We start from the raw sequence: 144179 nt of genomic DNA, 5'->3' as shown, positions 1-144179 counted from the left end.
GTCCAGTTTTTAAGTGAGACAACCTTAACAATGTTTGCGCCGTTGTCCGTTGTAATGCACACCTGGCGGTCCTCGCTAAGGTCCCAAGATGCGAGTGCATCCTCCAGACCCGCAGAAAGTATTTCCGCAGTATGGTCGTCTGGAAAATATGCAGTCTGCAAGCATCTTGATTGCAGACCCCAGTCCTCGTCGATGTAATGAATGGTGAGGCTCAAATATGGCTCGGATGTGCGGCTGGACCATAGGTCAGTGGTAGTGGCAAAGTATTTCACGTTCCTTAGATTATTTTCCAGCTTTCCGCGGCACTCTTCATACAGCTGAGGTAGTGCGGTTTTGGAAAAGTATTTTCTGCCAGGGAGTTCGTACCTGGAGTCAAGCACTTTCACTAATTTCCTAAACCCGTCTTGTTCTACTGTGCTTAGGGGCATCATATCTTTCGCTAGAAAGTTAGAAACGGCCCTGGTTATATCCTTGCTCCTTTTGGAACACCTTTCATAAGGTGTAATGGCCACGAAAGACGACACGATCGATTTCTGCTTTGGTACAGCCCCACTGCTAGCCCTTCTAGTTGACGGAGTAGCATCGGCCCGCATTTTCATGCTTTCAGTGTGGTCGTTTGGGTGATGCTTTTTTAGGTGATGGAATAGGTTGGTTGTGTTGCCGACGACATATTTTACAGATCGTTTTAATCTGTGCCTCGTCATTTTTCAGATAGCCAAACCACTTCCATATAACGGAATTCGTGCTACCTTTTTTGTCGACAATTTCAACATCTTTGGATAATAACTCGAGGTTAGATTCACTTTCGTCGCTGCTTCCACTCATTTTTTTTGTCGTCCTGGTGTCAAGTTTGCTTCGCAAAGTGCGGTAGGAAATTAACTTTGACGTGCACGGCACGCGCAAGCTGCACGCTGATTGGCTGTTGTCATATTGTTCTGCTGTGTGATTGGCTCTTAGATTAATCCATATCGAGCAAAAAATGTCTAGAGCTTATCATCGTTATTAAAATAAAATAAATCGCGATTCGATATGATATCATTTATTGGCCCAGCTCCCTGGGTGCCGCTACAGGTGGCTGCCCTTCGCGGACAGCATGCTCCGACAAAGAGCAAGTTGAGGGAGGTGTAAAAAGAATTTCCCCATGAGGGGCAATAAAGGATTGATTATTATTATTATTAGAATTTATAGTTTTGAAAAACAACATACCATTCACTGATACACTATATTTCCAAAAGTATTCATTCAAAGTATTGGAGGTCATCACTCCAAGTCAATGAATTCAGGTGTTCCAATCACTTCTATAGCCACAGGTGTGTAAAATCAAGCAGCTAGGCATGCAGACTGCTTTTACAAACATTTGCAAAAGAATGGGTCGCTCTCAGGAGCTCAGTGAATTGAAGCATGGTACCGTGATAGGATGCCACCTGTGCAATAAGTAGATTCCATTCACTCACACATGCACACCTACTCCAATTAGCCTCCGCATGTTTTTGGACTGTGGGGGGAAACCAGAGTACCCAGAGGAAACCCTGTGATGACAACATGGGGAGAACAAACTCCAGGCAAACTCCACACATGGAACCCTGGCGGAGGCAAACCCAGATTCCAATGGCATGAGGCAATAGTGCTAACCACTGCACCACCATGCCACCCCTTAAAATTACCTGTGAATGGACCATTAAAATTCACTATTGCGTTTATAAACTAATATATAGAGGTTTTGTGAACAAGAGATCCGTATCTACATTCACATTAAAATTGATCACCTGATGGTATCCAGCTGCCCCAAATCCAGCTCATGCTTCTTAACTTGTGCAATGAAAATCGGTGACTGCCTTATACAGGGCTTTGCCACCAATATTGATGGTAACACTGACAAAATATGCGATCGATTGCTCAATCTGGCAATTCTCTAGCAAAAAGTTCATTGTAATGGGCAGCGTGGCAGAGCACAGAACCCAAAGGGAGTCATTCACTCCAGTGCTCCGGCTTTTTGTGGATTAATGAGTTCCTGATGAAAGATATGACCTATCTGTAAACTCATTCCTATCCCCAAGGCCTGGGCAATATTTTTTTCTGGAGGGCAAAAATCCAAGCTTCACTGTGTCAGCAGACGCTTGATGGTCAGCACCTGGGGACCCAGAAGCTCAAAACAAGAGTCAATAGCAGAATCAGTTGTTGGGCATTGGCAGAGACGATTTGGCAAGTTTTTCATGGGCACAACCCACATAGTGAAGTCTGCTGCTCAGCCCACAAATGCATTTTCCTTACAAATGTGGCACCATTTACAAGGGAAATAAACGGGCTATAAGATTTATATAAGAAGCATTGTCACAACAAAGAAATAATCGACCAAACACAAATTTCTTTACTTTTTGTGCTGTTTAAAAAGGTTCTCTAAACCAGTGGTTCTCAAACTTTTTCAGCAGGAGGCCCCCTTGTGTAGGGTGAATCCTTTTGTGGCCCCCCTCCTCAAAAAAAAATCATGACGCAAAACATCCTCAAACTTACAATTTTACTTAATTTTAGATTCTGTTTGTAGTCTTTATTTCTCTGGTTTGTTAAATTTACATTTCACAAAATATAACATTGAATTAAAACAGTTTTGACAGTAAAACTAACATTTTCTGAAAAGTGCAACAAAAGTACTGAATACTGAACAGTAATTTATGATGTCTATAGTAGAAGATGAATAGTGAAAGTTAATTTATATATATTTGTAAAAAAAAGTGCATTAAACATTTTACATTGATGAATGACAGTGGCTCAAAAGTTTTGTTTGCAACCTGAACAGCAGTCTGATTTTTTTGAGCAATTTTTCTGCAAGAAAGGTAAAAAAAAAACAATTAAAAAGAAATTGTTTTACAATATAAAAGAAATCATTTAATCATTTAGACACATCAATTTAGTAACCACTATATATACACACAACCTGCCTTAGTGGGAAGGGTGAGCCTGTCTGTCTTTGCAGAGCTTATCAATTCTGGGTGTTATTGGGGACAGGCAAACTCTCAAGTCATCTTCCACATTAAGCTGTGCCCTGTATTTTGTCTTTATTGCCATCATGGCTGAGAAAGATGTCTCACAAAGATATGTTGTTGGGAAAGGCAGCAATATTCTCATTGCCTGAAGAGCAACTTCCTTGTATTCCTTTTCAACTGTGGGCCAAAATTTTGCTGGGCCCTGCTGATTAAATCTCATCCTGAGAGTATGATCACTGGACAATTCCAACAGTTCATCTTCAGCTTTTCCGCTGAGGCCACTGGCTATCACATCACAAGAAAAGGGATCTCGAACCCAGTCATATTTCTCCATGTCAGTGTCTGGAAAGTAGTGACTGAAATGCTCATTCAGTGAGGTGAGGTGACTGGTAATGGTGTTGAGCATGAAGTCCACTCCCATGCCATTTGTATCCAAAAATTCAGACAGATTTGGAAACATGTCAGTGATGCCTCTTTGTAGTTTATGTACCCAAAGGTCAATTTTTCTCCTGAATGCATTTATTTTGTCACTTGCCTCCAATATTGTGGAATAACATCCCTGAATGGACAGATTCAGTCTATTGAGACAACTGAAAATGTCTGCAAGGTAGGCTAGTTTTGCCATCCACTGTTGGTCAGAAAAGAACAGTTCTAGATCAGGTTTGTGTTCTTTCAAAAATTCATGAAGTTCACGTCTCAGTTCGAACACTCGCTCTAAAACCTTTCCACGTGAGAGCCACCGCACTTCTGAATGGAACAGTAGCCGATCATGAGCTGCTCCCATCTCTGTGCATAGTTTTGCGAAGAGACGTGACTTCAGCGGTCTTGACTTCACGAAGTTGACAGCTGCTACTACTATTTCCAACACATCGTGCAGATCGGGTGCCATTGACTTCGATGCAAGTGCTTGTCGATGAAGCATACAGTGAGTGGCCGCGATCTTTGGATTTGTGGCTTTAATTCGGGTGACAACTCCACTCCTGTGCCCAGTCATTGCTGCCGCACCGTCAGTGCAAACAGACACACATTTTTCCCAACTCAGTTGTTCTTCTACCATGAAAGTGTCCAACATTTTGAAAATTTCCTCACCTGTAGCTCTCCCCTCAAGTTCTTTTGAAAATAACAAATCTTCCATAATTTTACTGTCCCATACATATCGAACGTACACTAACAACTGTGCAGCGCTGCTAACGTCAGTGGATTCATCAAGCTGAAGCGCGAACTGCTCACATAAACGTAATCTTTCGGTCAGTTGAGATTTCATATCAAAAGAGATGTCTTTGATCCGTCTGCTTAATGTGTCGTTGGATAGCGGTATGGATTTTATCTTGTTTGCGGCCTCCTCCCCGACCATCACTCTGCACATATCTACTGCTGCTGGAAGTATTAATTCCTCTCCGATTGTGTGAGGCTTTTTACATTTAGCTATTCGCAGGGCTGCAAGATACGATGCTTGCTGTGCTTTCTCAGGTATTGTCGCGATGTTAGTCAGTCGTACCTTCTGCTTGATATATTCTTCTTTTTTTTCTCTGGAAAAAATCCTTACTTTTATTTGTATGCTCCGGATGAATTGTTGTCAGATGTCGGTTAAGTTTATATGGTTTCAGCGCTTCAACGGATAAAATCTTCAAGCACAGTGTGCACTGTGGTCTGCCGTCACTGTATTCCATAAAACCATATTTTATGTATGAGTCGTCAAATTTACGCAGTTTTGTTTTTTTCAAGCTAGGCTCCTCTGTATTAATCTTCTCAGCTGAGACACTGCATCCTCTATCTAAAAACTTATCCATTTTAATTTAAATTGGCGTGTTCATGGCTAACCGTTCTGTGCACTGGTACGTCAACGGAGGTTTTGGTGACGTTCAGCGTAGTTTGCTACGTAAAATTTATATTTACATTTTTTTTATACTTCTCAGGGCTGTCAAGTTTTGAAGACAGGCAAGAGTGACATTCCACAGGATGCCTTTTCATTGGTTGTTGTGTTGTATTTTACCCAGATACAGTAGTACTATTTTCTGATTGGCTATTGTGTAGGCCCTTTCTTTTTTTTGATTGGCTGGTAAGTGACAGGCTCTTGGGGCAAATCTTGTCCGACTTCATAAGAGAGGCGTGTTTCCGACGGGAAGCGACGTTTTTCTTGACGTTTCGTGACGTTTTCATCCGAGTTCCGATTTGGAGAGAAATAATCGAACGCACCATAATGTCACTCAACTCAGAATTTCCGAGTTCCGAGAGAAAAACGGAATGCACCATTAGACTCCAGCGGAGACACGCTTGTTTTATAGTGAGGCGCTACTGTGCCGCGGTCTGGGGAAAAATTGGGCTCTGCGGCATATTAGCCTACAAATTATTTTTCCGCGTGAGAAATACAATGTGTGGCGGGAGTGCGTAACAAAAGACTGAAAAGAGTGACTGTCACTCTCAATGCGTGACACTTGAGAGCCCTGACTTCTATTTTCTTTTTTAATACATTATATTTTACATAGGTTGACAAGCCTGGTAATTTTCTTTTTTAGATTCTACAATTTCGATCCAGCCCCCCTAGCGCCATCTGGTGGCCCCCCAGGGTGCCGCGGCCCCCAGTTTGAGAACCACTGCTCTAAACAACTTCCTTTAAAATGTAGTATCACTCATTTTAAGGAATTCTTTTTTCTTTTATTAATGATGATATACAGCTGTGGCCAAAAGTTTTGAGAATCACACAAATATTAATTTTCGCAAAGTTGCCTTGATTTTTATTATGGCAATTTGCATATACTGCATATATTTGCATATGTGGTAGAAAGTGCCAGGACCATCTCATAAAGTTGATTCAGCTGCAGGATCGGGGCACAACCAGTGCAGATGTTACTCAGGAATGGCAGCTGGCAGGTGTGAGTGCATCTGCAGAGTGAGGTGAAGACTTTTAGAGGATGGCCAGGTGTCAAGAAGGGCAGCACAGAAGCGACTTCTCTCAAAGAAAAACATCAGGGACAGACTGATATTCTGCAGAAGGTACAGGGATTGTACTGCTGAGGACTGGGGTAAAGTCATTTTCTCTGATGAATCCCCTTTCTGATTGTTTGGGGCATCCGGAAAATAGATTGTCCGGAAAATCACCTGTGTCATGCCAACAACAACAACAACAAGCAAACAAATTTATTTTTGTATAGCGCATTATCACAACATTACATCGTCTTGTTGGAAACTTTTTCGACCAGGAGACATTGGGATATCTTTCAAGCAGAAGTTACTCTTTATTGAGAACTTGGCGTGCGTCGCTGTAGTCATCCAAGTCTGACTAAAACTCAACTCGGGAGAGTTTATACGTTTGAAGAGGGGAGGGATACACAGAGGTGGAGACAATCTAAACAAAGCATAGTATAGTCCAGGCATCAGCCTGGAAGTTCCCCAGCCCTGATCTCATCAACATAGCAGTGCCTTTCAAATGCATAGGTGCTAATCTAATCAGCCTGACAGTATCACCCAGACCTTCGCATTATCATAGCGTCAAAGGCACAGCCTGGCCTTGAGATTAGCATTCACCTTTACTTTGGGCCCCTACCCTGTGGTCAGGAAGTCCATAAAGACAAAAGGTTAATGTCTCAGACACCTGGGCTCCCAGACTTGATCTTCTTAGAATGTCACCATCTTTACCTCAATATGTAAACCCAATGTACCTATCTCTTTCAGTTCATATACTATTATGTTGGAAGCTAGATTAAACATTTTATAAATTTGTAATCATACAGTCTCAAGGCGCTTAACAGCATCCCCACCCAAAGCCCCCAGTGAGTAAGCCATAGGCGACAGTGGCAAGGAAAAGCTCCCAAGAAGGAAGACACCTTGGGAGGGACCAGACTCAAAGGGGGAGCCCATCCTCCAGGGGCCGGCAGGGAGAGTCAAATTGGAGAGATGGCTAAGTGCCATGTCTTACTGTCCAAACAATAAAATTTGAGACGCAAACAGGAAGCCCTCCAATTTGTAGGCAACCAGAAGGCAGGCAGCAGGTCAAAAATGGAAGATGACACAGGCAGAATGGCAAGCTGGATGTACGGATGTCATTGGTAGTGGCGACGTCACATGTTGCAGGGTGTGCTGGACATCTTGATAGAATGAGGTCTCCAGGCAGCACCCCCCAAGAGGAGTAGGGGAAATAAAATATGCAATTAGTCAAAGTAGTGGAGACTATAGGCAGTGCTAACAGTTAGATGAGTGCGCAATGTGCAAGCTCCGGCAGATATGGCTATGGCAGCAAAAGTAGGAGGGAGAGGCAAGTGGGAATGCAGGCATGTGGAGTCCCTGAAATGTCAGCACTCCAATCCCACAAGCGATTGTGAAGCTAGAGTGACAGCACTGTCAATTCAGTTTATCCAAAGCCAATGGCACCGGTCTAGACTTGAATATTGAGAGTGAGCCTGAAACCCGCACATCCAGTGGAACACCATTCCACAGCTGAGGAGCTCTATAGGAGAAAGCTCTGCAGCCTGCCATAGCTCTTTCTACCCTAAGTACTTTCAGATATCCCGCGCCTTGAGAACGAAGCAAGCGCAGAGGGTTGTATGAGGTCAGCAAAATACTAAGGTATTCTGGTGCAAGACCATTCAGTGCTTTATATGTTAATAGCAGTATTTTATAGTCAATCCGAGACTTAATTGGTAACCAATGAAGGGAGGATAAGACCTGTGTAATGCGATCAAATTTTTTAGTGTTTGTGAGAACTCTGGCTGCTGCATTCTGTACCAGCTGAAGTTTGTGTAAGGATCCAGACGGGCAACCAGAAAGGAGGGCATTACAGTACTCCAGTCTGGAAGTTACAAAGGCATGTATTAATTTTTCTGCATCACAAAGTGAGAGCATCTTACGAAGCTTGGCTATGTTCCGTAGATGATAAAACGCAGTTCTAGTAATACTTCTTATGTGAGCATCAAAACATAGATCTGAATCAACTAGAAGACCAAAATTTCTAACCACCGTGTTAGGTTGTGTAGGAAGGCCACTAATGCTGAGGTGGTGAAACATTTCTTGCAGCCTTGGGATACCACACTAACAATACCACAGTTGTCAGGAAAGAAATCCAGATGGGAATGAAGGAAGTGGATCTTTAAAGACATGTTGCAGCCAAGTTTCTGATACTGCAACAGCATGTCTGCTATTAGTTCCCTGTAGTTTTCTGCCCTAACATTCCCGAGAAAGTTTGTAGACACTAGGCAAAAAGCATTCCATGCTTGTTTCTCATCACCCTGCAGCAAGTTGTTGAACTGGTCATCTTTGAAGAGCTCTCGAATCTGAGGACCCACAAAAACTCCTTCTTTAATCTTTGCTTCGCTGAGTCGAGGGAATTTTTCTTGCAAGTATCGGAATCCTGGCGAAGTCCGGTCCATGGCTTTCACAAAGTTCTTCATCAAACCTAGTTTAATGTGAAGCGGTGGTAGCAGGATATTGTGAGCCTCGACCAGGGCTGGGTGCTGGATATTCTTCTGTCCTACTACTACATTTTGTCTGGGAGTCCATTCCTTCTGCAAGTAGTGCAGTGTTCTTGCTCTGCTATCCCACTCACATAAGAAACACATGTATTTTGTATATCCTTGCTGCAGTCCCATTAAAAGGGCAACTACCTTCAAATCACCACAGAGGTGCCATCTGTACTTGCAGTACTCAATGGAATTCAGTACCTGCTTTAAGTTATCGTACGTCTCTTTCATGTGGACAGCATGCGCAACTGGAATAGATGGAAGACGGTTCCCATTGTGCAAGAGCACAGCCTTAAGACTTAGTTTCGAAGAGTCTACAAATAGTCTCCATTCTTTTGGGTCATGAGTGATTCCCAAGGCATTCATGAGGCCCTCAACATCGGAACAGAATACCAGATCATTACCTTCCTTTCTGAAGAAAGGCTCCAAATGCTGATGGCGCTTTCGATAAGAAGTAATTGTGACATCTTCTTCTAGAAGATTCCATTGTTGGAGTCTTGAACCTAGCAGTTCTGCTTTGTTCTTGGATAACTCCAAATCACGAACCAAGTCATTTAGTTCTTCCTGTGTTATTCTGTGCGGGGTTAACGATGAACCACAGTGAAAATCTGGATCACAGCATGCTGACGGACCAGGAGAAGAACAAGTCGGCTCACCCACGTCCTCATCAGCTGAATCAAGAGAATATTCTGCTGGAGGTTCTGGAATAGGAAGTCCCTCACCATGTGGAACTGGTCTCAATGCAGAGGGTATGTTAGGGTAGACAATTCTCGACTTTTTCTGCTTCGTAATCATGCTGGAAAGAGGAGGAACTAAGCAGAAGTAACAGTCATTTGTGTGGTTACTTGGCTCTCTCCACACCATGGGAACTGCAAACGGCATTGATGGTCTTTTGCCATTCAACCACAGTGAAAGCTGTGCTGTACATGTAACACAGCATATATGTGGGGCCCAAAGTTTGTCTTGATCGCCAAGCTTGCAACCGAAGTAAAGCTGATATGCCTTCTTCACTTGAGAAGTGATACTTTTCTTCTGGTTAGCAAAAGTCACTTCTCCACAAATATAACAAAAGTTGTCAACGTTATTAACGCACTTTCGAGGCATTACTGTTATGACTAAATGTATGAAATAATTAATATATAATTAGTTTAATCTAGCAATAGCTTCATCTGTATCCCACGAAGTCTTGCATAATATTACATGCTGACGTTGCTCATGCTAGTACACTGCTGACGTTAGCTTACTTCAGCAGCCGCCTAGCAGGTTCATTATTATTCAGAAAATGATGCAATAAAAAACCCTGAATTATAATTATTGTGCCATTTGGTGCAATATTACGTCATTCTAGGCTTATTTAAGATGTTGTTACAGTCCTACTAGATAAATTTACACGGTGAAACGTAGAAAATGCGCTATATGAATTATCTTCAAAACGAGAGTCAATAAAAATATTTCATGGTCATTTTCATGTTCAGCACATCAGAATACTATAGAATATGACACTTTTAAGTCAGTCACAAATTCAGTGTTGCCCAGTGTTACCAGTACTTGTGTTTTTTTCTGTGTTTAACATTAGGAGATGAAGTTTATTCCCCTAATTTGAATACAGACATTGCTTAATTTTGTTCTAACTGATAGTCGAAGGGGAAAAATATAAGAAGGGCAAAGGAAAGCAAACTGGGCAGTCGAAAAAGAGCAAAAAAAAATGATGATGGAGGAGGCTGTGTTGCTGAGGAGTTGGAAGAGTGTGATGGCGGGATTTCCGCCAAACGCGCTGATATAAAAATGATGATTATGTAGATGATGGCCGCACTGGGCAACTTTAGAGATAAAATCAGAGAGAACTTAAAAAAGGAGTTGGCCATCATGAGAGAAGACATTCAGCAGAAGCTAAGTGGTAATGGAACTTAAATCGACCATTGTGTGGGTGGATGAAGCCGAAGCCCGGACAGCCAATATTGAAGAGTGGGGTGTGGACTTTGAAGAGGTGCTGAGCCAGTCGTTACAAACCCAGCAAAAGCTACAGAAGAAGTTGACGGACCTGGAGGCGCGATCGAGGTGTAACAATGTTCGCATTTACGGAAGAAAAAAGAGACTTATTATAGCAACAAAAGGGTGTGTTTTGACCATGACTGCCCTACAGAAACACTAGCAAAAAGGAAGGCGTAGGCACCGATTAGGAAGGCGCTCAGAGAAAAAAAAATGGTTTCAAACATCACTGCCAGCCAAGTTACGATTCTTTTTCGATGGTGGACTGGCAATCTATGATAGCGCAGCTGAACCTGGGATCCTGGTGAAACAACGGAGGAGCAGCTGGCAACGAACAGCCAGTACAGATACACGGCATACCACCCAGGAATGGATTAAGGAGAAGCTATGAGCTTTTTGACAGCAGAGATAGACTTAAAGGTCACGGGGAAAGGAGACTGCTTAATTGAACACGCATTACAGTCCAATAACTCCGTAACTGTGATAATTGCCCGGTTCTAGACATTAAGATCTGAATTTATAATTCCTCCTTTTATAAACCCACCCAATCCCAAGAGTTTGTTTTGCGGTATGTCGAGTATAATTTGTGAAGTCAGCTCTGATCATGGTATAGGGTTCACATATTTAAATTACAGTTGCAAAGGTATGCCCTTAACACATGCTAATGTTATGTGACTGACAAACAAGGGTAAGCGATTTGGTTCTGGAAAAGTGCAGATTACTCGCCCCTAAGGAGGGAGTATTACAAGTTGCACCGTAGAGGGGCTCTGGTGGGTAACTAGACTTCCCCCCCCCACAACAGGAAATGGATTTCAAAATGGGCGGTGAGCAAAGACACTTCTTTTCTTTTTTTTTGATTTGCATTGTCGCTAGGTTTAACAGTACCCTGTCAATCAGAAACTGTTCTACGGAGGAGCGAAACTAGCCGGACTATGCAAGGTGAAGTAGTGTTGTTCAGTTTATAGAGCTACCGATATATGTGGAGTGATTTCTTTTAGTTCTCTTCGTAAAATCGCTGCATTGGGATAACCACCACCCGGACAGCGATTAAGAAGATTTTGGTTTTTTTTTCCGCTTCCCAACTTTTCTTTTGCACGCTCTGGACTGGATTGTCATGGAAGAGTTGATTTAAATCTTGTTTTGGATGTGTTTGATTTTTTATTTTTTTTCCTGGACAGAGGACTCCCCGGCTGATGGCGCCCTACGGATTGGAGGTTTGATAAGGGACATTGTTCGCGGTGGTCATGTGTTGTGGTGCTGCTTGCGGTTAAATCTAAAGTTGTTTTTTTTTTTTTTTTTTTTTTTTTTTTTTATTTGGTTCCTCAAAAGAAGGAGAGGGAGGGGGGAGGGAACAAAGGAGAAGAAGGGGGGAAGAGAGAGAGAGGGATAGAGAGGAAAAGAAAAAAGAAAGAAAAAAGGAGAGAAAAGGAAAAAAAAAACAAAACAGATAATCTGCTTCCATGTCTGCTGAAAAGAGAAAGACAACATACAACACCTGTACTAACCACAACAACCATCAAACGTTAAATGTTATTGAACAGTACACACAACCCGCATTACAACACATGCCCAGAAGCAACAGCCGATCAAGACAGTGTGTGTCCGTGAGCAGGTGTCTGTGAGCACCTGTGTGCACACCTGTGTGTGTCAGCGCGCCGGTGTTCCTAAGGTTTCTCCATGTAACTGTCTAGTAGTGTGTGTGGGGAGCCACAGCCCCGCCCACCCAGGACATGAAGCCGACATGGAGGAGACCCGGGCCCCAGACATCCAGAGGCCCCTCAGGGCACGGGAACACCAGGAGGACCACCGCAGGGACGATTGCAGCCCCCACCCAGAAAAAGGCAGAGGAGCGCTCCGGAGGGGGGCCATCCGGCAGCCACATCGCAGGAGCCCCAGGGGGCCGTGGCGGCGAGCACGCAGGCCCCGCCGGCAGCCGGCCACACCAGGGCAGACCGGACCCCGGGCCCAGAGGACCAAGGGCCCCCCCACCCCCCAGCTGGGACCCGACAGAGCCGGAAGGATCAGGCCCCGACAGGCAACCGCTGAGAGTGAGTCAGCACACACCAGAGCATCCAGCCCCGGACATCGAGAACCACCAACGCATCGGCAGCCGGGGGCCTCATCCACCAGCAGGGAGTGTGGTGGGGGGCAATAGAGCCTGAGATGTTATTTCAGGTGGAGTCTAAGACTCAACCTGACACCTGCGTAAAGACAAACAGGCGCACACATACACAAGCATACGTTCCCACCCTCATGCACACATAATCAAATATTCACCCATTCGCCCAACATAAAGACACACAGAAATGAACGCCGTACACACACTCACACTCCCCATATATACTCTATACTCCGAGATCCAGGCACCACCACCCCCAGAGGGGCAATCCGCCACCAGACCTCGGAGATGGATCCCTTTTTTCCTCTGGCATGGGGACAAGAGGACCACCCCGGACTCCGCCGCAGCCGAGAAGCGCCAGCCCCCCCCAGCCCCCGGCTCCAGATGGCGAACAGAGAACGGGGGTGTGAAAAGACCCCATGCTTCCCTCCGCCCGCTCATATGTGGTGTTGGTGCGTGTTGTTCTAAAGTGCTTTAAAACAGGGGAAGGGCATGGTGCTAACCACCCTCTGCCAATCAGCAGCTGGTGTCAGCTCGGCCCCTCCCCAGAACCCTCAATGTCTATGTGCAACTTAAAATTGAGAAGTGGGCACTGGCACCAGAGGTAAGGCTGAATGAACAGACCGACCTCTGGACGCCATTCCGTGTGCCCACCCCCAAGGCCCTAAATGTATGTGTCATGAGAGAGTAAGTAATGAGAGTGTCTAAGTTGTGATGTGTGATTGAGATACAGGTGGACACGGGGGGACAGAAGAGGAATACCTCCCCTGCATCCCAGCGACGCACCTGCACCTCAGAGCCCTACGTGTGTGTTGGGGTGACAGAGCGGGAGGAGGGAAGCATTTAGGGATGGGGAGGAAAGGATCGGGGGGGGCAGAGGACCCCCCCTTCTGGAGCCAGCTCCCCCGCTGACCCCCATAAGCACCTCCGTTCTCCTGAAATTCACCCAGGGCAGGAGGGCCCAGGCCTATCCAATCCGGGGCCCAGAGCAGCGGCACCGCCGGGCACCATAGAGCCCGGGGCAGCCAACCAGACCCCATCACAGAGGAAAAACTACACCCACCCCACCATTCAGTCAACTCCCAAACTACATAAGACAATAGACACCCAGGTTGGGTCCATTCTCCTACTCTATTGGATTCCCCCCCACCCCCGCAGAGAGGATACCCCTAAGGCAGGGACCACCTGCGGACAGATGGTAACAACCTCCCCGCCAGCTAAAGAGGCCCCCAGCCCCTCCGACGCGCCGAAGGCCCCCGCGCCGGGGCTGGGCCCCAGTGCATGCGCCAACCCACACCCCGGCGATACACCCACCAGGACCCAAGCCCCCCCAGCCCAGCCGGAACCCCAGCCCGGAGGCAGAGCGCCCCCAGAACCCCAAGCCCACCCCGGACCCACCCAGGAGCAGCACGGCCGCCAGGCCGGCAACCTACGTCCGCCGGCACAGGCTACCCCAGCAGCGCTGCATGCAGCCGCCAGAAAGACGCCACCCAAGAGCCACCAAAGCCCCAACCAGGCCATGACCGCAGTCCCAGCGCCAAACCCCCCCAGAAACCCCCCCCCCCCAAGGGAACCCCCAGACGCCCCAAGCCCACATGCCCCCCCCCCACACCAACCACAAAAACCGAAGCAGGACAAACCTGCGACCCCCCACCGCCACTAGGTAATGGAGCTGATCAAAGGTGCCCAGAGAGATTGGTCTAATGTGGCGGCAGAAGCTGTATCAAGACTAATATGGTCCAGCAAACTCTCTCTATATTGGTTGATACAGTATTAAGGTTATTTTTATTTTTCCAGTTCATGAGGACAGTCTTCTTAGCAATGCATAAAGCGGTGAAAGCCATGTGGGTTGTGTTAATCTCTGTAGTGACACCATCTAGGTCGCCCAACAAGCAGACTGAAGGAGAGGCTGGTATGGTACATTTCAGACACTTTGATAAGTCCTCACAAATCCTGCACCAGAACATCTGAGCAGGTGGACAAAACCAAAGAGCGTGGATGTAATTGTCAGGTGTATCCCCTTGACAGTGTGAGCAGTTGTTAGAAGACGTAAAACCCATCCTGAACATCCGATGCCCTGTATAGTGCACTCTATGCAGGATTTTGTATTGTATTAATTGTAAATTGGGACTTCTAATCAGTTCAAAGGTTTTTAAACATGTCTTAGACCAGAAATTGTGGTCCCAGCTGATTGATAGATCTGCCTCCCATTTTGCTATAGGAAGGGATATAGATCCATCCATTTTGGAAAGTGTCCTGTATATTTTAGACAATAATTTGGGGGTTTTGAGATTAAGGAATTCTGCCACACTTGGTGGTATTTGTAATTTGATTTGATTAGACTTGAATTTCCTTTTTACTATAGATCTAAATTGTTGATATTCTAAAAATGTATTCTTGTTAATCCCATGTCTTTTAACTAATAAGTCAAAGGGGATAAAGTCTATTTCTTCGAATATATGTTCCAAGTATTTAATACCTTTACAACTCCAATCCGGGAAATTTATCATATTATTGTTTAGTAGTAGGTCAGGGTTGTTCCAGATGGGAGTACGTTTGCATGGGATTAATGAAGACTCAGTCGTTTTTAGAAACTCCCACCATGCTGTCAGAGAAGAGCTGATACTGATGCTTTTGAAGCATTCGTGTCGTTTAATGTTTAAGCTAATGAATGGTAGATCCGATATCTCTATGTTATTGCATAGTGCCTGTTCTACGTCTAGCCAAGGTTCATCTAAGAGGGTATGTTTTAGCCACCCTGAGATGTTTTGAAGCCTGTTAGCTAAGAAGTAGTGGTGAAAGTTAGGCAGATCTAGTCCTCCTTTGTCCTTGGTCCTTTGCAGCGTTTTTAAGCTAATACGCGGTGGTTTATCTTTCCAAAGGAATTTAGAGATGGCGGAGTCCAGAGATCTAAACCAGTCAGGTGATGGTTTGCTCGGGATCATTGCGAATAAATAATTAATTCTTGGCAGCACCATCATTTTTATAGAGGCGACCCGTCCCATGAGTGATATGGGTAGGGACTTCCATCTAGCCAGATCATCCTCTACCTTCTTTAAAAGTGGGATGTGGTTTAATTTAGTTAAATCTGCCAGCCTAGGTGAAACATTAATACCTAAATATTTGATATCTCCAGATTGCAGTGGAGTGGAGGAAGAATTCTGAAAGGAGCAGTTAATTGGAAGAGCTGTGGATTTTAACCAGTTTATCGAATAATCTGAGACTCTTGAGAAAGAGTTAATTAATGTAATTACCTCAGAGAGAGAGGTTTGTGAATGTTGGAGAAAGAGTAACACATCATCCGCATAAAGACTGACCTTATGTTCCACATTCTTGCATTTGATGCCTTTAATCACTATAGCCTGTCTAATTGCTGCTGCTAGTGGTTCAATAAAAATTGCTAAGAGTGAGGGGGAGAGAGGGCATCCCTGCCTGGTGCCCCTCTTGAGACAGAAGCTAGAGGATGTTTGGTCATTTGTCCTAACACATGCTGTTGGGGAACTATATAATATTTTTAACCAGTTTATGAAAGAGGTTCCAAAACCAAATTTGTGTAATGTTGCAAATAAAAAACTCCAACTGACTCTATCGAATGCTTTTTCTGCATCTAGAGACAATATTGTGATTTGAAGGTTTTTATTGCACGAATAGTCTATCAGATTGAGTAATCTACGTGTGTTTGTTGATGAGTGCCTCCCTTTTATGAAACCAGTTTGGTCAGGATGAATTATGTGAGGGGTTATCTTCTCTATTCTTTTTGAGAGAGTTTTGCAGATTATTTTAAGGTCAACATTAATAAGGGATATTGGACGATAGCTGGTAGGCAATATAGGGTCTTTGCCTGGTTTTAGCAAGAGACTAATGTTGGCAGAATTCATATTTGGTGGTAGTCTACCATTTACCTTGGTTTCCTGCAACATTCTGTAGAATGTTGGTGACAGAATTGTCCAGAATTCTTTATAGAATTCTACTGGAAATCCATCTGGACCTGGAGCCTTATTATTGGGCATACTGTTCAAAGCTTCCTGGAGTTCACCTGGTGTCAGCGTGGAATCCAGTGCCATCATTTGATTATCTGATAATTTCGGAAGGGTTATACTATCAAGAAACTGATCAATTTCGTCTTTAGATGGGTTTATCTGTGGTGAGTATAAAGATTTGTAAAAGTCCCTGAAAGTGTTGTTTATTTTTTCAGGGTCATATACTGTATCCCCAGTTAAGTCTTTAACAGCACATATAGTTGTTTTTTCTTTCTTTATTTTTAACTGGTTAGCTAGAAATTTACCTGATTTATTACCATATTCATAATTTTGCCAGCGAAGTCTTTGTGCTAAGAATTGTGTTTTTTTATGAATAATTTTATTTAATTCTAATTTTGCTTTACGTATTTTGTTCAGTATTTCCTGTTCCTGGGATGATACATAAGCTTCTTCTAAGGATTTGATGGTTTCTTCTAATTCCTGAATATACTTGTTTTCTCTTTTCTTTTTATGTGATGAGAATGAGATTATTTTACCTCTCATCACAGCTTTGCCTGCTTCCCAGAGAACAGATGCTGATGTTCCAGGCAGGTCATTATAGTCTAAATATAAGGCCCACTCTTTTTTGAAATAGTTAATAAAATCTCCATCTTTAAGCAATGATGTATTAAATCTCCAGTTTCTAATTGGTGGAATGGCTTTCTTATTTATTAGGGTTAAAGATACAGGAGCATGATCGCTGACAGCTATAGGGTGTATCTCAGTATCTGAAATGTCACTCAGCAGTGAGCTACTGACTAGGAAATAATCCAGACGGGAATACGAGTGATGGACGTGTGAGAAGAAAGTATATTCTCTACGGTTGGGGTGAAGAGAACGCCATGCATCACGAAGACCATAGTCACTCATGTACTGCTTAACTATATTTATGGATTCCCAATTGCGCTGAGCAGCTGTACTGAGCCTGTCCATTTCTTTATTTAGTGCGAAGTTGAGGTCGCCCCCAAGAACGAGTGAGCTATCTAGGTGTTCAGAGAGTGCGGTAAAGAAAACGTGGAAGAATGAAGGGTTATCAACATTTGGACCATATATACTAACAATACATAACTTTTTGTTAAGTATAGATAATTTAATGATTATAAATCTACCTTCTGGATCTATAATTGTGTTGAGTAATGTGAAATTAACATTTTTATGTATTAAAATTGCTACTCCCCTTTGCCTAGAGTTATAACAGGCTGAGAACACATTAGGAAACTCAGGTGTTTTAAGTTCATCTGTAGCTGTGGCAGGTCTATGAGTCTCTTGTAATAAAACAACGTCTGCCTGTAGTTTTTTAAGATGGCTAAATATTTTTAACCTCTTCTCTCTGGAGCCAGCTCCATGCACATTCCATGAGACAAACCTTAGTGTGCCCATCGACCTGTGTGTGTAGCTAATATTGCACGTGCAAATGAGTTAGATATGAGCAAGCGTGTGAGCGCTTGTGTGCGTGTGTATCCTATATGTCTGTGTGCACTATAAGGTCGGAGTGGTTGTGGTGAAGCTGAGTAGATATGTACATGGTCATGCCGTGCAGATGTGTAAAAATCGAGGGTGTTGTGAGTGACTGAGTAGAGATTTAAAGCAGGTGATCGGTGCAGGGAAAGACGTTGGTAAAGTTAGTTTGCGGTTCGTTTTTCACGTTGCAAACGGCCATAAAAACCTTATATATGCACGAAAAAATACGAATTATGGCTCCTTGTGATAGTCCTGTTGTGTGAATTCAGAAAATATAAATACATTGCGTAAAAACAGCCTTTAATGTATTTTGACCAGTTATTTTCATTAGCTTCTCACGTCAAAACCAGACGTCCTCATGACTCAAAAAGCGTCTCATATTAAACATCCTGATTTGTGAAAAATTTCACAACTGATAATTTGTCCATATATCGCGTGTAAACCCATAAAAAACACATTGAAAAACGCGCGTTTTAAGGAGGACCGGACAGATAGTTCTTAAGGTGGACCAACAATATAGCCCGAATACACACATTTTAATAATTCCATTAATCATACATGCATTTAAACTGGTTAAAACTGATCAAGATGACTTGTGATGGTCAAACAAGGACCTTTCACATCTTCATATACCCCTCAGACACTGACATTGATTTGTTAAAGCTTTCACAAGTCATATTTTAAGAGTTATGACTGATTAAAGGCCCTAAAAATGACCAAGATGACCTCTGACTAACCAAATCAAAACTTTCACACCTTCATCTATCCTCGAAGGACTCACCCTGATTTGTGAAAGTTTTCACAAGTCATATTTCAGGAGTTATGACTGATTAAAGTACAGTAGTATTTATGGCGGATCAAGGTCTCAACCTAGGTGAATTCAAAGGCCCTAAAAATGACCAAGATGACTTCTGACTGACCAAATCAAAACTTTCACACCTTCATCTATCCCAGAAGGACTCACCCTGATTTGTGAAAGTTTTCACAAGTCATATTTCAGGAGTTATGACTGATTAAAGTACAGTAGTATTTATGGCGGATCAAGGTCTCAACCTAGGTGAATTTAAAGGCCCTAAAAATGACCAAGATGACCTCTGACTGACCAAATCAAAACTTTCACACCTTCATCTATCCTAGAAGGACTCACCCTGATTTGTGAAAGTTTTCACAAGTCATATTTCATGAGTTATGACTGATTAAAGTGCAGTAGTATTTATGGCGGATCAAGGTCTCAACCTAGGTGAATTTAAAGGCCCTAAAAATGACCAAGATGACCTCTGACTGACCAAATCAAAACTTTCACACCTTCATCTATCCTAGAAGGACTCACCCTGATTTGTGAAAGTTTTCACAAGTCATATTTCATGAGTTATGACTGATTAAAGTGCAGTAGTATTTATGGCGGATCAAGGTCTCAACCTAGGTGAATTTAAAGGCCCTAAAAATGACCAAGATGACCTCTGACTGACCAAATCAAAACTTTCACACCTTCATCTATCCCAGAAGGACTCACCCTGATTTGTGAAAGTTTTCACAAGTCATATTTCAGGAGTTATGACTGATTAAAGTACAGTAGTATTTATGGCGGATCAAGGTCTCAACCTAGGTGAATTTAAAGGCCCTAAAAATGACCAAGATGACCTCTGACTGACCAAATCAAAACTTTCACACCTTCATCTATCCTAGAAGGACTCACCCTGATTTGTGAAAGTTTTCACAAGTCATATTTCAGGAGTTATGACTGATTAAAGTACAGTAGTATTTATGGCGGATCAAGGTCTCAACCTAGGTGAATTCAAAGGCCCTAAAAATGACCAAGATGACTTCTGACTGACCAAATCAAAACCATGTTTTGTTTGGGTGATTTTCTGTGTAGATCCAATGTGACGAGTGCATGTTGTGGACACATGTGAAATGCACAGACCTCACAGAACAGGAAATTGACACCATCAGTAACCCAAACAAAACATAGTTTTGTATATGTTGTACATAATATGTAAAAACTAACATTGTGAATTTTATTAAGTTATTGTGTTATTGTTTATTAATCATTGTAATTTGTTAAACTTATGTTACTGTTCTATTTGATGTAATGTTTAAACTACACTAATAGTTCATTGTAATAAAATGATGTTCAACTTTCAACATAACATTTTTGAACTTTCACAACACAGAGAAGTTCATGTATCATTGTTGTAATGTCTGTTGTGGCTCTCTGTTGTGTCAAGGAGCACACATGGACTTCAGAGATGTTCATCACAACTGAATTTCCATGTACTGTTGTGCTTATTTCATGTCATAGGATTTCAGTCATTACTATTATAAATATTTCATAACTCATAAAATATGACTTGTGAAAACTTTCACAAATCAGGGTGAGTCCTTCTAGGATAGATGAAGGTGTGAAAGTTTTGATTTGGTCAGTCAGAGGTCATCTTGGTCATTTTTAGGGCCTTTAAATTCACCTAGGTTGAGACCTTGATCCGCCATAAATACTACTGCACTTTAATCAGTCATAACTCATGAAATATGACTTGTGAAAACTTTCACAAATCAGGGTGAGTCCTTCTAGGATAGATGAAGGTGTGAAAGTTTTGATTTGGTCAGTCAGAAGTCATCTTGGTCATTTTTAGGGCCTTTGAATTCACCTAGGTTGAGACCTTGATCCGCCATAAATACTACTGTACTTTAATCAGTCATAACTCCTGAAATATGACTTGTGAAAACTTTCACAAATCAGGGTGAGTTCTTCTGGGGTAGATGAAGGTGTGAAAGTTTTGATTTGGTCAGTCAGAGGTCATCCTGGTCATTTTTAGGGCCTTTGAATTCACCTAGGTTGAGACCTTGATCCGCCATAAATACTACTGTACTTTAATCAGTCATAACTCCTGAAATATGACTTGTGAAAACTTTCACAAATCAGGGTGAGTCCTTCTAGGATAGATGAAGGTGTGAAAGTTTTGATTTGGTCAGTCAGAGGTCATCTTGGTCATTTTTAGGGCCTTTAATCAGTCATAGCTCTTAAAATATGACTTGTGAAAGCTTTAACAAATCAATGTCAGTGTCTGAGGGGTATATAAAGATGTGAAAGGTCCTTGTTTGACCATCACAAGTCATCTTGATCAGTTTTAACCAGTTTAAATGCATGTATGATTAATGGAATTATTAAAATGTGTGTATTTGGGCTATACTGTTGGTCCACCTTAAGAACTATCTGTCCGGTCCTCCTTAAAACGCGCGTTTTTCAATGTGTTTTTTATGGGTTTACACGCGATATATGGACAAATTATCAGTTGTGAAATTTTTCACAAATCAGGATGTTTAATATGAGACGCTTTTTGAGTCATGAGGACGTCTGGTTTTGACGTGAGAAGCTAATGAAAATAACTGGTCAAAATACATTAAAGGCTGTTTTTACGCAATGTATTTATATTTTCTGAATTCACACAGCAGGACTATCACAAGGAGCCATAATTCATATTTTTTCGTGCACATATAAGGTTTTTATGGCCGTTTGCAACGTGAAAAACGAACCGCAAACTAACTTTACCGACGTCAGGGACAGCAGGGAGAAGTGAAAAAGACATACAAAGGGGCACGCGAGTAAGGGTGTAAATAAGAAACATAGAAACGAAAACATTGTTAGGACTGAAGCGCTGCGGAGACTGACGGCAGTGTATTTGTTATGACATAACATTAAATTAGCGAATTAACATGTATAAGCTAGATTGATGTGAACGGAATAGGATTAGGGAAAAGAAGAAGAAAAATATAACGGGTTCTTATCTGGAGTGGCGTTAATATAACCAGGGAGTGATGTTAGGGTCGCGGTAGAGCTGCCCATCCACGTAGAGCCGGTCCACGGCGATGACAGCTCGGGAGCCCTTCTGAATGGAGCTGCGTCGGATTGGGAACAGAAATTTGCGTCGCTCCAGAATCTCTTTGGGGAACTGGTCGTTTACGCCAAAGTCCGTTCCTTTCAGCTCCCTGCCGCGACTCTTCACCTGCTGCTTCTGCTTGAAATTCCCGAATTTGGCCACAATAGGACGCGGTCTCAGGGCACCAGGCCTCTTAGCTCCCAGCCAATGGACTCTGTCAAAGCCGATGTTTTTCACAGTGTCCTCTGGAAGCTTCAGGTGGGTCTTGATAAATGTTTTAACCGTAATTTCTGCGTCCTCTTCAGCAGATTCCGGGATGCCTGAAAACACCAGGTTATCTCTCATACTACGGGCTTGGAGATCGATGACAGTCTCTTATTTTTTTATTTTCTTCTTTTAGATTGGTCACATTCTCAGTTAGAGACTTGACCGAGTCCCGTAGTGAGGCATTGTCAGCAGCGAGTGTTTCCACCTGTTGCTGGCTGAATTCCAAAGACTCCCTCAGGGATTTGAACTCCTGATGTAAAATCTCGACCAGAGATAACCTCGCGTCGAAGCTGGACAATCGCTTGTCGATTGACTCCAGGATGTCGGTAAAGTCTTTACTGGTCGGCGAAGTTGTTCCGGGGGAGTCTGCCGGGCGACTTCTTTTCGATGACGGCGTCTCGCTTTTGCGATTCTTCTTCATGACTATAGCGTCGAAGTACCAGTCAATGTATTCTTCGAGTAAATCCAACTTCCCTTCGCTGTCCTCGCTGTTCATTCAGGTTTTCCGCCAAGTCTCCGGCGTCTGACGTCACTTACAGCATTTCCGGTATGTCTAACTGATAGTCGAAGGGGAAAAATATAAGAAGGGCAAAGGAAAGCAAACTGGGCAGTCGAAAAAGAGCAAAAAAAAATGATGATGGAGGAGGCTGTGTTGCTGAGGAGTTGGAAGAGTGTGATGGCGGGATTTCCGCCAAACGCGCTGATATAAAAATGATGATTATGTAGATGATGGCCGCACTGGGCAACTTTAGAGATAAAATCAGAGAGAACTTAAAAAAGGAGTTGGCCATCATGAGAGAAGACATTCAGCAGAAGCTAAGTGGTAATGGAACTTAAATCGACCATTGTGTGGGTGGATGAAGCCGAAGCCCGGACAGCCAATATTGAAGAGTGGGGTGTGGACTTTGAAGAGGTGCTGAGCCAGTCGTTACAAACCCAGCAAAAGCTACAGAAGAAGTTGACGGACCTGGAGGCGCGATCGAGGTGTAACAATGTTCGCATTTACGGAAGAAAAAAGAGACTTATTATAGCAACAAAAGGGTGTGTTTTGACCATGACTGCCCTACAGAAACACTAGCAAAAAGGAAGGCGTAGGCACCGATTAGGAAGGCGCTCAGAGAAAAAAAAATGGTTTCAAAAATCACTGCCAGCCAAGTTACGATTCTTTTTCGATGGTGGACTGGCAATCTATGATAGCGCAGCTGAACCTGGGATCCTGGTGAAACAACGGAGGAGCAGCTGGCAACGAACAGCCAGTACAGATACACGGCATACCACCCAGGAATGGATTAAGGAGAAGCTATGAGCTTTTTGACAGCAGAGATAGACTTAAAGGTCACGGGGAAAGGAGACTGCTTAATTGAACACGCATTACAGTCCAATAACTCCGTAACTGTGATAATTGCCCGGTTCTAGACATTAAGATCTGAATTTATAATTCCTCCTTTTATAAACCCACCCAATCCCAAGAGTTTGTTTTGCGGTATGTCGAGTATAATTTGTGAAGTCAGCTCTGATCATGGTATAGGGTTCACATATTTAAATTACAGTTGCAAAGGTATGCCCTTAACACATGCTAATGTTATGTGACTGACAAACAAGGGTAAGCGATTTGGTTCTGGAAAAGTGCAGATTACTCGCCCCTAAGGAGGGAGTATTACAAGTTGCACCGTAGAGGGGCTCTGGTGGGTAACTAGACTTCCCCCCCCCCCCACAACAGGAAATGGATTTCAAAATGGGCGGTGAGCAAAGACACTTCTTTTCTTTTTTTTTGATTTGCATTGTCGCTAGGTTTAACAGTACCCTGTCAATCAGAAACTGTTCTACGGAGGAGCGAAACTAGCCGGACTATGCAAGGTGAAGTAGTGTTGTTCAGTTTATAGAGCTACCGATATATGTGGAGTGATTTCTTTTAGTTCTCTTCGTAAAATCGCTGCATTGGGATAACCACCACCCGGACAGTGATTAAGAAGATTTTGGTTTTTTTTTCCGCTTCCCAACTTTTCTTTTGCACGCTCTGGACTGGATTGCCATGGAAGAGTTGATTTAAATCTTGTTTTGGATGTGTTTGATTTTTTATTTTTTTTCCTGGACAGAGGACTCCCCGGCTGATGGCGCCCTACGGATTGGAGGTTTGATAAGGGACATTGTTCGCGGTGGTCATGTGTTGTGGTGCTGCTTGCGGTTAAATCTAAAGTTGGTAATGTTGCTTGACTTTGGACTTGGATGGCACTAAGTGGGAATGGTTTGTTACATAGGGGGACTTATTTAAATAACTGAGGGTGTTAATTCTCCAACCCAGTGGGAATTTTCATTTGCTTATTTTATTAATCTTTCTTTTGAGTAATAAACCTAGCCATCATTTACTGGTTTTCCTATATCACGCTTTTGTGGAGTTATTCTTCATATTAAGATTTCAAGTTATCTTCTCTGGAGTAGGGGGCGCCTCAGCCTCTGTTTATGGGTGTTGCACCTTGGGGAGGGGCAAGATAAGTTGCATTAATAGTAAAAGGGGGGTGGGGTACTCCCGCACCCACACCCTAAACCTTCAGGTCATCACCGTGACGTACAAATCCTGAAGCCAAGCTACCTCATTCATATAGTACAGGCAGGGTGGGCCTGAGGCGAGTTGACTCGGGGGCCAGGGACCTAGCTCCCTTGACTCTCAGTCATTCAGAGGAGAGTTTTGTACCCCTGCAATGTGGATGTAGGTCCCATCCGCTACACCTGTATGTTTGCTTTATACGGTAATGTTCTGAATTGGTATTATTGTTGTAAAGCAATTCAAGTTTGGTCACTAATAATGTGCAAAGAAACTGCACTACTTGTGCACAATCGAATTAAGAGGAGTAAAGTTATAGCGAAGATGAACAGGGAAAAGCAGCATGTAATATTTTGGCTGGAAGACCCACTTTAATAACAAAGAGCATGAAAAGTAAAAAAAAACAACTAGGGTTTAGAAATAAGTTTTACTCATCCTATAAGAGGGGAAGAAAGATACGCCCACCCGGGCGGGACCCAGTAGCTAGAGGCATTCTCAGCTAATTGGCTTTAATTAAGTCAGGATATCATGTTATAATGAAGTTGTTCTATTATAATAGGAAGCCCTGGTTTCATGTATTTAAGTCAGGATTTCATGTGTCCCCTCTCTGATCACTTATATAACTTGCTTTTCACAAATGACTTGTTTCTCATGAAAGAAGTATCCTTGTTCTTATGTGAAACAATCCTCGTTCTGGGATGCTTACTCTATTCAAGGACATTTCCCCGGGTTTTGGAGGGGCCTGCTGAAGACAGGGAAAGGTGTTTCTCAATATGTTCTGTACACCATTGGTCAGTGTATGAGACACCTGCCTTATCTTCATGCTCAAGGATACTCGTCAAATTATTTTGGGAACTGTACCTAGTTAATCAGTGTGTATAGAACGCTTACCTCCATCATTAGGAAGAGGGGATACATAGATTATAGAAACTTTCCGATTGAACTGCAGGCGACATTGCTCGGACAAAATTGGAAAATTGAGAATGCATTGCCTTGGGGGGGGTGGTGAGCCTGGTCAGCTCGTCCCTTGCCCATATGTAATGCCCAAAATTTAGTATAAAGGAAGGGGGAGATCTCGGTACTGACCGGAGTTCAGCCGTGGGATACAGCGTGCATCGCCCAGCACTTTCTCGGGACTTACGTGTTGGTCTCCTGCCAGGACTGAAACGAGCTCGCCAGTCTAAGAGTGAGGGTAGGTGGTGATGGCACGTCCGAGTGTGAATAGCTTTGCAGTGTCAATGTGTTTATTCAATCAATTATCACAATAACTATTGTAGGATCACACATGCACATATCACAGGGCCTAAATTCCAGGTGGCCTGAGACAAGGCCGAGCCTGGTACGAGAGGCACCAAATGGGGGTTACACACATAAACACACACAAACACACACAGATAACAAGGGAGGCCAGCACTCCAACTTTTATTGCCCAAAGATTTAGGGACCTACAGACAAGCAGAGTGGACCTCAAGGACAGGGGTCCCTCGACTTGGCACACAACCCCCTCCACATACACTCTGCCTTACATCTCACTCACCCAACAGACGAACACCCTAAAGGAAATTTCATTTAAGTTTGGCTTTTGTATACCCTGTATATTGATTTACTCACGACTACTAGTCTCAATATACAGATAGGTCATGTTTGTATGTGTCCTTAGACAATCTTAGTGTTTTGTGTGCCACCCTTATAACCATGTTCACGGAGTATCACCTATTTTACCCCTTTGCACTTGAACACATATAAATTTAAATAAATAGATAGGTATAGCTACCATTGTATATATGTTCTCATGGTATACCAGAAGAATCTGGAAAATTAGTGTAACAAATGTGTCCTAACCTTCTTTGTTAACAACCCCCCTTCTCTTCCAACATTCCTTTGTGGTCCTTATCTGATCTTGGTGGATCGTTACCAAGTTTCTTTGTTCTAACATACTATGTTAAAAGAACTGAATTAAGGTGTATCTTATCCATTCTGGAGAAGATGAATTGGCATAAGCCACACCAAACAAAATATGATGTTTCCAGATGTGCAACTTATATTGATATTACCACAAACTAACGGCCACGCCTATCTATGGATAAGATGTGCTGTTTGGAATATGAATATTTGATGTAATATCTGCACAAAGTGTACCATCTGTTGAGGTGCAACCCAAAACACCTGTATCCCATACTGATGTGAATCAGTCACATAGATAAAATAATTAATTGTTTAATCAATTAATGCAGATGGTATGAGGTATGTACCTGTGAAGCTGGTATGGCATGTTTGGTGTCAAACTGATTGTTAATCACCCCTGATTCCAAATCTGGTCAGTGATTACCATAAACGTGGATGTATCAAAAGTTATAACAGCTAAATGAAAATCATCAGTGAAGGGAGAATCAGTCAAGTCATAAATCCCAAAAGGACTGATACAGACCCCCTTCCAAATGCCCGCCAAATGGATGGCCAGCCATTGGCCCAGGAGTCGAATTCCTGGTCATCCCTATTCATGAACTTTAGAGCATAAAATCCTGGCACCTCAGAACAAAGAGGAGAACAACCATCAGCCCGAGAGAACAACCATCAGCCAGGGCAAACAGATCATCAAGCGCAGAACGACCATCAGCAGCACAGAACAGACCATCAGCCCAGGAGAAGAGAAGCCCACAAGAAGTCCTCCGGTGAAGGCCCAGCTGAACAGAGAACAGCAGCCAAGACAAAGCTTCATCAGGAGAGAGAATCCAAAGGGGCTCCACTCCACTGCTCCAAATGCCGCGCCTTCCTGAGTGCCATCAGCTCAACAGCTCTGCCATCAACTGCCAAGACCCCCCCCCCACTCTTCAACCAAGTAAACCAACTTTCTTTCATTCTAACAACTTAAGCTGTTCTGTTAACCTGCTATTCATTCTCAGGGGCATTTCAAGATGGCGCCAGTGTGTATGTCGGCCTGCCGTCAGCCCCGTGAGTTCTTACCTATACCTGTCCGATCTGTGCTCTGGCTCCTAGTGCTTCTGTTTGCACTGATCTGGCACTGCTCCGATGCTTCCACATGGGTTTATGATCGGCAGTTTTTACTGGATCTTAACTATTCCTTGGTGGCCTCCAGCGGGTATCCTGTCCCACACGGCAGATGCCATCCCCCGTTCATTTACTCCTTTGCTGAGTGTATTCGTCGGCTACCTTGCTGTACCTCGTACCGCAAGAAACGGCGTAGACGGAGGGGTAAACGCGGAGGTCTCCGAGTAAAGATCAGGAGATCTCTTTCTCCTGCGCAGCCATGGTCATGGCGGCTGGCTGCGGTCTATCCAACCCGCGGAGATCTCTACGTGGCTCAGCGCTCTTGGGACCCGAGATACTCCTGTCACGTAAACCTTTCCGCGGCTCCGCACAGGACACCACTACTCAACTGCCCTGCCGCGCCGAGGCTGCGCATCCGAAGTGGCGGGGTGAATCACCTGAACATCCGCCCACTGGAATTCTCGCGATGTTGCCAGGTTGCGGCTCACTCCACGGCGAAGGTGGCCTTGGTAAACAGCAGGTCCGTGTCAAACAAGACCTTTATTTTAAATGACTTTTTCTCCCGACGCGATCTGGATTTACTGTTTCTAACCGAGACGTGGATTGGCACTGGATTTGGTGAGTCATCCGTTTTTGGCGAACTTTGTCCAAATGACTGTTCATTCATTAGCACCCCGAGGCGCCTTGGAAGAGGTGGCGGAGTGGCTCTTGTTTTTCGGAATCATTTTAAAATACAAAAACTGCCTGTTGCGAATTATTCCTCTTTCGAACTGCAATGTGTAAAAGTGGAATCTGTTATGTCTCCACTGGTCTGCTCACTGATTTATAGGCCCCCCAAGCCAGACAAGAACTTTATAACTGAATATTCTGAACTTCTCTCTAATCTTGTTACAGTACATGACCGCCTGTTGCTCTTGGGTGCTTCTAATATTCATGTTTGTTGTCCGGGCAAACCCTTGGTTAGCGAGTTTTGTGGTGTACTAGCTGCCTTTGGTTTGACTCAACATAAACAAGGACACACACATACAGGGTCATACTCTTGACCTGATTTTATCTTATGGATTCTCTGTCGACAATATAAGGATTGAGGATGCTACCTTCTCTGATCATAAACCTGTTGTTTTTGATCTTACATTATCTGCTTCCTTGCGATCAGCTAGAGCCTCAGGCCGCTACTCCCGTAACATAAATTCACTTACTGCAGACCACTTTTCTAATAGTTTTCACAGTCAGGCTGTCGCTGCTACTCTTTCAGCTGCATCCCTGATTTCCAGTCCAGATGAATTAGTTACCCTCTTTCACTCCTGTTGCTGTTCTATACTTGACTCTGTGGCCCCTCTTAGATATAGTCGCCCCAAACTTAAATCTCAGTACTGGCTGGATGACGAAACACGCACTTTGAGACAGGATTGCAGGAAATCCGAACGGAGGTGGAAAAAAGACCGTCTCACCGTCTCACTAGAAATTTTTAATTCGTCTTTGGCAACCTTCCAAGCTGCAGCAAAAAAAGCCAGAGCAAAACACCTCTCTGACATAATTAGTAAACATTCCGACAGGCCCAAGGTTTTGTTTAGTACAATAAACTCAGTCGTCAAGCCCCCAGTTTCCCCAGATATTGAAGCTTCCACTGATGTTTGTGAGAAATTTTTGAAGTTTTTCATTAGCAAAATTTACAACATCAGATCACAGTTCCCTATCGCTTCGTCTACCATATTTCAAGGTGGCTTTGATGTAACGGCCTCACTCCACCAATTTCAGCCTTTGTCCCTTGTTGAGCTTAGCGATTTAGTGAAGCATATGAAACCTACTTCATCCCCCCATGATGCTGTCCCTGCCAATATAATCAAGGATGCATTTCATACAATTGGCCCCAGTATTCAGGTAATCATAAATTCATGCCTTGTATCTGGCTCCGTCCCGGGATCTTTTAAGCATGCGGTCGTCCAACCCCTGCTTAAAAAACACAATTTTGATGTTAACTGCCTAGAAAATTACCGCCCCATCTCCAAGCTCCCCTTTCTTTCCAAGGTGCTTGAAAAAGCTGTTCTCTCTCAGTTGCTCCCCTTTTTAAATATGCATAATATTCTGGAACCTTTTCAATCTGGTTTTAGAGCCCTTCACAGTACAGAAACAGCCATACTCAAAGTGACTAATGATCTGCTGCTCACTTTAGATTCAGGTGATAACGCAGTCCTGATTTTACTGGACCTTAGTGCTGCCTTTGACACCGTGGATCATAATATTCTTCTCGCTCGCCTAGAACAGTGGGTAGGCATCAAGGAGACAGCGCTACACTGGTTTAGTTCTTATCTTAAACAAAGGACCTTTTCTGTGTCCATTGATCAGTTTTCCTCATCCATTGCTCCTGTCTCCTACGGCATCCCCCAGGGGTCCATTCTGGGCCCAGTGCTTTTCTGCCTATACATGCTCCCCCTTGGTGATATCATTAGAAAGTATAATATATCTTTTCATTTTTATGCAGATGACTCTCAATTGTACCTTCCACTAAAATCCACTGACTCTGTACAACCTCTACTGGACTGTCTGGAAGACATCAAAGTTTGGATGTCAAACAATTATCTCCAGTTAAACATTGATAAAACCGAAGTTATTATCTTTGGTTCTCCTAAATACCTTATGTTAAATCCCATGCAAGAAACTTAGGGGTCATTCTTGACTCAGGGCTCTGTCTCGACAGACAGATAAGCTCTGTTGTCAAAACCAGCTTTTATCAGTTATGAATCATCTCCCATATCAAATCATTCCTTTCTTACAATGACCTGGAAAAAGTAATCCATGCCTTTATTACGTCTCGGCTAGACTACTGTAATTCTCTCTATCTTGGCCTCACCGTGTCTTCATTAACGCGTCTGCAGTTGGTACAAAATGCAGCAGCTAGACTGTTGACCAGAACGAGGAAGCGGGAACATATCACTCCTGTTTTGGCTTCCCTGCATTGGCTCCCCATTCATTTTAGAATTCAATTTAAAGTTTTACTCATTGTTTTTAAAGCTTTAAATGGGCAGGGCCCTGCTTACATTACTGACCTCCTCCAGCCATATTCAGCCCCACGGTCTCTTAGGTCCGCTAACTCAGGACTCTTATATGTGCCACGGTCACGTCTGAAACAGAAAGGTGATAGGGCCTTTGCTGTGGCTGCTCCTCGCCTTTGGAACCAGCTACCCACAGATATTAGATGTGCCCCCTCTATTGCCATCTTTAAATCTAGATTAAAAACTCACCTCTATTCACAGGTTTTCCTATAGCCGTAATTCTCTTATTTCTGGTGTCCTAATATGTCTATTTTTGTTGGATAAGTTCTGCTTGTTATAACATGCAATTATTATTATTTTTATTATTATCATTTATTTTTTATTTACTTTTTATTTACTTTTTATTATTTTATCATTGATGTCCAGCACTTTGGTCAGCAATAGCTGTGTTTAAATGTGCTTTATAAATAAATTTTACTTACTTACTTACTATAAGACTTTAGGGTCGTGTTTCCACAAACTGTGCTTGCTTTGCAGAACAGTATTTCCCATTTAAGGTTACTCATTTAAATCCAGTCATTGCATTTTCATAATTACATCGTTTGTTTTATTCCGTTATTTCGTGTTTGTTGTTTGTGTTAGGTGTAATGTCTGTCTTATATTAGTTGTAGTGTTAGCTAGGAATAAATGCATGTCTTTTACACAACTTCAGCCTCCGTCATTGAGTGTTCACAATAAGTCCCTGTCTCTGTGCGATCTTGCTGCACGCTCTGAACCTCAAACTCGCCTGAAACATCACGAGACTCTCTCTCATCGGCCTTGAGGGGAGCTTCGCTACCAATCGTTTACATTACCTGGTGATGCAGCTCGCAGGACAAGCCTTCTAACCCAGGTTACTAAGCGATACTGGTAATTAGTGAATCCCATTTAAGTCTCACATTAACAGACTCACAGGGATACCGCAATTGAGTTTGGAGGAGCCGACCATTTGGCATAACGATTGGTTAATAATCAGCATTAAATAATAATTAATTAAACTTTAATTCATTTCAAACATATTGGTGGAGATATTAAAAATTACCTGAGCTAATAATTCCTACACATCCATTAAATGAGAAACTGTCCAAATTCCTTTATCTAGCCAAGTTCTTAAAAACAATGACTTTCGATTGAATAAAATATATCTATTGTTCCACAGTGGTGAGTTGTGTGGTGTGAAATTATGCTTAAATAACAAGTTCCAATAGAGGAGAACTTGCTTGTGATAGTCTGATAATTTAACAGGTAATTTGCCAACATCATAATCACAGCGCAACAAAAAATCAATGCCTCCGACTTTTTGAAAAATTGCCCTGGGAATGCTGAACCAAAGAGAATTTTTATGTTTAATAAATTAATTAAGCCACCTCAATTTAAGAACACCATTCATGGCCACGAAGTCAATAGCGTTTAAACCCCCTTCTTCTATCTCCTTGACCACATCCACTCGCCTAATATACTGACACTTGTTTTTCCAAATAAAATTATAATTCATATTATTAATAAGTTTTATCATTTTATACGAGATTTCAAGGGAGTAAGCTGGGTATATATTTCTCGACAGACTTTCCATTTTCGATAACAAGACCCTCCCAAATACAGTGATGTCCCTTTGTAACCAGGAGTTCAAAATTGTTCTGCATTTATCCACATTCTTGCCAACGTTTTCTCTCTCCCTTATCTCTTTATCCCTGGTGATGACAATACCCAAATATTTAATTTATGTTTTAACTGCAATGTCATAAATTGATTGTGCAGACTGGTCATGCAAAGCAAATATTTCACATTTATCAGTGTTTAATCTCAAGCCAGCTGCTTTAGAAAATTGATTAATTGAATCTAATGCCATAGATATTTGATTTTCATTTTTTTTTAAATAATGTTGTATCATCTGCGAATTGACAAATTAAAATATGTTTTTCTAAAATGTGTAAACCTTCGATACCATTATTTTTTAACATAATTGATAATAGTTCCGCTATCAGAATAAATAGTAAGGGAGAACTGCTACAACCTTGTCTAATACCTCTGCTGACTTTAAATCTTGGACAGGTACCATATTCTAAAGCAACACTACTATTGATGTCCCTGTATAACATACCAATCATGTTGATTTAGGGCCAAAGCCAAAATGATTTAGAGTACTTAATATGAAGGAATGTTCCACAGAATCAAAAGCCTTATACAAATCCAGGAAGAGAATGAATCCCTCCACAGATAACACCTGACTATAATCAATCAAATCTAGAACCAACCGTATGTTATTGTGAATAGTATGTCCACCTAGAAAACCAGATTGCGTTTCATCAATAATTTGAGACAGACCCTTTTTCATTCTAGTTGCAATACATCCAAAAAAGTATTTTGTAATCTGTATTAAGAAGAGTAATAGGCCTCAAATTGTCTAATACTCTTTTCCTTATCCTTATTTTGTTTAGGAATCAATGTTATAAGACCTTGTTTCATGCTGGTCGTAAGTTCTTGCTTCTCTATACATTCAAGTATTGCTTTAAACAATACATTTCTGATTTCCATCCAAAAGAATTGGTAAAAATGAGCCGTGAGCCCATCTGAACCAGGGGCTTTATTTACTGCCAGCCTCTGAGTAACCGCATCTAGTTCTTCTATTGTTAAGTTGGAGTCATAGATTCCTTTAAATGTATTATCAATGATGGGTATTTGCTTTTCGATTTGATTAAAAAGGATGGTTGAATTCCTTGGTGTCACGCCCAGCTCCGTCTGATCCTAATATGTGCCACGCCCACCTAGTTACCTCCTGTTTCTGCCTGATTGTTCTCACCTGTCGCTCGTTACCCTTAGCTTGTCTTGTGTATTTAGTCCTCGTCTGAGTCAGTCTTCCCCAGACTTGTCATTGATGTTCGTACATGTGCTTCCCCCGGTCCTGTTTCAGACTAAAACCCTGTTTATTCGACTTCTTGGCTCCTTTTCCCTGCTTTCCCGTTCACCTGCAAGCCGTTACGTGACACTTGGAGAGTAAACTGAGGAATAGAGTTTACTATAAAACCTAAACACTTAATTCTCAATTATTTTGCTATCCTTGCATTCTCTTCCATTAACTAATAAACTTGTAATAGCTTTGTGTTACTGTCTTTTCTTCTCCAGTTTGCTAAAGTATGTAAGTATTCTTTTCTCCCTCTTCCATCCATTTTGCTCTCGATTGTACAAAAGCAGCTCTTTATAAAGATTTCATCCAGTTTAGATTGCAGATGTAGTAATTTGTTTTTGTCTTCACTCGTCATTTCTGCTTTACTGCAACACTGACTAATCTCACAAAGAAGATCGCTTTCCTGTTTGAACCTTTCCTTATTCAAGTCTTTACTCCTTTTAATAAAAAATTCTCTAATCTTAAACTTTGCATATTCCCATTTATTGCAGAAACTAACTATGCTGTTATAATTTTCAATTTCAGATATTATTACTTTTATTTTAGAACAATATTCTTCATCATCAAGCAAATTGGAGTTGAATTTCCAAAAGCCTTTACCTTTATTTTTCTTATGGTTCAAATTAAGTGTTATTTCAATTATACAGTGATCGGTTAATGGAGCTTTGGAAATTAAGGCTTCAAAGACAAATTTTTCAAGTGACTGCGTAACTAGCCAATAGTCGATTCTAGATTTCGCAGTACCGTTAGATTTATACCAAGAGAACACTTTCTTCCCTGGGTTCCGAACCCTCCAAATATCAATCAGACAGTTATCCCTAATAAATTCTTCCATAAAAGAATTATAATGGTGACTAAGAAATCTTGAGGGTGATATGTCTTCCCATTCATCCGGTGTCATATTCCAATCACCCCCCATAAAAATGAACTCTGTAGGATAAATTGTTTTAAGCTCAGTTATACCAGTAACAATATTCTCGAGCATTTGCTCACTTTGTGCAGCAGATTTATAACCATAGACATTAACTAGTATAAAAAAATTACTGTCAATTATCAAGACTGCCATTAACCAATGTCCTCCTTCATCTGCTCTGTAAGTGACAACCTCCCCACAAACCTGTGGAAACAGATGGCTACCCCTGCTGACTTGTTGCTCCCATGACTAAACAATATTTTATCCCCCTCACATATTAGTCCAAAACTTTACATCAGCCTCAGAAGAATGAGTTTCTTGTAGTAACAAACATTGTGTTTTACGCCCTTTACCAAACAAAAATAAAGCTTTCCTTTTAACCAAATCTTTAAGACCCCTCACATTTAACGAAGCAAATGAAACATAGTAAGAAGAAATATAACAATGAAATTAAACTTAGTCAAAAATACAAAGGTTCTTTTTTTTTTTAGTTGCTGTTTAACAAGTGACTATGTCCCATTTCAATTTTTTCACACAGCATTTTCGCATATCCAAACCTGTCCGCCATTAACCAATCTTTTTACCTTCAATATAGCCATGTGGCCCCCGGTAGTAGGCTTGTTTCCCTTCACCTCGATCCTTATCCATCTGTGGCCACAATTTGTTCCTAGCTTCTCTGTCCTCCAGCGACATAATATCAGTGAAGCGAACACCTCTTTCCCTGCACACCATCGAGTTCTTGCTTCTGCGCCATATCTCTTCCTTGATCAGCCTGCGAGCAAACAGCACCACAACGGGTCTGCTCCGGTTATCTTCTTTCTTCCCCACTCTATGCACGATGTCCACAGCATCCTCCAGCTGGCGTAAGTCAACGTCAGGAGCGATCTTTTTGAAGAGTTGGATGGCGTCCGCTCTGATGTTTTCATCACTCCTCTCTGGTAAGCCTTTCATCTTCAAACACCACCTCATCCTGTATCTTTCTTGCTCCTTAATTTTCTCCTTCAGCATTGTGTTTTCATCCTGGAGGACTTTTTGTTGTTTTTCCAGTTCGTTTACTCATTGTTTCCCTAACAACAAACACTTATTTAAGAACAGTTGCATGTATACACTCTAAAAACTCCTGGGTTATTTCTTTAACCCATTTTCTGGGTTATTTGTGTTGGGTTAAAATTATGGGTTATTTTTTCAGAGAGTAACCATTTTCTGGGTTATAGGGCTAATATTTTGACCCAATTCCTGGGTTGTTTAGGTTTATGAGTTATTTTTCAAAGAATAACCCATGTTCTGGGTTCACGACCCTTCCCCCCGCCCCCCGCTGTTCTGGAATTTTCTCACAACAGTCGTTTGAAATAACCGTCACTTGAACTTCGCGCTCGATCCTTTTTGGCCTGGGCTTCTTCGGTGCAACTTCGTCGCGTATTCAAGGTAAGCAAGTATTTTCAGTGTCAATGTAACGTAAACTTTTCTGTGTCCATGTCCCCGTTGGTATTTTAGCACCATTTGCTGAAAAAATGACCATGGCTTACCGTGCTAATTCTGTGGTTAGCATGTAGTCGCCCGCGGATATCGCGACATGTAACTAGTTTAAAGTCCGTGTAAAGTCAAAATAAATATGTGTTTTGAGTTTTTCAGACTAAAGAAGAAATTGTTATTAACCACCGAGCCAAATTTGAATGATTAAAAATAACGATAAGTTCAGGAAATTGGATGTCAAAATGGTTGAAATGTTTTTTACACATTGTTGAGAAATACATGTAACGTTATGACCTATTTAATGTGTTTAGAAGAAAATGACTGAATTCACTTTACACGGTGTTTAAATTCTATTTTCCATAAATGGTGCTGTACTTATCTCATTGTTATAATACTGGTGGTAATACGATAAGTACAGTGCAGCTAGTGGCGACTTCATGCCGCGTTAAGGGGTTCAAACATCGGACGAGAAGCGCCGCCCTCGCCGCGTCTAGGACAACTCGAGGTATCGCATACTTTCTCAGTTTATGGCCAGCAATATTGTTATGTTTAAGGACATTATGGATTTAGATAATGCCAGTACTATGTTATGATTGTACTGTATAATTAAATACAACCGTTGCTGAGTCTGCAGTCTGAACACTTTACCTCAGAGCGTCTGTTAACTGATTGAATTGAGAATATCACCTGAAAATCCAATAACATCAGCCATTTTCAATCAAGTAGCCGATTTCTGTAAATTAATGTAAAACGAAATTTATATTGCAGCACATGGTGAAGTCAGTATATACATTAACGACGATTTGAGACAAATAAGTGTAAATTTAATATAAGACTATGTACATGGCGCCGAATGGCGCCGCCGGTGTGTGTACACTCATAGAGAATAATGTGTTTGAATTTTAAATACGCTTCTCGTCCAGTGTGCAACCCCCTTTAGCCGCAGCTAGAGCGACGAGGCAACACAATAGTTGAGTTATGTTAACCAGCTGCGCTGTGCTTATCATATTATACAGTGCTCTACTGGCTTAAGTAGTAAGAGTTAAAGAAGCGTGTCAAGTCTTCAAATTGTTGCTAACTTCTATTGCTATGTTTTCTCCAGGTCATTTTAAATGGACAGCTTTGTCGCTGATAAGCTAACTGAGTGGCGGCTGTCTGAGCTGATAGAGAATTTTAGAGGTAAGCGTTTTACTCTTAACTGCCCTCATATCATCTCTCTATACCTAAACATTTTTCTTTAATATGGCTTAAATGTGTCAGTGCAAGATTTTGTGACAGTCACAACTTCTTCGACAGTGGGGAATGCATATCTATAATAACCCTTATAGTTAAAAGATACTTGTGCCTTGTCTTTTAGCTGTTATGCATAATAATGCATTACATTTAGAAAATATTAAATTACTCCTATCATGAAATCAAATTTCGGTCATCCCAAGCTGTTGAGAATAGTGAAAGGTTAGTGAATGTTAACATGATTGATAATAATGTGATTGTTGCAAATATCTCTGCAAGGATGTTCACACTGGCATGTATAGTTATTTTTTTTCTTATTATTATTATATTATTTTTTTTAAATAAAGAGGAGGGAATGGTCAAAAAGCAGGGCAGTTTTTAGGTTTTTATTTGTAAAACAACAAATAAGAACATAAGAACATAAGAAATTTACAAACGAGAGGAGGCCATTCGGCCCATCAAGCTCGTTTGGGGAGAACTTAGCTAATAGCTCAGAGTTGTTAAAATCTTATCCAGCTCTGATTTAAAGGAACCCATGGTTTTAGCTTCCACTACAATAGCAGGAAGACTATTCCATACTCTGACTACACGCTGTGTAAAGAAGTGCTTCCTCAAATTTGTTTTAAAATGTTCTCCCGCTAATTTCCACTTATGGCCACGAGTTCTAGTATTTAGACTAATATTGAAATAGTCATTTGGCTGAACAGCATCCAGACCCGTTAGAATCTTATAGACCTGAATCATATCCCCCCTTAGTCTCCTTTGCTCAAGGCTGAACAGATTCAGTTCCGCTAACCTCTCCTCGTAAGACATTCCTCTAAGACCAGGAATCATTCTCGTAGCTCTTCGTTGCACCTTTTCTAAGGCAGCAATGTCCTTCTTGAGGTGTGGTGACCAAACCTGCACACAGTATTCTAGGTGGGGTCTTACCAAGGAATTATATAAGTGTAACATCACCTCCCTTGACTTAAACTCCACACATCTAGAGATATAACCCAACATTCTGTTCGCCTTTTTTATTGCTTCCCCACATTGGCGAGAGTGGGACATGGAAGCATCAACATACATACCGAGATCTTTCTCGTAATCAGCTACCTTTATTTCAGTGGAACCCATAAAATATCTGTACTGTATATTTCTGCTCCCTGCATGGATTACCTTACATTTATCTGTGTTAAATTTCATCTGCCAAGTATCAGCCATAATAAGTTATGTCATATTATACAATTACTTTTACAGTTTTTTGCCATGGTATCGATTCAGTATCGAGGTATTTTAGTCTGGTATTGTATCAAAGTCATAATTTTGGTATCGTGACAACACTGTTCTATATAAAAAGTATTTGCTGATATTCTCTTTTTTTATGTTGGTTTACAAATGTACAAATTTCAAGGGCTTGTTTACATTTATACTTTTTAATAGTACACTACTGAATGCCAAAGTTGCAAGTTAAATTATATGTTTTTAAGTAAAATTGTTGAAAATTATTGTGATAAATTAGTCGATAGATTAATCGATATAAAAATAGTCGTTAGTGGCAGCCCTACCTGAGACTGAGTTTTAGCAGGTCCTCTAGAATAAGTATCCAACATTTTAAACATATTTATAAGTCTGAAAAACAGGAAAAGCACAATAGGTCCCCTTTAAAGCTAGGCAACAGACTTAAACATAAGTGTTTTGTGTTCAGGTTCTCTGTGCTTGCAAAAGTATTAGGTTGAGTATTTGAAATTCAATGTCACTGATATTTTCAGATTATCTTACTTCTGGAAATATTTTAATGTATAGGCTGTACATTCGTGTGTCACTTGTTTACTGCAAGTGTTTTTTTTTACATTTACAGGCCATCCACAAACATAAAAGAAGCCATGGTGCTATCATTGGTGCAGACATTCCCGACCATGAATGATGGATCAGACAGTGGCTATGTGAGTTTAATTATCTTGGTTCATATGGAAACTGTTGCTGATTTAAACCTTTTCTTTTTTTTTACAAAGATGTGAATACACTTGATAAGCAATGGTGTCTAATGAGATGAGTGGGTCATACAAGACATAATATATTGTATGTGTACATGGATCATTTCCGTTTATTTTGCTTTTAGCCTTTTTAACCCCCTAATTGTTCCTTATCTGTACCTGATGTGTGTTATCTCTACTGTAAAACTTTGTAAAAGATTAAAAATGTCCTTCTTGGATAAGGAAAGTTCTATCTTTTTTTCCAGGACATATGGTACACAAAAGCCAGGAAGGTAACAAAGGATGGAGGAGTGTTCCACTACCCAGTCACGGGCTTCCTCGAAGAAAGACTACGGAACGTTAGAAAGAGGTCAAACCGTGGGTGCACCCAACAAATGCCTGAAGCCACCCAGTCACGAAGGGCATACATACCAGGTGACACAGACTCCCAAAAGTCTTTTATTTACATTATCAATGACAGAAAATGTATGCAATGTAGGAGTGAAAGGATCAGATTTGTATGTTCGTCTCTGTTGTTTGTTTCTTGATTTTGGCAGATAAAGAAAAAGTGAAAATAGCTGACGCCACAACAACAGGCACTTTGCATTTTTTGACACTCCCCCTTATGCATATTGAAAAGGTTTTCAAAGTTGTCATATTGAACTTGTGCCAATACCACATATCAGTTTAACAGTGAAACTAGGAAACAGTGAAATGCATGACCCCCACTGTAATGAATTGAAAAACATCGCTGGCTTCCCTGTCTGAACGCGCGCTACAGGAAGAAAACTCATAAACTTATTTGTAATCACTTGTGTTTCTCTGGAGAATCAACCATTCCAGAAGAAAGGGCCTTCCAACAGAAGGAATGGCTGAAACACAATTCAGAGCCTTTCACCCAAGTGCAGTCCTACATGAAGGACACAGTGTTATGCAGAGCCAACTGGATCCGGGATAATAGCTCCAAGGACATACTGGAACTCTTCACAGAGTACCCTCATCTCACCAGTCCAGGCATGGTATGGTTCCACTGGAACATATAGTAGCAATATCTTATTTACATTTTGTATCAAAGGATCGGATATCACATTTTTTCCTTTGTTTCCTGTGTTTTTTTTAGATAGCACAGGACTTCCAGGTGCTGCATGGTGAGGCTGCACCTAAATTATTTGAGACCTGGATCCCTGAATATGCTGAAAAGGTCCTGTACTTGGCGAAGCAGGACAACAAACTCCCTTCACTTTCTGTTGAGGACATGACACTGGGTAAATTAAAACTGACCTTTTGTGTGTTCTATGGCAAGGGTCCTGTGATTCCTTTCCTTTTGGTCTGTATGTTGAGACTCAAATATCTGTTCATTTACATATTTCTATAGTCGTTTTATTTTTTCACACACATACTGATACCTAGAATATTGTTAACCTACAGATGCCAAAGGGGAACTAGCGCTAACACTGCTACCCACCATGGTGCCACAGGCCTTCTACAGGGTTGGGAAGAAGACTATCCGGCACTCCATTGAAGAGTCCCGGACAGCGTTCATACACCAAATGCCTGTAAGTACAATGGACCATTTTCTCAGCACCACTCTGAGAGAGAATATTCTTAATTCTAACTATACTATACAGGTGAAAGAAGGCAATCCAAGTGACATGTTTCATGTGAAAGCTAAAGGGTGAATCCTGATTTTTTTAAAAAAAAAAAAAAACAACTCCAAGGTTCCTCGCAGTTGTATTTCAGTTTTCAGTGATGCCATCTATGGTAGCTAGAAAGTGAAGTTGAAGATGTTAAGTTTTATTACTCTGAGTGGTTCTCAATCCACATTTTCTTTTACACATTCATGACCCACTCAAAATGAACACACCAATTAAGAACCACAGTTCATTTGGCTTCCTTGTACAGTTAGTATCAGCATTATAACACAAACTGGTAGTCTATTATCTTGTTTACAATTCACCTTCTACACAATATTCACATTCTTTTGTGTATCTTTCTGTCTCTGTCTGATTTAGGTTGGAACAAATATGATGGAATACCTCTTGCAATCAAAGCCATTCCCCTCTGTCCTGGCGCTGGGAGATCCCCAGCAATGTGCTTCTCAGGCATTTGTGATATTAGCTGGTCAGGCACTCCCTCAGAGCACACTGCTTCGGGCAGTTGACGTGTGTTTCAAGGCATTTTATGTTCTTGATATCAACTACCCCAAGCAGTGTGCTCCCGCATGGGAGTTTCTGCAGCAAGTTGTATATCAGATTGAGGGATCTGAATCAAAACCTGTCAAATTTCTTAAGACTGCCTTGCTTAATTGCAGAACTGTTTAATTGTGTTAAGCTGCAGTAAATGACACAACCAATGTTTGAAGACTTTAAGCCTCAAGTTCAATCCAGTTATTGAATGTTGTCAAATGTTTGAGAGAGAATGAGTTGTTTATTTTTCTATTTTTGTAATGTCTAATGTTATTACAGTGTGACCTAAAATAAATAGGTCCAAGTGTGTTTTTTTATATAGAGTTTAATTTAATTTAATGCAATAAAAATGTAAAAGTGCTTGAAGTGTGTAAGTGCCTGAAGTTTTATTTTCTGAAATAAGGCATACTGGCATAGTAACCCAAGTTAGGTTATTTTTGACCTTTGACCTTTGGTTAAAAAGGGGCCTACTAATTTCTGGGTTATTTCAACCCAGATATTGGGGTTGTTCTTTTGACCCAGAAGTTGGGTTATATTAACTACAATTTTGGGTTATTGTAACCCAGCATTTGGGTCAGGTATTTAACCCAGAAGTTGGGTCAAAAAGAATAACCCATTTTTCTGGGTTGAAATAACCCATAAATTAGTTGGTCCCTTTTTAACCCAGGATTTGGGTCAAAAATAACCCATTATGGGTTATTTTTGACCCAGGAGTTTTTAGTGTGTAGCCATCTGATATTGCCAAGTCTTCACCCGCAGTGGGACATCTCTCAATAGATCCCCACACATTTATTTAAAATACTGTCATATAAACAGGATATCAAATAAACATTATCGATAATAACAAGAAACATTTAACAATGTCCAGTATATAAAATAGCTATGTAAATCATACCCTATAATATGACAAGTAATATTACTACATTAAATATTATTATTATTATTATAGTAATATTACTACTTCCAGAGGTGAACAAACCCTTTTCTAAACAAGATCTGACGTGATGCGTAGTTTTCCCTACCAAAAAGCGACCTTCGACTTATACGCGACGATCCGACGTTTAGACGAGCAACGCTTTTCAACACCGCGACGGTCCGACGTTTTCGCGAATAAAACGCTATGCTTATGCCATTTATGCGACGTATTGCCTACGTACTTGTACTGACTGGGTAGACAGCGGGCAAGGTGAGTGACAATCTCCTGACATAATCATGTTGCAAGAATATGTTTACCCGTCTGCAAGGCTGTGTCGCCAAGTAATGGCTCCTATCCAGAACTACTGTATGGTGCCATCTCTGGATCGAACGCACTCCTTGCCGTGTCTTGTTTTATGAAATCTGCCAAACTTTGTCGGTTACCTTCCATATTGGAATCTTGAAGGTGTTTTGATGTATGTTGCTAAATACCGCTCACTAGTTCCTACAACTATTGAATGTAATTAAATAAACTGGGGGCATCTTATTTAAAATAAAACTAACAAAATAGTTAGCCTTTGTCTTTTCCAGATTCAGCAGTCCGAAACGCCCGTTAAACAGTCCGGTCAGCTAGCTCGATAGCCGAGTCAGAGATGTTAGCATTCAGCCAGGTTTCTGTGAAAACTGAAGCACAACTGTTCAACTTTTGCGATGAAATCCTCAGTCTTTCTTTACACAGCGTGTAGTTAGAGTATGGAATAGTCTTCCTGCTAGTGTAGTGGAAGCTAAAACCCTGGGTTCCTTTAAATCAGAGCTAGATAAGATTTTAACAACTCTGAGCTATTAGTTAAGTTCTCCCCAAACGAGCTTGATGGGCCGAATGGCCTCCTCTCGTTTGTAAATTTCTTATGTTCTTATGTTTCTTATGTTCTTATGTCTCAGCTCATCTATCTTGTTAGCTATAGACAGAGTATTCGCGCCAAACAGGCTGGGTAGAGGAGCTTTGTTCATGGAGTTCTTTAGCCTATCATGAATGCCAGCTCTCTTACCCCGCTTCTGCTTTCTCTCCCATCTCCACCTGTGCCGTCTCTTTGTCCAGGTGAAGATCCAGGCAGGCACCAAGTAGCTCCTTCGGGACATTGAGAGGTGGGGGTGGAATAAAACCTTTTAAGCCGATATTTTGAATTTCCTGTGGACTGTACTGTATGTTGCGTGGTCTTGTCGTAACTGCAAACAGTGTCTCACTGTGACAAAAAGTAAACTAACACACAAAAATTAAGTGAAAAAGTGGCATCTACATGGGGAGCTCCGGGCTGCTGTATCCGTGCATGCCACCACCTTGAATCGAATCCCACAGATATGCTTTCCTTGGAGGAAGTAAAGCTGGAAGACTCGGGGGGGGGGACTTACCCATCTCTAGGGCTGAGGTCACTGAAGTAGAAGAAAAACTCTTCAATGGTAAGGCTCCAGGAGTGGATAAGATTCGCCCTGAGTTCCCAAAAGCAATTGATGTTGTTGGGCTGTCTTGGCTGACATGCCTCTTCAGCATTGCATTGATATTGGGGACAAAGCCTTTGGATTGTCAGACTAGAGTGGTGGTCCCAGTCTTTAAGAAAGGGGACAGGAGGATTTGTTCCAGCTTCAGGAGGATCACACTCCTCAGCCTCCCTTGGAAAGTCCTGTTGGTGTCATTAGGCTGTAACTTGCAGCATGCACTGGGGCAGTTTGCTGCTGAGTGTGAGGCAGCCAGGATGAGGATCTGCAACTCCAAGTCTAAGGCTAAGGTTCTTGAAAAGGGTGGACTGCCCTCTTCTGGTGTGAGATAAGTTGCTGCCTCAAGAGACATTAAAGAATGGAGCAGAGGAGTTAAAGAATCTCAGGGTCTTGCTCACGAATGAAGGAAGAAGGGAGCGGGAGATCGACAGACAGTGGACACTGTACTGTTCTGTTGTTGTGAAGAGGGAGCTAAGCCGGAAGGCAAAGCTTTTGATTTACTAGTTCATATACAGTTCACTCACCTAAAGGATTATTAGGAACACCATACTAATACGGTGTTTGACCCCCTTTCGCCTTCAGAACTGCCTTAATTCTACGTGGCATTGATTCAACAAGGCGCTGAAAGCATTCTTTAGAAATGTTGGCCCATATTGATAGGATATCATCTTGCAGTTGATGGAGATTTGTGAGATGCACATCCAGGGCACGAAGCCTTACACACACCTGCTCTATTGGGTTGAGATCTGGTGACTGTGGGGGCCATTTTAGTACAGTGAACTCATTGTCATGTTCAAGAAACCATTTTGAAATGATTCGAGCTTTGTGACATGGTGCATTATCCTGCTGGAAGTAGCCATCAGAGGATGGGTACATGGTGGTCATAAAGGGATGGACATGGTCAGAAACAATGCTCAGGTAGGCCGTGGCATTTAAACGATGCCCAATTGGCACTAAGGGGCCTAAAGTGTGCCAAGAAAACATCCCCCACACCATTACAACACCACCACCAGCCTGCACAGTGGTAACAAGGCATGATGGATCCATGTTCTCATTCTGTTTATGCCAAATTCTGACTCTACCATTTGAATGTCTCAACAGAAATCGAGACTCATCAGACCAGGCAACATTTTTCCAGTCTTCAACTGTCCAATTTTGGTGAGCTCGTGCAAATTGTAGCCTCTTTTTCCTATTTGTAGTGGAGATGAGTGGTACCCGGTGGGGTCTTCTGCTGTTGTAGCCCATCCGCCTCAAGGTTGTGCGTGTTGTGGCTTCACAAATCCTTTGCTGCATACCTCGTTTGTAACGAGTGGTTATTTCAGTCAAAGTTGCTCTTCTATCAGCTTGAATCAGTCGGCCCATTCTCCTCTGACCTCTAGCATCAACAAGGCATTTTCGCCCACAGGACTGCCGCATACTGGATGTTTTTCCCTTTGCACACCATTCTTTGTAAACCCTAGAAATGGTTATGCGTGAAAATCCCAGTAACTGAGCAGATTGTGAAATACTCAGACCGGCCCGTCTGGCACCAACAACCATGCCACGCTCAAAATTGCTTAAATCACCTTTCTTTCCCATTCTGACATTCAGTTTGGAGTTCAGGAGATTGTCTTGATCAGGACCACACCCCTAAATTCAATTCAATTCAATTTTATTTATATAGCGCATTATCACAACATTACATTGTCTCAATGCGCTTTACATTTCTGCCTCGTAAGGACCCCCCATTGAGTAAGCCAAAGGCAACGGTGGCAAGGAAAAACTCCCTAAGAGGAAGAAACCTTGGGAGGAACCAGACCCAAAGGGGGAGCCCATCCTCCAGGGGCCGGCAGATGAGTCAAACAAACAAGATGATATGACTAAGCTAATACAGACAAGATGAAATGACTAAGCTAATACAGGGGTTGAAATATATGTCTCAATGCAGCGGCCGACCGGTGCAGGCACGTGGTGCTTGATGCACGATGGCAGGATTAATAGACACACAGCCGCAGTATGGATGGCGAGGCATCGTGTTGAGCCAAGGGCAGGCAGGTTGGAGGGTAGTTGCCGGAGGTGGAGGTAGTTGTCTTGCAGGCCGCAGAGGCATAAACTCTTCAACGACATTGTGCTCCATGGAGCACACCCCAGAAGGGGTGAGGGAGGAAATAAGAATAATTGTGTATTAGCCAGAGTTGAGGAAATCAGAGGTAGTGCAAGCAAAATGATCGAGTGCAATATTCGTCTAGGCTCCGGCAGATCTGAGTATAGCAGCATGAGAAAGAGGGAGAGACAGGCGGGAACACAGGCATGGGGACTCCCTGAACATCAGCACTCTAGTGTAGAGCCAGAGTGACAGCACTGACGCCTCAGTGTATCCAAAGCCAATGACACCGATCCCCACCCAGCTTATCACCTCATACTGTTAGTCTGACTGGGAGTGAGGGACTAGCTGGAACCAGAACTAGGTTTCCTATACGCTAAGTTATACAAGTGCGTTTTTAATCTAGACTTGAAAAGCGAGAGTGTGCCTGAATCCCGCACATCCGCCGGGAGACCATTCCACAGCTGCGGAGCTCTGTAAGAGAATGCTCTGCAGCCTGCCGTAGCCCTGTCTACTTTAGGAATTAATAGATATCCTGCTCCTTGTGAACGAAGCAGGCGAGAAGGGTTGTAAGGGACCAGAAGATCATTGAGATATTGTGGTGCAAGGCCATTCAGAGTTTTGTAAGTCAATAGTAATAATTTGTAGTCAATCCTAAACTTGACCGGTAGCCAGTGCAGGGAAGACAGGATCTAGACAGGGCTAATGTGATCAAATTTTTTAGTTTTTGTTAGAACTCTGGCAGCTGCATTTTGTACTAACTGAAGTTTATGTAGGGATCCAGATGGACAACCCGAAAGGAGGGCATTGCAGTAGTCCAATCTAGAAGTTATAAAGGCATGTATTAGTTTTTCTGCATCTTGAAAGGACAGCAACTTCCGAAGCTTGGCTATGTTCCGTAGATGATAAAATGCCGTACTGGTAATGCTATTTATGTGAGCACTGAAGCAGAGGTCGGAGTCTACCAGGACACCAAGATTTCTGACCACTGTTTTAAATTGAGTAGGGAGGCCGCTAGGGTTGGGGTTTACAAACTTATTGCGGGCCTCCTTAGGACCGATTAAAAGAACCTCAGTTTTTTCAGTATTTAACATGAGGAAATTCCTTGCCATCCAACAACGGATGTCTAGCAGACAGTCGGCTAAAGAAGAGAGCTGGGATGCGTCACTAGGTTTAACAGATATATACAATTGTGTATCATCAGCATAACAATGAAAATTAACACTGTAATTTCTAATTATGTTACCAAGCGGTAGCATATATAGATTGAACAGTAGGGGGCCCAGCACTGATCCCTGCGGGACACCATATCTTACTTTAGTGGCTATGGATGACTCATTGTTTACATGGACAAACTGGTAACGATCAGTTAAATACGAACGAAACCACAGTAGTGCTGTCCCTTTAATGCCAATCACTGTTTCCAACCGGTCCAAAAGAATATTATGGTCTACAGTAGGGATGAGCGAGTACAGCATTATCTGTATCTGTATCCGTATCTGTTAACCATATGAATTATCTGTATCTGTATCTGTACTCGGAATGGGCGGGGCCTAACCCGGAAGTGGGCGGGGTTTGACCTGGAAGTGGGTCGGGTTGTCTTTAAATGGGTGGGGCTTTAACCGGTATGTTATTTTAAGCATGCAATTGATATGGGTTGATCAGAAATTGTTATATTTATTGCTGATTAGAAAACTATTTACATGACAGCATCAGCGTTGAGCTTCAGATCAGTGGTTTTGATCACGATAACAAACGAACTATATACAGAACAAGTTTTGCAACAATGAATACAACACATGCGGTTGCAATTATGAAGTAAAATGTAATGAACAAGAGTTTTCATCTCAACATAATTATTTTTTTTTTAACTTTTAATTTTTTTATGATCAGTGTGATTTCTTTTTTTTTGGTTCTTTTTTATTTCCACACCAGGTATGTGTGAGTGTGTGTGAGTGAGTGAGTAAGAGAGAGACAGAGAGAAAGAGAGGGGGGGGGGGAGTGTGTGTGTTTGTGTGTGTAGCTTAATTTGTAATATTAATTATACCACAACTACCTTTATTTTTTTTTATAAAATACAGCAAGAAAGTGTCAGACACTCAGTGCGTGAAGTAAAAAAAAACTGGCTAGAGCCAGCTGACGGTTTAAAAAAGAAAAAAAAAACTCCAACAGGCAGAGACGCGAGTCGCATTCTACAAACAAACCTGAAGCTGATGTTACGACCCTGTCTAGGGGTTAGGGTGTAACAGAGGAAGGGAATGGGGAAAGGGGAACGAGGGGAACACAGGGTGTGGTGTACAAGGGAACACACGTGGACAAAGGGGATATTTTTATAGTTTTTTATATTTTATTCACGCAAGACAGACAGAACAAATGGTTTAGTGCAAAAAGACTCAGGAGTGATTATCGCCAAAATAAGAAACAAAACCCACTTGTCCAACACAACCCAATTCTAGCTTAACTAAGTGTAAAACCAAACAACAAGTGATACTCCTAACTCCCTATCCAAAAACAGTCACAAAAACTTCCAAACAAAACCGGCAATCACTCCCTAAGCACCAAACAATCACAAATCCTACACATACACAGCACACAGCAAAGCGTCAAAGTTTAAGGGGCGCGCGAAGACGTAAACCAAAAACAAGCAAAAGATCGATAACCAGAAAAGCAAGCAAAACCGGGCGAAAGTACAGAAAGGGGTAAGGCAAAGAATCGTAAGTCAGGGAAATCAAAAAGTCATACACAAATATCAAAACCAAGAAAACAATCCAATAATAATCAAGTAATGAGCTAAGCTCCCGAAGAGTGTCCTGGACCGGCTCTTATCCTTCTCCGGACGGAAATGACGGAGGCCAAACAGGAAACGAAGGCGGGGTCCGGAGGTGGAGGCGGGGCCAGGACAGGTCGAGCGGGCATGGTCGTGGGCGGAGTTCGCACGTGGAGGCGGGGTAAAAACAACGGCACGTAACACCCCCCCCCATAAGTGTGAACCTCGTAGGGTTCACAATTTCTAACCCATTTAACATCGTATACAAAAACACATTTCACAATCATCACTAAAATCCACAATATACAATTACACAACCAAATTACAAATCCATCAGGAACGTGAGGGGGCATCTGCCACAAGGTTACTGGCTCCTCGATAGCTGGGACAGGACGCAAGGGCGCAGGGGGAATCACTTGATATGTTTTCCCTACCAGCTGACAAATGTGACACGAACGACAGTATCTCTTAACCTCCGAATTTATGCCCGGCCAATAGAAGTATTTCAGTACACGAGCGAGCGTCTTTCTAATGCCTAAGTGTCCAGAACACGGGTGGTCATGAGCCAAAGTTAGTACCTGGTCTCTAAGGGTACACGGAACTACTATTTGGAATAGTATAGCCCAATCGAAAGGAGTCTGAGGAGGTGTCCACTTCCGCATCAACAGACCACGATCTATAAAGTACGCCACAGAATGGTCTGCTAAAGTCGCTTTTTCTACGGCCAAATCAAAACACTCCGTCAGAGACGGGTCAGCTATTTGAGCTGCGATCAGATCCGTACGAGTACATACTTCATCTATAGCTTGAGGTAATTCTGGGTCTTTTACAAGTGGGGGACTAGCACATGGGGGCAGAATAGGTACATCACTTTCAGCCATAAAGGAATCAGCTAAGTCAATGTCCGCTAATTGCCGTGCTTGGGCACGAGTAAGGACACAAGTGGGAAATGCACTAGGGAAATCAATCTCTAAGTTGTCAGAGCCACTCTCTGGTTCTGACGCTACCTCAGGTAGAGGAACTACCTTACCTCCCGCAATGTCATTCCCCAAAATAAAAGATACACCCGAAACAGGGAGTCGAGGTCGAACAGCAACTTTTACAACACCCGAAAAATCATTAGTCTCTAAGCAAACCTGGTGGAGAGGCACTCTCATGGTTCCTAGTTCAATACCTTGAACTAACACATCAGAACCAGCATAAGACGAGTTATCAAAGGGCAACACAGATTCCAAAATGAAGGACTGAGCAGCACCAGTGTCCCGCAATATAGTGATGGGGCACTTCACATCAGAGTTTCCAAGTGACACAAAACCAGGGAATACAAAAGGCTGGAAGGAGGGTTCAACAGAGTTAGGTAACAACGGAACATCAGAAACAGGAACACAATCCGTAACAAGTACCTTTTTCACATTCGAACGAGCGTTCTTGCGTCGTAACGCAGGACAAACAGAGATGAGGTGACCAACTTCATGACAATAAAAACATTCTCTAGTTTCTACCGGTGGGGCCATCGGGGCAACCTTCGCAGGAGGCGGCACCGGTCTAGGATGGAGCTTACGAGGCAAAGGAGTAGGGACAAACACAGTTCTGTGGGTTAATACAAACTCATCGGCGAGGGTAGCGGCTTCCGCAAGAGACATAGCTTTCTGTTCATTCAAGTAAATAACCACACGATCAGGCAAACAATTTTTAAACTCCTCTAACAAAAGCAGTTCCTTGAGCTGATCGAAGTTAGTCACACCACTAGCGGTACACCATTTATCAAAGAGGAGTGACTTTTCCCGAGCGAATTCCACGTGGGTTTGCGAGGCGGATTTACAAAGCTTCCTGAAATTCTGCCGATATGCTTCAGGCACTAGTTCGTAAGCTCTCAAAATTGTAGCCTTCACAATGTCATAGTCGAGACTTTGCTCCAGACCAAGGGCTGAACAGACCTCTTGAGCCTTCCCCACGAGTTTGCATTGCAGCAGTAAGGACCAAAGATGCCGGGGCCAATTCAAGGTGGTCGCAATGCGTTCGAAGATGGGGAAGTAAGCGTCTACCTCGTTTTCCCTAAAAATGGGCACAAGTCCAATGTGACGGCTTACATCAAAGCCAGTAGTTTCCCTCTCAGGGGATCGAGTAGGAACCGGGGGAGATGGAGCATTAGGACGCACACTCTCGTCCAGTGAACCTACACTGGCACGAGCGGTGGAGCGGTCGGCATCAAGGGGCGAGCTTACCTTACGAGGGTGAGGAACAGGCGGTTTTGGACCTGCCCTCGCCCTTTGCATGTTAGCATCCCGTTCTGCCTCCAACTCCAAAGCCCTAATGCGTAAGATTTGGGCTTGGCAGTCCTGTTTCTTAATCTCCAGTTCGGTTTCTCGGAGTCGAATTGTGAGGAGAATCTCCTCCTTAGACGAGCCGGGACTTCCGGGATCCATGCGAACCCCTGGCACCGAGCCTTCTGCTTCCGCCGACGCAGGAGACCGGTGTGGGCAAGGTGCAACACCCGAAAGTTCACCTGGCTCGGGCAGAATACCTTGCATGACTAATTCGTCGTGCAGGACCCGCTTAATTTCCTGCTTCGACGCACAGATCGGAATCCTGACGTTGAAAAACCCCGCAATGGCTACTAGGTCAGCTTTCCTGCAAGATTCAAAGTGTTCCTGCGTGGGGTTCAGGGTAAACTCGAGCAGGTCAAAGGTAGCCATACTGCAATCCCAAGTACACCAACTATCCCCACTATAATCAATCCGCCAAGCAAAACCGAAAGTACACAGAAGGACAACACAGAGGAACGAAGATATCCCAGACAGGAATATCCTGGACGAGCCCCCAATTCTGTTACGACCCTGTCTAGGGGTTAGGGTGTAACAGAGGAAGGGAATGGGGAAAGGGGAACGAGGGGAACACAGGGTGTGGTGTACAAGGGAACACACGTGGACAAAGGGGATATTTTTATAGTTTTTTATATTTTATTCACGCAAGACAGACAGAACAAATGGTTTAGTGCAAAAAGACTCAGGAGTGATTATCGCCAAAATAAGAAACAAAACCCACTTGTCCAACACAACCCAATTCTAGCTTAACTAAGTGTAAAACCAAACAACAAGTGATACTCCTAACTCCCTATCCAAAAACAGTCACAAAAACTTCCAAACAAAACCGGCAATCACTCCCTAAGCACCAAACAATCACAAATCCTACACATACACAGCACACAGCAAAGCGTCAAAGTTTAAGGGGCGCGCGAAGACGTAAACCAAAAACAAGCAAAAGATCGATAACCAGAAAAGCAAGCAAAACCGGGCGAAAGTACAGAAAGGGGTAAGGCAAAGAATCGTAAGTCAGGGAAATCAAAAAGTCATACACAAATATCAAAACCAAGAAAACAATCCAATAATAATCAAGTAATGAGCTAAGCTCCCGAAGAGTGTCCTGGACCGGCTCTTATCCTTCTCCGGACGGAAATGACGGAGGCCAAACAGGAAACGAAGGCGGGGTCCGGAGGTGGAGGCGGGGCCAGGACAGGTCGAGCGGGCATGGTCGTGGGCGGAGTTCGCACGTGGAGGCGGGGTAAAAACAACGGCACGTAACACTGAAGAAACCCTAAACGTTAACGGAAAAAAACCCGCAATCCTGAGTGACTGAGGGAGCGACAGAGAGAGAGAGAGCGCTGTTCTTTTCTCTTCTCAGTGTTCTGTGTGTGAGTGAGCAGAGCGGGACACAGCAACACAATAAATCTGTATGTGTGTAGGGGAGGGGCGCTGTGACTAGTCTATCACAGAACGCAGACACAGTCAGCTACCCAATGAGAATTTTTATTCAATCCGAGCACAGATATTGACTTGTATTACTCGTATGATACTCGTACTCGTCAAAAGTGCTTTATCCGTACCGGATACTCGTTTCAGCCGAGTATCCGGCTCAACTCTAGTCTACAGTATCGAATGCTGCAGTTAAATGCATTGAAGCAACTGCCATGTCATTGGTTGATTAGATAATTGCATTAATGAGAAATTGAACAGGTGTTCCTAATAATCCTTTAGGTGAGTGCAGTGGCGGTTCTACACGGAGGCCTAGGGAGACCCGTGCCTCTGTAGACATGTCCCTGGCCACCCCTGTGGCCCCCCTGTGCTGACCAAATAAAAAAGTATGAATTTATTATGATTTTACACACGAGCGCCAAAAGCGGAACTAATGCGACGCATCGTTCTACACGGGTAAATTAGAGCGGCGCACCCAAACACTGTGGTGCTGCTCGGTGAATGGGAGCGCAGCAACAGCTAGAACCACTCTTGGATAGTGGAGCTACGATTAATTTCTTCTGTAGCAAGAGTCGAAGGTAAGCAAAACAATTTAATCTCGTGAGTGACTTGTTGTTCTTGCACATAACCGTGTTACTTTTGTTTTTCACACTGATAATGAAATCAAGTTTGGAAGTGGCTGGTCTCGAGATGTTTAAAAACTTGGTAACACTTTTATATTTGTTACTGTATTTGTACCCTTATCATTTTTTATGGCCCTACCTCTTTTGCACCTGCACTTACTCTTGTACAAAATAAATGTTTGTATGATCTTAAAGTAAAATTAAGTTTATAATCTTTAAATATCATTTGTTGTCATTTTTTAATGTGCCTCTCTGGTTAAACACTGGCCCCTTCTTGGCCCCCCTAGTAAAATTTGTCTAGAACCGCCACTGGGTGAGTGTATATTCCTACCCTTGTTACGTGCCGTAAGTTTGGGTTATGTGCCGTAAGGGATATGTGCCGTAAGTTTCGGGTCCGTGCCGTATGTGTTACGTGTCGTAAGTTTAGGAGGATGCCTGCAGGTCTTTCGGACGTCCTGCCCACTCGCCGATTGGTCAACCACCCCCTCGACTCTGCCCTCTGGACCTGACCCCGCCTCCCTTGCCTTCGGAGCAGTTTCCGGTTCGTCGGCTGAAGAGATTGCCGCTTCGTCCCTTCGTCTGCCTGCTACTTGCTTCTCGCCTACTAGCTTGCTCTTCGTTGCTTTGCTTTTGTTTGAATGCTTGTGTATGACTGTTTTGCTCTTGACTTCCGATTTTCGCCTCATCCCTTATTGTACCTTCGCCCTGGTTTTGACTGCTTGCTTGGTTTTTGAACTCTCGCCTGTACTTCGACTTAGCCTCTCCGATCTTCCCTCTGGATACCTTTGCTTTGGCTGTGTGTTTCGTGTTCCACTAGGTGTGTGTAAGGAGTGTCTGCCTTTTTGTTTAATCGTAAACGTGGGGATTTTTGTTTGTTTGGTCAGGGAGAAAGGTTTAGGCATTGTTGTTTCGTTTCACCCCTTTTGTGTTCACTTAGGTAGCTTAGCTTGGGGTTATACTCGGTAGATGTGTTTTTGTTTGTTTGTTTGGCCTTTGTCACTCCTAACGTTTGTTACACCTAGTGTTTGTACAGTGTTTGTGAAAAACTATAAAAAAAGACTCCCTTTGTGTCCCGTGTTCCCTTCTCCTAGCCCTGGTTGTCCTTTCCTTCCCAATCCCTCCTTCCCTTTCACTTTGTTACGCTCCAGTCTAGGGTTGGAGCCTAACACCCTCACTTATAGTCATGACTTCTGGGTAGTGACTGAAAGAATGAGATTGTGGATACAAGTGGCCGAAATGGGTTTCCTCAGGTTTACAAATAAGTTAAGGAGCATTCGGGAGGAACTCAAAGTAGAGCCGCTGCTCCTCTACATCAAAAGGATCTAGTTGAGATGGTTCAGGCATCTATCTAGGAAACCACCTGGGTGGTTCCTTGGGGAGATGTTTCAAGCATGTCCAACAGAGACAAGGCCTCGGGGCAGATCCAGGACACGCTGGAGAGATTAAATCTCTCAGCTGGCATGAGAATGCCTGTTTAGATTGCTGCCCCCATAACCTGACCCTGGATAAGTGCCAGAAAATGGATGAATGGATGGATTTATTTTGTTATTCTTTTCTTTTTATTTGTATTTATTTTGCCTTCTTACTCAACATTTATTTTCTTATTCTTTCACAGATTTATTATTTTTTATGGCATTCTGACTTCATAAAAGGGATCCAACCTGGTGCACTTAATAAAGTGGCCAGTGAGTGTATGTACACAATGAGTGTATATACACAGTTGAGAGCTGACTTTGGGGTCTGAGTGCACATTATAGCCATTTACCCTGAAGCACTTTATACGATAAATTTCACCAAATGAAAGTACTGCAGTCAGTACTGTTAGATTATAATATACAGATGTGGATAAATTTGTTGGTACCCTTCCAAAACAAAAAGAAAAACAATTCTCTCTGAAATAACTTGAAACTGACAAAAGTTTAATGGCAAACGTTATTCCATATTTAACACAAATCAGACTTTGCTTTTGATTATTGATTCAGTTGAATATTTTATATAATTAAACAAATGAAAATGGCACATACAAAAAATATGGTAACCTTAATTTATTATTTTGTGGGACAACCTTTTGCAGCAATCACTGCCAAAAAGCGATCTCTGTACTTCACAATGAGATGTCTGCATTTACCAACAGGTAGTTTGGCCCACTCTTCCTGAGCAAACTGCGCAATTTGTCTCAGGTTTGATGGGTGACATCTCCAACCTGCAATTTTCAGATCTTTCCATAAATGTTCAATAGGATTAATATCTGGGCTCATGGAAAACCCAATAAAACCAAGCCCCCTCCATGTTTCACAGTAGGTATGGTGTTCTTTTCTTTTAAAGCTTCATTTTTCCTTCTGTAAACATAGTGTTGATGTGACTGGCCAGATAGCTCCTGTTTTGTCTCCTTGGTCCAAAGGACATTCCCTGAAATACATGCGTTTTGCTGAATACCACTCTGGATTTTTTTAATGTTTTTTCTGTCAATAGTGGAGCCCTCCTGGGTCTTCTTCCATGGAGCCCATTATTGTTCAAAATGCAATCAGAAAGTGACGTACCTTGACCATATAGCTCAGCTTGAATAGTTTTGGATGGTTTCCTTGGCCTTCCCTTTTCTACCATCTGCATTATCTTTCTGATCAACCTAGGGTTGCATTTCCTCTTGTGTCCACATCCTGGAAGATTGGCTACAGTCCCATGAACCTTATACTTCCTAATCATATTGGCAGCTGAGGTCACAGGAACATTAAGCTGAGATGGTCTTGTAGCCTTTACCTTTAACATGGTTATCTATCTACTTTCTCTGCTCCTCAGACAGTTCTCTCCTTTGCTTTCTCTGCTCCATGTTCAGTGTGGTGCACAAAATGATAGCAAACAACACAGTAGCATGTTCTTTCCCTTTAAATAGGCTGAATGACTGATGAAAAGCTTGAAGGCACCTGTGATACTAATTAAGGTTAAGCACTTGCACTATAATGCAACGATAAATGGTCTCTTTAGAGAGGTAAGGTAAGGAGCATGCACTGATTACACTGCACAACATGTTTTTTTTTTTTTTTTTTTTTTAAGTTTTGCTTCCTGAAAAGTTTTTGCTGATTGCAACAGGTATCTGGTGGGTATGCACAAATATAGTTTTGGTTTTTCTGCATCACGTAGGAACTTAACTCTTTACCGGCAGTAATGTATTTAATCGCGTTTATGTTCAGCATAATTAGAAGTTTTTTGCTTTTGATTTTCATTTGTATTCAATGTTAGATGTATCACATTGCCGTGTTCGACGGTAGTCAGTAGAATTATTCATACCTGGTGACAGCAAACTCGATTCCTGCAGTCTCAAACTCAACAATTCGGTTTTTGCTTTTGACACCCAAATCTCTGACCAGATTGTTTAATTCTGACTGTGTTATGAGATGTGGATCACCTGATGATCACCGTTCAAAATCCGGATCATTGTCCCTGCCAGTTCTCTGCATTGAAGTTTCTTCATCTGGTTCGTCTAAGGTACTTCCTTTGGTAGTTTCGGAATTGGAAGATTGACGTCATGTGGCACGGATTTCATTGCTGAAGGCAGTTTAGGGTATTCAATGACACATTAGTCAAACAGAAGTAATAGTTTGTCACATGGTCTTTTTGTTCTTGCCATATGTTACGCTCCAGTCTAGGGTTAGAGCGCCACAGTAAGGGAAGGAAAAGGGAACACTGGTCACAAAGGGAGTCTTTTTTTATAGTTTTTTATGGTTTTTATCAAACACTATACAAACGCTAGGTGTTACAGACTTCGGGAGTGACACAGGCCAAAGTAACAAACAAAAGCACTTCCTCTGAACATGCAGCCTAATCTAAGTACGCCTAAACAAAACAGTGGAAACGAAACAATATCTAATCCTAAACTCCCTAACCAAACAACCAGTAATCACACATAAACCAAAACGGCAGTCACTCCTTACACACACCTAGGGATAACAAACATAACAAACAAGCATACAGCCAAAGCAAAGGTATCCAAGGGAGTAACAAAGAGCGTAGTCGAAGAACAGGAAAGAGATCGAAACCAGAAGAGCAATCAAAACCAAGGTGAAGGTAACAGAAAAGGGCGAGGTGAGAATCAGAAACCAGGAACAAAACAGTCATACACGGGAAGTCAGATCACAAAAGCAAAGCAAAAGTGAGGGGAGAGCAAGCAGCCAAAGTGACCAGTGAGCAGCCGAAGTGACGAAGCAGCAGGCTTTTCTGTCGGCAAACCAGAACTGGAAACCACTCCGAGGGCGAGGGAGGCGTGACCTGGTCTAGGGGGCGGAGTCGAAGGAGTGGGTGTCGAAGGGTGATGAAGGACTGGGGCAGGATGTCCGGAGAACCTGTAGGCCATCCTCCCGAACTTACGGCACGTAACACATATCGGGACAGCAAACGTCTTTCAACAACAGGCTGTTGTTGCACAAGAAATGTGAGGTGCCTATTCCTTGTCTTGATCATCGATTTTACAGCCGAAGTATAGATGATATGCTTTCTTCACAAGAGCAGTCACTGAGTGTCTCTGATGCGCAAGCGTATATTCACCACAAATATAGCAGAGTGTATCACGGTTATGACATTGACGAGACATATCGACCAACGCCAATCATCCTGCAAACGTCAATAGCAAGCTTACTTGTTACATTGCTACTGAGGTAATGCTATATTCTGAAACAATACATACACACTATCAGATCTATATTAACCCTAATGAGCAGCATCTACTGTATATATGCAAGCCGATTTTATAGCCTGCTGAGGCAGTGTCAAGCTGGCTCCGGCCTGCCCAGGCTCCAACCTTCCACAGAAGAGTTTCCAACCTGGCCTGATTCCATGCCTGGACATTGTTGATAGGTCTCTTACAAAAACTAAAATTTTTGGAAACAAATATAAGAAAAATACATGACAAAACTGGAGATTTTGATAAAACGGTACATGATGGGCAAATTTGGAGCCAAAAATCTATAAAGAACACCCAACAGTGTTCAAGTAGTAAAAACTTTGTTGTGCACACACCACACAACAAACCACCTCTGGGACGAGAACCTGAGTGCAGCCATGTGGCAGGTGATACCTCAGCACCACAATAGCACCAAATGGACCAGTGTGAGGTTTTTTCTGGTGGCTGGAGTGCTAATCCTGCCACCCCCAAGTTATTCCCTGAAAGTTGGAGGACATCCTTGTAGGGCTGGATGTAAATTAACGTTATACCCAGGACGAAGCAATCGCAGCCCAGATAGCAAACATCATTTGGCCCAGATCCTTCGTAAGTTCTGGGCCAGATCCGCACAACGGACTTGGGCCGGTGTCCTTTGGCACAACGGGCCAATACCGGCGTGGATCTGGTTTCCTTTATCTGGACCAGAACTGGGCCAGCTCCAGACCAGATGAGGATTCTTTTATAGTGATTTGGCCCAAATCTGGGCCAGATCGAGACCAGTTCTGTACTGAATCTGGTCCACATTTGGGACAGATCAGGGCAAGTCTGGCCCAGATCCGTATTGGATCTGGACCAGCTCATTTTGTGGATTTTAAAAATACTTAATATTACTAATAAATCAAGTAGTAGCATACATTTGTTGAACGTCAAACTTATTTTCTTATGCTACTAGTTCAAATGAGTAACAAACCCCTTCACCACAATAAAGTGGCAATTCTGGAAATTTAGCAACATGACAGCACCACCTAAAATAAAAATAGACTAGCATTTTTGGCATTATGAAATATGACTCAGGAAATTTAAACATTTGAAATTAGAAACAAAACTATACAAAATTACATCGACAACCACAAGTACTGACTGGATATTTATAACTTCTTTATTTTTAACATACAAAAATACATTATGAAAAATTATGCACAAACATCATTTTGCTACTCAACATATGGTTTAATTCCCAAGAGGCATCTGCAAACAAAAAGACCAAGAAAAAAGCTGTTAGTTGAATATTAAAGATTATCTGTCATAATAATCAATGCATATAGCTTACCGTAACTTAAGGTATATAAGCAAATGAACTTACTGAACTTCATTAACGTTTAAACGGTTTTCCCCTAATTTGTATAATTATCAGACAACAGTTTTACACGGTGATTTCTATTTTTTCCAGACAGCTAGAATTATAGAAGAATAAAAAACACTTACCCTTGAATATGTGGCCGAACCTAAAATGGAGACAGAATATGCTATTGAATGTCAAATGTTTCTGCACATTTTCTCGATTAATCTACTAAATTCACCTGAAGAATACAATTAAAATAAAAACATATTTCAGGGTATTATAACTCTCATTATTGCCTTTTATTAACCAACCCACGCTTATTTTAGTACGAGCTATAGCTAACACAGACTCAGTTGCCAGCTAGCAAACTAGTTATAAGTCCAAACATTTTAAGATTAACTTAACAATTAACAGCCCACCAAAATCAAAAAGGTACTAATTTACTTCTAGCACAGTTTGACCGCACTATGTGACTAAATTGCACGTACCTCAATAAAGCGGCTTCCTAGAACTTTATCTGCACGCTCCGGTGATCCTGTCAGAAAATGAAAATTCACGCGCTCGTCCCCCGGATCCGGCCCGTAGCTGCTTTGATTCTGCTGACATTATTGCGTTCCCGCCACGGAAGCCTGGGCCCGGGCCATGTCCGTATCGCAGCTGTAAAACGGATGTGACTGTAACGCAGATCTGCCGGACTAGAGGCGGGTCCGGATCGGAGTCAGCTGCTGTCTGGGAGGTTAATGCAGGCCTTGCTCAAGGACCCAGCAGAGAAGAATCACTCCAAGCATTCACCAGATTTGAACCAGCAACCTTCCAGTTATTGATACAGATCCCGAACCTCAGAGCCATCACTCCATCCCAGTCTCTTTAGGGGGAGATACCAACAAATCTGTTAGCATATCTAAAATAAACAACAAATCATTTCTTTTTACAGTTATATTGGTTTACTCTATCACTGTCATGGTTCTGGGCGGCTCGGGCACGACAACGAGGCATAGTGCAGGCACAGAAAATGGCAGACGACCCACTTGCGGCTTCAGGAACAGAAAAGGGGTTTATTAAAGAAAACAGAAAATACTACAAATGACTAACCAAAAACAAAGGACCACGAGGGGTCAAAAACTAAAAAGGGATTAATTAACAAAACTAAATAACAAAACCCAAATACACATTGAACACTGAAAATCTCAAAACCATTACAACACATACAGAACACAATGAACCACCGGAGAGCTGAACAGAGGCAGGAACTAAAATACTAAGGGGTAACGAGACTAACACAGGACAGGTGAAGCTAATTAACAAAACCAAGGAAACAGGGCACAGGTGAAACTAATGAACTCAAAAGGAACTGAAAACAGGGAAACTAAGGACTAACCAAGGAAACAGAAACTAACACTGGGGAATTACAGAACAGGTAAAGACACAAGCAGGGGCACCAGGAACAAAACCAAAAACCAAATACAACATCACCAGATACAGGAACTAGAAACACTCAAATGAAACACTAGGGAGCAAAGTACAAAGACAGAGGAGGTGGGATTTGAACACAGGACAGAATGGTACACACAACTGGATGTGCAACACATTGAGCCATATGACAAGACAGGTAACAGGGGAGAACAAAGACTAACATAAAGAACGGGATGACCAGCAACACCTGCTGGCCAAACGGGGAAGGGACAGAGTGGGACAACAGGGGCTGACCCTGACAATTACATACTAAAGGCATGCAGGTATACATTAGACAATTGCTTTTAACTGAATCACTTTTCAGGAGAAATTAAGCATTGCTTCAATGAGCTGTAAGGGTACCAACAAATTTGTCCACCTCTGTATATAATATAATAATATACTGTATATACAGTGAGGCACAGATCAGCTCTGATCCACCTACATGAACAAATTATCAGTATTTCTCTACCTAACTTTACTGTGGTCACAGAATTCTCTTGGACAAGCGATTTTGAGAGTTTGGGAAAGTCCATTTGTCACTGGAAATATACCTCTGACTGGTCCAAGTGTTGTTGTTGTTGTTGTTGTTGTTGTTGTTATTATTATTATTATTATTTTTATTCGTGATCCCTTAGTCTGAACATTACCTGCCCCAGAGTAGGTTAGGTGTGTAGCATAAGTAACCCTGGTGATGTGCCCCGCTAAGAAGTAAACCAGCATAGTGATATTGGAAACAAAGATTTTCCTCTAACTACCTCTAACCTCTAAGCCCAAGAATGCCCTATTTCCATAATTACTATCCAGTGATGACAGCTTCAGCATCTGATACCCTGGGTTCCATGGCAGCGACACAATATCATCCTAAATAAAACTGACAATAGTTCTATATGAATATTGATGCAACTATTGTGAACACATAGGCTTCATAGTACCTTTAAACAAACATTTTTTGTACTTTAGAAACATATGACATTAAGGTCAAATATCTCAGATACATTAACACACATGCAAAATATTTTAGGTAACAAAATGTTTACTAATTTCCTTCCTGCATGCTATTTTATCACAGTTATCATGTTTATTCTTGCTTCTGTTTTTATTATTTTTTTTAAATAAAATTTTTGGTTTAATGAAACCATCCAACAGATTTTGTGTATATCCGCCTAGCCTACTTTAGATAAGACACTGAGGACATCAGTTCCTCTACATCCTTTTTTTCCACTGGGCACTAAATTGGAAAAGTAGACAGTGGTGGAGTTATAAATGCATGCAAGGGGCGTTTCCCTTTGTGCAGATGTGCTGGACTAATGGAAGCATTATAAGATCTAGGTTTATTTAAGTATGCCCCAGCCCAAAGTTACGCCCATTATAGTCAGGACTCTGCTGCAGAAGCTCATATGAATCAGGCATAAGAAGTATATCGATCGGGATTTTAACCAGCAAGTCGTGTGATAGGTGGTTCTTTTTTAATTAAAGACGGACGCAAGGTTAAAGTGATGAATGCTGTAATGTTTAGTAATGTCAAAGCAGATGGACTATTATGAAGAGACACAGAGGTCATTAACTTTGAACAAGTTGGGTATCGTCAGGAAATAAAACAATTAATAGGATACATATTTTCAATCACCCCGTACTATTCGCCGAGGATCTACAGTACGCTATAAGGTAACTTGAAGTATAACCGAAATAAAAAGCGGAAGACTGCAAAGGAAAAGCGAAAGAGAATTTGCCTGCATCACAGTTTAATATACGGCGAATTACGGACTAGAATTGTCCAAATTATCGTGCACACAGCTTACACTCTACATTCTTACTCACCGTTTAGACAAAGATTACTTTCACCGATTAATTTTTGGCTGAAGTTTAGAAGCAAATAGATGTATAAAGGAAGATGCTGAAACCGAATTATCACTGCATGATCATCAAGCACGGATCGGTATGCAATAGATACATTCTTATCTAATACGGGTTAGAGGTATGGCCTATGTACTGCGGTAGTAGTAATAGTAGTAGTAGTAATAATGATACTACTACTACTACTACTAATAATAATAATAATAATAATAATAATTAAAGAAAGGAATTACGCTAAAATCTTTATAAGTTTTCATTCCACCCGTCTACTATTTTCTGACACTGGATCCAGTGCCGATGCACATAAGAGAGGTATTAAAAAGATTCTTTTCATAGCTGCACAATATCGCTGTGCTGAAGAGCAGATGCAAATAAACATTGCATCTGCTATATATATATATATATATATATATATATATATATATATATATATATATATATATATATAGCCTAAACGTTTTTCCTTATCTCGTTTACAGTATCCTACAGTTAAATTGTGGAATATTTACCAGAAAGAGCTTTTCACAATAGAATTGATGACAGCAATACTTTACATGTCCTGTCTCGATCCATACACTTAATGCCTTTCTATTTTGCACTCACTGTATTTTTTTATTCTACCACAGAAACGGAGTCCTGGCCAATAAGAATGTATCCACTACACAGAGAAAGGTAATTGACAATTTCGGTTTATTCTGTTTAAAGGTATCTGATCTCACAATATTTAATTAAGGTACCTTACAACTGATGTCTGTATGTCCTGATTGATGGATGGACAGCCATGCTTAGACGCAATGTTTTAGAGGAGTTTTTTCATCCTGATGGCTTACCAGGGGTCCATGAAGTTTCAACTTTGCAAAACTATCAAAATGTTTCACAATAGTCAATAATATGTTAAATGGCTATAAGTGTTCCAAACGAAAAAAGTAATATTATTTAGTCATATGACAGAACGTAACAGGAGAATAGAGGTGGGATCTAAGCCTGGTATTCTGAGGGTGTGGGGTTACAGTACTACCACAGTACTATCTACAGAACTACCACATAATCCAGTTACTCACCTTTAGAAAAACATGCCTGCTTTGGTAAACAATTAGGGTATTTTTCTGTTTTAACATTGTATCAGACTATCACATAAAAACATTCTGTAAATGTATACTATTGACTTTGGAGGGCACTACCAGTGAAGCTTGCCTAGGGCACCAAAGGGGTTTGACTGCTACTGGCTTACTGTATACATTTCGGTAATGTGTTAGAGTAATGAGTGATAAAATTTCCCTGTAATATCCCATGATATTCACAACCTCAGGAGCAGTGGTATTCAACCTTATTGTGACACGATCCCCCTAGGGCTATCATTTTTGTCCTTGTGGGAAGGATGTAACTGTTTTCCTGCACACAACTTATCAAAGTCAGGGGAAATTTTGGACTGTCTAGCTGCTGTGCTGTTCATTTCAGATATTTCTAGAGGTTGCAGTTTTAAAATAGGTCTGCCCTCACCTGAAACCCATCACAAAATTTTATGTTTTTATTTTTTTTCACCTGTCCAACCCCCCCCTGCAATTCCTTTGCCCCCCGCCAGGAGGGCACACCCCACAGTTTGACTGCCTTGGATGTAGAGGATTTTAAAGCACCGTGTTCCTTTAATAAAGTTTAACATGGCTGCTTTTACATGTTATTTACTCTTTCCACAACTTATAAGTGTCAATTTCTTATTGGTATATGTTTCAATGTTTAGTCATATTGTGATAGATTGGGACACTACTATTGACATTTCATTATTGACATATTATTGGCAGTATATGACCGATAGGATGTAAATGTTCTCCTAGATTGAAAAGCACTAACAGTGAATGAAACAGTAAACCACGGATTTCAGTTGGAAAATGCAACGTTAGTACTGTTATGACCCATGTTGTTGTTCGGTTTTGTTCCAGGTCTCCTTCCCTCATTCATCCACTCGTCTCCTCCATTCAGCCCTTCGCCCACTAGTTTCCATGATTCAACCCTTCACCCACACATCACCTCCATTTGCCCCATTTGCCCTTCGTTCCCTATTCACCATTCAACTCTTCCCCTCACCTCCTCCGCTCCTCCATTCGCCCTTCAACACTTGGCCCTACCTGTGGGAGACTGGCCCACATACTCATCCATTTCATCACATCCAGAAGCAAGATTCAAAAAGACTGCTGTCAATTCAGACTCCAGCCTGCACTAGCTTTCATTCTAGCTCGCTGTTTGCTCTTTGCCTTCAATTACCCTGATTGTGTATGACTTCCATTTGTTTCTGATTTCTGATTCTCACCTTTGGATACCGTCACTTTGGCTTGTGTGCATGTGTTTCAAGTGTGTGGTTGTACCAGTGTTTAAGGAGTGACTGTCATTTTGTTTTGTGAGTACGTTTTGATTCTGTGTCATTGATTAGGGTAATTGTTTTTTGGTTTCCTTTTTGTTTGCACATAGGTAAGAATGTCACAGTGGGCGTCGCGTAAAATAAGGAGGACACTGCTGCAGATCAGGCAGGTGTAAGGGCTTTAGTACCCTTCTTAAAGTCCAGACAGAAAAAAACAAAATGTAATCTAAGGTCTAAGGTCAGTTTTTTAAACTGTAAAGTAGGGAATAATTGCATGACTACTCGTACTGGATTGCATTTTCTAAATTACAAAAGAGATTTTGGAAATAAAATCTGTAAGTATAAGAACATAAGAACATAAGAACATAAGAACTATACAAACGAGAGGAGGCCATTCGGCCCATCGAGCTCGCTTGGGGAGAACTTAACTAATAGCTCAGAGTTGTTAAAATCTTATCTAGCTCTGATTTAAAGGAACCCAAGGATTCAGCTTGCACTACGTTATCAGGAAGACTATTCCATACTCTGACTACACGCTGTGTAAAGAAGTGCTTCCTTAAATCCAGTTTGAAATGTTCTCCCGCTAATTTCCACCTATGGCCACGAGTTCTTGTATTTGAACTAATGCTGAAGTAACTATTCGGTTGAACAGCATCCAAACCTGTTAGAATCTTATAGACCTGGATCATGTCCCCCCTCAGTCTCCTTTGCTTGAGGCTGAACAGATTTAGCTCAAATAACCTTTCCTCGTATGACATTCCTCTAAGACCAGGAATTAAGGTAATTAATTAATTATGTATATCATGTCTGGATCTCTCGAAACCACTCCTCATATATAGCTATTTTCTAGTCTCTCTATTTTAATACATGTGCCTATTACTGATATGTAACATCTACCTTGACTTGTTTTCTGCTTATTTTTATATCAACATATGCTTAAGGTGAATTTATGTCTCTAAGATGCTCACAACATGTCTTTCTGTGAGTTTTTGTTTTGTTATGGCAAAATCCACCTTGTTGCTGTTCATACTCTTCCTCTTTTGTCTTTTTTTGCCTTTTTTTCCAAGGTATTATAATCTTTATAGGGATTTTTCATAATAAAGTTTAATTCTATTCATTTGTCAGGTTCATGCTTGAGTTGATCAAGAATTCACTTGTTTTCCTTGCTGCCCATGGTATAAGACTCACAGCACATGTTCCACTTCCTTCTTCGATAACTTTGCAGCTGTTGTCATTACATAGTCTTTGCATTTCCAGGTAGAATTCTTGAATTTGAGATATGGTACTATTATGAGATCTTAATATCTCCTAATTTTGGCTTCCATTTCTTAGCAATTTGTACTGCCATCCATTTTGATTTCTTTCATTTTCATTTTTATGAATTAGAATGACTTTATTGCCATCATACAGTACAAAGCCAGTGCAAAGAATTTTTTTCTGGGTCCTCTTGCAGCAGTTTTTGGTGTTAAGTCCTGGCCACTGGAACCTTCAACCTTTTGATCACAGGCAGACTCCTTACCCACAAAGTCACACATCCCATACCACAGTTGCTCTGATTCTATATAAGATAGTGTCACGCCCGGCTCGTCCGATCCTCGTGTGTGCCACTTCCCGATTGTGATCACCTGTTGCCTGTTATTTTCTGCTTGTCTTGTGTATTTAGTCCGCGTCTGAGTTAGTTTTGCCCCAGATCTGTCATTAATGTTCATCTGTCGCTGTTCCGTGGATTCCCCAATAAACCCATTAGCGGCTCCACTCCTGTGTCTGCCTGCTCATCGGATCGCGATCGTGATAGATAGGTCTACAGTGATCTTTGATGCTTTTAATGAAGGCTATCTATTAATTTTCCACCTTTCATCTGGGTCTGGGTTGCAGAGAAGCAGTCTGAGTAGACTACTATGTCTGCCTAAGTGTGTTAGGATAGCTTAACCATTACAAAACGTCTCCTATGGTCATCCCAGTCTTTTTGGCAACCATCCAATACACTCATGTATTTTTGACTCAACCATTGTACCACCTTATACAGTTAATCAGATCAGGTCAGGTTGGGGAGCATGCACTGATGCAGCTCGCTACCGCATCCACCACATGACAAAATGCCTCATGATACCAACTGGCACTCCCCCAAGCAGACACATGGTCCAGTCCCACCCTCCAGAAATAGCCATACATCTGCTGCAGCCAGGTGTTATGTGGGCGTCCCCTTGGCTTGGTCCAGCCACTTGGGTCCTCAGTAATGAGGATCCTGTGAGCTGATCACACTCAGGGTAACACGTCACAGTCATAGTGCCATAACTGACGCTCCCTCACAATGCAGGTAATGTGCCTCATTTGGGACTCTCCTAGCAACCGCTCATTCGACACAAAATCTAACCAGTGGTACCCAAGGATTCTCTGAAGAGATACTGTACTGAAGGAGTCCAATCTTCGTCTCAGCTCACTGGATAGCGTCCATGTCTCACAGCCATTGAGCAAGACAGGGATCACCAGGACTCTAAAGACTTGCACCTTTATCCTCTTGCAAAGATATCGGGAATGCCACACAGCCCTTTCTAGTGACCTCATGACCCCCCATGCTCTCCCAATGCATCTGCTGATTTCATAGGAAGAGTCACCAGAGACATGAATGTCACTACCGAGGTAAGTGAATCTCTCAATGAGGTCGACATTCTCCCTGCAGACAGACACACTATTGATGGCTATGCCTGAGCAGTCATTAAAGGCCTAAATCTTGATTTTTATCGAGGACACTCGCAATCCCAGACACTCAGACTCCTCGCTCAGTTTCTCGAGAGCCCTGATCAGAGCCTTCATTGACTCTACAAAGATCACAGCATCGTCGGCAAAATCAAGATGAGTAAATTTTCCTTCACCAGCAGATGCCCTCACAGGACCCCAAGACCTTGACCAACACCCAGTCCATGCAAGCATTGAACAGAGCAGAAGCAGGAACACACCCCTGACAATCCCTAGAATCAACTGAGAAAAATGCAGAAGTTCTCCTCCACTCCGCACAGCAATCACATTACCAGTGTATGCAAAGTATCAGGATGTCCCACAGGGCAATTTGATCAACTGAGTCACTTTATGAAAATCAATAAAGGTCGCAAATAACCTTCACACTTGCACTCATTGAGAACCCTTAGTGCCAGGATGCAGTTGATGGTAGACTTCTTAGGCATAAAATCAGACTGCTCCAGTCGCTGATAGGCGAGCAAGTGACCAAGGGTCCTGTTAAGGATGACCCTAGCAAGGACCTTGCCTGGCACTGAGAGCAGTGTTATGCCCCTATAGTTGCTGCAATCCACTCAATCACCCTTCCCTTTCCAGATAAGGACAAGAAGTCCTATTTTCCAGTCAGTTAGAATGCTGCCAGTCTTCCAAATGGAAGCAAAGATTGTCTGCAATGCCAGGAGGACAGCCTTACCACCAGTCTGGAGAAGTTCACTCCGGATGCCACAGATCACTGCGGCTTTCTCTACACCAAGTTAATTCACCACCTGTGAGATTGGGTGGTTCACAGCTGATTGGAGGATCAGCCTCAAGAACTGTGTACCCAAAGATGTTCAATGTCCTAGCCAGAGGATCAGCTTTAAACAACTATTCAAAGTAGGCAGCCCAGTGGGTCACAACTGTAGTGTCATCCGTAAGGACCGTTCCATAACCTGCTTTGACTGCAAGTATGTGAGGAACAGATTCAGATGTACGTAATGCTTCGATTCCTCTATAAGCAGGACGTGGGTCAATAGACCACAGATGATGCGCCACCTGCTTACAGATTCATTTAACAAATGCCACCTTATCTGCCCTCAGAGCCCTCACAGCCATCCTCCTCAATTCCCAGTACAGACTGAAGTTGCAACCAAGTTGTGCGCTCCACCAATATGTTTTGAAATGAATTACATTTTAATTAATTATTATTTAATGATGATTATTAATGAATTGTTATACCAAATGGTTGGTTCCTCCAAACTCAATTGCGGTATCCCCGTGAGTCTGTAAAAGTGATACTTACATGGCATTCACTAATTACCAGTATCGCTTAGTAACCTGGGTTAGAAGGCTCGTCCAGTGAGCTGCATCACCAGGTAATGTAAACGATTGGTAGCGAAGTTCCCCTCATGGCCGATGAGAGAGAGTCTCGCAATGTTCCAGAGCTTAGTAGCCAGATCGCAGAAAGGCAGGGAGCACTCAATGAACGGAGGCTGAAGTTGTGTAAAAGACATGCATTCCTAACTAACATAAAAAATAACATTACACTTAACACAAACAATAAACACGAAATAACGGAATAGAAACAGACAGAATGTAATTATGGAAATGCAATGACCAGATTTAAATGAGTAACCTTAAAAGGGAAATACTGTTCTGCAAAGCAAGCACAGTTTGTGGAAACATGACCCTAAGTTATATAGCAGGTTAACAGAACAACTTAGGTTGTTAGAATGAAAGGAAGTTGGTTTACTTGGTTGCAGAGTGGGGAGGGAGTCTTGGCAGTTGGTTGCAGAGGCTGATGAGCTGACGGGATGACGGCACTCAGGAAGGTGCAGCGTTTGGAGTGGTTGTTGGAGTAGAGCCCCTTGGATTCTCTCTCCTTGTGAAGCTTTGTCTTGGTTGCAGTTCTCTGTTGGGTAGCAGGCCTTCACCGGTAGGCTTCAGGAGGGCTTCTTGTGGGCTTCTCTTCTCCTGGGCTGATGTTCTTCGGCTCTCTCTTCTGGCTGATGTGCTTCCTGCTCCAGAGGCTTTGTTCTGAGGTGCCAGGTTTTATGGTCTGAAGTTCACGAATAGGGATGACCAGGAATTCGACACCTGAACCAATGGCTGACCATCCATTTGGCGGGCTTTCGGAGGGGTGTGTGTGGCAGTCCTTTTGGGATTTATGACCAGACTGATTCCCTTTTACTGATGATTTTCATTAAGCTGGTGTAACTTTTGATACATACACTTTCATGGTAACCACTGACCAGATTTGGAATCAGGAGTGATTGTCCATCAGTTTGACACCAAACATGCCATACCAGCCTGGTGGTTCACATCTCATACCATCTGTATTAATTAATTAACAATTACTTATATTATGTATGTTACTGACTCACATCAGTATACGGTGTAGGTGTTTTGGGTTGCACCTCAACAGATGTTACAACTGTACAGACATTACATTACATATTCACATTCAAGCAGCCCATCTTACCCTTAGATAGGCGTGGCCATTAGTTTGTGGCAATACAAATCTAAAATGTACATCTGGGGATAACATATTTTGGTTGGTGTGGCTTATCCCAATTGATCTGCTCCCCAGAATGGATAATGTACACCTTAATTCAGTTCTTTAATGCAGAATAGTAGGACAAAGAAATGCTAACAGACCACAAAGATCAGATAAGGGCCACAGAGGAATATGGAAGAAAAGGGGGGGGTTGTTAAATAAAGAAAGAAGAACCTCTGAAAGTTAGGACACACACAAACATAATCTGTATATTGGGACTAGCAATCATAAGCAAAGAAATATACAGGGTATACAAAAGCTGATCTTAACCCTCAATGGTTCACCCACCTACAATGCAGTTCTTTCAACTTTTCCCAGACGGTTCCACAGTTGTTCACGCTCGGCCTCAGGTGGTATTAGTGAAACATCACAACAAGGCTGTTGATGGTCCGAAACAAAAACCAGAGATCATCCTTCATTATAATGCAACTAAGAGCGGCGTAGATAACATGGATCATTTGGCCTGCACTCTTGTAAACGAAACATCACCAGGTGACCAGCTAAACCAGGAGACGTTGTCACCTGTGCCCGCACGAGTTTGACAGGAAGACACGCAAATTCTGCGATAAGTGCTCTAGGCCTGCTTGTCCAGCACACTCTGTCAATAGATCAAATGTACTGTGTGACAAATGCATATAACTGTACAATTTAGACATGTAATTTGTAGTCTTGAACAATGTTTGCAGCTGAAAGGTGTGATAATGCATGTTTTCCAATTTTATTACAACATTGGAATTAAAATGGCGCTTACATTGCGGCAGTGAAGGGATCGGCTAGACTGAATGTGCATTATATGACCAGTCCCCTCCGCTGCCCCCCCCCCCCACTGCCGCAACCCCTTTAACTGCATCTCACTGCATAAGCTGTGCATGCATCATACAGTTAACTAATAAATGTATCTTAACTTTAGTTCATTGAATTTGAGCTTGGTACCATTGAATTATGTATGCCAACGAATAGGGGTGCAATTTGAACCCCAAGGACCTGGAACGTTACTTTCTAAGAAGGACCCATTGAGGGTAATGCCAACACAACCCTCAGACCCATGGGGACTGACACAATCCTCAAAGCCAGCCCTGTCAGTGCCAGTGGTCTTTTGAAGTCACCCATGACCAGAAGACTGTCACCTGGTGGGCACCCATCAACCACCGAGCGAAGTTGTGAGTAAAAGGTCTCCCTCAACGAGACATCACTGACTACGGTTGGACCATACACTGAGACAACAGACAAGACACCCAAGGAGATCCTTAGTCTGCACCTCATAATACGCTTGTTGAAAGGAGTGATATGAGACATGATCGGGAAGAGCTGATCTGCCACAGCAACAGCTACTCCCTGAGTATGGCAGCCATCAGAGCAACCAGACCAAAAGTAGGTGTATTCACCTACAGAGATCTGACCACTCCTCAGAGAGTGCCACTACCGAAATGTGGAGTTTGCGAAACTCCCCCAACAGCAAAGGAAGATGGTCATCTTGCTGGAGAGACAAGACATTCCACCTGACCCCATCAGCTCTCCAACAGTTTCAACTCTTTCAGGATAAGGCTCCCGAAGGCTTTCCCCAATCCCTTTCATGATTCGTACAGCCTTCCTGTGGGTGGCTGCAGCAGAGCTACTGCTGCGGAGAGCAGAAGGGTGTCGTGCCTCTTTGGACATAGCTGCTGTGAAATGTTTTACAGTGACTAGAGTGCCAGTCCCACCACCACCCCCCAATTTTTTTTTCCCCTGCAAGCTGGAGGACAGCTTGCAGGGCCTGATGCACTTTAATGTCATACCAGAACATAACTATATGTTACTATATGTAATGTTTACTATATGTTACTGTTATTTTAGGTTTTATGTGTTATTTGGTATGATTTCGTAGTTTTTGTTTTTGGTCTGGGAACACTCCTATTTAATTGCTTCTTCACTTTAAGCCATTTTGATTTACAAAAAGTTTCATAGGAACACTCTACTTTCAGATAGTGGGGGAAACCTGTATCTGTATTAATGTAACCTCTCAGTTCTCATGTGTTTTTTCCCCAGATGGGGCTTGGCAAATTTGGTACAATACTGTTGCCCCAGTGGCCATCTTGACTATATCAGTTTGTACGTATTCTCAAAACATTAGTCAAAATGTTGATCTTTTCAAACATTCTTTTTGTCCATGGAATTTGATTTACTCTCAGTTTGAATCTAGAGTCATTATCCTTGTTGTCACAGATATGAGAAACTGTCAGGAGAAGATCCAGTTGCAGAGTTTACAAAAGCAAGTTGGAGAAAATTGTAGTTGAAATGATGTGCTGAAGGACCCAGGTTTGAGCCTCAGGTTGGCCAAATCAGTAATCAGCCCGCACCTCATAATACGCTTGTTGAAAGGAGTGATATGAGACATGATCGGGAAGAGCTGATCTGCCACAGCAACAGCTACTCCCTGAGTATGGCAGCCATCAGAGCAACCAGACCAAAAGTAGGTGTATTCACCTACAGAGATCTGACCACTCCTCAGAGAGTGCCACTACCGAAATGCGGAGTTTACGAAACTCCCCCAACAGCAAAGGAAGATGGTCATCTTGCTGATGAGACAAGACATTCCACCTGACCCTATCAGCTCTCCAACAGTTGGAGAAAATTGTAGTTGAAATGATGTGCTGAAGGACCCAGGTTTGAGCCTCAGGTTGGCCAAATCAGTTGGGGTGGTGTGTGGCTCAACATTTGAAGACTGCATAAACATCGGTCATGGGAAAACATTTTAGTACTGTTGATCAATTATGATATACTGTAATTCTGAAAAAATGAAAAATTCAGACTTGTATGAAAAAATAGCTCAAATAATCTGTATCTCCACCAATATGTATGAAAATTAATTATTAATTAACTAATAATATTAATGAATTAATTATGCTGGGATGGTTTTTTCTCCAATAAACACTATTATGGAAGTCCCAATTGTTCCGTTACTGGAAGATTTAATTACAGGATATGAATGGAATTCATGAATTAAAGTATAACTACTAAACCTGTGTTAGAACATGCATCCCACAAATGTAACTCTCACCAGGTATGAAGCAACTCTACAGCAAAACTCTGCTCACGGCTGTAGAGAGTGTCTCATGATACTTCAGGACAAGCTTGGGACTTTTAAAAGCTTAGGGCGGTTCTGCACCAATGAAGTGATTTAATTATGAGCGTTCGCTCAGACTGAGATTTAAGATGTATAAAAGGCATGCAATTATTTCTAACACTACAATTAATACATGATAGACATTACTCTTAACATGAAACAAAGACAAAATAAAATAAAATCAATAAGCAGGATGGAATATAGTAAGACAGTAACTTATTTGAAATGGGGACCTGTAAAAGGAAATACTGATCTACACAGCAATCCCTCAATACTGAAACCGTGACCCAAATTATAAAACAGATGAATGGGACAGGTGTAAGATTAAAATGAATGAAAGTTTGTTTACGTGGTTGCGCATGGAATCTCTGGAAATTTGTTGGAGAGGTGGTGAGATGATCGAGAGATGGAGTTTGATTTGGAGCGGCTTACTGCGTCTGGTGGCTTTATGTATGGTTTATGTACAGTAGTTTGCGGTTTCTTCTCCCCTTTCTGTGCAGTTGTTCTTCACGCAAATACCTTCAGTCGTTCAGTTCTGTTCCACACTCAGAGGAATCTGAGGTCTATAGTCCATGAATATTGATCATTGACATCTGACAGAACTCCTTGTCTAGAGATGTGTATGGTGGCCCGATGAATTAATGACTGAACTGACGCAACTTTCAACTAAAGTCCATGATCAGATTCAGGTTTATTAGAATTTCTCTGTCAATTTGATAGGTTACATAAGAACATAAGAACATAAGAACTATACAAACGAGGGGAGGCCATTCGGCCCATCGTTGTTACCAAACATGACAAGTTTACATATTGTAAGATCGGCATTAATTAGCCTAATTCCTAATTTAAATTACATTGCACATACTGGTTATTCACATTGGTACATAGCACGCATGTTTATGTTACACATCACTGGACATTGACAATTTTAGATAAGTTTTACAGAAGTTCTATTATTACAGACAGCACATTACAAACAGCACATCTTAATCCTCGGTTTATGAGTTACTATTAGTTTCCTTGTGTAACAGTTTAAATTAAACATTTGTAAATTACAATTTATTCTTAACTTGGGCTTATTACAATAACGTGGTATATGTGTTTAACAACACATATATTCATTCATTCGATGATGAGCTAGTGGAAGAATGTAAGAACAAAGGGAATGCACCAGAATGCCTTATTTTTGAGTCCTCAGCAATGTGTGTGTGTGTGTGTGGGGGGGGTGTCTCTGAATTAGTTCAAACAAAAAATTATGACTATGATACATGGTTACCTTTATTTAAATGTTTCCTAATTTCTAGGTAACCACTTACACAAGACAAACACAACAGGCAAATCTTAAAAAAAGTGATTCTCTCTTCGAGGTACTGTGTGTGAGGAAGGAGGGGGTGCATGTTGGGTTCTTAAAACACCAGCACTCTTTGTTTCACTCATCAGTTTCTAAGTGTGCACCCCCTCCTAGACTAGGGGTACTAGCTTGCTCTAGGCTTGGACCCTTAAATCAAGGCCCAGGTTGCTATTCCTAGGTTTCTAGCTATCTGAGCCATAAAATTTGGAATGCTGGCCTTCCTCTGCCTTGGAATCGGACTTGCCTTGAGTGTGTGAAGAAAACCAAACAAGATGGGGTCAGTCTGCAAAGTCAGGGCTTTGTTCATGTTGTTCATGTTACTAGGAGCCAAAAAAGGGAAGCAGGGATTGGTGAAATGAATCAACAAATTAAACCCAGGACATTTGACTCCTTCAGTCCTGAAAAGGCCACCCAGAAGAACTGTTTCAGGCGTGGAGTAATTTTTATACAGCTGGACTCCTTGTAAACGAGATACAAGCATTGTGGTATAGACGGCACTGAACTCATTTCATTTTTAGCTATTGGGTTACTGCTAAAAATGTGACTCGACTAACAGTAATTCACCTTTCACAGTGGCCCAAATACTGAGGTTTGATTTCAATATTATTTATTTTTTGAGTTTTGCTCCAAGCTTACAAATGTAAATATTTCAAAAGGTAGCAATATGATAATGCTAGTATATAAATAAATCATTAAAATATGAAATATATCTTCCAGTCATCTTTCTGTAATAAATGTTAAAGAGTAAAAAATTTTAATCCTGTTTTTCATTTCAAATTTGATTCAAATTTTAAAAGTATATGTAAAGTGTACACAGTCATGTGCAGACATATTTACTCACCACTTTCAGTGTTGTTCTGATACTTCCACAGGGAACAGCCCATTTTTAGCACCAGGGCACATGTCTTCCAAATCGACCCAACCACCAAGCGCAACTGGATCCCTGCCAGCAAGCACGCCGTCACTGTGTCATTTTTCTACGATGCCAACAGACACGTGTATCGCATTATCAGTGTTGGTGGAACAAAGGTGAGAGCTGTATCCATTATGAATAAACATTTGTTCGTTATTGACCTTGGCCGCTGCATGGAATGGGGGTTGTTCTCTTAGCTACTTTGTTAGTATGGGATGTCTGAATTATTACAAATTACCCTTATAATGAGCATACTATGTTTGTAATGTAGCTATGCACAGATCTGGCCTAGCTGCATTTCTTTGAGCTATGGAAGGATAGGCATGTAACATGAGGAGAACCTGCAAACTCACACTGAGCAGATGCAGTATCGAAGCCACCAATCTAGTGGTGTGAGCACGTAGGCATTACTGATGGGGGGGTGGGTGGAACACATCCCACCCAATAATCAAAACAGGGGTTGTTTGTTCCACCCCATATTTTTCAGGATTTTGCTTTGAAAATATGAATAAACTTGTTGGTAGAATTTAGTTCTGATCAAACCTACTGACTGAAGGCAAAAACCTTTTAACCTTTTAATGATTTCAGTTGTACATGCATAAATGAATGTATACAGGGAATACTATGAGACAGGTAGCCCATATTTAGGTCAACAGAAGACGTCATACAGGGTAATGTGAGAGGACAGATTTGACTCAGTCACTTAATGGATCACCCCCCCCCCCCCCCAATATTGAAGACACAATGATGCAGCATTGTGAGTGAATGATGAGAGTGACCAACAGTGCTATTAGGACAGCCTACCATGAAACTCACCAATTTATTACAATTTTGAGTAGTGAGAAAAGGAAAGAATGCACGTAAACAAGATGATTATTATTTATTATAGCATTATACAGGATATAACAGCCTCAAGTAAATAAATATATTGTAGGTTGTATAGTGACAAACAATACAACTGTCCATTGCTGATTATATACTAAATGATTGATTCCTGAACTATGTGTCTTCTAGGCCATTATCAACAGCACCATCTCACCCAACATGACTTTCACTAAGACATCACAGAAATTTGGACAATGGGCTGATAGTAGAGCCAACACAGTGTATGGGCTGGGTTTCTCTACAGAACAACAGCTGCACCAAGTAAGTATTTTGAAACATATTGATATTCAGTAGGATTCACAAATAAAAATATCATGGGGAAGAAATAATTTGCCAGCAGAATGGATTTCTTTCAAATCGATCTTCATGCGTGATTATGCAAGCTTTGTCAAGCACAAAAAATGTACATGGCTGGCCCTTCTCTGAACAGGGGCGGGACCCAAGGACAACTAACTTATGCTGTGTTTCAATAGAACTTAGAAGTCCTAGAAAGAAATGTCAACTGGAATGCCCCCTAAAGCTGGAGTTCTGACTCAGAAAGTCAGATTTCACCCTTTATCAACAAGTGAAAGCTGTAGTTGTATACTGTTGTTAGCACTTACGTCCCATTTGTGGATCATTAAATCGGTCAACACGCGTAAAAACCACTATCAGTGCACATGTTACTACTATGTTTGTATGCACAAAATACCATGTTGTCAGGGTTTTAGTTGTGGAAAAGAGGACGCTGTCGCGGAAACAGAGGCGAAGTGACTTTAATAATAAACGAAGGTTGTCAGTAATCCAGATTGTTGTACTGGCAAACGTATCGCTCAAAATAAACCAAAGGAGCGGACTGGATCGTTGTCGTGGGGCAGGCTGGGGTTGGGCGATGTGCGATCTTGGGGGCTGGGCAGGTCTCGTAGTCAGGGTAAAGGGGGGGTCAGGCGATTCACGTCGGGCATCGAAGGGGCTGAACAGAAAATCGGGGTCAAAACAGCAGAACAACGGTCAGAAAACATGAGGAGCCAGAAACAGGAAAACGCTCAAACTCAGAGATAACTCTAGAAGATCTCGCATCAGGGTGCAAGATCTGATGGCTAAAATAGTCTCCCTAATTTAGAAACGACCTGCAACAGCTTGCGGTAGGTGGTTGCAATGAAAACCGGAGAAACCAGACTACCCAGTATAGCTGCGTAAAGCTGACAGCTTGTCAAAACGGAGAAGGTAGGATCAAGGAATCCCCGGAAGCGTGGTCTTCCTGACGTCAGTCGGGGATCACCGGGGTTGATCCGTGACACCATGTAATGTGTTGTTATCAACTGGTATCACTAACAATGGCTAACAATGAACCTGGCTAGAACTGGGTCCTGTTTCAGAAAGCAGATTTCTTGCTTAGGTGGATAACTTGTCGGATTTAAGGTAGTCTGAGCTATATGTAATTGAACGAAGATTTAAACTAGGGTACCTTAAATCTGATTAAGTTGTCTGGTTAGACAAGAAACCCTGCTGTTTGAAAGAGGTCCCTGGTAATGCTAAATGGCTTACCGACTCCTACTGGAACGTGGTTAACTTGAGTGTAAAGTCTTTCCCAGTTCTGACTTCCAACATCTGAAGTAAATGGAATGTAGCAATAGGCCCAGGACACACCAACTGCATGGTGGCTGTGGTGCTGAACTGCTGTGGTGCAGATCCCCATGTTTGTCCACAATAACCACATAAGTGTAAGTCCTATCTTTCTACACTGAGTTTACCTTTGATAATGACCATCAATAATACTGTAGCGACATTTCCGGGTGTAGGCGGTTCTCCCATAGTGCACCTGGGCGCATAGTGTGTATTTAGTGTTAAGTTCAAGTGTTTATTATGTGTGTTTACCCTTGTTAAGTTCGTTCTAAGGTTATTACATGCTGTGCTGTATTGTTGGGGAATATTGGGAGTGTTTCGGTTGTGTTTGGTGGATCCACCGTTACCGAGATGTTGTTTCACTCGGGTCTCGTCCGGCCGTTCGGCCACGAGTGGGGGTGAGAGTGTGAGCGTGCTGGCTAGTTATGTGCATGCGTGTTCTTGTCAGAACTACGCTGCTCCTGTAACTGGTGCCCTAAATAAAGAGCCTCCCAGCTGCTGCTTTGGAGGAGTCATTCCTGCAAGTTCCTGTTGTCGACTCCAGTTATTCCTGGTGTCTTTTGGCAAAAGGCAAAAGATGCTATAATACAATGTTTGATTTAGAAAAGGAAAGAAAAAATACAAGGATCATGAAGTTGACCATTGATAACCAGCAAGCAGTCACGTGATTTTTATCCTTGTTCAGAGCAAGAGCAAGACCACCTGAAAACAAATGTGCTTCACCTTGTCTTATGTTAATGTATCAATATAATATAATTATAGCCTACACTGGGTTTTCTGCTCTGACTATACAGTAGAACTCATGTAGCCTCCATTTTCTCCTTCAGTAAAATGCAATTGCCAAAATGGTTAAGATAATTAATATTTAAATATTTTTCATGTCTATTATACGGTCAAAGTAAAAAGTTTGTGAACCACTTCAAATTTTCTATATTTATGTCTAATTCCAGTATAAAACATGGTCATATCTTCACGTAAGTCACAATGAACAAACACAGTCTCCTATAACTAAAGATACACATATTTTCAGAGAATGTTTGACCATATTGAATACATCATTCAACCTGTGAAACTGACGGTTGGAAAAAGTAAGTGAAAGCTATAGCACACCTGGAGTCCATTTAAGAAACGAGTTCAGAAGTGTGGCCCAGAATTACTTTGATTGATAAAATACAATGAAAAGTTTGACAAGAAGCATATCCAGATGGCAATCATGCCTCATACAAAAGAGCTCTATAATGAGCTACAATAAAGCATTGTTAATTTACATATGGCTGGAAAGGGTTACAAAGTCATCTCAAAGCAGATTGTTATACAGTGATATTAGGATTATGAGCAATAAAAATGATGTGGTAGTTATGGGTGATTTTAATCTACCGGGGATGCAGTGGGACATTGTTGCTGGCTCTTCTGAAAATGAACTTGACATGGTGGAATTAGTACAGGATTGTTTTTTTACTCAGTTTGTTAACACCCCTACCAGGGGAGATGCCATTCTTGATCTTGTTTTGTCTAATAACCAGGACAGGATTGGTAAATTAGATGTTTTAGAACCACTTGACAGTAGCGATCATAACATGGTTAAATTTGAGGTTAAGTTTAGTGCCCGAAGAGCAAAGTCCAAATCAAAAATATATAATGTTAGGAAGGCTAACTTCAATTGTATGAGATTAAAACTAGAAACTGTGAACTGGATGGAGTTAATTAACAAAACTGTTGAAGAGGCATGGGAATTTTTTAAAAGCACATTATTGCAAGTACAAGAGGACTTCATACCTGTTTCTAGCAAGAATAAATCTAGGAAATTGCAACCTAGGTGGTTTAATAGGGACATAAAGTATAAAGTAAGGAGGAAAAGGGCTTTGTTCCAGAGATGGAAAATAACTGATGATGACATAATAAAGCAAGAGTATCTAAATCTACAGGCTGAATTAAAAAATGACATTAGACGAGCTAAAAGGAATGTCGAAAGGAAGATCGCATTGGAGGCTAAGGATGACGTTAAAAGTTTCTTCCAGTATTTTAACTCTAAAAGAGCTCTAAAAGCTGAAATCACTAATCTGCAGGATAGTAAGGGTCTTATAATTGAAAACGACATTGACATAGTAAATGAGTTCAATGATAGTTTTGCACGGGTATTCACTGTTGAGGACACTAGTAACTTACCAGTTCTTATTACTAATCCAACATCGTCTATAACTAATATATATATAACTGAAGCTGATGTTTTGCAAAGCCTAGCTAAGCTCAAAATAAATAAATCACAGGGCCCTGATGGCATCTTACCTATAGTGTTAAAAGAGATGAGGGATATTATTTGCCGACCCTTAACATTACTGTTTCAAAAATCCTTATCTGAAGGTGTGGTACCTTCTGATTGGAAGCATGCCAACATAACGCCCATTTTCAAAAAAGGGGATAGAAGTAATTTGTCAAACTATAGGCCAATCAGTCTAACTTGTATAACTGGTAAAGTTATGGAGGCTATAATCAAAGAGAAAATGGTAGATTACCTCAAATAACATTTTGAGGGATAGCCAGCATGGATTTAGGAGAGGTAGATCCTGTTTAACAAATCTGTTGGAGTTTTTTGAGGAAGCTACTCAGGAAGTTGATGATAAGAAGGCCTATGATGTCATCTATTTAGATTTCCAAAAGGCTTTTGATGTTGTTCCCCACAAGAGGCTCTCACTTAAACTCAAAGCGACAGGTATTTTAGGAACTGTAGCGACTTGGATTGATAACTGGTTAACGGATAGGAAGCAGCGAGTAGTTATAAGAGGCTCGATGTCACAGTGGGCCTGCGTTCATAGTGGGGTACCGCAGGGTTCAATTTTAGGACCACTTTTGTTCCTTATTTACATAAATGATATAGACACCAATATACAGTGAACTGGTGAAATTTGCAGATGACACCAAGGTGGGTGGTGTAGCAGATACTGAACTAGCGGCTCAGCAGCTACAGCGGGATCTTAATTTAATTAGTGACTGGGCTGACACCTGGCAGATGAAATTTAACAGACAAATGTAAGGTACTCCATGTAGGGAGCAGAAATATAAAGTACAGGTATTTTATGGGACCTACTGAAATAAAGGTAGCTGATTATGAGAAAGACCTTGGTGTGTATGTTGATGCTTCCATGTCTCATTCTCGCCAGTGCGGGGAAGCAATAAAAAAGGCCAATAGGATGTTGGGGTATATCTCCAGGTGTGTGGAGTTTAAGTCAAGGGAGGTAATGCTAAGATTATACAATTCCTTGGTGAGACCTCACCTAGAATATTGTGTACAGGTTTGGTCACCATATCTTAAAAAGGACATAGCGGCCTTAGAAAAGGTGCAGCGTAGGGCCACAAGAATGATTCCTGGTCTTAGAGGAATGTCATACGAGGAAAGGTTATTTGAGCTAAATCTGTTCAGCCTCAAGCAAAGGAGACTGAGGGGGGACATGATCCAGGTCTATAAGATTCTAACAGGTTTGGATGCTGTTCAACCGAATAGTTACTTCAGCATTAGTTCAAATACAAGAACTCGTGGCCATAGGTGGAAATTAGCGGGAGAACATTTCAAACTGGATTTAAGGAAGCACTTCTTTACACAGCGTGTAGTCAGAGTATGGAATAGTCTTCCTGATAACGTAGTGCAAGTGAATCCTTGGGTTCCTTTAAATCAGAGCTAGATAAGATTTTAACAACTCTGAGCTATTAGTTAAGTTCTCCCCAAGCGAGCTCGATGGGCCGAATGGCCTCCTCTCGTTTGTATATTTCTTATGTTCTTAAAGATTTTAGATATTCATCAGTCTACTGATAGACATGTTGTCTATAAATGGAGACAATTTGGTATTTTGGCTACTCTGCCTAGAAGTGGGTGCCCTGCCAAGATGACCCCAAGATCACAATGCAAAGTCATCAATGAGGTAAAGAAGAACTCTAGAGTGACTTGAGGAAGTCATTAGAACTGGCTAACATCTCTGTTCATGATTGTATATACCTAGACATTGAAACTATAGTGTAAGATGTCGGTTATGTAATGTTGCAGGTATGAAGTCACTATGTCTATCAGTAGATCCTTTAACTGTCTGTTTTTGCTGAGAACCACTGACCTCACATGTGAAGAATTTCTAGATGAGGTGCCATTGCCATGAGATGTGAGCTTGAGATGTACATCTCACGCAGGCAGTGTGGCTGCTCTAACCTGTTAACATAGGCACCAAAATGAAAATCAACACATTCCACAGACATTACGCACACACCATGCAGCTGATGTATCCTGTGTTCCATTCTGGGCCCTAGCAGTGGCCAACAAAACCTGGCAATGGAATCACTGTGCTTGTTACTGCATAATCACTGTAATACAGATGCGACTATAATGAAGAATAATTACTCACCGATTACTGAGTCTACAGTGTGACTTTTCTGGAATTTCTGGCAGCAAATTATCTGACTAAGTCCATAATTGAGGCCTGAAGAAACATTGCAATGCAAGCCCACATAATCTCTCCTGAGGCATGGATGTTCTTAAGTAGTTTTTATTTTTATACATTTTAATAATAAAATATAATAATAAAATAAGTTTAGAGCAACTGTAACTGGGATTCCATATGTGAAAAAGGGCTGTTATTACTGATGCCCTGTCTTCTAATGTCTTTGGTCAATTTTGCCACATCAAAAAACAATAAAAACAAAACAAATGTATCTCTGAAGCCCTGCATCTGTGTAAATCTTGAATGTAATCACATTAAGGTTTTATCAAGAATTACAAGAATTTCAAAAATTCTGTGTGTCTCTTTTTCAATTTAATTACCGTATTTTTCGGACCATAAGACGCACGTTTTCCTCCCCCAAAAGAGGGGAGAAAAAGTCACTGCGTCTTATGGTCCGAATATTGCTCTGCTCACATGCTTTAACCCTCTGGGGTCGAATGCATAGTTGGCGACGCAGCGTACTTCTCGCGTCTATTTCAGTTTATTTCTCGCTGAAATCTTAATGTAGAATCATGAAAAAACGCTGGCTAAATCCGTAATCTGTCTTCTTTTCAAAACGTCCATTGTCGGAAGTATTACAGTTTTTAAAATTAGGTTAAATCGGCAAAAAATTAAACTATGTCCCCTTACTTTGGTTTACCTGCATCGGGGGCGTGTAGTACCGCTGTCACCCGAAGATCGCTATTCACATTCTAAATAGCCGCATTAGCGCGTATTCAAATCTCATTCGCATGGTAATTTGGTGAACAACGCAACGGTGAAACACGATCCAAATACATCCCCATAAGCGCCATAAAAGGGGGGAGGGATGTGGCCAGGTGTCAATGGATCATTCATACACATGAAAGTTTTTTGTTACTGAAGTGTCTCCTTGTTTCTTTGTACTTTTATTGTTTTTTACTGACTTTATTTGTTAATAACAGTGATAATGGTTCTTAATACTGCTGTTGACTACTGTTCACTGTACATGGTTGACGTAAAATACTGTAGGACATTATTTGGTTCAGAATCTTTTTTTTCTTCATTTCCCTCCCCTACAACTAGGTGCGTCTTATGGTCCGGTGCGTCTTATGGTCCGAAAAATACGGTAGATGTTATATTTTGGTTATTTTTGTTCTTGCCTGAAGATAACGCGACCACACAGCCAGAAGTGTGTGAATAGCCTACTGTTAAGACCGCTGTTCGGCGAACAAGCAGGAAGCGAGTAAGGACGAGGCAGGCAGGCAAGCGAAAATCCAGGACATGGGTTTATTGGGGAAACACAGGACAGACGGCAACTAAACATCAATGACTGATCTGGGGAAACAGACTTGAACGCGGACTGAAATACACAAGACAAGCAAAAAATAACAGGCAACAGGTGATCACAATTGGGAATTAACACGAGGTAATGAGGGGGGCGTGGCACACAGGAGTATCAGACGAGCAGGTCATGACAAATACTATGGATTTTATGGTAGTATATTTATCCACTAAAATCTTTGTAATAATGCATAATGTTTCTCCCAGTCCAACTTGGTCTTATTCTGCTAGACCTAGCACTTGTCTCAAACAAAGCTTCAACTAATTCTATGGCAGAAAATAAGGGGTTGTGGTCATCTAATTTTTAATACTGCACATGATAAAAAATCAATACAGGCACAGAAAAAATTAAGAGACCCCTCTATATTTTTATACAAATCTGCATTTTTAAATCCTGGTTTAATTGTGATTCTGTTGGCAGAAGGCTATGATATGCAGCAGGGTGCCTCCAGGTTTAAAATTTTCTAACACAACACACTGTAAAATGTGAAGCATAGGCACCGTCTTGGGGCTAGGCAGTATGGCCTAAAATTTGTGTCACATTATAATTTGAACAATGGACGTTTTTGCTTAAAATTTCAATATTAAAGCATTCTGCACAAATATAACTTTTTTTCAAATAAGACATACTTTATTGGTTGCCTTTGAACTTTGAAGCAGGACATTTTACACCACAGAACTATGTTAACCCTTTGAACCCTATCCATTTTTGAGTGTACATGCATTACATATACATGAGTTAGCCACATATGCTTTATGGTTTTGTGTTCAGGACATCCTGGACATGTCCGATGTGTCATAATTTGATGTGTAAATGCTGAGACAGGCTTTATCATCCTTCTTATGAGGAAAAACTGGTGGCACCTATTGAAATTTCTCCATTTTCAGCCTCATCTAAAATTTGCAGGCATTACAAATATTATCTTACAAATGTTGAGATTAGAGTCCCTATGATGTGGGAATGCAGCCGTTTCATTGCGGACCTTTCTCTGCCTTAGTATTGTGAAGGAATAACATGGTTAGTGCCAGGTGGAAATTAATATAATTGATTTTGCATCCATTTGGTAACTTGTTGAAGTTATCTGATAGACAGCAATGTATGTTTTTATGTTTTATTAAGTGTTCCAATTACACAATGGGCGCATTCTATTTCAATTGTTTAAACGGAGCTCGACATATACAAACTTTTCTGAATACTGAGAAAATATCAAGTAACTGCCTAATAAACATAATGCTGCATTTTATTATTTATATTAGAACTCCAGCTCATTTTTGAGTGTGTTTCTATCCATTTATTTATTGGCTTATAATAAATAAAAAATAAATATTTTTTTCAGAAGGGTAGTACATGGATCATTGCGGAAGCAAATATGTGCTTCGTTTCCCATCTAATGTGAATGATATTGGTGTTTTACAGATTATTAGGAGTGCTTTTTCTTGAAAAATGTTTAAAATATATGCCTCATTGCGAACCGGATTACTCTGGAATATTTTAGTGCGCAACATTACATCTGGATGACCAGATCGAGTAACTCCTCTTGATTGCAAAGATTCTTGTCTGTGCATTATACCTATCCAGAGTTGTGAGCCTGAGATTAATGGGTGTGAAAATCAAAATCAATGCATTTTGTGTTTTTTGGGTTCTAAGGGTTAATAAACAGATGAACATTAAGCCATTGTGATAAATTTTGAAACATTTTGATGAGGGGTCTTGACTGATCTTGAAATAATACCTCAAGTCCTCTATGTCCAAGACCAAGACCGTGTCAAAGTAAATTTGGGAGTAGTAAAGTAACGCCCTGCAACCCTGTATGGGAATGGATAATATTCACCCATAAAACACTTTTACAGAACAAAATTCACTGTCTGCAGTAATGAACAGTAGTCTATATTCTGATGCAGCAAATACACTACACCAGCTTTGATATGAGAATCTTATTATGATTTCCATAACAATTGAAGATCAAATATCCATATTCCTGAACATTAGAAGCAGTACCCTGAGCTGAGGTGATGGACATACAGATTCTTGATGGTACTTCTAGAATTCTTTGTGGCATCCTAGAAGATGATGTTCCAACATCATATCTGCCTTGTATTTGGAAATATTCCTGGTAGTGTATGCGCTCAGAACAAGTATTAAGGTCGGCAACCCTTTTCAAACATTTCAGCCATTTAAAATGTTTCATACCTGGCTTAATAGTCCTACCTGATTTTAAAAAAATTCCTTGTGTTTGCATCTAAAGAGATGGTGTGTGATGAATATGTATGGTAAAGGCCAAAGTCCTACTTATATTGGGCTGGGCTGTCCCAAATCCGGTGTGCTTGGCAGAGCATTGAGAGAAAGGGTCCTTATTATCTCTTTATTATTCTTGTGTTAACAAAGAGGCAAATAATTTTTTCACACATGAAGATTACATGTTGAACTACCAGGATACACCAAACAAATGCAGGGAGCTCTGAGCTTTGTTGTATAATTTTTCACTCCCTGTGCATTATACTACATCCTGTAAAATGTTGTACTATTTTATCTGAATTTCCAGTTTGCAGAAAAGTTCAAGGAAGTAAAGGAGGCTGCACGCCTTGCTCGGGAAAAATCTCAAGACAAGATTGAGCTGACGAACGCTGCTCTGAACATTGCTGCGCCACAGGTAAGCTGCTGATCCAGATTCATGGTCCCAGAAGCCTTGAAGATAAAATAATGACCATGATCAAAGGTTCATTTGTCAGGTTAATTTGTCATTTAAAGTACTGAACTATATTTAAATCTGTTGCATTGGATATTTTCACTTATTCTGTCCATTATTTTATATGAAAATCACATGAAACTGAATCAAACAGGACAAGATGATTTAACTTGAGTGACATACTCCCAAAGCATCCCTTTAATCTGGGTAATGAGGAGTATAAAAACCACAAGAACATGAATGTGATGGGTCAGTGTATCTCAAAGGAAAGAAAAAGGGAACTAGGCCATATATAATCTCACAATATCTGTAATGTACATCTCCTCACTGTAAAGATGTTTTCAATTCTTATTGAGCAGAGGAATGACAAAAATATATATAATCATTATGTTTTCTCGTGTGTACACCCCAAAATTATACTAATATATTTTTATAAATTCTTTAACAAGACATTTATGATGTACAACTTGTTCTTTTACCTTGTTATACTCCTATGCTCCCAGTTCTCTCAGGTCAGTATAATGTCAATTTCTATCTGCTGTTACATTATGTATTGTAATCTAATATTCCATGACTTAAAACATGTAGCATTAGATGCATGCTGCTTGCTAAATACATGATGTTTAATATCTATACATAACTAGAGCAAATGCTAAATAAATCCTTTGTACTTTTACAAATAACTAATTAAGAATCATTTATAAAAGGATATCCATTAATATTTTCACTCCAACTGCAATAAATCCAGTTCAGATCCAATGCAAAGTGAATTATTTACCGGGACATCAGGTTCATCAATTTAAAATGTAACCTGAAAATCATAACTCCAATGGGCAGGTGAAGGTCAGAAATCAGCTCAGGTATACAAGATTCCAATTCCAAGACAGGGTCAAAATTCCACATGTAAATCAGTGCACCACAACAGGGCAACACAACCAGACACAACAACGGTTATGTGAAACAAGTACACTACTCCATAACAGTCTAAGAACACCAAGAGCCTTTAATTAATAAATATCCAGCTGTGTTCAGTTTTCAGGGGCTGCAGAGTGTGACCTAGCTCAGTGTAGCTGCAGGGAGTTCTGACTTAAACCTGGTGTAAGGGCAAGTTATATACTTAAATTATATACTGCATTTATATACAAACAACCCTGGGGCCCACAATCTAGGGGGCCCCCTTCTTATCTCGACTTGTTTTTTTAAAATTTTTTGTTTTTTTTTATACAAAACACATAGATCGAATGTCCACTCCATACCATTTATATAACAATTTTGCTTAAAATATTATCATCTACAATAATATAATTTTAAATTTGGTCGATCAATGTGTCAATGTGATACCCCCTTCCCCCATCTTAGTATTATCTTAGATTAGTAAGTTTTACCACTTGCATCCTGTGCTTTGATTACCATATTATTGATGTTCCATCATTTGTAATTCTATGTTGTTGTTCTTTCGGCTCCAAAAAAAGCTTGAATACCCCACTTAGGGGGCCCCCTACCCATGTCAGCTTAGGGGCCCCAGAGAAGTTAAACTAGCGTTGGTCTACATGATTTATAGTTCCAATTTGTCAAATCAACCTCAGACTGTGAAAGATTTAATATGCATGAAAATGTGCATTGTTGTGGTAAACCTGGAGCTAGACATACATCCAGTCACACAGAGAGGAAGATTTTATCCATAGCAATGTACAATTGAGAGAGCATGGTCAGATAGGGCCTTGCTCAAAGTCCCAACAGTGAAATCATCCTGTGAACTATAGGATTTGAACTGGTAACCAGTGTTGGGGAAGCTACTTTTAAATGGTAGTTTTTCAAGCTACAAGCTACTTAGGATTAAAAGTAGCTAAGCTATAACCAAGTGTCACGCCCCGCTCCGTCCGCTCCTCGTGTGTGCCACGCCCCCTCATTACTTCCTGTCGGACTCCTGATTGTCGTCACCTGTTCCCTATTTTGTTTGCCTTGTCTTATGTATTTAGTCCTAGTCTCAGTCAGTCTTCCCCAGATTAGTCATTATAGTGTCATGTACTGTTGGTGTAGTGTCCGTAGATGTCCGTATTTCCCCCAATAAACCCCGTTTACTCGTCTATCTGCCTGCTCTCGCCTGCTTCCACGGCTTGCTTGCCCCGCAACGTGACACCAAGCTACTGTTTTAATATAGTAGTTAGCTAAACTACAATCTACAGAGAAAAAGTAGCTATTTCAGCTGGTAATACTTGATAATTAATATAATATAATAATTAATATTAATTTTAACAATGTAATGTCAAGTCAGAATAAGGTTTCAAAAAAGTTTCTGTTGTAAACCAAGAGTACTTCACAATTGCTGTGTGAAAAATAGAAGCGTTACAACAAAAAAAAAAAAAGAAAAAAGGAAGAAAGAAAAAAATCTAGCCCGCTGAGCCACACAAAATACTTCATGAACAACTGAGGAAGCAGGACCGGCCAGTCTCAGGATGAATGTTGGGGTTAAGGGCTTTGCTCAACGGCCCAACTGTGACATCACTCCCTGCCCATGAAACTTGAACCGGCAACTTTTTTGTGGGCACAGTAGCCTAACTCACTGAGCCATACACCACCTCTCATTAATGATTTAAATTGGAGTGCATCAATCCCACCTTTTCAGTGCTCATCCAATCCCATCCATCCATTTTCCAAACCACTTATCCTTCTGGGTCACGGGGAAGTAACGGGCACAAGGCGGGGAACAACCCAGGACGGGGGGCCAGCCCATCACAGGGCACACTCACACACCATTCACTTACACATGCACACCTATGGGCAATTTTTTTTAGTAACTCCAATAAGCCTCAGCATGTCTTTGGACTGTGGGGGACTACTAGAAACATACAATCAAAGTAAAAAGTTTGTGAACCACTTCAAATTTTCTATATTTATGTCTAATTCCAGTATAAAACATGGTCATATCTTCACATAAGTCACAATGAACAAACACAGTCTCCTATAACTAAAGATACACATATTTTCAGAGAATGTTTGACCGTTTTGAATAAATCATTCAAACTGTGAAACTGAAGTTTGGAAAAAGTAAGTGAACCCTAAGCTATAGCACACCTGGAGTCCATTTAATGAAATGAGTTCTGAGGTGTAGCCTAGAATTACTTTGATTGATAAAAACACTGATAAGTTTGAGTTTGACAAGAAGCATATCCAGATGAGAATCATGCCTCACACAAAAGAGCTCTCTGAAGAGCTATGATCAAGACTTGTTAATTTACATAAGGCTGGAAAGGGTTACAAAGTCATCTAAAATATTTTAGATATTCGTCAGTCTACTGATAGACAGGTTGTCTACAAATGGAGAAAATTTTTTATTGTGACTACTCTGCCTAGAAGTTGGTGCCCCGCCAAGATGACCCCAAGAGCACAGCGCAAAGTCATCAATGAGGTAAAGAAGAACCCTAGATTGATAGCGAATAATTTGAGGAAGTCATTAGAACTAACATCTCTGTTCATGATTTAACAATACGCAACACATTAAACAAGAAAGGAGTCCAAGGCAGGACACCAAGAAGGAAGCCACTGCTGTCAAAAAAGAACATTGCTGCACGCCTGAAGTTTGTGAAAGAGCACTTGGACACTCCACAATGGTACTGGAAAAATGTTTTGTGGAGTGAACTATTTGGGAGGAACAAGCAGAACTTCATTTGGCGTAAAAAGGGCACTGCATATCAACATCAAAACATCATCCCTACAGTAAAGTATGCTGGAGGGATTTGGATCTGCTTTGCTATAACAGAGCCTGGACAGCTTGCCGTCACTAAGGGGAAAATGAATTCCCAAGTTTATCAACAAATTATCCAGGATAATATGAGAGTGTCTGTCCATCAACTGAAGCACAATGGTTTCAGAAGAACAAAATCCGCTTTTTGGAGTGGCCCAGTCAGAGCCCAAATCTCAATCCTATTGGAATGTTGTGGAATGACTTGAAGAGAGCCATACACAGAAGACAACCAACCATTATGGAAGAGTTAAGGCAGTTCTGCAGGGAATAATGGGCTAAAATTCCCCCTGCATGATGTGCAGGTCTGATCTGCAGTTACAGGAAGCGCCTGGTTGAGGTCATTGCTGCCAAACGAGGGTCAACCAGTTATTAAATTCAAAGGTTCACTTACTTTTTCAACTAGCACTGTGAACGCTGAATGTGTCTGTATAATAAAGACATGAAATAATAGATTTTTTTGTGTGTTATTGGCTTAAGCTCATTGTGTATATCAGTACCTTTGACTTAGATGAGGATCAGATTACTTTCTTGACTAATTCATACAGAGAACCAGATAATTCCAAAGGGTTCACATACTTTTTACTTTGACCGTACATAACATTCTGTTCCACCTCATTTGTACAGCTTGTTTTAAAAAATTTTGAAGCATTTGCAGTTCCATTTCAATATCCACCAAGCGAGTATACGTAAGTGGTAAATGCTTAAAATGCCTTGCAATTTTCTCCCACAGGCAACAGCATCGCTTACACTTTATTGACAGCAGCCCTTCATGTATCACAAGCTGTAGTGAGTGCTCAAAAGAGCCCAAGCTAGCAACTCCCAAATTATGCATTCCTTTTATCATATTACTTGCGTTGTCTTGCACAATTGGGATTTTCCACTAAACGCTACTTCCACCTCTCAAAACTTTGTTTTTACAAAGATAGCAAATCACTGTGCCACTAGCTGTTGTTTCAACCATACATACTTCCAGATTGCATATATGTTTGTTAATTTGCTTTGCAAGCATGCAAGTCACATTTACTATTGTCACATATCATTGTTATGCTCCTCCTACTGCAAAGGGTATGCACATGACCTCACATCATGTGGAAATCTTTGTGTCCACAGTCACTGAGTGGAAAAAAGACTGAGTGACAGTGTAGAATGATGCAAAAACATCTAAAATGGGAAATAGCAGATGCGCGATTGATTGTACAAATTGGTTTCACAAGAACTAGGAATTGCTGAAAATAAAATAAGTATAGGACATGGTTGGTTACACATGGCTTCAAGATTCAAAATTCAAAGCGTTTATTGTCATATGTACAATAGAAAAGTGTATTTCTCTGTGCAATGAAATTCTTACTTTGCTGTGCACACAAAAATGCTGAGGTATTTAATGAGGTATGGATGTCTGATGTCTAATTAGGTATGGATCAGTGCCAATACCAATCCCAAATATCGGGTTGGTGCAACCCTAATTTAAATATCTGACATTTATTTACTTAGGAGATGCCAGTGGCATCAGAAGGAGTTAGACATTCGGGAGGACCAAATCTGCCTGGTGGTAGAGGCTGGGCAGTGCAATGGGCACATACAGCTCTGGAAAAAATTAAGAGACCACACCAACATTTTCAGTTTCACTCATTTCTCAATTTATGGGTATGCTTCTGTATAAAATGCAGAAGGCAAGGTCAGCCAGTCCCTGGAGCAATTGGAGGTTAAGGGCCTTGCTCAAGGACCCAACAATGACCTCACATGGCTGATCAAAGAATTTAAACCTACAACCTTATGATCATGATCAGAGAGTACTACTCCACACTTCTCCCTGTAGAACTTGTAAATAATACTGAAATGCTTTATTAAAAGTGAATACTGTTCATTTACATACAAATATCCTTTCACAAATATAAAAATTATTCAGAAACAGTCAGAATAGTCTGAATATGATTCAACATTGCAGTGTTTTAATGAGCTTAATCTTGTTAATTAGCTTCATCTTTTCACAATGCTAGCTTGTAACATGCACCAAGTGTGACTTAAATGATTTGCTAGAAAAGCTTATAAAGTCAAGGGAAATGCTTGTAGGTATTAATCCTTCAAAATGCATTCCGGATTATCATCCTAATGGATGATAATTCTTTAAATGTGATAAAACACATTCGCCTATAGCAAAAAGTTCAAACAATTAATTATATAAAGTGTATATAATTATATATTTCACATGCATGAACCACTGGTCTAGATTACCCTATTAAGAATTGTTCTGTGTACAACACCGTACAGGACCTGTCTGAAGACTTGCAGTCACCACCAATGTGTATCAACGGCCCCGGAGAGGAGAAGCTATTTCGCAGTCAAAGTGCGGACATTACCTTGTCATCCGAGAAGGAACGAATCAAAAAGATGCTCTCTGAAGGGTAATCATTTTCCACTTGTGATTAGCTTGTTTTCCAAATTCAAAACCAATGCTCAATGTGTGTGTGTGTGTGTACACACAGCGTATATTTATACACACACACAGTGTATATATAATACATATGAAATGATATAAGTTATGTCGGGAGTGGCATGGTGGAGCAGTGGTTAGCACTGGTTGCTTCACACCTCTAAGACCAGCATTCGAGTATGTTTGTTCTCCCCATGTCATTGTGGGGTTTCCTCCAGGTACTCCGGTTTCCCCCCTAATCCAAAACCATGCTGAGGTTAATTAGAGTTACCAAATTCCCTGTAGGTGTCCATGTTAATGGTGTGTGAGTGTGTGTGCATGTATGTTTGTGCCCTACAATGGTGCCCCATTCTGGGTTATTCCTGGCCTTGCACCCATAGCTTAGGGGATAGGCTCTGGACCTCGCACAGGACTTGCAATTATAATGAATGGATGGATAAGTTATGTTGATAAAAAAAATTTAATTAATTGTACAGTTACTTTAATGATGTTGTTCCAGCTTGTGTTATGTCCACCTTACAGATTATCACAATACACTAGGTTTTAACTGAGCCCTGAAAACTGGTCTAAAATTCCATTTATTATGAAATGAAACTCACTCATACTGTATATATACATAAACACACACACAAACACACACACACAGCACAAATTGGTATTTTGGTATGTGTGTTAAAAAGTTTACTATTCGTTAAATATCAAACATAAATGCAAAAAAAACTAATTTTGAAGACTGTTTAATATGCAGCAATGATCTTTGATTACTTTCAGATGTTTCAGGAATAACTGCTATGCTCCAAAACTGTTGTGCAGGTTTAGTTCATCCCATCTTTGCCTGTTCTGCTGATAGCTGATATTGTCTCCTCTTTTCATTTGTCGTTTGCAGGTCAATCTGTGAGATTAGTTTGGAGGCAGAGCTGTTCACCTTGCAAGACAGCAATGCAAAGCTAGTAGCCGCACTGCATGAGGCCAATAACAATGTAGAGCAGTGGAAGAAGCAGCTGGCAGCCTACCAGGAAGAAACTGAGCGGCTGCGGGACCAGGTCAGCCACTCTCCTGAGCCTCTATCTGCCCAATAACTTTCTGCAGCACGATTTTCTTTACTCAGCATTTGTGTGCAATTGGGAAGAGTGGGAGAAATCAGTACACCTGGACTTACAATGAGGTGCCACCTTCAGTTCTACACAATTATGAAGGATTTCCAGTTTTAATAAACCAATTATACTGTGGGTATTGTAATACATGAAAAAAGGAAATCTGGGGTCCTTCGAGAATTAGCAGAAATTCTTGGGGCTAAAAATAAAATCTATTTAATGTCTTCTAATAGATATAATTACTATGTAAGTAGAGGGATAAGTATGTTTTGTGAAATCAGTATGACAATTTACATTTTGCTAAGTTCAGAAGCCACAGATACTACACTTTGCATCTTGTCACGAAATTGAATTTTTTACACTTTCTGACACTTAAAATCAGATTAAACAAAACACCTTGGTTCATGAATTTATCACTATAACTAATTAGATGGTATAACGTTTTGATCAAAATTAAAGTTGGGTAGGATAATAATATTTCTAAATATTTATTTTCATAAAACTGGAATCCATATCTGGAAAATGTATGGCTTACATTTCATAAGGAGGAATGACCAGGTGGCTGAAAGTGGTTCATGTCTCCTGGGGTGAAAGAGAGAAGGGTTTGTAGGGCAGCAATATCCTACTTACATTGTCCTAGTTTGAAGGAATGGAAAAATTACCACTGGGAGCTGCCAGATATTTATTTCATTTTTTTTAATCTCTTAGACATTTAAAAATAATTTCTCAAGGTTCACAAAGTCTTTTAAGTTGAAGTTAAACTAAAGAGATGCCCAATGTAGTTATATACCTTCCTCTCAGATATCAGATATTGAATCAGACATAAAATAATTTGGGCTGCAGAAAACATTGCACATAATGCCAACTGTGAATCTTTTCAGATGAAGTGTAAGATCATTAAAGCACAGTTAGGATTGCCTTTTTCAGTAACAGATTGCTGAAAGAAGAAAATGGCGCAATACTACAGGAAAGGATATTGAAATAGACATTAAGGCAGCAGCTGAACCAATGGAAGGTCTTGGGTGGCTGGCCCCTCCTGAAATCGGCTCAGCTAATTTTCATTGACTCTTACTGATGACTTATTTGCATAGTATATGTAATATAAACGTCTAGGATGGGGCTGGGAGATCTCTTAGAAAAATCAGTGATTAAAAAAATTTTGCAAATGTATGTTTTTGCAATTATTATTTTAGCTGGCAGATCTAGAAGCCCATGGAAGTAGCCACGGTCCAAGTGACTTATTAAAGGATGAGCTCACTCAGTCACTAGAGGAACTGGAAGCTCTCCTGAAGGCAAAAGATGAGGTAAAACGTCATATCTTACTTGTTACCGGAAAGCAGAGTTTGACACTTGCAACTAATGTGAGGTATTCATCTGTAGATATACATAAGGGGTCTCCAACTCCGGTCCTGGAGAATGACTACACAGTTGGTTTTCTATCCTAGCTGACTTCTGATGAGCCATTCCTGTTCTCAGGTAAATACCAGGAACAGTTGTGGCTCATCAAAAGCCCAGGTAGTAGCTCTTCAGAACTGCAGTTGGAGTTCCCCAATTCCAGTCCTGGAGGGTCAGAATCCAGCAGGCTTTACAGATTTCCCTGCTCAAACATACCTACTGACCTTGGTAATTAGCTGATTAGGCTCAAACACACCTACTAAACCTGCTAATGTCATGGACCCAGGCGATTCAGGTACAGGGGTGTGGTATAGTGCTGCTATAGGCTGGGAAAAAGGTAGACAACCCATTTGTGGCTCACAGAACGAATGGGGTTTATTAACAAAAACAGAAAAACTAGGAACACTACAAAACAAATGAACCATGAGGGGTAAAAAGCAAAAGGAGATAAACAAAGACCAATTACAAATGGGTCAGTGCAACAAGGGACAGGCAGGCAGGCCGAGTACAAATAACAGACATCAACAAATTCAACATCATACATACAATGACCCACTCAGGAACTGAACTCAGGCAGGAACTTAAATACAAAAACTGAACCGGCTAACAACAAGCAGGAGAGAGACAGAAAATTAACCAATCCAGGAGAGTGTAGGGCAACGAGTAATCAGACAAACACACAAGGACAGACACAAGAACAGGCAACAGGTGAAACTAATAATTAACTCAAACTAAACAAGGAAACTAGGAACTGACAAAGAAACAAGGAAAATAGAATCTAACACTGGGGAAATAAGAAAGACAAGTAAAACACAACCAAGGCACTAAGCAAGAAACCAAAACAGAAAACAAACCACAAAATCACAGGAGCTAGAAAAAACTGATACCAATGAATCACTAGGGAACAAAATACAAAAACAGAGGAGGTGGGATTTGAACCCACACAACAGTGGGGGTTAAGTAGGTTGCCACAAGCTCAGCTCATTGAGCCATGCAGCCAACAGGGATCAAAGGAAACACTGCAGACTGACAACAGGGAGGACAGGATGGCCAGCGATACCTGCTGGCCAAATGGGGAGAAGACATAAGACTGGGACAAAACAGGTGCTGACCCTGACAGCTAATTAGCTGATTAAGATGTGTTTGAGCAGGGCAACCTGCCAAGCAGTGGTGGAATGTAACAAAGTATTTGTACTTCGTTACTGTACTTAAGTACAGATACGTAAAAATGTAAAGTAAAAATAATAATGCACACTTTTTATTTTACTCCATTACATTTTGCGGCAATTATCTGTACTTTCTACTCCACTGCATTTCTACAATTTATGCCGTTAGTTGTTACATTTTATGAAAACAATTAACTCAAAATCTTGCATGAAAAAATAGTCAGCCTATTGCGTTCTGGCGTTGTTTGCCATTTCCTACCAATCAGGTGGTTTTATTAGCTCCAATGATGGCAGAGTGTGCGTCAATTAGCAGCACGAGCTGGTAGACTGGCTTGATTTCAAGAAGACGAGACATTCATCATGGACCCAGAGCGAATACACATATACTGTACAGTTGCTTGTAATTATTGCAAGCAATGACATTGGTAGAGGTGTAAGTCAGTATATCTACTATTCTTTTACAAAATGGCACACCCCAGACATTGAGACAAACCATTGTGTGAGTACTTTTACTTAAAAAATACTTTAAAATAAATTTAAAAGTAAGTACTTAGTACTTTCACTTAAGTAAGATTGTTGATGTAGCACTTCTACTTTTACTTGAGTACATATTTTGCAGGATATTTGTACTTTTACTGAAGTACTAAGCTTCAGTACTTCCTCCACCACTGCTGCCAAGTGTGTTGGATTCTGGCCTTCCAGGACTGGAATTAGGGAACCCTGATAAAGAGTATATTGCATCAGGTGCTTTACCACCAAAGTTGAGGAATTTGGTTCGAGGTTCTGAGTTCCTGGACTATCTGTACTGGGAAGTTTTATAGTTCCTGTGGCCTGTACTACGAAGCAGGGTTACTCGCTTATCTGGGTAACTTGTCGGATTTAAGGTACCACAGTTTAAATGGACTTCATATTCGTTCACTTACATTTTGCCCAGACTACCTTAAATTCGACAAGTTACCCCAATAAGCCACTAACCCCGCTTCGTAGTACAGGCCCCAGGTCACTTTTGTGTGCTGCTTTCCCACTGCAAAACAGGAGCTGTGTTTATGCTAAAGAAGCATGGGTGATGCAAAATTACTTAGGTTTCACATGTTATTTTATACACAATGAAACTAAACAATGGAGGATGAAGAAATCAATTTGTTATTGTTCTATGAATATACTACAGATGCACAACATATTAGTTATCATATTGGTATCGGCCAATATTCTTTAAAAAATTAAGATATCGGTACTGGAACAATATCTTGGCCAATATTTAAACTTCATCAATATTCGAAGTTAGCAGCACCAGAGCTAAATACACTGCAAGTAAAATAATGACTGAATTGCATGATCAGCCATTTTTCAATAGCGGAGGTTTGAGGGATTTTGCTGACTCCATTGTTAGAGGTCTCAAAGTACCATTGGTGACATGTTTATAATTCATTTTAATCTTGAAAGCAGGGCTGTTGGAACAACAGCATTGTATTCCATTGACATTGCTCTACCCATCTAATCCACACTCATTACACATTCACTAACCTGTACACTTTCTAGTATTATTGGATGGATTACCTGGAAATGTGAAAGTTAATAAATGTGGCTTAACCTGAACGATCCGAGTCCTAGTTGTGACATGTAACTCTGAAACTACACTTGTTCAATTACTGCACATCCCACCTACAAGGCAATTTGTAGAATTTTTTACCACCAATTTCTTCAATGATCCATACTGTGCCCAAGCATGTTTGACTTTCAAAGTCCAGTCCGTTTGACTAGTGTGATTGCTCATTGGTCCCTGCTTAGAGTGGTGGGCCAGAGCATAATTAGTAGGACTCAGGTATGGTATGGATGTGGTGTGATTGTTAACCGTGCCTGAGTACGGAACACAAACATGACGTAAATGATGCAACTGCCTCACGCATATGCACTTATACACTATATATGAACAAAGCCCGGAAAAAAATGGATCTGGTAGGCTGTATAGATTGCATATTTTTTTTACAGATAAGTGTTTCTTAATATGCGTATTTCACTGTACTTATGTTCTTGTATATCTGCTTTATGTAATATTCCATCGCGAAGACCAATTCCAATACTCAAGAACATAACTACAGAGGATGTCGAACTTACCCCACCCCAAATTTCAAGGATGCATCAGTTGCATCCTTGCCAATGACACCAATAACGCCCATATTCCAAAAAGTGGATAGAAGTACTGTAAAAACCTTAGGTTCCTTTAAATCAGAGCTAGATAAGATTTTAATAACTCTGAGCTATTAGTTGAGTTCTCCCCAGCTTGATGGGCCAAATGGCCTCCTCCTGTTAGTAAATTTCTTATGTTCTTATAGGGTATTTTCGGCAATGGTTCAGATAAGCGCTCCGGAAAAAAAAAGGACACCACCACATATTTTTTAAGAATCTGGTTTAGACTTATGGCTAGCTCATGGGGTTACTCACTCAGCTGTATATTCAAAAGTTGTTTTTCAGGGAAAGGTCCTCAGTTCTTACTGTGATAAAGCTAGCCATTTCATTTGTCTGGTAATTAAAATGGCAAAACTCTGCTTTTGTTATTACTAATATATATGGCTATAACTGTTGGAGAGAAAACATAACCCTGAAGAGGGTAAGAACTTGTATGCTCCAGTTGTTATCTGAATTTACTAAGTTAGTTTTAATTTTTGGAGGAGATTTTAATGATATACTGGATGGTAGCATTGACAGATGGCCTGCACATGATTCAACCAGTACTAATTCTTATCTAAAGGAGTTTATGCAGGAGTCTGAGCAGATGTTTGGAGAATTACTCATCCACTTCAAAGATCTTTTACCTGGAACAATAGTACATTTACAAACCAGTCACAAATTGATTTTTGCTTACTTGTAATGAATTAGAAAATATTTCAACAAACATTATACCTTAACCATTTCCTGACCTCTGAGCCACTGACATCCATATACCCATATTGTTCTATTGCATATTGTTACGTCCCGGTCTAGGGACGGGGCGTCAACAGCGATCAGGTTTGGGAAACGGGGAACAGGGAGTCGGGAGGTAGAGGAGAAGGAGGTGAGGGAATAATTAACACCCAAGGCGATGATGATGGTAACACTGTGTATATTTGGGGAAAAGGTGAGCTTCAGGAGTGACACCGGCCAAAACAATAAACAAAACCCAGTGAATTAACTACCCGCGTACCGATGAACTTCCCTAACCCAAAAAAAAGTGAAACAAAAGACAAACGCTATCCTAACCCTCGCTAATCACAAAACAGGGACAAAAACGCCGTACACGCAGAAAACAAATGGCAGTCATTCCCTACAACCCTTACCCCATACACACACACATACAAAAAGAACATATATATACTGTATATAGAAATGACACAAGCAACCAAAACCAATCCGAAATCCTAAGAATAGTCGATAATCAGGCAATAGTCAAAACACGGGTAAACAAATCCAAGCCGAGTAACCAAAACCAAATCGAAAACCAAAAGTGCGAAAGTCAAAAGCCAAAACGGGTCGTAACAGTAAATCCAAAATACAATAGCAAAAGGCAAAGCAAATACAAATCACGAGCAAAAGCTGGGAGATGGGGTGTGAAGGCGTCTTTTATAATCCGGGGCTGTAGAGGCGGGAAACAGGAACGAGGCGATGATAACCAGTCCATCCAGTTTTGGCACGGCTTGTATAGCGAGATGGAAAATGCGGAACCGGAATCAGCAGCTTGACGGAATGGGATCTGAAGGAGAGACAGACTGGACACACACACACACACGGACGTAACACCCCCACCCACAAGTGTGGACCAACACACACAATAACAAAAGAAACCACAAAGGGAGTCCACAAATCAATGCGACCTTGACAAAGCATCAGCTACCACATTTTCTGATCCACGCCGATGCACAATAACCAAATTAAAACTCTGCACAATGAGGGACCAACGTAACAAGCGCTGATTGGATGAGGACATTCGATTTAAAAAAACAAGTGGATTATGGTCAGTATAGACGGTGCTTGGGACACTGCTTCCACCCAGGTATACTTCAAAATGTTGGAGGGCCAACAAAAGAGCAAAAGAGCAAGCTTCCATGCGGGGGAGTGGAAAAGAATTCGCTTTTGTTACAGCATTAACCTTTCTATAGTCGGTGCAAAAACGGAACATGCCATCTGGTTTTGGCACCAAAACACATGGAGAACACCACGGACTAACACTGGGGATGGCTAACCCGTTTTCCTCAAGATAAGCAATTTCTTTACGGAGCACAGCACGCTTCTGGGGATTTACGCGATAAGGATGTTGCTTAATAGGCACCTGATTACCAACATCGATGTCATGACAGAGGACATTTGTACGGGACGGGGTGTCTGAGAATAGATCCAGGTATTTACTTACGATGAACTGAATGTCTTGTCGAGCTAAATCGGGGAGATGGGTTAAACGGTCGGCTAGATTTTCAAGGGCTTCAGAATTTGGCAGGCAAGCACAGGGAAAACACAATTTCCCAAGATGAAGATCATCTTGTTCAGGGGAATACTCCGAAGGAGGCACTGGGACAATCAGGACTGATAAAACAGGCAGGGCAGGGCAGTCTATGTCGGGATCTGTACGTGTGCGATAGGACTTCAGCATGTTTACATGACATACCCGGGACTTGCGCTTGCGGTCGGGAGTGTCCAAAACATAATCCGTATCACTAAGTTTCCTGGAAATCACATAGGGTCCCGAAAATCTTGCCTGCAGAGAGGAACGAGGCAGAGGCAATAAAACCAACACGCGATCTCCAACCTCAAAAGAGCGTTCGATCGCTTTCAAATCATAGTGAGCCTTCATCTCTTTCTGGGAAGCAGTCAAAGAAGCTCGAGCACAATCCCATGCCGCACGCAACCTAGAACGAAGTGATTCAACATAAGCCGATACAGGTTTAGGCTGAGCAGCCGATACAGGTGACAACCATTGCTCCTGAGCGGTCCACAAACAGAGTGACCAAAAACCAACTCAGCAGGACTAAAACAAGTAGATTCCTGCACAGCGTTACGGATGGCAAAAAGCAACAAAGGGACTCCCTCATCCCAGTCCTTGTCAGACTCGAGACAATCAGTATGTAACATACTTTTTAAGGACTGATGGGAGCGTTCCAGTGCACCTTGCGACTCGGGATGGTAAGCACTGGACAATATATGTTGGACCTGTAACTCCGCAAGAACCTGTTTAAACAGACGAGAGGTAAAGTTAGACCCCTGATCTGACTGAACCGTCTTAGGTAAGCCAAATGTGGTGAAAAACTTAACAAAAGCCTTAACAATCACCCGCGATTTCAAGGAACGAATGGGAATAGCTTCAGGGTAACGAGTTGTCATACACATGAGAGTTAAGAGGTAATTATGTCCTGCACGAGACTTCGGAAGAGGACCCACACAATCAACCAAGATGTATTCGAACGGTTCACCCACCACCGGTATAGGTCGAAGCGGTGCAGGGGGAAGCACCTGATTGGGTTTACCAGACACTTGACATTTGTGACAAGTGCGACAATACGAAATAACGTTACCTTTAATACCAGGCCAAAATAAATGTCTTAGGATGCGTTCATGCGTCTTACGCACTCCCAAATGACCGGAAAAAGGATGGTCATGGGCAAGCGATAGAACTTCTTGTCTAAATGGAGAAGGGACAACCACCTAGTACACCGCATCCCAGGAGTTCGGTGATGCAGGAGGAACCCATTTCCTCATTAAGACCTCATCCCTTAAGAAATAAAGAGGAGACTGGGTAGAGTTAATATCCCTACTCTTGGATAGTCGGAAACAGTAAGCCAAAGAAGGGTCAGCCTTCTGAGCTTTTATTAATTCAGCTCTGGTAACATCAGTCAATGTGGGAGCATCTGCACGAAGATCGCTGTCTTCCAACAAAGACGAACAACCCTCAGCAGTGTTATCACATAAAAACGAATCAGACAAGTCAATCACGTCTCGGTATTTCCGTGCCTGAGCTCTAGTTACTGCACAAGCTGTAAAGTTACTTGAACTTGGACTTTCACATTGGGGTTTTTCAACCACCTCTAACACTGAGGTTATTTTTCCCCCAGCTATATCATTCCCTAAAACAAATGAAACACCAGGAACAGGCAACTGCGAACGAACAGCAACCTTATAACATCCTGCAAAGTCATCCGTATGTAGATAAACCGTGTGTAGAGGCACACGCACCATGTTCATATCCATCCCCTGAATCAAAACATCACTGCCACAATAGGATGAGTCCGAAAAAGGAAGCACAGTGTCCAAAACAAGAGATCCCGCAGGATAGTGACAGGCTGTTTCTCGTCACTTTCGTTACCGAAAGAAATAAACCCAGAGAAAATAAAAGGCGTAAAAGACGAATCCACAGAAGACTGAACATCGCCACAAATAGTCTTCACACAATGCACAGGTTTTTCCGGTACAGTCTGTCTGGCCATCTTGTGCTTTAGCGCTGGACAAGCATCTATAAGATGTCCTGGCAAGTGACAGTAGAAGCAGGAATGGGTTTCCACTAGTAGTTTATCAGAAACACCCGATTTAGGCGATCCGGTACGTACAGACTTAGGTACGATTGTAGCAACACTGGGAGCAGGATCTCGCCGAGACGGAGGGGAGGCAAAGACAAACTTATGAGTTAGTGCAAACTCGTCTGCTAATGTAGCGGCTTCGGACAAACTAGTAACCTTCTGTTCATTTAAATAGATCACGATTTTCTCAGGTATACAATTCTTAAATTCCTCTAACAAAATAAGCTCCTTCAACTGTTCAAATTCAGAGACCGCACTAGAAGTACACCACTTTTCAAATAACACAGATTTTTCTCTGGCAAATTCCACAAACGTCTGGCTGTTGGTTTTTCTAAGCCGCCTAAAATTCTGTCGATAGGCTTCCGGCACCAGTTCATAAGCCCGCTGCATAGTGGTTTTAACAACTTCATAATCAAGGCTTTGCTCCAGAGTCAAAGCTGCACACACATCCTGGGCTTTTCCTACCAACTTGCATTGTAGCATCAATGACCAGAGAGACTTAGGCTAATTTAAGGTTGTGGCAATGCGTTCGAAGATAGGGAAATAAGCATCCACTTCATTTTCCCTAAATAGTGGTACTAGATTGACCTGCCGACTGACATCAAACCCAGGGACTTCACCTACCGGGGAGCCCTGAGGAACGCGCGGAGCGCAGATCCCGCCGGGTTGTGTCAATCCCCGCGGCAGAGGAACCGGCATGGGTTGCTCCATTTTCAGCCGTGCTAAGGCGATCTCTTTATCTGCCTCCACCTGCAAAGTGCGCAAATGCAGAAGCTGTGCCTGGTTCTCCTGTTTCTTTAACTCTAGCTCCAACTCCTTTAGTCGGATTGCTAGATGAGGGTCTTCGACAGCAGGGGGCGGGCTTCCGGGATCCATGCCCAAAGCTGGTTACCTCGGTTCTCGAACTTAATCCGTTCCGGACTCCAGATTGAATCCTAAAAAGTTCGAGTTCTGATCGAATTTTTCCCATAAGAAATAATGGAAAACCAATTAATTGGTTCCCGGCCCCCAAAATTACACCTAAATATGTAATTTTTTTTTTTTTAGCATTTAAACACAAAATGAACAGGATAAAACAAGAAGAGCATTTTTTTCTTAATGGCTTCCAAAACGATAAAGATCTTATCCCAACATTATCCCTGTCCTGCCCCGATCGTCCGCTCCTTCCGTGTGCCATGCCCCCTCGTTAACCTCGTGTGGGATCCCCATGTGATCAGCTGTTTCTGGTTGTTGTCATTAGTCCTCTGCATTAAGTCCACATTTCAGTTTGTTTCCCCAGTCCGGTCATTGGGTGCGTTCAACTTGCTTACAGCACTGGCTTAAAGCAACGCATTCTGATCCTGACGCAATGCATTACGGTTAGATGCATTGCGACCTCTCACTCGGCTGCACAAACTGGAACCGCCTCTGTAACGACACACCTTTGCTCTTATTGGCTGAAGAGTTTAGTTACACGCATGATGTTTGTATCCCAGGCAGTTCCGATGCATAATCTGCTATTTCTCTCGAATATCACGTAAAGCAGTGAGAATTTATCCGGTAAAATAAAGTTTAAATAAATGACATAAATGCTCTAATAGTACACGTAAGTTAGTGGTTTATTTATTGTTAGTTACTGTAATGTTGCGCTGCTTTATTTGGTTAATCGTCCAGTCTGTGAAGAAGGCATTCAAGTAAGAATTGCATTGTAGTATGACTCATTTCCTGGCGCGTACAATTTATATTAGGTCACCGTTCACGGTTCGAATTCTGATATTCAGATCAAGTTCTAGGTCAAACTGGTTTGTTCGACTTTCAAGAAATTTGAGTTCTAGTGAGTTCGAGAACCGAGGTACCACTGTATATATATATATATATTTGAAAATTTGATTGTTCAAGGTTTCTGGGGGTATTTTCTTATTTGTCTAAGACAAAAACTAGTGGAGTTTTTTGGCAGGATTTCTGTTTTATTGCACAGGCAGGATCACGGTCTCCAGAAGATTCATTTGCATTAAAAACAAAATAGCGCTTTAAGGTTTCCAGATTAATCACACACGTTAACACATTAACGTTGACAGCACTAAGCAAAATATGTCAGGAGGTTTTGTAATGACTTGGATCCAATCAGAAGACATAAAGAAAACAAAGTTATTAATGAAATTACTGCTTTAACCTCCAATCAATAATCTTACTGATACAGACAAAAAATGTACTAGGTGACTTATGGAACAAATTGGATGATATATATATAAGCATAAGGCAAAAGGAGTCTTTGTTACGGATTACCAAACTTCCTATCAAATTATCAGATTTCGTCATGAGCTGGGTGAAGGTGCGTGGCAGGAGTAGGGAGACCAGATATCAGGGATCAAGGGATTTATTAGGGAAAACAAGAAAGCGAGATACACAGACGAACGTCAAACTTCAGGAAACAGCTGGTGACATCGGGATCTCACACAAGGTTAACGAGGGGGGCGTGGCACATGGGAGGATCAGAAAAGCAGGGTATGGCAGAACCCCCCCCCCCCCCCGTAGGCACGCACACTTAAGGGGAGCGAAGGGACGAGAAAACAAGACCATTAACAAGGTACCATGAGCAGGACGGACACACAGAACAGGCACAAAGGTAATAACAAAGACAACAACTGAGAAATCATGGGGAATGCAGACAGGCACAGGGGCACCAAGAAAGGAGACATGGGGGGAACCCCAACGGGAGGAACGAAGGGACCAGGCATGAACAAAGGAGAAACAGAGGGACAAGAAGCAGACACAGGGGGCACAGAACCAGGAGGCAGGAAGGCAAAGGGCAGGGGGAAATGGGGAGCAGATACCGCCAGTGCAGGAACTGCAGGAAGCGGTGCAGGTACCGCGGGGGTGCGAAGCCAGTGTTTGCACCTTAACAGGAGTCGCCACCTTCTTTGGGAACTTGAGGATCCTCGGGATGGCATCCTCCATTGCTCTGGCCCCAATTAAGGTCAGACACGGTCCCAGAAAGGGGCGTGCTGCTGGTGCGGGCAGCGCAGCCATGGCCAAACCCTCCAGGGTAGCGGTAGCGGTGTCCAGCGCGAACACCGCAGGGTTCAAAATATGGAGGGGCTCCTCCCAATATCCGGCGGGAGAAGAAGTGGAGATGGCTCACCCTCCGGCCTTAGACCTCTCCGCTTCTTCTTCTGGCAAGCTTTTGTCGCCGGAGGTCGGGGAGTTTCGGGGAGGTCCGATGGTGGATCGGAGCACATCTTGCTATTGAGAATTACCAGCCGGGTTCTCAACTCCATCACCCTCTTTATCAGCTGCCTAAGATTATCATGCACCTCACCAGCGACATGCACGTCTTTGACCAGGGACATCCCCTCGAGAATGTTCTGGCTCTGGCTTGCCAGAGCCTAAGCCACGGGATCTTTCCGGACTTCGGGCTGTGCGAGCCAGTACGTCACCTCATCAACCAGGCCGAGGTAGCGATCCTCGGTCAGGGGGGGTAACTTCATTTTCCTGAGTCCTGTCATTCTGTCCTGAGCTGGGTAAAGGCGCGTTGCGAAAGCAGGAGTAGGGAGACCAGGTATTGGGGATCAAGAGATTTATTAGGGAAGACAAGAAAACTAGGTACACAGACAGACATCAAACTTCACTCGACTAATAGATGTTAATGACGGGACTCGGGAAACAAACTCTAACATGGACTGGAATACACAGAATCAATTGGAAATAACAGGAAACAGCTGGTGACATAGGGATTTCACATGAGGTTAATGAGGGGGGCATGGCACACAGGAGGATCGGACGAGCAGGGCGTGACAGATTTTCACTAACTGGCCCTTCTTTCATGGAAGCTCATCTATAAACATAATTTGGTAACATCTTGTTTAAGAACAAATCATTGTTTTATGAGAGGTGGTTTAGAAATGGTATTTTACTTGTAAGTCAGTTATTCAATGAAAAAGGCCTACCATATACTGTAGTTTTTTTGCCAAATTCCAAGCACTTGTAGGTCCAAAACGGTTTAAAGAAAATAGCCAAATTTTGCACTTAGTTCTGACTTTGATCTTTCATCCAGTCCCATCTGGTATGATAAGTTATATAGTTACATGTTATATAAGTGTGGAAGCTGCTCCTCAGATTTACTGGTATCTCCTCTTAATTTATTAAATTCACCCATAGGTAATTTGTGTGGTACTACATCTAAAAGCCATAATTATAAGAGGTTCTTGTTTCTTGAGGATATAAGCTCTGCTCCTTCTGCCATTTCTTATTGGAACAACATATTTTATCATATTTAAAATACTGATTGGAAAAGAGCCTGGACTTTATGACAGTTTTTTTTTGTCAACCAACAAGATTTCATTCAAACTTAAGTACTCTCTGTTCAAGCAGTTCCTCCTGAAATATGGTAGAGAATTGGGTAACAAATGCTTATTTTGTAGTCTGTATTCAGAAAATATACCACATCTAATCTGGAAGTGTAGCTTCACAAATAATTTTTGGAAAGACTTCAACACATTCACAGGGAATAATATCTTGCCAAATTTTAAGATTCCATTTAGACATGTTATATTAGTATAAGAAGTATGCTTTTTTCTAATTAATTTAATGCTATTTGTCAGCAATTTTTATAACCAAAAGTAGAAATTCATACTCAACATTTATGGTCTTTAAAAAGGAATTTGAATTCTACATACAAACTACTTCTACATCACTGAATAAAAAGCTATTAAAACATTGTCAATCTGCAGAGAATTTAAGATTTTTATATAAGCCACTATTTAGAAACATAACATTTGCCCTCTCCCTTTCTTTCCCTCATTTTATTTTTCTTTATTCCTTTTTTCTTCCTCTCTGTTCTTCCACTATTATGAAAGTATATGAGACTGTCTGCTGAATAATTTCACGATGCACTACCTGTATCATTGTATTTTACCTTGTTTTGAAATACAATGTTCAATAAAGACGGTTAAAAAAGGGCAATGTGCTATATGCACACGGGGATGCTGATGTATTTCCGTTAAAATCTCAGTCATCTTAATCACTTCCACTTTCCGAACAGTCGTCAAAAATGTCTATATTGAAGTCTACCATAGCTTGAAGGAATTCACACCCCTGTCCAGTTGGTGGCGAGTGTGCATATTAATGTCACAGCAGCTGAGTGTCTGTAGTTTCTTTAAAAAGCTCAATAACTGTGATAGCCTTGACAAAGTAAGAAAAGAGGAATTAATGTGGTGGACAAGCAAATAATACTGATAATGTTTATCAACCAGCAGCAGCTACCCACTAAACATTGGACGTCGGATAGACGTGCAGATCATGTCTATATTGGGTCCATCAGTCCATGACCAATTCTGGACATCTATATAACGTCCAAACTAGGTCCACAATTTGAACGTCCATCCATGACCCAGCTTGTACGTCAATATGACATTCAACATTTGAACGTAATTTTTTTGGACGTCATGTGGACGACTATGACAGGTGCAGGAAATATAGTGTTATTTACAAATATCAACATTGCTGTTATCAACATTATAAATGTGAATACAGATTATTTATCAACAAACATGATTTATTATGTTTTAGCATATTGATTTATTCAGTACTGGGATTTTTTGTTCCTGTTTTTCTTTAACTGGTTTATCTATTTCAATTAATCAATTTATTTGTTTATGCATATATGTATTTATCCATATATCTGATTATTTATTAGGAAATGCAATTTGTGGGAATTAGAGTTCTAAAAACATATCCAGGGCTGCAGATAAACTGGTGCGCAAGTACACATTCACCTTTAAAAGCGATATGTGCGGCAATCAATTGCTGTGACAGTGCAAATGCGTACGTATTTTATGTGCATTTGGTCCGTCTATACCACAAATGAAGTACGAATTAGCATATACAGGTTAAAATGCACTATAATTTCTTGTCATATCAGCGCAAATGCACATAAAATACGTACGCATTTGCACTGTCACAGCAATCGATTGCCGCACGTATCGCTTTTAAAGGTGAATGCATACTTGCGCACCAGTTATCTGCAGCCCTGCCTATATCCACCCTTAAAAGTGACGCCATAACCCATTCCCGGTTGACGCTCAAAAGAGGCAATGATGGCCACAGCAGAAGGTCAAGGACCAACCAAAAGATTCAAACAGTCAACGCCACTCTGATTGGCTGAGGCAACAAGCCAGACATTTTGGCGCGATTCAGCATGTTCAAGGCAATGGAAACGGCCGCACGGCTTTTCAGCCTGCTTCGCAAGTTCACTACCTAAATCCCTATATTGAGTTCACCCATCGTTTTCCTGTAAACTGAAGGTAAGTTTGGTCAGCCTAGTAAATTCTATGTCCATTTGTACGTACAGTGTTAGCTAGTTTAGCGTTTTTGTCTTAAATTCCCAAAACTTCTGTGGTTACAGAAGTTAGCATGTGTTAACGGCACAGATTTTTTTGTTTTGCCTTAGCTTGCTGCTATGTACACCACTCTTGGTTCAGTTTCAATGGTATTTTGACTGTCCACGAGAGATCATGTCATTTAATGTAAATGTAAACTGTTGTATCTTGCAAATTGAGAATTCGTATGACTATTATGGTTGCCAACAGGATAGGTCGAAAGCTAGCTAGCAGCATGACAAGGAGTTCTAGCTCGTGGCTAACTAGCTAGCGTCCATAGACGGGGTTCACGGAGGATTCGAGGTTGAATGATGTTACCCTCAGTGACTTATCATTCATTAAATGAACATAAGTTTTTGTCTTTTTCTGCTTGTGCAGAAGGAGTCATGAAATTTGATGAGGCTGCCACTGAAGAGTACATCAAGATGCATGTTTCAGAGCACCTCAAGCATGCACCTCAAAGACATGGAGGTGGAGTATTCACTCAGGACTGATAAGCCCAGCCTACAGGACTTTGAACCAGAATTGTTTTACCCCATGTTCTTTCTGAAAACCATGTGAAAACTGAGTAGTGCAGAGCAGCCTGTAGCAGTTTTAAGTTGTAGGATCTCTAGAATGTCTTTCAACTGGTGCCATGATGATGATGCTGCAGTTCCAAGTTTTCTGTTCAGATGACAACTGTCACTCTGCGCATGTCTCTCACACTCACTCTCTCACACACACACAGTTTTCCCAAATCAGTTAAATTTATAGGCCTCCTTTCCACTTAAGACTTTGTGCCCTGATGTCTTCCTTTATTATCAATGTTATTGAACTGTGTCTGGCTTGGTTTAAGGACTAAAGGCCAGGGGTCACAAAGTGTATTAGGTCTGGTATATAGACACATTTCAGAGTGCTTCACAATGTTTTGGATGACAACCAGTTTGTTTTATTATTAGTAGTAGTAGTATTATTTTTTAATAAAGGTTTAAATGGGGGTATTGAGTTGTGATTTATTTGTAAACCTATGTGTATAACTGTTACCTATGTTTCCAGAGGGTGGAGGACATGTTTTCTGAACCAGTTAATTTTCCTGTAGCTTTTTGGCTGAACAGGTAGTTTGAACTGGAAATGCATTACAACTTTGTATGTGTCTCCAGTTATCCGAGACAGTCAAATTAAGTTATTGGAATATGATCTAGTCCCATTTCAGAAGGTGGCATACTGTTCCAGACCATTTTCCAATAACTTCATTTGATTGTCTCAGCCACAGATAACTGGAGACGCATACAAAGTTGTAAACAAAGCTACTGAAAAATTAACTGGTGGCCTATAGAAAACATGTCCTGCATGCTCTGGTAACATGGGACTACAGAGCCTATAGAAACAGTATAAAAACAACGTCTAAAATGAGTCTAAGCTTGACGTTGAAAAGACGGCCACAGCGACCACATTTGGACTATAAATAGCCCATACACGGAGGTCCCATGGACGTCAACACTAGACGTTCATTAGACGTCAAAAAAAAGACGTCGCCTGGTGTTACAAAACAACCCCTTCAGTGGACCAAAATTGGACGTCCAAAAACGACATATAAAAGACGTCATTCCGACGTCACTTTGCGCAGTGGGTAATGTTACGGGGCAAAATGGTTTGTTCATATTTTAATTGTAATTATCTAATTTTGTAAAATGACTTTTCAAATTTGCCTGTTTAAGCACAATGTCCACAGTGTTTTTAGTGGCCTCTGCTGTCACTGCAGAAAGAAAATCATCCATCTACTTTGTGTGGTGTTAACATGAAAAGTGACTGCACGGTCATGTTTTTTTTCATCATTTCTTTCCATGCCCTTATAAATGCATAATATATAAGCCTGTTATGTATATTAATCATTAAAATTGAAAAATGAATGAATTAAAATTAAAATGACAGATAATAGATTATGACAGAAGCTTAGCATTGCAAAAAAGAGGACACCAGATGTAAAGCGAGGTGTCAAAGAAAATACAGTGATCCCCTGCTATATCACGGTTCAGCTATGGTGCCCCCGCTATATCGCGGATTTTTCCCCGACGCTTTACAGTTCTCTGCGATGTGTGTGTGTGTATATATATATATTATTATTATTATGTCACTAATACTTAGCCCGACATCCACATATCATATGTGTTTACAAAGTGTGCTTTAATAAGTTTACATGTGTTTAAAGCATGTGGGAGGGGTATTTTAAGGCTTAAACTATATAAAAAAAAATGTTTATTTATATGGTCTTTCTATATTGTGGATTTTCACCTATCGCTGATGGGTTTGGAACGTAACTTCCGCGATATTCTATATGTAGGAAGTAGGACTGGACCAATATCTGAATTTGCATTGTGGATTATTAAATCAAGATTATTAAATATAATTATAATTAAATAAGCAGTAACTTGGTAAATTATATGACCATGAATGAGAATATGTTTATACAGCCTATGTTGTAAACAATACATAGGAAATGTTGTTTGTTAAAAATGCTCTCCAAACTGTGGTGTATAGCCTTACAATTTCCAATATTTACTTCACATGTTTTTTTAATTTGTAAGTTTCTATGTTACAGGGCAGAGATACAGGGCAGAACGTGTGACAATCTAAAGTGGGACTAACACGTGAAAGCCCCTTTTATCATGACTCAAATGCAAAAACTACTGAAGACATAATTAAAGCATTCTTTCCACTTTTTATTTTCCCCATTTGAAACAGGAGCAGAAAATGTTGCCCAAATAAATAGTGCACTGGTAGTGGTCATTATTGTGTAATGATGTCCGACAACTAAATTACGGAGTTAATAACTGATTACCATCATAATCACAAAAAACCAATAAGATAGGAAGTTATGTTTTAGGAAACTTTCATTGCTTTTATATATTTGGGGAAACCGCCATTGCCATTTGGAAGAGGAGCTTAAACAGAAATCAGTTTACGCACTTTTAGCAAGAAACACAAGCATGTTTACTCTGCTAGGGTTTAGCTGTAGGGTGGTGGGGTGTGCTTATTGCAGAACTGCAAGAAGGATTCTTTTGTTTGTTTTTAATTCAATAATACAGTTTGACCAGGTTAGATAGAATTGGTTGTAACTAGCAATGAAAACTCTTTACACAGATTTTTAAATTATCAATACACAAAAAGTGTACACACCAGTGTTAATTTTGTGGACGAAAAAATTTCGTCTCGTCATAGTTATCGTCAACGGCCTTTATTTTCAGACTAAAACCAGACGATAACTAAATAAAAATGATTTTGCAACGCCTAAGACTATGACGAAGTGTACTGACATTTTCGTTAACGAATAAAAAGGAGACAAAAATGTTTAACAGAGAGGAGATCCAGTCAGAACTAATGTAGTTCTCCTAAGGCAGGGATCAGTTAAATAAAATTTCTTGAAGCAAAGGTCCAGAAGATCATAATGTCTAACTATTTAGTGTGATATACGCTCACCTAAAGGATTATTAGGAACACCATACTAATAGAGTGTTTGACCCCCTTTCGCCTTCAGAACTGCCTTAAATCTACGTGGCATTGATTCAACAAGGTGCTGAAAGCATTCTTTAGAAATGTTGGCTCATATTGATAGGATAGCATCTTGCAGTTGATGGAGATTTGTGGGATGCACATCCAGGGCACGAAGCTCCCGTTCCACCACATCCCAAAGATGCTCTATTGGGTTGAGATCTGGTGACTGTGGGGGCCATTTTAGTACAGTGAACTGATTGTCATGTTCAAGAAACCAATTTGAAATGATTCGAGCTTTGTGACATAGTGCATTATCCTGCTGGAAGTAGCCATCAGAGGTACATGGTGGTCATAAAGGGATGGACATGGTCAGAAACAATGCTCAGGTAGGCCGTGGCATTTAAACGATGGCTAATTGGCACTAAGGGGCCTAAAGTGTGCCAAGAAAACATCCCCAACATTTTTCCAGTCTTCAACTGTCCAATTTTGGTGAGCTTGTGCAAATTGTAGCCTCTTTTTCCTATTTGTAGTGGAGATGAGTGGTACCCGGTGGGGTCTTCTGCTGTTGTAGCCCATCCGCCTCAAGGTTGTGCGTGTTGTGGCTTCACAAATGCTTTGCTGCATACCTCGGTTGTAACGAGTGGTTATTTCAGTCAAACTTGCTCTTCTATCAGCTTGAATCAGTCGGCCCATTCTCCTCTGACCTCTAGCATCAACAAGTCATTTTCGCCCACAGGACTGCCGCATACTGGATGTTTTTCCCTTTTCACACCATTCTTTGTAAACCCTAGGAATGGTTGTGCGTGAAAATCCCAGTAACTGAGCAGATTGTGAAATACTCAGACCGGCCCGTCTGGCACCAACAACCATGCCACGCTCAAAATTGCTTAAATCACCTTTCTTTCCCATTCTGACATTCAGTTTGGAGTTCAGGAGATTGTCTTGACCAGGACCACACCCCTAAATGCATTGAAGCAACTGCCATGTGATTGGTTGATTAGATAATTGCATTAATGAGAAATTGAACAGGTGTTCCTAATAATCCTTTAGGTGAGTGTATATAGTTACTGTAAGTAGTGTATTAGTTGTATCAACATCTACTAAATAAAGGTAGGGCTGCATTTCAAAATAAGAGAAAATAAATAAAATGTGAAAATTGTGCATGTTTAAATAAAGTGCTTAACTTAAGACCCTAATACAGTCGTGTCTATAGGTGTATTTACATGGTTAAATACAAAGGCAGATTATTTACAAGGTAAGAACTGATACATATGTGCAGAAATCTCGAATTGAAAATCTCACTCCAGCCAGCTGGCGGAAGTTAGCAACCCGGATTTTTGTTTGAAATAAAAAGTAAAGTGCACTGTTTTCTGTCATGTAGCGTGGTCGGCAGACAGGCAGAAAGGCAATCAGAGCCGGTCAGACGTGCAAACAGGGTTTAATAGGGTAGACAGGGCGGACGATCACAGGCAGGGCAACACAACACTACACACGTCAATGACAAGTCTGGGGAAGACTGACTCAGATGAGGACTAAATACACAAGACAAGCTAAGGGTAACGAGCAACAGGTGAGAACAATCAGGCAGAAACAGGAGGTAACGAGGTGGGCGTGGCACACATTAGGATCGGACGGAGCTGGGCGTGACATTTTCACCTGAAACGGCTCGTCATTCCGTTTGCGTTGTTACTCCAACAAATATAAAATGAATAGTGGTACCTCAGTTCTCAAACTCATTAGAACTCGAATTTCTTAAAAGTCGAACCAACCAGTTCGGAAAAAAATTACCTAGTACTTGATCTGCATCTCAGAAGTCATACTGTGAATGCCGACCTAAGATAACTTGTACACAGGGAAATGAGTCATGCAGCACGTCTCAGCAGAAACAAAGGGTAACGCTTCAGTCTCAGCCTCGCATTCACTGTAATAGTATCGTGCATGTTTACACAAGCTGAATACATATATATAGACAGTAAAAATACATTTAGACAATGATAGACAGTAACAGTAATTATTATTATATAATAAAATACATTTAAAAATAAAGATTTCTTATTCATTATTTTAATATTAATAATAAAGCATTAATACATTTAATTACAATAATATTATAGTGCTGAGCGGGGACGGAACGGAGACAAAGGCGCAGACGTCAGGGTATCAGGGAATACAGGGTTTAATTACAGGTAAGGCAGGCAAAACGCAGACGGACAATACAATGACAGGACTGGGGAAACAAACTGAAACGTGGACGAAATACAGAGGATTCATGACAACAACCAGAAACAGCTGATCACACACGGGGTTAAGGAGGGGGTGTAGCACACGGAAGGAGCGGACGATTGCCGGACGATTGGGGCATGACACATTGCTTTTTTTAAATTTACACATTGTTTGGATACATTTATTTTCTTACTTTACAAATTACTGCTTTGATAAATGTCCTTAGATGTGTTTAGTACAGTATATGTTCTTCTTGTTTTATCCGGTTCATTTTGTATTTAAATGCTTAAAAAAAAAAAAAACATATTTAGGTGTAATTTTTGGGGCCGGGAACCAATTAATTGGTTTTCCATTATTTATTATGTGGAAAATTCGATCAGAACCCGAACTTTTTAGGATTCGTTCTGGAGTTCTGAACGGATTAAGTTCGAGTTCTGAGGTACCACTGTATGGGAAAAACACGTCACGTTTTATATCTTTTCGAAACAAGACCGTCCATATCCTACTCTAACAGCGATTAAAGTCTTTAATTTTATTGCCGGTGTGGGATTATAGAAAACCAATACTTAAATCCATGAACACTAAAATATATGACATAATTTGGACTAATTTTAGGTTTATAATGGTATAATTTAGATTTGCCGTAAGATTTCCTGCGTGAGTCTGAAAGCGAGTGTCATGCCAGATGCTTGAGATCTGGCTACCCTGAAAACGTACATTTTTTGTTTCACCCGAGTTGATTAATATAACATATAACATTACTTTGTACAGTTGTTAAAAAGCTGAAACTTCAATGAACAATGAAATCACCAATAAACTATGTCTACAAATACTTATTTGAATATTTCTATTGTAATATTCAGAGAGAGCAGGCCCGGTGGCATTATAGCCTATGCACTTTGAAGTAATTTCATTTTTGCACTAATGGCACTACTGATTTTACCATTTGAAGATGTGTAGCTATACAAAATATATCAACTTGGACAGCAATAAGTTCCATCCATCCATGCATCTATCCATTTTACACTACTTATCCAGGGTCAGGTCACGGGGGCAGCAGTCTAAGCAGGGATGCCCAGACCTCTCTCTCAGCAACCACCTCTTCCAGCTCCTCCGGGGGAATACCAAGGTGTTCCCAGGCCAGCTGAGAGATATGATCTCTGCAGTGTGTCCTGGGTCTGCCTCAGGGCCTCCTCCCTGTTGGACATGACCAGAGCACCTCCCCAGAGAGCCGTCCAGGAGGCACACTAGATAGATGCCCGAACCACCTCAACTGGCTCCTTTCGATGTAGAGGAACAGAGGCTTTACTTTGAGCCCCTCCCGAATTTCTGAGCTCCTCACCCTATCTCTAAGGCTGAGCCCAGACACTCTGTGGAGGAAACTCATTTCTGCCATTTGTATCCGTGATCTCATTCTTTTGGTCATTACCCAGAGTTCATAACCATAAGTGAGAGTAAGAACATAGATTGACTGGTAAATCGAGAGCTTTGCCTTCCAGCTCAGCTCCCTCTTAGCCACGACAGAATGGTACAACATCCACATTACTGGCAATGTTACATCGATCCATCTGTTGATCTCCAGCTCCCTTCTTCCCTCATTCATGTATAAGACCCCAAGATACTTAAACTCCTCCGCCTGGGGTAGCAACTCATCCCCCACCTGGAGCAGGCAATCCACCCTTTTCCAGTTGAGAACCATGGCCTCAGACTTGGAGGTGCTGATCCTCATCCCGGCCACTTCACACTTAGCTGCAAACCATAGTTTGAGAATCACTGACATGTACAATGTTCCCGGAAAGTTTGCAAAAAGATCTACAGAATACATTTTGATGCCAGATGACTGTGTTTACAAGATGGCGACTGCAGCTTCCCTTTTCAGCTTTCCATTTTTTCCATTTTGGTATAGATTTCCTAGGAAGATATTACTTTACTAAAGTGCTTTGCAGTATGTTTGAATTAGCATTATAGTTAATAGATCTGACAGTTATTTATGTATGTAACTATAATATCAGTGTTAAAATTATGCGTGCCCCACAGTTTGAGAATCACTGATGTGTACAATGTTCCTGGAAAGTTTGGGGGGAAAAAAAACACAGAATACATTTAGAAGCCAGTTGGCTGTGCTTATAAGGTGGTGGCTGCAGCTTCCATTTTCATATTCTGCTGCCCTGTTGTGCAGTTCCAATGTAAGGTTGATTAGGAGTCTATCATTGGGAAGATTTTCAGGGTTAGATTTTCACAGATATGATGAAGTGGTAATAAGATAATTTGAAGTGGTAATAAGATCCATTATAGATCAAATAAATAGAGTAATAATAATTAGAGTTAGCGTCTTTAGCGTTAGCATTAAGCATCTTATCAACTCAGCCATTTCTTTGTTGTCACTAAGTGCTGTTGCTTCAGTTTTGATGCAATTTTAATGCAACTTGAAAGTCCAGATCTTCATCCATATAGTGTGCCTGCAAAGGTTGAAACAGATCTGTCAAATATTTTATGAGTTATTGTAATGTGGTAAGTGTCAGAAAGTACCCTTTTTTCTTGCTTTCACTCTGCGGTGCTGCTTCAATTTTCAAATTCTCACAATTTGATCCAGTTTGTCACTCCTACAATGTGCCTGCAAAGTTTGATAAAGATCCATAAAATACTTTCAGAGTTACTTTGTTCAATACAAGTGTCTTCTACAGCTGACATTTCCTTCCTTTGTTGCCAAACAGTGCTGCTGCTTCATTTTTGGGTCAGTTCATCTGAAAATGAAATCAGGTGTAGATCTACTTCTTGATTTATATCATTCACAAGGTCCAATGTCATACTTTTCACATTTCCATTTGCAGCCACTAAGTGGCTTTGCTTCAATTTTGGGGCAGTGTGTGGCCAAATTAAATCAGTTCCCGGTTAGCACCCAAAGTCTGACATCAGCCTGGTCCCAAATACAAATGCATTCCCTGTCTGGGCAATACAGTCAGGCCTGCAGATCAATTTTTGGTTTTCCACAGAATAGAAAAAGATGTCATTCCACTAATCTGCACCTGCAACCCCCGCTTGGCAAGTGGCTCAGAGGTTAGACAGTCACTGGTATTGGCGATATTAATCAATAATATATCAGTATCGGTCAAAATTTCCATATTGGTGCACAATTGTTATGTACATTTCGTATAGATAAACAATTTAAAGACATGTATGACAAATTAACGACAGGAAAGCCAGAGCACAAAAGAGAAGGTCACTTTTATGTTGAATCGTGGAGCATTTTTTTTCCTGAAAAAAGTTCCTGTGAGAGGGTTTTAATTGTGATGAAAAGACAGATGTCATTAAAGAATTAATCATCTTTCATCTTAATAACAATTATACACTGTGTGCCCTTCAGAATGAACATAAGAATTAAAACTTTACTACAGGGGAACATAAATAGGAGAATGAGGAAGTGTTTGAGAAGCTGGTGACTGCAGATATTTTCTGACCATGCTCATGACCCTATACAAGCAGTGGTGTTGCTTATGTGGTGTTGCTTATGTTTCAGGAAATTCATATTCTGCAGAAGAAGTCAAACTACCATGAGATAGAGCAAGAACGAGAGGAGGCTATCCATAGGCTGCAGGTGATCTCTTTAATTAAGTCCATATGGGCAACTATGCATTCTACAGTACTTTCAGTTTGATTTTTAGTACTTTTAGTACTTGACTACAAAATACCTTAAGAATGTTGGTTGCCTCATCTCCATCCATCCATCAATAATCTGGGACGTGGGAGAGGTGAGGCTGAAACAGCACAAGGCAGGGTATACCATCAATGGGATGATAATCCATCATTGAGCATATATGTACTCACAGACAACAGGTAATAGAGAGGACAGTCAGCCTAAACAACATGTCTTTGGACTGCTCAAAATCCTCAAAACTCGGAATGAATGTACAATAATGCCCGCTTCTTCCATTCATCCATCCATCCTTCCAACCACTTCACTTATGCTGGTCAGGGTTGCAAGGCACTTTTATATACTGCTCAAAAAAATTAAAGGAACAATTTTTAATCAGAGTTTAGCATAAAGTCAATTAAACTTCTGGGATATTGATCTGGTTATTTAAGTAGCAGAGGGGGTTGTTAATTTCAGCAGCTTTGGTGTTAATGAAATTAACAACAAGTGCATTAGAGGGGCCCCTCCTGGAGCCGACACCTTATCGTGGTGGAGGGGTTTGCGTGTTCCAGTGATCCCAGGAGCTAAGTTGCCCTGGGCTTTATGCCCCTGGTAGGGTCACCCAAGGCAAACAGGTCCGGGGTGAGGAACCAGACAAAGTTCGGCTCAAAAGACCCCATATGATGAAAAAGATTTTGGAAACACGTTTTCCCTTGCCCGGATGCGGGTCACCGGGGCCCCCCCCTGGAGCCAGGCCTGGGGTTGGGGCACGATGGCGAGCGCCTGGTGGCCAGGCCTATACCCATGGGGCCTGGTCGGGCACAGCCCGAACAAGGCACGTGGGTCCCCCTTCCAATGGGCTCACCACCCGTAGGAGGGGCCATAGGGGTCGGGTGCATTGTGAGCTGGGCAGTGGCCAAAGGCGGGGACCTTGGCGGTCCGATCCTCGGCTGCAGAAGCTAGCTCTTGGGACATGGAATGTCACCTCTCTGATGGGGAAGGAGCCTGAGCTGGTGCGCGAGGTTGTGAAATTCCGGCTAGATATAGTCGGGCTCACCTCGACGCACGGCTTGGGCTCTGGAACCAGTCTCCTTGAAGGGGGTTGGACCCTTTTCCACTCTGGAGTTGCCTGCGGGGAGAGGCGCCGAGCGGGGGTGGGCATACTTATTGCCCCCTGGCTGGGCGCCTGTACATTGGGGTTTACCGCGGTGGACAAGAGGGTAGCCTCCCTTCGCCTTCGGGTGGGGGGACGGGTTCTGACTGTTGTTTGCGCTTATGCGCCGAGCGGCAGTTCAGAGTACCCACCCTTTTTAGAGTCTCTGGAAGGGGTGTTGGAGAGCATTCCTTCTGGGGACTCTCTTGTTCTGCTAGGGGACTTCAATGCTCACGTGGGCAATGACAGTGAGACCTGGAGTGGCGTGATTGGGAGGAACGCCCCCCCCGATCTGAACCCGAGTGGTGTTCTGTTGTTGGACTTCTGTGCTCGCCACGGATTGTCCATAATGAACACCATGTTCAGGCATAAGGGTGTTCATATGTGCACTTGGCACCAGGACACCCTAGGCCGCAGTTCGATGATCGACTTTGTAGTCGTGTCGTCGGACTTGCGGCCGCATGTCTTGGACACTCGGGTGAAGAGAGGGGCGGAGCTGTCAACTGATCACTACCTGGTGGTGGGTTGGCTCCGCTGGTGGGGGAGGAAGCCGGCCAGGCCTGGCAGGCCCAAGCGTATAGTGAGGGTCTGCTGGGAACGTCTGGCTGAATCCCCTGTCAGGAGGAGTTTCAACTCCTACCTCCGGCAGAACTTTTCCCATGTCCCGGGGGAGGCGGGGGACATTGAGTCCGAATGGGCCATGTTCCGTGCCTCCATTGTGGAGGCGGCTGACCGGAGCTGTGGCCGTAAGGTAGTCGGTGCCTGTCGCGGCGGCAATCCGCGAACCCGCTGGTGGACACCAGTGGTGAGGGATGCCGTCAAGCTGAAGAAGGAGTCCTATCGGGCCTATTTAGCCTGTGGGACTCCAGAGGCAGCTGACGGGTACCGGCAGGCCAAGCGGGATGCGGCTTCGGCGGTCGCTGAGGCAAAAACTCGGGTTTGGGAGGAGTTTGGTGAGGCCATGGAAAACGACTTCCGGAAGGCTTCGAGGCGATTCTGGTCCACCATCCGGCGGCTCCGGGTGGGAAAGCGGTGCAACATCAACACTGTTTATGGTGGGGATGGGGTGCTGCTGACCTCAACCCGGGACATTTTGGGTCGGTGGAAGGAATACTTCGAAGACCTCCTCAATCCCACCGACACGCCTTCCGATGTGGAAGCAGAGTATGGGGACTTGGGTGTGGACTCCCCTATCTCGGGGGCGGAGGTCGCTGAGGTGGTTAAAAAGCTCCTCGGTGGCCGAGCCCCGGGGGTGGATGAGATCCGCCCAGAGTTCCTGAAGGCTCTGGATGCTGTAGGGCAGTCTTGGTTGACACGCATCTGCAGCATCGCGTGGACATCGGGGGCAGTGCCTCTGGACTGGCAGACCGGGGTGGTGGTCCCCCTCTTCAAGAAAGGGGACCAGAGGGTGTGCTCCAACTATAAGGGGATCACACTCCTCAGCCTCCCTGGTAAGGTCTATTCGGGGGTTCTGGAGAGGAGGGTCCGCCGGATTGTCGAACCTCGGATTCAGGAGGAGCAGTGTGGTTTTCGCCCCGGCCGTGGAACAGTGGACCAGCTCTATACTCTCCGCAGGGTTCTGGAGGGTTCATGGGAGTTTGCCCAACCAGTCTACATGTGTTTTGTGGACTTGGAGAAGGCATTCGACCGTGTCCCTCGGGCAGTCCTGTGGGGGGTGCTCCGGGAGTATGGGGTGCCGGGCTTCCTTTTAAGGGCTGTTCGGTCCCTGTATGACCGGTGCCAGAGTCTGGTCCGCATGAGCGGCAATAAGTCGGACTTGTTTCCGGTGAGGGTTGGACTCCGTCAGGGCTGTCCTTTGTCACCGATTCTGTTCATAACTTTTATGGACAGAATTTCTAGGCGCAGCCAGGGCGTTGAGGGTGTCCGGTTTGGTGACCTCAGGATTAGGTCTCTGCTTTTTGCAGATGATGTGGTCCTGTTGGCCTCATCAGACCGTGACCTTCGGCTCTCGCTGGGACAGTTCGCAGCCGAGTGTGAAGCGGCTGGGATGAGAATCAGCACCTCCAAATCCGAGACCATGGTCCTCAGCCGGAAAAGGGTAGAATGCTCTCTCCGGGTCGGGGATGGAATCCTTCCCCAAGTGGAGGAGTTTAAGTATCTCGGGGTCTTGTTCACGAGTGGGGGGACGATGGAGCGGGAGGTCGACAGGCGGATCGGTGCGGCGTCCGCAGTGATGCGGGCGCTGCATCGGTCTGTCATGGTGAAGAAGGAGCTGAGCCAAAAGGCGAAGCTCTCGATTTACCAGTCGATCTACGTTCCTACCCTCACCTATGGTCACGAGCTGTGGGTAGTGACCGAAAGAACGAGATCGCGAGTGCAAGCGGCCGAAATGAGTTTCCTCCGCAGGGTGGCTGGGCTCTCCCTTAGAGATAGGGTGAGGAGCTCGGTCATTCGGGAGGGACTCAGAGTAGAGCCGCTGCTCCTCCGCATTGAGAGGAGTCAGATGAGGTGGCTCGGGCATCTGATTAGGATGCCTCCTGGGCGCCTCCCTGGTGAGGTGTTCCGGGCATGTCCCACTGGGAGGAGGCCCCGGGGAAGACCCAGGACACGCTGGAGGGACTATGTCTCTCGGCTGGCCTGGGAACACCTCGGGATTCCCCCAGAGGAGCTGGAGGAAGTGGCCGGGGAGAGGGAAGTCTGGGTTTCCCTGCTGAGACTGCTGCCCCCGCGACCCGACCTCGGATAAGCGGGAGAAAATTGATGGATGGATGGATGCATTAGAGGGGCAACAATGAGACGACCCCCAAAACAGGAATGATTTAACAGTTTTTTTTAACTAGTTTTGCTACAGTCAGTGTCACTACAGGTAGCAGGAGGCGATACCTGGACCGTGCAGAGATTGCACAGGTAATCCAACTCCTCCAGAATGGCACATCAATACGTGCCATTGCCAGAAGGTTTGCTGTGTCTCCCAGCACAGTCTCAAAAGCATTGATTCCAGACTCCAGGAGACAAGCAGTTACTCTAGGAGAGCTGGACAGGGCCGTAGAAGTTCCTTAACCCACCAGGAGACACCGGTATCTGCTCCTTTATGCAAAGAGAAACAGGATGAGCACTGCCATAGGCCTACAAAATGACCTCCAGCAGGCCACTGGTGTGAATGTCTCTGACCAAACAATCAGACACAGACTTCATGAGGGTGGCCTGAGTGCCCAACATCTTCTAGTGGGCCCTGTGCTCACTGCCCAGCACCATGGAGCTTGACTGGCATTTGCTATAGAATACCAGAATTGACAGGTCCACCACTAGTGCCCTATGCTTTTCACAGATAAGAGCAGGTTCACCCTGAGCACATGTGACAGACGTGAAAGGGTCTGGAGAAGCCATGGAGAATGTTATGCTGCCTGTAATATTGTTCAGCATGATCGGTTTGGTGGGGAGGCATATCTATGGAGGGACCCACAGACCTCTACAGGCTAGACAACAGCACCTTGACTGCCATTAGGTATCGGGATGAAATCCTTGGACCCATTGTCAGACCCAATGCTGGTACAGTGGGTCCTGGGTTCCCCCTGGTGCACAACAATGCCCGGCTTCATGTGGCAAGAGTATGCAGGCAGTTCCTGGAGGATGCCATTGACTGCCCCCCACGCTCACCTGACCTAAATCCAATAGAGTACCTCTGGGACATTATGTTACAGTCCATCCAACGCTACCAGATTGCACCTCAGACTGTCCAGGAGCTCAGTGATGCCCTGGTCTAGATCTGGGAGGAGATCCCCAAGGACACCATCCATCGTCTCATTAGGAGATGCCCTGACATTGTCAGGTATGCATACAGGCACGAGGGGGCCATACAAACTACTGAGTACAATTTTGAGTTGCTGCAATGAAATTTCAGCAAAATGGACTAACCTGCTACATCATTTTTTCTCTGTAGGTTGATAATTATCTTTTCCATCAAACGTTGTGGCATCCTTTTGTTCCTAACACATTACAAAACCATATCAGTATAGATATCCATCATGATTTTTTTTTTCCAATTGAGATCTGATTTGTGTTTTCAAGGTGTTCCTTCAAGATTTCTGAGCAGTGTACATTTGTATTATTGATATAATCTGTATTATATGTACTGGACACAAAACAGGTGAAAAGTACTATTTGTAAGCTGAAACAACAGTAAGCAATTGATAAACACCACCAATGACCTTGTCGCTTCTCATGGTTTTCAGGAGATGGAGATGCGGAACATAGAGCTGGAGCGGCGGGTGCAGAATGCTGAGCAAACTCTAGCCTCCTCCCTTGAGGACAGGGACCGGACTGAAAGTGAGATGCAAAGGGTCATTGACATCTTGGATGTCAAGATCTTTGATTTGAATGACTTACGGCAAAGCCTAGTAAAGCTGATTGATAAGTAGATCAGGTAGAATGCCATCTATTGGCCACTATATACAATGCTGGTAAGCGGGGAGAGGTGGCTCGGATCATCCCAACCAGAAGTGATATTTTACCATGAGGGAAGAGAGCCCTGACACAGCCTGTAGAATTACACTCATAATTTTCGATTCTTTTATTTTTTTCGGTTTTGGTATAGTTTTCACAGAAATATTGATTTACTAAAGTGCTTTGCAGTATGTTTGAATTAGCGTTACAGTTAACATCAGCACTGTCAGTTATTTATGCATATAAAAGCTATAACATCAGTGTTAAAATTAACAATGATGAACAGGTACTGGGATTCAGTTATTTACTTATAGTATGAACTGTTTCAAAAATGGGTAGTCATAATTTTTTAATGAAAATGTGTACAACCAAAAGGAATGTTTTTAGAATTTAAAATGCTTTTAGAACTGTTTAAAAGCATAGAGTGATGTGTGAAACTCAAATTTGCCAATAGCGAAAGTGCCATCATTCTTACAGGTTTAGTGCTTTTGTTCATTATATTACACTGTTTTAATGTTCTTTAAACTAAGCTAGAAACACATGTCCAAATAGGTGAGCTCACATTTCTACCTGAACTGTGTGATTGACCTGTCAAAATTCAGGATATATTTAATTTTTAGATGCACATTTTATTAATTCAGAGCAACATATATGGTGAAAGAGGCAAAACAGCAATACATTCACAGTACCAACTGTTGACAGACAATTATTGACAGATATACATCTATAGTGTCGACATTACTTAACAGCATCAATACAATAGGTAGTGAAAAATTGCTTAGTGATCATAATGCACATTGCATAATAGTTATTTAGACACACCCAAGCAAATGTGAAATGATTAAAAAAAATTGCAATGAATATGTAACTTTGACCACATCATTGGTATTACAAAACATATTAGCATTGATCTTTGGACAAGTTAGCTTTGGTAACACAATGCAAAAGCAGGACTATTATATGCAAGTGAAGCTTCAGCATGGACCTTATTGTTTCAGTAAGCTCCCAATAAGCATTATTCTGTTTTCTGCCACTACTTCCCAGATTAGTTTTTGGATTCATGTGATTATATGTTGTATAATATATAACATATTTTTTTTGTAATGCTGTGCTTTATGCTGAGTTAACAGCTTCATGTGGTAAATGTAATATTGAAATGTTTAATAGAAATATTGTCATAAGGGCTCTTGGTAAAATTGCCTTTACTCCAAAAGGTTATTAATACAAAGATTATCTTAGTGGAGTAAAATCCAATAAATGTTCCAAGGATTTGTTGAACAAACGAGGCAGAGGATTATTCCAGTTTGCTCACTTGCGAATCATTATGTGGGGACGCGCTCATTTTAATCTGGGTGAGGAAACTGATTTCTTCCCATAATTTGTCAGGTGTGACAAATACATGCTTCATTAATGCTGGCATGGATACAAAACATTTTTTCTAATCTATTTAACTGGACCCTGCTGCATTTAACCTCTGACCTCAAGACTTGGGAGGAACATGCTTTAAAAGGCATCAAAGAACAGTTAGCGAGTATTCTGTTTAATGGAACTGCCTCAGAAAGTCTGACTTTATAATATATTGCCATTTTTGAAACTTGTTATACTGAAATGTTATTTATGCCAAATAGGTAGGTAGATGTATTATATTGTTGGTAAATCTTTCATGCAGCTATTAATATTTGGCTCAGTCGAAACATTTTAGAGTAATTTGTACACAGCATAGGTTGTAGGTTTCAACCATAACAATGATTGCTTACTCCAGTTGTAACTACATTAATAGCTGCATGTGTTTTGTACTGAAGCAGCAATAACATGTGTAAGTGGATCTAGTATATTTTGAAAGTTTTTTTTTAAAATTTGCCTGAAAGTATATTTTTGAATATGTGAAAGCTAGCAATAAACAATGCAATCATGTTGTTACAAGATAAAAACATGAATGTTTTGGAAACGGCTCTTATACTGTTATAAACTTCTGCTATGGGAAATTGAGATAATCGGTTTTGCACTCTTTAAAGCAAACTAGGTCTGCATGTGTATGTACTGTCTTGAGATATGTGGTTATTAATTAAAAATAATTTAATCTTATGACGTTTTAGTATTCACTTCATTCACCCCATGAATATAGTGAAAACTAACTTTTCAAAATGGCAATTTCAGATTCTAACTGTAGGAATCATTTCTGTGTGTGTAACGAAAGTAGTTGTACACAGTGTTTTGCAAATCAAAATCCCCTTGTGAAATGCTAGAGTTTAATGTGAGGCTACAGGAACACCAGAACACCGTATGTATTATATTTATTTTAAAGGTTTTTTTGATCCGTGTTACACTAAAGAAGCAATATGACTTTCATTATTATTTCATTAGTATGCAATAAAATATTTCAATAAACTAATGGCAAACTATGTATTATGATGTGATTGAGTATTTATGTGGTTTTGTTTGAGGGGAGTTGAAGTAAATGAAACTGAAAGGTATTTACTATTTCATAATCAAAATAGATTATTTTTGTGCTCAATCAAAGAGTTGTTTATATAGGTGTGGTTGCTGCCATTGATGTGAGCCTGATGTACTCCAACCATAGAACATTCAGTGGGTGTCATTGCATTATGAGACCCTAGTTCTATAGACCCCTACCCTACATTATTTGCTAATGAATGTCTTCCTCTTTCCTCTTTAGAAAATAATGATGAGATTATCAAGATTAGAGATGGATGGGTAGCAAATTAACACTGATACCCATGAAAATCTAATTTTAACTTTTTAACTTTTAAGTTTTAACTATAAAGATCAAAGTTTTAGGAGGTCCCTAAACATAAATGCCCCAGAAATATTTTCTAATGTTTTTGGGTTAAATATATGGGTAAAGATAAATAAGTACAATACTCTGCATGCTTTAGCAAATCAATACCTTCTGAATGACCTCATTTGAAAACATGATAAAACACTGAACATGAAGAGTATAGATTTGATGAGAGGTAACAAATGGGACAAGAATACAGGAGGAAGATGGATTATGCTTGATAGGAGGTGGAGTACCTGAGAAGATTACTCTATGCAAGCTAAGCACAAAAATATGTTGCATCATGTGGACAGCCGAGTGCGTTGGGTAACCAGACAATTCATATCAAGGAGGACACATTGAGCTTGAACAGGATTTGTCAACTACTATTTCAGTTAAAAGGACCTTAAGCACTGAGTTCTTGCTGTGCGCTGATTGGTCCGTCTCATATAATCATGCATGTGTCACTAATGTTAATACGAAAGTTGATAAAACTTGAAGTAACTCAAAGTGTCCTCCCTGACATGAATTATCTTGTCACCCTATGGGTGCGTATGTGTTACCTACCTGGGGAAGAAATGGCACCAGGATGCACTATGGAGGCAGTGGGATGCTCTGGGCAACATTCTGCTGGGAAACCTTGGGTCCTGGCATTCATTAATGCGGATGTGACTTTGCCACCTACCACCTACCTTAACACTGCTGCAGATCAAGGACCGCTTCATGGCAATAGTATTTCCCAATGGCAGTGGCCTGTTTCAACGGGATAATGTACCTTGCCACACTGCAAAAATTGTTCAGGAATAGTTTGGAGCCGACACCTTATCGTGGTGGAGGGGTTTGCGTGTTGCAGTGATCCAAGGAGCTACGTTGCCCGGGGCTTAATGCCCCTGGTAGGGTCACCCAAGGCAAACAGGTCCTGGGTGAGGAACCAGACGAAGTGCGGCTCAAAAGACCCCTTATGAAGAAAAACAATATGGAAACACGTTTTCCCTTGCCCGGACGCGGGTCACCGGGGCCCACCCCTGGAGCCAGGCCTGGGGCTCGATGGCGAGCGCCTAGTGGCCAGGCCTATACCCATGGGGCCTGGTCGGGCACAGCCCGAACAAGGCACGTGGGTCCCCCCTCCAGTGGGCTCACCACCCATAGGAAGGGCCATAGGGGTCGGGTGCGTTGTGAGCTGGGCAGTGGCCAAAGGCGGGGACCTTGGCGGTCTGATCCTTGGCTGCAGAAGCTAGCTCTTGGGACATGGAATGTCACATCTCTGATGGGGAAGGAGCCTGAGCTGGTGCGCGAGGTTGTGAAGTTCCGGCTAGACATAGTCGGGCTCACCTCGACGCACGGCTTGGGCTCTGGAACCAGTCTCCTCGAAGGGGGTTGGACCCTCTTCCACTCTGGAGTTGCCTGCGGGGAGAGGCGGCGAGCGGGGGTGGGCGTACTTACTGTATGCCCCCTGGCTGGGCGCCTGTACATTGGGGTTTACTGCAGTGGACGAGAGGGTAGCCTCCCTTTGCCTTCGGGTGGGGGTTATGACTGTTGTTTGCGCTTATTACCCTTTTTAGAGTCCCTGGAAGGGGTGTTGGAGAGCACTCATTCTGGGGACTCTATTGTTCTGCTGGGGGACTTCAATGCTCACATGGGCAGTGACAGTCAGACCTGGAGTGGCGTGATTGGGAGGAACGGCCCCCCCGACCTGAACCCGAGTGGTGTTCTGTTGTTGGACTTCTGTGCTCGTCACGGATTGTCCATAATGAACACCATGTTCAGGCATAAGGGTGTTCATATGTGCACTTGGCACCAGGACACCCTAGGCCGCAGTTCGATGATCGACTTTGTAGTCGTGTCATCGGACTTGCGGCCGCATGTCTTGGACACTCGGGTGAAGAGAGGGGCGGAGCTGTCAACTGATCACTACCTGGTGGTGGGTTGGCTTCGCTGGTGGGGGAGGAAGCCGGCCAGGCCTGGCAGGCCCAAGCGTATAGTGCGGGTCTGCTGGGAACATCTGGCGGAATCCCCTTTCAAGAGGAGTTTCAACTCCTACCTCCGGCAGAACTTCTCCCATGTCCCGGGGGAGGTGGGGGACATTGAGTCCGAGTGGGCCATGTTCTGCGCCTCCATTGTGGAGGCGGCTGATCGGAGCTGTGGCCGTAAGGTGGTCGATGCCTGTCGTGGCGGCAATCCGCGAACCCGCTGGTGGACACCAGTGGTGAGGCAAGCCGTCAAGCTGAAGAAGGAGTCCTATCGGGCCTTTTTTTAGCCTGTGGGACTCCAGAGGCAGCTGACAGGTACCAGCAGGCCAAGCGGGATGCAGCTTCGGCGGTCGCTGAGGCAAAAACTCGGGTTTGGGAGGAGTTTGGTTAGGCTATGGAAAACAACTTCCGGACGGCTTCGAGGCGATTCTGGTCCACCATCTGGCGGCTCTGGGCGGGAAAGCGGTGCAACATCAACACTGTTTATGGTGGGGATGGGGTGCTGCTGACCTCAACCCGGGACATTTTGGGTCGGTGGAAGGAGTACTTCGAAGACCTCTTCAATCCCACCGACACGCCTTCCAATGTGGAAGCAGAGTATGGGGACTTGGGTGTGGACTCCCCTATCTCGGGGGCGGAGGTCGCTGAGGTGGTTAAAAAGCTCCTTGGTGGCCGAGCCCCGGGGGTGGATGAGATCCGCCCGGAGTTCCTTAAGGCTCTGGATGCTGTGGGGCTGTCCTGGTTGACATGCATCTGCAGCATCGCATGGACATCGGGGGCAGTGCCTCTGGACTGGCACACCGGGGTGGTGGTCCCCCTCTTTAAGAAGGGGGACCAGATGGTGTGCTCCAACTATAGGGGGATCACAATCCTCAGTCTCCCTGGTAAGGTCTATTCGGGGGTTCTGGAGAGGAGGGTCCGCCGGATTGTCGAACCTCGGATTCAGGAGGAGCAGTGTGGTTTTCGCCCCGGCCGTGGAACAGTGGACCAGCTCTATACTCTCCGCAGGGTTCTGGAGGGTTCATGGGAGTTTGCCCAACCAGTCTACATGTGTTTTGTGGACTTGGAGAAGGCATTCGACCGTGTCCCTCGGGAAGTCCTGTGGGGAGTGATCCGGGAGTATGGGGTGCCGGGCTTCCTTTTAAGGGCTTTTCGGTCCCTGTATGACCGGTGCCAGAGTCTGGTCCGCATTGGGCGGCAATAAGTCGGACTTGTTTCCGGTGAGGGTTGGACTCCGTCAGGGCTGCCCTTTGTCACCGATTCTGTTCATAGTTTTTATGGACAGAATATCTAGGCGCAGCCAGAGCGTTGAGGGTGTCCAGTTTGGTGACCTCAGGATTAGGTCTCTGCTTTTTGCAGATGATGTGGTCCTGTTAGCCTCATCGGACCGTGACCTTCAGCTCTCGTTGGGACAGTTCGCAGCCGAGTGTGAAGGGGCTGGGATGAGAATCAGCACTTCCAAATCCGAGACCATAGTCCTCAGCCTGAAAAGGGTAGAAAGCTCTCTCCGGGTCGGGGATGGGGTCCTTCCCCAAGTGGAGGAGTTTAAGTATCTCGGGGTCTTGTTCACGAGTGAGGGGACGATGGAGCGGGAGATCGACAGGCAGATCGGTGCGGCGTCCACAGTGATGCGGGCGCTGCATCGGTCTGTCATGGTAAAGAAGGAGCTGAGCCAAAAGGCGAAGCTCTCGATTTACCAGTCGATCTACGTTCCTACCCTCACCTATGGTCACGAGGTGTGGGTAGTGACTGAAAGAACGAGATTTCGAGTGCAAGCGGCCAAAATGAGTTTCCTCCACAGGGTGGCTGGGCTCTGCCTTAGAGATAGGGTAAGGAGCTTGGTCATTCGGGAGGGACTCAGAGTAGAGCCGCTGCTCCTCCGCATTGAGAGGAGTCAGATGAGGTGGCTCGGGCATCTGATTAGGATGCCTCCTGGACGCCTCCCTGGTGAGGTGTTCTGGGCATGTCCCACTGGGAGGAGGCCCCGGGGAAGACCCAGGACATGCTGGAGGGACTATGTCTCTCGGCTGGCCTGGGAACGCCTCGGGATTCCCCCAGAGGAGCTGGATGAAGTGGCCGGGGAGAGGGAAGTCTGGGTTTCCCTGCTTAGACTAGTGCCCCCGCGACCCGACCTCGGATAGGCGGGAGATAATGGATGGATGGATAGTTTGAAGAACATGAAAAAGAATTCAAGGTGTTGACTTGGATTCACATTCCTCAGATATCAATCCAATCAAGTATCTGTGGAATGTGCTGGAGAAAAAAGTCTGACCCATGATGATGATGATGATTGATGATGAAAAAACCTTTATTGCTGTTGCAATACACCATGTCACTAGTCACAAGTACCAGTGAAAAACTGGCCATCAAGCTGACCATACATATACAAACATCACATTATAGGGGGTAGACAGGTCAGGAAGACGGGGGATATAGGAAGAACAGAGAAAACAGAATTACATGAGAGAGGAGGAGAATAAAAAAACAGCCCCAGACTGTACTCCAGTAGGGAGTACAATGTAGGAACAGAAAAAAACACCTCAGCAACACAAGCACATAGTCACTACACCATGGAGGCCCCACCTCATAACTTACAGGACATGTACAGTTGCACCGCATTCCAGTGTATTGTCAGTAATGGTACTAGAGCACTCCAAGCATATTAATGCAAGCACCATATGCATATGGTGATATGAAATAATGTTATTTAAAAGTAAAATAAATAAAACTAAATAAAATCAAATGATATGAAGAAAGAATGGATGTTAATTGATATTACTGTGCCTCATAGATACAAATCAAAATGGTTGTGAACCTCCCACTGTCATCTATGAGGATATTGTTAATTATCTGGTTTTTGTCATCGGTAACACTGAAGCAGACAATTAAAAGTCTAGAGGTTTAATTTTTTTTTATTTCTGGCTGGATACGAAAAACGTGGAGGAAAAAGTGTGAACAAAATATTTTGGTGCATTCATGGGTAAGTACAAGTATAGAACTCATTCTTATTATTCATTTAAACTTATACTATTTTCATCATGTAATGCAATCCCACTGTAAGTATTGTTAATGTTACAGTGCTATTATAGCAAATCTGTTTTGATCACACAAGTGAATGCGTTTGAAAGGTAAATTGTTGATCGATTTATTTTATCCTTAGATATGCAGCTTCGTTCTGCTGCAGGGTCTGTCTTTGGTGTTGTTTCTTTTTCCTTTCCTCTCTTGATGTCTTTGATGATTGCTGGTGCCCAGTAAATGTCTCTGTCATACATAGTCGCTGGTTGACCTAATGTCAAAGGAAAAGAATGGCCATTAGGATATGTTTCCACATCACATTTTTAAAACCAAATAATTTCATGTAATTAGCTTACCTCATAAATCATATGGGCACAAAAGTCCATAAAATTACTAGTTTTTAGTTAGGCTACATTAGTTGCCATAATGAGAAACAGAATGGGAATCATGAGATACAGTAGCATTAGCAGGATGGCAAAACCAAAGCCAATGTTCACCAACTAACAAAGTTCAGGGGCCTGTATTACAAGATAGGATCTCTTGCTTAGTCAAGTAACTTGTCGGATTTAAGGTAGTCTGGGCTGGTAAGTGACCAAAAATAAAGTCCATTTAATCTCAGGTCAGGTCAGGTTGGGGAGCATGCACTGATGCAGTGAGTTGCCACACCCACCACGCGGTGAAAGTCCTCGGGATTCCAGCTGGCAATCCCTCACAGAGACACACGTTCCAATCCCGCCCTCTGGAAATGGCCATCCATCTGCAGCAGCCAGGTGTTACGTGGGCATCCTCTTGGCCAGGTCTAGCCACTTGGGTCCCCAGCAATGAGGATCCTGTGAGCCAGATCACCCTCAGGGAAACGTGCCACATGGCCGTAGTCCCGTAACTGACGCTCCATCACAATGCAGGTAATGTGCCTCATTTGGGACTCGTCTAGCAACCACTCGTTTGACACAAAGTCAAACTAGCGGTACCCAAGGATTCTGTGAAGAGACACAATTCCAAAGGAGACCAGTCTTTGTCTCAGCTCACTGGATAGCGTCCATGTCTCTGAGCCATTCAGCAAGACAGGGAGCACCAGGACTCTAAAGACTTGGACCTTTGTCCTCTTGCAAAGATATTGGGATCGCCAAACACCCCTTTCCAGCGACCTCATGAAACCCCCATGCTCTTCTGATCTGTCTGCTGACTTCATAGGAAGTGTCACCAGAGACATGACTGTCACTGCCAAGGTAGGTACATTTCTCGACAAGGTCAACATTCTCCCCGCAGACAGACACACTACTGATGGCTACACCTAAGAAGTCATTAAATGCCTGGATCTTGGTCTTCATCCAGCTCCAGGGCCGCCCCTGGCCAAATTGGGGCCCTAAGCAGAATTTTATTTTGAGCCCCCCCCCCCCATTATAAAATAACTATATCACGAAACGCCATTTAGGTTTTTCAGCATTGACCCTGTTATGACAAGAAATCCATCATACAAGCAGATTATTAAGATTGAATATTGAATATTTAGGAGCTCTTATGTGTAAGCATGAACCATTTACACCTGGCTACACCCCCCCTTTCATGGCGCTGATGGGGATGTATCTGGATCGCGTTTCACCATTGCGTTCTCCCTCCACTGTACACAGCACTCACAGTACCAGTGTACAGGCCGGCCATAATGTCCAGCAACTTTGGGGGGGATCCCAACCCTTGCACAGCAGGGTTGGGGCTATTCCGGAATGCATTGATCAATTCCAGTCCAAATCAGGAAATGGAACTGGAGTTGGAACTTAAACTCCAATTCTGTTCCCCATAGTTTTTTTTCCAATCCCAGCTCCAGTTCCATTTCCTGTATATAGGGAACTCGAATGAACAAACAGGCACACTTAGGTTTGCTTCTAAAAATGATTTATTTCAAAATAATCCTGTATCACAAGTGCTATCTAATAGTTATGGATATATATATATATATATATATATATATATATGTAACCGGAGCGTTTAGAGAAGTTTAGATAAAGTGCGGTCACGTGCTGGTTAGCCTCTGCTGACGTGGATGTGGGGAGGGGTGTGGCAAGTATTCAGGGTCAATTGGGGTTAATTAGAGCTGCACTGGGGATGGGTTTATAGGTAGGACGCGGTGGTTATGCGGGGTCCAGTGCAGTTATTGTATTGACTCCAAACGCCGTGGCTGACGCTGCGTTTGTCCACTGGTCCGGTCTGCGTTTAGCGACTGCCGTCCCCCCTCCCCGCGCAATGGTACTGGTAGGCATGTGCCGTTCGGTGTTATATCTAGTTTGTGGTTTTACGTTTTAATTCCTGTGTTTTTGTATGTTTGTAGTGGACCGGGGGTAAGGTGGGTGGTTAGCCTGGTGTTTTCATTATGGCTGGCTAAGCGGTAGCTACAGGTTCTGGTAGGTATAAGGTCGACAGGAGTTTTAATGACTGTGAGCTATGACAGCAGGTTTGATTGGTTTGTGTTTTTGTATTGTTTTATTTGTAGGTAGCCTCCCCCTTTCGTGGCTTGTAGTGGGTCGGGCTGCTGTCTTGTCTGTCTTTAGATTATAGTAGTTGGTCTTTTCTTTTCTTTATTATCATGTTTGGTTTGATACGAGTTTGTCTGTGTGCGTGAGTAAGCCCCGGTGCCTAGCATTACGTGGTTTGCGGTTGGTTATGGGGTGGGTTTTGTCTTTGGTTTGGGTTTTTTTTTATTAGTTTTGCTGTGTTTGAAAGTGATTTGCTGTGTTTGTTTTGTTTCGTTGTAAATGCGGGGCTGTGATTTTGTGTTGATGTATTATGTAATTGTGGTTTGGTTATTGTCACTGTTTACTGTTTCTAACTTCTGGTTAATCCTGTTGTGTTGAGTTGAATAAAAGTGTAATTCCCTTTGAACTTTTTCGGCCACTTGCGGTCAGCTGTGGGTCGTTTTTTTGGACCCCTGAGTACTATTTTCTTATGTTTTTGGCTCTCCCAATGACGAGGTAGTCGGTGTCCCTGGGCAGTAGGACCTGGGGTGGCGTAGTCAGGCTACTGTGGTTTGTTTGGGCCTTTCCCCTTACCACTCCTGTCACAATCTGGCGTAGTCGGCAGGATCTGCGAACCGGTAACATTGTGGATGTGTTTTTTTATCAGTTGTCTTTTTGGTGATGTGTATGTGTAGGATTAGGACTAAAAGACAAGACAGCAGTCGGCCTGAAGACGGCGGTTTGGAGTTTTTGCAGTCTGGCTCTCTTGACAGGTAGTCTTCTCACCGCATCCTCCCTTTGTCTGTTGAGAAGAGGCGCGGCAAAGATGGAGGAAGAAATGCAGGGTCTTAGAGACCTGGTCATTCAACTCAAGGCTGATGACGAACGATTGCGTACAGAGAGGGGCATCATGGGAATGGAGACTTCTGCGTCCACCTCTACAGCCATCTCGGATGGACCTGCCCCACCACCGCAATCTGCAAGTTGTGGTCCATTGGTTGAAAGATTGGTATTTGTGCCGCGCGACAGGAAATGTCCGACGTTTGGGGGTGGTTCTGGTATTGGTATTGATGAGTGGGAGGAGGAGGTGCGGGCTTGTATGAGGGCTCGTCACCTTTCTAGAGCAGACCAAGCTTTCTTTATTTTTGACCATTTGGAAAGGGAAGCACGGGAAGAGATTAAATATCGTCCTTTAGTTGAGCGGGAGGATCCCGAAAAAGTACTGGCCATATTGCGTGATTTGTATGGTTGCTCCCAGTCCTATGTGGCATTACAGGAGGCTTTTTTTTCTAGAAAGCAACAGGATGGTGAGGGTTTGTTGGAGTTTTCCCTAGCCCTGATGAACCTCATGGGAAGGGTCAAGCAAGCTGCCCCACATGTTATATCTAATACCGAGGCAATGTTACGTGATCAATTTATTGAGCATGTGTATGATGGGTCCCTTCTATTAGAGGTACGTGGGGAGGCTTTACGATGGGAGCGGGAAGGTATACCGGGAGGCGTGAGGGGGCGCAGTCACTCGGTGCCAACAGTTTATGGCCATCAGTATAAGGTGCAGGGGGGCCATCGTCCTGTCCCCAATGCAATCTCGAGATCTGAACTGGCTGAGCTAAAAGATATCCTTAAATGTCAACAGGACCAGCTCACGCAGCTGACTCAGAGTATTGCTTCATTGCAAGAAGGACAAAGGCATGTTAGGTCATTGCGTGATGGTGCGGTGATATGTAGGAGGTGTCAACGTCCGGGTCACTTTGCTAGAGAATGTGACGGGGAGCGAGTTCCCGTCAGGCCCCGTTCAGCTTCTGTTGTGCTATCTACAGGCGAAACTAACAGGCCCCTTAGTTCCACTCAGGGGTCGGAAAACTAATGCCCACTGAATTGCTGAGCCACAGTTCAGATGGGGCAGTGATGGGCTCAGGGCTTGGGTTGGATGGGGGAAGTACAGCATCTAAATTGATGTCCTCCTGTCCTCACCTTAATGTTACCATTGCGGGGGTTAGTGTCCCTTGCTTGGTGGATACGGGGTCTATGGTGTCCACTATTGCAGAAAGTTTTTTTTTGCAGCATTTTAAACCATGGGGCCATGATCGTTTACAGTCTTGTCAGTGGCTGCAGCTTCGAGCGGCTAATGGCTTGGCCATTCCCTATGTAGGTTATCTGGAACTTGATGTCTCCCTTTGTGGGAAACATATATCAGGCTGTGGGGTTTTAGTTGTCAAGGATCCTCCGGGGAACCCGAAGATACCTGGTGTCCTGGGCAAGAATATAATTAGCAAGTGCTATGAATCTTTGTTTGGTCAGCATGGACCCGCTCTGTTTCAGTTGCCCTTAGTGTCTCAGGCTCCGAGTCCTATTTTCCAAGCTTTACAGCAGTGTCACTATTCAGTCCCTTGGGCTCAGATTGGGTCTAGGGTGAAGTCACGTAGGGGGCGGTCCGCTCGTATCCCGGGGGGGGGGGTAACCAAGTTTGTTGCCGCAACATGCTCTTTCCAATGTTCGGATACCCCTGCTCTGTTTGAGCCTTCCGCTGTTGGGTTGCCCGCCGGGTTGTTGACCTCTCCGGCATTGGTGCGGGCCTTCAGGGGAACAGTGTACGTCCCGATCGTTAATGTGGGGAATGCCGATGTTCTGTTGTATCCTCATACCGTTTTGGGCACCCTGAGTCAAGTAGACGTTCTGAGTCTGCCTACGGAAGTGGCCGAGGTTTGGGCGGTGGAAGCTGTTGAATCTACTCAGCCTGAGTGTATCTCGATGCTGAGTCAGATTGAGTCCCTTGATTTAGCCACTCTTACTGAGGCAGATAAGGAACAGGTAACATCTTTCCTGATAAGGTATCAAGATGTTTTCTCTGCTCATGAGGGGGACTTGGGTTGTACCAACCTCATCTCTCATGAGATCCCTGTAATGGATGAGATTCCAGTCAGGCAGCGTTATAGACGACTGCCCCCTCTGAGTATGATGTGGTTAAATCACATATTAACCAGTTACTTGAGGCACAGGTCATTAGAGAGAGTTGTAGCCCCTATGCTTCCCCCATCGTTTTGGTTCGGAAGAAGGATGGTAGCCTTCGCTTATGCGTGGACTATCGGCAATTGAATGCAAAGACTCGCAAGGATGCGTTCCCCCTTCCTCGGATTGAGGAGTCTTTGGATGCATTATTGGGAGCCTGTCTGTTTTCCACCATGGACCTGGCTAGTGTATATAACCAGGTTCCAGTTTTGGAGAGGGACAGGCCGAAAACGGCTTTTTGCACTCCATTTGGGCTCTTTGAGTACAACCGCATGCCATTTGGGTTGTGCAATGCCCCAAGTACTTTCCAGCGACTCATGCAGAGGATTTTTGGGGATCAGAACTGTCAGTCGCTGCTTCTGTACCTTGACGATGTGGTCATCTTTTTGTCCACCATTTCTCAGCATTTAGAGCGTTTTGAAGTGGTGTTGCAGCGACTACAGAGGGAGGGGTTAAAGGCGAAGTTGGAAAAGTGTGCGTTCTGTAAATCGGAAGTGAATTATCTGGGCCATGTCATCTCGGGGGCTGGGGTTTCTACGGACCCTAAGAAGATTGAGGCCGTGGCAAACTGGTGCCGCCCTGGCCAGGTATCGGAGCTTCGGTCCTTTCTTGGGTTCGCCGGCTATTACCTTCGGTTTGTAGAGGGCTTTGCAAAATTCGCAGCACCCCTGCACCAGTTGGTGGCAGAATTGGCAGGGACAAAGTCCCGGAAGGGGCCAGGGCGGGACTTTTCCCTTTGTTGGAGTGAGGAATGTGAGAGAAGTTTTGAGGGCCTTAAGGCTAAATTGATTACTGCCCCAGTACTGGTCTATGCTAACTTTTCCTTGCCCTTCATTCTAGAGGTGGACGCCAGTTTTGGGGGTTTGGGTGCGGTCCTTTCCCAAGAGCAGGAGGGCCAGGTTAGGCCTATTGCATTTGCTAGTCGGGGTTTGCGGCCTCCTGAGAGGAATATGTCGAACTATAGCTCCATGAAATTGGAGTTTTTGGCACTTAAGTGGGCGGTTACTGAAAAATTTCACGAGTACTTGCTTGGGCATAAGTGTATAATTTACACTGATAACAACCCCCTCAGCCATTTGGCTACTGCGAGGTTGGGGGCTACGGAACAGCGGTGGGTGGCCCAACTTGCCCTGTTTGACTATGAGATTCGTTACCGTTCGGGCAGGAGTAATAAAAACGCAGATGCCCTTTCCAGACAGTATTCGTGGGGACGGGCTGAAGAACAAATTGCGGGGGTGCGGGGAACCGGGCTGCCGGGTTTGCTGCACATGGTGGCCTCATTGCTGGAGCTGGTTCGTCCACGGTGTTTTTGGCCAGGTATGACAGGAGAGGTAAAGCAGTGGTGTCAGGAATGTAGCCGTTGCCAAGTGGCCAAGGATTCCGGCGTGAGGACTGTAAGCTATATGGGGCATGTGTTGGCGTCGCAACCGAATGAGATTTTGGCTGTTGATTTTATAGTCCTGGAACCCTCCCGGAATGGGATGGAAAATGTCCTGGTCCTAACTGATGTTTTCACCAAGTATACATTGGCAGTGCCAACTCGAGATCAGCGTGCCTCTACGGTGGCTCAAGTCTTGGTGAATGAGTGGTCGCCTCCATTCTGACCAGGGGCACAGTTTTGAAGGAGCCCTGATCCAGCAACTTTGCATTTTGTATGGAGTTATTAAGTCCGTACTACACCATATCATCCGGCTGGTAACGGGCAGTGTGAACGGTTCAATAGGACTATGCACAATCTGTTGCGCACTCTGCCAGATACTAGGAAGAGAGATTGGGCTTCCTATCTTCCCCAGCTGTTTTTTTGTTATAATACCACCCCACACCAATCAACAGGAGAATCTCCCTTCTTCCTAATGTTTGGGCGGGATCCTCAATTGCCAGTCGACTTTCTGCTGGGAAGGGTGCGGGAACCAGAGGCGGGCACTGTGCATGATTGGGTTCAGGAGCATCAGGGCCGGCTTCAGGTAGCGTTTGCCAAGGCTAAGGGGCATTTGACCATTGCAGCGGCCCAACGGAAGGAGCGGCACGATCGTGGTGTGAGGGAAGATCTATCCGAAGGCCAGACTGTGTACCTACGGGCCCATGGGATGAAGGGACGCCATAAAATCCATGACCTTTGGAGTCCCACCGTGTATCGGGTATTACGGGCACCCGAAAGTGGTGGGGCCGTTTATACTATAGCACGTGTGAATGATTTGTGCAAAATTCGACATGTTCATCGTGTTATGTTGAAGGCCAGACGGGGAGTGGAGCCTAGTAAAGATCTCCAGGACGAGCATTCCCCTTGTCCCGGGCCAGTTCCAGAGGAAGAGTTAAGTGAAGGGGTGTGGGTGGAGGTGACTGATGTTCACCATCCACGTCAGTCAGCTGAGGGTCTTGTTTCGCCTTGGTCCATGCATCTTCCTTCTACAGTGGCCATGGCTTCCGCCCCAAGGCTGATTGATCCAGTACAGGAACAACCCTTACCCTCGACCCTTGCTGAGCCTCTATCGTCGGGTTTGGCTATAGGGGCTCTGTCAACTACAGTGCCAGTGGAGCACCAATCTGACCACGGGGTCGCGGCTAGAAGGACAACCCGAAGTACAGCGAGACAGCATTCTAACATCCACCATCTTCCTCGGGTGGCACAGAGTTGGAATACGGGGGCTGCAGAACTTTAGGGACTTAGGTTGCATGTGGTGAGCTTGCGTTAGGTTGTGGGCAGTGCCGTACCCCTAGGCAGTTTATCGTCGGGTCGACAATAAAGAACATGGGGGTAGATTGTAACCGGAGCGTTTAGAGAAGTTTAGATAAAGTGCGGTCACGTGCCGGTTAGCCTCTGCTGACGTGGATGTGGGGAGGGGTGTGGCAAGTATTCAGGGTCAATTGGGGTTAATTAGAGCTGCACTGGGGATGGGTTTATAGGTAGGACGCGGTGGTTATGCGGGGTCCAGTGCAGTTATCGTATTGACTCCAAACGCTGTGGCTGACGCTGCGTTTGTCCACTGGTCCGGTTTGCGTTTAGCGACTGCCGTCCTCCCTCCCCGCGCAATGGTACTGGTAGGCATGTGCCGTTCGGTGTTATATCCAGTTTGTGGTTTTACGTTTTAATTCCTGTGTTTTTGTATGTTTGTAGTGGACTGGGGGTAAGGTGGGTGGTTAGCCTGGTGTTTTCATTATGGCTGGCTAAGCGGTAGCTACAGGTTCTGGTAGGTATAAGGTCGACAGGAGTTTTAATGACTGTGAGCTATGACAGCAGGTTTGATTGGTTTGTGTTTTTGTATTGTTTTATTTGTAGGTAGCCTCCCCCTTTCGTGGCTTGTAGTGGGTCGGGCTGCTGTCTTGTCTGTCTTTAGATTATAGTAGTTGGTGTTTTCTTTTCTTTTCTTTATTATCATGTTTGGTTTGATACGAGTTTGTCTGTGTGCGTGAGTAAGCCCCGGTGCCTAGCATTACATGGTTTGCGGTTGGTTATGGGGTGGGTCTTGTCTTTGGTTTGGTTTTTTTTTATTAGTTTTGCTGTGTTTGAAAGTGATTTGCTGTGTTTGTTTTGTTTCGTTGTAAATGCGGGGCTGTGCGATGTTTGGGGCTGTGATTTTGTGTTGATGTATTATGTAATTGTGGTTTGGTTATTGTCACTGTGGTTTGGTTATTGTGCGGCAGTCCTGTGGGCGAAAATGCCTTGTTGATGCTAGAGGTCAGAGGAGAATGGGCCGACTGATTCAAGCTGATAGAAGAGCAACTTTGACTGAAATAACCACTCGTTACAACCGAGGTATGCAGCAAAACATTTGTGAAGCCACAACACGCACAACCTTGAGGCGGATGGGCTACAACAGCAGAAGACCCCACCGGGTACCACTCATCTCCACTACAAATAGGAAGCTTGACGAAGCACGAGTTCACCAAAATTGGACAGTTGAAGACTAGAAAAATGTTGCCTGGTCTGATGAGTCTCGATTTCTGTTGAGACATTCAAATGGTAGAGTCAGAATTTGGCGTAAACAGAATGAGAACATGGATCCATCATGCCTTGTTACCACTGCTGGTAATGGTGTGGGGGATGTTTTCTTGGCACACTTTAGGCCCCTTAGTGCCAATTGGGCATCGTTTAAATGCCACGGCCTACCTGAGCATTGTTTCTGACCATGTCCATCCCTTTATGACCACCATGTACCCATCCTCTGATGGCTACTTCCAGCAGGATAATGCACCATGTCACAAAGCTCGAATCATTTCAAATTGGTTTCTTGAACATGACAATGAGCTCACTGTACTAAAATGGCCCCCACAGTCACCAGATCTCAACCCAATAGAGCATCTTTGGGATGTGGTGGAACGGGAGCTTCGTGCCCTGGATGTGCATCCCACAAATCTCCATCAACTGCAAGATGCTATCCTATCAATATGGGCCAACATTTCTAAAGAATGCTTTCAGCACCTTGTTGAATCAATGCCACGTAGAATTAAGGCAGTTCTGAAGGCGAAAGTGGGTCAAACACCGTATTAGTATGGTGTTCCTAATAATCCTTTAGGTGAGTGTATATACACAGTGGAACATCAGATTACGAGTAACGCGGTTTACGAGTGTTCCGCAAGACGAGCAAAGACTATCATCAAAAATCATATGGCACACATGCGCTCCTTGTTTTTCTTGTTTTTACGTGCGCTCGACTTCAAAACAGCAAGCGCATAATCAGTTTAACAGTTTATTTCAATGTAAAAGAGAAAAAGCATTTTCACCAAACCAAGCGAAGATCCATCGATATCGGCTCTGGGTTCCGTCAGTGTAGCAAGGCAGCCATTATCCCGCAACGAAGCGAACCCGGCACTTTCTCACGCTGCGGAATTGTGGGTAATCATCTCCCATGCTCGGTCTCAGTCGGCATGCCTCACTCGTATAGTCAAAAGAAAAGCAACACCTGAATAAGGCCGTAGCAGTGCGAGCAATGAATCTGTTTAACGACAATGCAATGTCCACATTTTTGCGAAATCGAAAAGGAGGTAAAAGAGGCTGTCATTGGATGGGTTCCTTGCTAAAGTCACAAAAACAGAAAAAGATTCCAGTGAGCCAACAGTTAGCAGTGATTCCGTTTATTATAGTGAGAGTCGTCCTACAAAATAACCCTCCTTTTCTCCTCTCTCGTCTCCCTCACACCATCCACGATTCTTTTCAAAGGTAAAGCGCAGGTTAATTTGTTTTATGTATTTTTACTTTATATTTTGTATTAATAATTTTTATATGAATATTTTTGAGTTGTGGAACGGATCATATGAGTTTACATTATTTGTAATGGGAGAATTCGCTTTGATATACGAGTGCTTTGGATTACAAGCATGTTTCCGGAACGAATTATGCTCGTAAACCAAGGTACCACTGTATCATTAACAAGAATAAAATACAAGAGATTATAGGTATACAGTGGTACCTCAGAACTCGAACTTAATCCCTTTTTCAAATTCTAAAAAGTTCGAGTTCTGATCGAATTTTCCCCATAAGAAATAATGGAAAACCAATTATTTGGTTCCCGGCTCCAAAAAATTACACTGAAATATGTTTTTTTTTAGCATTTAAACACAAAATGAACCAGATAAAACAAAAGCAAATACTGTACTAAACACATCTAAGCACATTTATCAAAACAGTAATTTTTAAAGTAAGAAAATAAATGTATCCAAACAATGTGTCCGCTCCTTCCGTGTGCCACGCCCCATCTTTAACCCCATGAGGAATCCCCGTGTGATCAGCTGTTTCTGGTTGTTGTCATTAGTCCTCTGTATTTAGTTTGCGTTTCAGTTTGTTTCCCCAGTCCGGTCATTGTATTGTCCGTCTGCGTTTTGCCTGCCTTACCTGTAATTAAACCCCGTATTCCCTGATACCCTGACGTCTGCGTCTTTGTCTCCGGTCCGTCCCTGCTGGGCACGACAATATTAATATAATTAAACATATTAATGGTTTATTATTACTATTAAAATAATTAATAAGAAATCTTTATTTTTAAATGTATTTTATTATATAATTACTGTTACTGTCTATCATTGTCTAAATGTATTTTTACTGTCTAAATATATGTATTCAGCTAGTGTAAACATGCACGATGCTTTCACAGCGAATGCAAGGCTGAGACTGAAGCGTTACCCTTTGTTTCCACTGAGAGATGTGCCGTGTGACTAATTTCCCCGCGAGTACAAGTTATCTTAGGTCGGCTTTCACGGTTTGACTTCTGAGATTCAGATCGAGTTCTAGGTATTTTTTTTTAACTGGTTGGCTCGACTTTTAAGAAATTTCAGTTAAAACGAGTTCCAGAACTGAGGTACCACTGTATATAAAAAGGGTGACAATGAAACATGCATAAAATAGAAACTGCAAATGGATATTATAGTTTAGGGCTATTATAGTTTATTTTGATAATCGATTAATCTGTCGATTACTTTTTCGATTAATCAGGGAGGGGGGGCAAAAACCAATTTGATTTCCAGCAATTTTTAATAACCCAGTCTGTCTTTGTACAAAGGTTGTTTCCAGCAACTCACATAAAAAAACAAATGTATGCTACATTAAGAGGATATATAAAAAAAAAAATTTGTAGCAGGTGAATCAATGTAATGAAATATACAAAATCTTGTTTTATGAAGTGCAACCAGCATGGTGGCTTTAGATAATGTATTCAGTACTCCAGTTTTTTTATGTAAAAGCACAGACTTCCGCTGCTGCTACTAAGAATGTTATTAAATAATTGTCTAATGTTATTTAATGTTGATACGCTCACAGGGGGAGAGAGCACGCAAGCGAGTGTGTCTGCATTTATTACAGACAAAGTAAACATTTATTGCGGAAAAAAAGCCTTTTCCGCATTTTACGCTAAAAATGCGCCGGCTTGCACTCTTGTGAAACGCCATAGACGTTAGTGACTGAGCGACGCAAATAAGACGATTGGTGACAAAAAACCCATGAACGGCAGGCGGCAAATTTCGTTTTAAAACGTGTCCAGTTGTTTCAGCATAATACAGTGATGAACTGTACATAAGATAAATAACATAAGGCTATTTAATTTGTTTAATAAAA

The 144179-nt window shown here is 42.3% G+C and overlaps 1 protein-coding gene and 1 long non-coding RNA gene across 4 annotated transcripts; one reads left to right on the top strand and one right to left on the bottom strand.

The window, feature by feature from the left end:
• Positions 1 to 35684: 35684 nt before the first annotated feature.
• On the top strand, positions 35685 to 126241 carry LOC111835157 (homer protein homolog 3-like). Of its 3 annotated transcripts, XM_072704121.1 has the most exons (13): positions 35685 to 35993; positions 37144 to 37220; positions 39115 to 39199; positions 39496 to 39664; positions 62981 to 63026; positions 75303 to 75459; positions 76358 to 76489; positions 86160 to 86267; positions 92317 to 92450; positions 93366 to 93522; positions 94767 to 94877; positions 118241 to 118318; positions 123701 to 126241. In XM_072704121.1, exons 3-13 carry the CDS (start codon positions 39140 to 39142, stop codon positions 123884 to 123886), a joined length of 1338 nt encoding a protein of 445 aa, XP_072560222.1. In that variant the 5' UTR covers positions 35685 to 35993; positions 37144 to 37220; positions 39115 to 39139; the 3' UTR covers positions 123887 to 126241. The 3 variants fall into 3 exon arrangements, with proteins under 3 accessions (XP_072560222.1, XP_023650925.1, XP_072560223.1); XM_023795157.2 differs by lacking the exons at positions 35685 to 35993; positions 37144 to 37220; positions 39115 to 39199; positions 39496 to 39664 and adding an exon at positions 61742 to 62165; XM_072704122.1 differs by lacking the exons at positions 35685 to 35993; positions 37144 to 37220; positions 39115 to 39199; positions 39496 to 39664; positions 62981 to 63026 and adding an exon at positions 67238 to 67347.
• LOC140581448 (uncharacterized) lies at positions 58682 to 59585 on the bottom strand. The gene is made up of 3 exons (XR_011984513.1): positions 59534 to 59585; positions 59189 to 59208; positions 58682 to 58951 (listed from the first exon to the last, which is right to left on the bottom strand). It is a non-coding gene; the product is annotated as an uncharacterized lncRNA (long non-coding RNA).
• Positions 126242 to 144179: the final 17938 nt, after the last annotated feature.

Source organism: Paramormyrops kingsleyae, chromosome 21 (genome assembly GCF_048594095.1).
Source record: "Paramormyrops kingsleyae isolate MSU_618 chromosome 21, PKINGS_0.4, whole genome shotgun sequence".
Taxonomy (NCBI): Eukaryota; Metazoa; Chordata; class Actinopteri; order Osteoglossiformes; family Mormyridae; genus Paramormyrops; species Paramormyrops kingsleyae.
This window is presented reverse-complemented; position numbering and strand designations above follow the sequence as displayed.

Coding starts and splice junctions, on each gene's coding strand:
- LOC111835157 (XM_072704121.1), top strand. CDS start 39,140: ATGGTGCTATCATTGGTGCAGACATTCCCGACCATGAATGATGGATCA. Junction 39,200..39,495: donor ATGGATCAGACAGTGGCTAT/GTGAGTTTAATT, acceptor CTTTTTTTCCAG/GACATATGGTACACAAAAGC. Junction 94,878..118,240: donor TCCTGAAGGCAAAAGATGAG/GTAAAACGTCAT, acceptor CTTATGTTTCAG/GAAATTCATATTCTGCAGAA.